At 41.8% G+C, this 144,179-nt stretch overlaps 3 protein-coding genes and 1 pseudogene across 4 annotated transcripts in view; 1 reads left to right on the top strand and 3 right to left on the bottom strand.

Moving 5' to 3' along the window:
- LOC127625247 (lissencephaly-1 homolog B) overlaps positions 1-32,330 on the bottom strand; it is a 41,434-nt gene extending 9,104 nt beyond the window's left edge. Inside the window, exons 1-8 of one of the 2 annotated variants that reach the window (XM_052100409.1) lie at positions 32,183-32,330; positions 17,974-18,241; positions 3,620-3,704; positions 3,387-3,461; positions 3,015-3,221; positions 2,040-2,208; positions 1,410-1,512; positions 61-289 (exon numbers count right to left, since the gene is read on the bottom strand). In XM_052100409.1, the coding sequence (XP_051956369.1) occupies positions 61-289; positions 1,410-1,512; positions 2,040-2,208; positions 3,015-3,221; positions 3,387-3,461; positions 3,620-3,704; positions 17,974-18,005 (900 nt within the window). In that variant the 5' untranslated portion in view covers positions 18,006-18,241; positions 32,183-32,330. Of the gene's footprint in view, positions 1-60; positions 290-1,409; positions 1,513-2,039; positions 2,209-3,014; positions 3,224-3,386; positions 3,462-3,619; positions 3,705-17,973; positions 18,242-32,182 lie in introns of those variants that run through there. The other variant, XM_052100410.1, reaches the window with a different exon arrangement.
- A 17,801-nt stretch (positions 32,331-50,131) lies between these two features.
- On the bottom strand, positions 50,132-68,846 carry LOC127624907 (clustered mitochondria protein homolog; annotated as a pseudogene).
- Positions 68,847-73,806: 4,960 nt separating this feature from the next.
- Positions 73,807-90,821, bottom strand: LOC127625446 (coiled-coil domain-containing protein 92-like). The gene is made up of 5 exons (XM_052100744.1): positions 90,665-90,821; positions 89,137-89,299; positions 75,838-75,885; positions 75,388-75,734; positions 73,807-75,128 (listed from the first exon to the last, which is right to left on the bottom strand). Exons 2-5 carry the CDS (start codon positions 89,264-89,266, stop codon positions 74,808-74,810), a joined length of 846 nt encoding a protein of 281 aa, XP_051956704.1. The 5' UTR covers positions 89,267-89,299; positions 90,665-90,821; the 3' UTR covers positions 73,807-74,807.
- A 6,242-nt stretch (positions 90,822-97,063) lies between these two features.
- aifm5 (apoptosis inducing factor mitochondria associated 5) lies at positions 97,064-118,940 on the top strand. The gene is made up of 19 exons (XM_052100735.1): positions 97,064-97,201; positions 106,209-106,284; positions 106,419-106,528; positions 106,656-106,765; positions 106,970-107,014; positions 107,539-107,620; positions 107,708-107,820; positions 110,553-110,639; positions 110,735-110,826; positions 111,007-111,137; positions 115,050-115,165; positions 115,275-115,346; positions 115,449-115,512; positions 115,722-115,798; positions 115,881-115,998; positions 117,508-117,606; positions 117,732-117,807; positions 117,904-118,008; positions 118,776-118,940. Exons 1-19 carry the CDS (start codon positions 97,183-97,185, stop codon positions 118,813-118,815), a joined length of 1,632 nt encoding a protein of 543 aa, XP_051956695.1. The 5' UTR covers positions 97,064-97,182; the 3' UTR covers positions 118,816-118,940.
- Positions 118,941-144,179: the final 25,239 nt, after the last annotated feature.

Below are 144,179 nucleotides of genomic sequence, written 5' to 3'. Positions count from 1 at the left end.
ACAGGCAGCACAACAGGAGGCAATCTCAATACAAAGAACAGCTATCATCTTCTCCCATACCTCAGAGCCTGTGGCTTCAGATATGGTGGGGTGTGCGCTCTCAGGGGCCCAAGAGATGCACTCCACCACATGCTCATGCTCCCGTAGCTCCGCCTTGCACTCCTTGGTGGCCACCACCCACACACGCACCGTCTGGTCATTAGAGCAGCTGGCCAACAGCGTGCCATCTTGATTTGGCCGCACCATACGCACCCACTCCCTGTGCCCGGTGAATGTCTTCACACAGTAACTGAGAAAAGACACAGACAATCAATTTACATTCACATACACTTAGACAATGAGTGCGTTAACATGCACAATCTTACACCACTTATGCTTAATAATTCGACAACATGTAGAGGCATGTAAACATCTTAAATGGTGTTTTTTGATTTGATAAAGGTCATAAACTGTTTAAGCAAACCCAATCAGAACACCTTGGTTTTGGCTCATTACCTCGAATATTGCTCTGCATGTAAACATCTATACTGCGTTCTTTGCTTTAAACGAAAGTTACTTTTTAACACGATTAACAATGAGCTCATTTACATGCACGGAAATATGCTGATAAAAATTAGCTTAATGTTGAAGTATGTAACTTATTCAGTGTTAAAATACTTCCTTGTAGTTGTCTCTACATATTAAGCTGGGATACATGTCATTCAGGGGTTAACTTTTTCCAAAACTAAACGCTTTGCCACAGTGGCACTTTAAAATTCCTGAGTATGTTTAGAGTGACCCACTTACATTCACCCCAACAACATTAGTCAACCAATGGCGTGAGTTGGGGGTGGGACTATATGACGGTTCGAACAACAGCAGATGATGGGCGTATTTGGGAATCCATTTTTAAAACATTGTTTATTTTTGCAATTCCATTTGGTGGCACTAGTGTCACAGATATTACATACTCCAGCATTTTTTTTAAATCAGACAAAATATGAAGTTTACAAGACATCTGAAATATTTGCGTTATTCTCTGCTTTTGACATCAAACCACGAAGAGACATGCGCTCAACACGTGTACATTGTATAAGCCAGTAAGACCCCGATTAAAGGTTTACATACAAAGCAGAATTGTATGTGCAAAATCAACCTGTGTTGACCAGTTTATTCTCATGCCATTTATGGCTTTAAACCCATAAAGGAATGCCATTTAATGCTTTTACATGACCACACACGTTTCTGGCTTATTAAACATAATAGGTGTAAGAACATGCATGTAAATGCACTCAGTGTGGCACCTAAATTAATTTGGCTAGAATTGTGATTCCAAACGGTCAAGATTCCAAAAATCCAGTTGTGTTCTACTTGAATACAATGGTCAGCACGCAATGTCAGCTCCAACAATGGGCTTCAGTATTACTCACCCAGTGGCCACCTCCCACATCTTGATGGTCTTATCCCTGGAAGCAGACACTATGTGATCACCGTTGGGCATGATGGCAACTGACGACACATTATGGTCATGTCCTAAACATGAGCGGAAGATAATCGAGATTTAATGTGTGACACAGGAAAAATACACAAGTTATTAAGATCAATAAAAATGTTTTAAGTACCATGCACCCCTTCATCAAAGATCAAATACAGCAAAAATGAATTACAAATTGGAATCTTGCTTTCAAATGACTAAAGTCAGTTACTTACCGATGAAAAGTATAGGAGCACCTATGGCATACGATTAAAGAGGGTCTCTGACTGTTATTTGAGTGAGAGATTAAAGCTACCAGCTCGATTAATCCAGCCCCGAACAAACCTGTACCCCTCCCCCAAAAGCCTGACTGAGTCACAACATACAGAGGAGGGAGGATTCTGAAATCACACTAATAAGGACCTCAATAAGCTAAGCCTTTATTAGAGGTGGCTGTGGTGCATGGTGGGTCAAAGGCAATTCAAGAAAGTTCTTCCACGAAACAGTAGATTTGAATAACAGTTACTGATGTGGTATCATTACTGACAAAGGCTCAAATGCTGCAGCTAACTGTGGTTATTATTACCATGCATGGTCCTGATGCACTCAAAGCCCTGGAAATCCCAGAGTTTGATGGTCATGTCTGCAGAGCAGGAGGCCAGCAGCTTTCCAGTCTGGTCAAAGGAGATGTCCTGCACGGAGTCAGTGTGACCCTTCAGTGTGCGTTCAAAGTCCCCAGCCTCATAGTCCCAAACCTGCACAAAGGCAAATAAAAGGTCACACATTTGATTTTAAATGAGCCATGTAAGTTTTTGTGCAGAGTGGCTTATAGGTTTGAGAACCCATAATCAGGTTGATCAATATCAACCTAATCATACCAAAGCCAATAATTTAAAAAAAGGCCTGATACCATTATGATCATATATTGTGTCCATTACACAGTAATGCTATGCCCAAGACATAAAAATTACAGTCATCAGTAAGCTTTCAAAGAGCTTTCTGCAGATGGCAGAGAACACAGTGGAGATAAAATATATGGGACCTAGATACAAAAGGGAATGCAACAAAATGTCTCTAGAAGAGATCAGTTGTGATATCTTTTTTGGAACAACATCTGGGTCTTGACACGGAAAAAGGCACAAAGAAATAAATAAGAAAAGATCTGCTAAAAATGCAGCCAGAGAGGCTGCTGTGCTGCCTGGTTGCCCTGAGAAACCAGAGCACCACGAATCTCCATGGAGACAGTAAGTGGGCGTTTTCCAAACTGCATTTTTGTGCCCTTGAAGTGCACTTCGGGAAGGGGAAGGGGGCCCTTTTACAAGACTTTTAGTGAAGGTACATTAAAACTGTAATGTAATGTGCTCTTTAGAGAGCCCATATCAAGAGCTTTGTCCTTTGTAGTGATAATCACTTTCGAAAAGAACTCAGTAGAAAAGAACGAGAAAAGACGGATTTGAAAAACGTGGCACACCGTTATGTGGTGTATTATAGTATGTCCACATACACCCAGCCTATCAAAGGGGTCTCAAATTGTATAAACATTTAAAAACAGCTAACAAACCTTTATAGTGGCATCCTCTGAGGCGGAGACCATGAGGCTGAACACAGGATGGAAAATAACTCGTGTGACAGGGTTTCTGTGGCCGCTGAGGGCGTACTTCTCAGGCGGACGTGGGATCCACTCTTTGGGGTCTCTCTTTTGGCTCACGGGGCCTCCTAAAGTGATCTCTTCCTTGGCTTCATTGAGCTTTGATTCCAATTCCATAACCTAACAAGAGCCAGGATACGCTGAGGTTTAGTGTGTTTATACTGGAAATGTAACAACCAATACGACCAAGAAAATATAATTCTAAAGGACAGACATTTACAATTGTATCAGATATATTAACTGGATTTGTTTACTGGCATTCATTGAAAAAAGAAAAATACTAACCTTTTTTTGTAATCTAATGACTGAAGTCCATTTCTTTTCCAATAGGCCAGCATACTTCTTATCCAACTCCTCATTCTGAAAACATGCATTGGGAGACAAAGGGTGGACTTCTGGTAATAGCATATACTCTAAAATCACATTACAGGCAAAAATGACAATGTCACCAACTAATATAAAGAAATGGCACATAACTTTCTGTATTTTATAAAAGCTTTGTAAGACAAACTAATTACCATATCGAACTCTGCTTCCTTCTTAAAAACAGAATAAGCCTCTTCATAGCCATTTGAGCGAAGATAATCGGCTATAGCTCGATTTCTGAAAGACAAAGAGATGTATTTTTAGACACAGAGTCATGCAGTAAAGCCCTAATAAACACTTTCAGACTTCCTCTATGGGAACAGTATCATGTTCTACTAAAAAGTATGGGTGCATTACGGTTGCTTGGATACCAACATTTTGGCTTCGATATGATACCAACCCTGGTACCTCAGCATTGATACTACAGTTGAAGACAGAAGTTTACATCCACCTTAGCCAAATACATTTAAACTCAATTCTTCACAATTCCTGACATTTAATCGCAGAAAACCTTCCCTGTTTTAGATCAGTTAGGATCACTATATTTTAAGAATGTGAAATGTCAGAATAATAGCAGAGAGAATTATTTCTTTCAGATTTTATTTCTTTCATCCCATTCCCAGTGGGTCAGAAGTCTACATACACTTTGTTAGTATTTGGCAGCATGGCCTTTAAATTGTTTATCTTGTATCATCAAACCTTTTGGGTAGCGTTCCACAAGCTTCTCACAATAAGTTGCTGGAATTTTGGCCCATTCCTCCAGACAGAACTGGTAACTGAATCAGGTTTGCAGGCCTCCTTGCTCGCAAATGCTTTTTCAGTTCTGCCCACAAATTTTCTATCGGAATGAGGTCAGGGCTTTATGATGGCTACTCCAATAACTTCACTTTGCTGTCCTTAAGCCATTTTGCCACAAATTTGGAGGTATGCTTGTGGTCATTGTCCATTTGGAAGACCCATTTGCGACCAAGCTTTAACTTCCTGGCTGATGTCTTAAGATGCTGATTCAATATATATCAACATAAATTTCCTTCCTCATGATGCCATCTAATTTGTGAAGTGCACCAGTCCCTCGTGCAGCAAAGCACTCCCTCCTGCAGCAAAGCACCCCACAACATGTTGCTGCCACACCCATGCTTCACGGTTGGGATGATGTTTTTCAGCTTGCAAGGCTCACCCTTTTTCCTCCAAACATAACAATGGTCATTATGGTCAAACAGTTCCATTTTGTTTCATCAGACCAGAGGAAATTTCTCCAAAAAGTTAGAGCTTTGTCCACTTATGCACTTTCAAACTGTAGTCTGGCTTTTCTATAGCAGTTTTTGAGCAGTGGCTTCTTCTTTGCTGAGCAGCCTTTCAGGTTATGTCGATATAGGACTCGTTTTACTGTGGACATAGATACTTGTCTACCTGTTTCCTCCAGCATCTTCACAAGGTCCTTTGCTGTTGTTCTGGGATTGATTTGCACTTTACGCACAAAAAATTATTTTCATCTCCAGGAGACAAAATGCATCTCCTTCCTTAGCGGTATGATGGCTGCGTGGTCCCATTGTGTTTATACTTGCGTACTATTGTTTGTACATATGAACATTGTACCTTCAGGTGTTTGGAAAGAGGTCAAGCAAGGAGGCACTGAGTTTGAAGGTAGGCATTAAAATACATCCACACATAAACCTCCAATTCAGTACACCTACTATCACCAAATAACAGACTAATTGTCTAAAGGCTTGTCATAATTTTCTGGAATTTTCCAAGCTTAAAGGCACAGTTAACTTAGTGCAGGTAAACTTCTGACAATTAAAAGTGAAACAATCTGTCTGTAAACAATTGTTGGTAAAAAGCACATAAGTAGATGTACAAAACGACTTGGCAAAACTATAGTTTGCTAATATTACATTTTTGGAGTGGTTAAAAAAAAAATTGGTTTTAATGACTTTAACCCAAGGGTATGTACATTTCTGACTTCAACTGTAACTCGATACTTGGGCAACAAATAAAAAATATTTGATGAAATTACACCAATTATTGACAAAAAGATCTGCATAAAGCCTTATAGATAAAAATTATGCCTTTTCTGTTTAAATTTTTCTGGATTCCATGTTAAAGGTTTTATTGAAATGTTATAATAAAATTGCGTTTAATCAAATAGATACTGTACAGCTTTGATCAAACAAAAATATTATTTATAACTGATTATTTTTGGTAAAAAACATAAAAGATTTACAGTATTAATAAAAACAAATCTAATTACCTGAGGCTGCCATGGATGAATCACAACATGCTGATATTCAGTCCTGGTATTCAGCTTTTGTGATATTACTTACAGATAATAATACTAATAATATAACAACTTAATATTATATTATTATGAGTATTATTGCTACTACTCTGAATATTGCACTTTTATACAGCAGTAATATTTTTCTGTCGTAATGTCTTTAATTTCATGCATCCAGTTAAATAAAGCTCTCGTTTCAGCAGGACTTTTATTTTGAAAGAAATTTGAAGTTCTTCCTGTTGGTGAAGAGTTTGTTATAACAAGATTCCCGCGAATTGCGAGCTGAAATCTCCAGGGAAAAAGGCCATTTGAGAGTTCACAGCTGTTTACACACTCAACACACTGCTCTGCGGCTCAGCAGATGGATACTTTTGGACACACTGTATGAAAATCAAGCAGTAGTGTGTGCGTGTGTGTATATATGTATGTGTGTGAGGAGATGGCAGCTGAGTGGAGCCTTCTCATTCATTTTGTGGTGCGCAGTGCATGTGCATATTATTTAATTCATCACTCTGCTGTTTAATGATCACACTTGGCCATATCAACAATTTTCAAATAGTCTTCGATTTCATCTAAAAAAAATCTCACATTACATTATGCAAATGGCAGTAAACTTTAATATGGTACCAAAAATAACAACAAGATGATATCGTACCATTTACATGTTTGGTATCGCAATATTTCATTAGTATCGGTATGCCACACAACCCTAGCGCGCATAACCCAAATCACTTTAGATTTAGCGCATGCATGCATGATATGTGATACATTTTGAGACTGGACTGATCACATTGGCAGTGAGATAGAGAAGTCAATATGTACTATGTCTGGTCACAAAACTAGATCCATGCATGCCTTACTAGGCACATCAAGACTCACTGTGCATAACCAACATACAGATGCAAGGCTATTCTTTTGAAATTCATACACATTTTTTGGTGATGCTTGTTTCCATCACTGAAGGGACAATTAATGTAATTTGCACTATAAGGTAATAAATAAAGACAGGCCGATAATCGGGTTGACCAATATTGTTTCTGATATTCACACCTTTCTACTACCGACTCAAGACATTGTCACTTCGTGTTCAACATGTTCACAGGTAAAGTAACCATAGTTTAATAAAATGTTTGCCTAATTAATTATGTAACAGCCATACATCAAGTTAGAAACACATTGTATTTTTAAGCTTCCTAGCTAGACAAAGTCCAAAACAAAGATTAAAATACATTTGCAAACTTTTAGATTGCAAAACAACTAAGAAAGTTCCATCCCTTAATGGTGGAAACCGAAAAATAAATAAATAAAAATGCCCAGGGAAGGAAACACAACACAGGGCACTTGTTACCATGGAAACCTGCCACTGAGGATGGAAATGGTCACAAATGACACAACAAGAATGTCAAAATGGGGGATCTCTCCCCACTGGGGTAGATGGTGCTCCATCTCTTGGCACACCTTTAAACACAAGGACTCTCTCTTTCTCTCATCCTGTACTTCATTATGTAAATGAGCCCTTCACCTCTTCAGATGCTGAATAATTCATGAGCTGGCCAATGAGCTAACTTTAGGTAGGGATGTCAGCATCCTTGAGATTAGCTTTAGTAACAGCAACTTTTTCTATTGAAACTGAGTCAAACAGAAGCAGAATTAAAGAATTGCACTTTATTTAAATATGTCAAAGCATTAATTCAAGGGTGTTGTTTTTTTAATGTTAAAATAACTATAAGCAACCCCATTCTTAGTGTGACTTTCTGAAATGTATAACATTTAAAAAGCAGGTTTACATACGCACATATGTTATACAGCACATTTTTGTGTAATCAAACTAAAGTCTTTGTCTGTCCAAGCATACATGACAAAATGCAAAATTAAATATCTAAAAGGAAGGACGTCATCCAGACAATATTTAGCCAGAGACAGAGCACTTGTATTACAACGAACGCTAGAAACAGAAATCCTGTCTAAAAGAGCCAATCAACTTTTAGATACAGACATTGTCTGTCAATTAACTCCAGAATGCGCAAGTGCATTAGCTGAACTAGCCTGAAAAACAGAATTTTTAGTGTGATCTGATTTAAAGCAGCAATATTTTTTCCTCCCCAATTTGGAATGCAGGGCTCTACGCTAACTTTTTTTCCCAAGGATGAAAAAATGTATTTGCACACAAAGAAATTTAGGAGCACAGTAAAAAGTAAATACAGAGTTTATTAACAAACAATCTATTATATACATATTTACACTGCGTTTATGAGTGTGTGTGCGTGTACTAAGGGACACACATCTGTGGAACAGCACATACCAGCTGCTTTTGTATGTTGACCTTCTGGCATACTTAGAGGTCAGCCAGCGATCTCTCATTATGTCAGCAACTTGACCGATCATCTCCGCACGTTGTCGTATGTGGGATTCATGTAAACTCCGTTTTTGTGGTGGAGTCTGATAAGCGGCCCAAATTTGACGAAAGGGGGTTACGTTTGTAAAATTCATTCGCACACTGTACTCGTAAATAATTTTTCCAGTTCGCACATATCTATTTTTAAGGGCAAAAAATAGTAGAGCCCTGGAATGCCCAATTCCCAATGCGCTCGAAGTCCTCATGGTGACATAGTGACTCGCCTCAATCCAGGTGGCAGAGAACGAATCTTAGTTGCCTCCACGTCTGAGACGGTCAATCAATGCATCTCATCACTTGACTTGTTGAGCGCATTACCACAGACACATAGCGCGTGTGGAGGCTTCAATCTATTCTCCACGGCATACAACTCACCGTGTGCCCCACCGAGAGCGAGAACCACACATTATAGCAATCATGAGGAGGTAATCCCATGTGACTCTACCCTCCCTAGCAACTGGGCCAATTTGGTTAATTTGGAAATCTGGCTTGAGTCACTCAGCATGCCCTGGATTCGAACTCGCAACTCCAGGGGTGGTAATCAGCATCTTCTCTCACTGAGCAAACAAGGCCCCCGGTAAAGAGGCACTTTATGATTTCATTGTTATAAGATTTTACTGCCGATTTGAAATATGTTATTTGATGGTAATCTTGACCAACCATTTTGGAAACTTTGGTCTTTCCCCATTCAGTAGACAGAAGTTGTACTTGTATCCTTAGAAAATAACTGCCCGGGAGAGTTTGAAAGATGACCCAAGAGTGGACCGACTTGCCTTAAAAAGGACTTTGACGTCATCGGAGGAAGTGTTAAATACATGTCTTTCAACACGCACAATGGCGAGGCTAAAGGCCGAAACATAATTCAAGCAAGTACGTATAAGCGAGTGCTTGGCCAACACGTGGTCCCATTGTACATACATGAGAGCTGATTGCCTCAGAGCCCTTTCTCCCAATGTAACAACCATTCAGTTAGAGGTGTTTAGGGCAAGTTACGCTTGTTTTGCCAACCACCATAAAAAGAAAAAAAAAAGAGCAAGAAAAAGAAACAAGAGCAAACACTGATTTGCTGGAGGCACGCAGCAATGGAGACAACGATAAACACTTTCCTGCAACATTCAGCTTTTCCTGAGGATGCCCATGCATCGGGACTTATTTGTTTCCATTCATCCATTCACATATCATTAGAGAGAATTATCATTTGTGAGAAGTTTTATAAACACATTATGAGCGAGCATCATATAAACTGCATATACACGTATGTCGTTCAAATTTTCCCATTCCGTTTCCTGCCTCCACTCTTAACCCTTGTAGGCAACAAAAAAAATTGTTACACAGAGGTCCTTCGAGGACAAAAATGTCCAAGGCAAAAAACTGCCATAACAATATTATATATTAATATTATTTTCCACTTTCAATTAGTAAATTTCTTTAACCAACATCAGTCCTAATCATAACTACCAAATATTCATTTTCAGGATTTTAACCCTTTAAATTCCAGTTTGTTTGTTTTTCAATACACACACATACAAAACACACTCTGACATCCATTCAACACACCCACACAATTTGAGCTGCAACAATCATTTAGTTGCAGTGCTCTATAATAAAACAAACAGAAAATAGGGAAAAAAAAAGCATGAATTTGCTCCATAGGCTAAACATGAGACAAATGGCGCCATCTTGTGGAAAATATTAAGAATTCAATTTTGATGAAATCAAAATTTTAATGAAAGCATTATATCATAGAATTCATGATTTTATGCTTTAAATGGCACTGGTATCAAATGTTGGAGATTTAATCAGTTTTGATGGGGACATTTTTGTCCTGAAGGTCCTGAGAGTAACTATTTTGTGTACACAGTGTATTATGTGTTTTAGGAATATTTATAGGTTTATACTACAATGGATTATAAAATAATTAAAGAACAGGTAAAATTTTAAAACATTCATCTCAAATCACTATTTCATGTCCCCGTAATTATTTGAAAAGCTGTGTATTAGTGGTATGAATGTACATCACTTAAATGTTGCACGTACTTCTTACTATATTCATGGATATTTTGTGAAATAATTTTACTCTTGCGCAAAAACTTTGTCGATACATCAGATGTCGCAAACAACTGGTTTGGAAACACTTTTTCCAAGAGAAAATTGGCATTAAGACAAAAATATAGTGTCACATGACAGAATTTGCCCCAATCGTTAGCCTGTGTTAATCACGACGACAAGGTATAAAGCCTTGAAAGCCAATTTATTGTACGTTATTATGGATTGATTTTAAAGGCATATAGATCCGGTGCTTCTAGGGCTGGGTATCGAGCTCAATACATTTTAGGCATCGACCGAATTGCCTCTAAACAATCGAGTATCAAAAAATGTCTTGTCGTTCGGTACCAAATTTAGATACCGAAGGGGTTAATCTTGTCATGTCAGTGATAAGCATGTAGCATGCTAGATGTGCCCAAATCTAAAAGTGCCAGTGATTGAAAAACACTAGTTTATGCCGGTTACGCCCAGAGACGCAGCTCACACGTGAGGCTGTAGTGTGTATGCGTCCCAACCCCCATAGATGTAAAAGATGTGGAAAAGATCAAAAGTGTGGCTACATTTCACCAGGCTCGATGCCAACAGTGCGCGATGTAATATTTGCGACAAGATAATTGCTGCCAAGACCGGAAACACGACAAATCTGATGAAGCACTTGACAGTGCACGGAATAAACTTAAGAGCAGAAAGTTTTTTCCTCTTCACATTAATGTTATAGCCTCTGCCCCTGCCGACCCTGGCATGAGGAGACCAGAAGGCTCAGAAGAGGAGTCTTTGTGTCTGTAAAAAGTCAACAAACTGAAAAAATAAAACCAAAGTTTTTTAGAGACAATGTGTAATGTTTGTAATCTTGTTAAAACGGATTTCATAAAATTGGTATTGAAAACGTATCGAAATCAAGATATCGTTATCGATATAATTTTTTTTTTTTAACAATACCCAGCCCTTTGATTCAAACATGACACTCCAGGAGTGCCAACACAAATATCTTGTATCATGCACATCGACAAGTGCAAGGAGAACAAATTATTGGCCACTGTTTGTGATTAATTAATAAATAAACAGATGACTACGGCAATTTAAATTAAATTTGCTTTTACACACAATTCAAAATAATAGACGGCAGTCATGGAATATAATATAAAAAGACATATAATTTCTGTGCACAAAGATGTTTTAAATTATGAATAAATACACAATACTAGGAGTGATTTTTTGGGACATTAACTTATAGCCCAATTCTATAAAAAATATTGTTTATACTTTTGAAAAAAATGCCAGCAAAATTCCATGTATAAAATTAAATAAATTTCCAAATGAAAAAAGAATTTAATAAAAAACAATTCCCCCCACAAACTTGAATTAGCCTTACCCTGTTCTGTAGATGAAAAAAGTCAGCTGAATGACATTTTCAGAAAGTTCTCCACTTTTTTTCCCCAAGAACTATTTGTCCAATGAGTTCAATATTTCAAAATCTAACCCCCATTATCTCGGATCGCATTTGCTGAGCTTCAGAAAATGTAAACTGCATTATGACATTAAATTAGTTTTAGATGACAATCAAGTTCAGTTGGACATTAAAAGTTGCTGGACAAATTTGTGGGACATAATGCAGTTGTGATGGCAATGCTTTAGATTATATGATTGTTCAAAATAGCCTATTGAATATCAGGAATGTATAAATGTCAAACCTGATATTACACCGCATCAATTTTTCTTTAAAAGCTGTGCACACAACATATACACATCGATGGATGGTCCTTATAGGAAGGCCGAAAGTTTCCCCCCATTACTTGATCAGGGCCATAATTATTCACTTTCGGGTCAGAACCGGTGGCAATCTGCGATAGGTGCAACATCAGGACCAATATTACAGTCCTATCAGAAGGGCAACTGTTCCCTTTTGATTGTAATTCCTCATCTTCTGATTGCTTTTATTTGAGAAATTAAAATGACAATTAGCTGGATAATTTCAATGAATTTTCTTAGTACTCTCCCCATTTTACCAAAATTAGGAGGAAAAAAATTAGGGACATCTGGACAATTAGCGATAAACACACATTTCTGTATGGAATTTGAATGGAAACAGGCAGAAGATGCCAAATTTCACTTTGTTGATAACAAAATAGCGCAAAAAGTGGATGGAAACTAGGCTATTGTCTTGTTAGTTTGTCTTGGCCCAAAGCGATGCACTTGCTAGAAACATTTCTTTGTGGAAGCTTGCGTTTATTTAACAAGTGAGATAAGAAATTATTTCAACCCAATTAAATATTGTCTCTAACCATTTACTTTTCCTCATACTTTTCCTAAACTCATGCACTAAGCTAAGTTAACTTGCCTTGCATGCACTATAAAGTGATGGTTGTCACGAAGATGACTCGCCAGATTGGACGCGTTGCCCCGTTTCGCAGCGACTTTCCTCTGGCAAGCTCTGCAGACAGAGTTACCATCTTCTACTAATTTTCCCACAGCATTCTTATAAAATAAGAACCACACTTCTGATTTGGTCTTCTTAGAAGGTTGGAAATTCTCTCGAGCACGGTCATTGCCTTCCAGCATGTTTTCATGCTAAAAAAAAACAATGAAAATGTTGCATGCTGCGCCCATGCGTCAGACTCAAGCTGGGTGTGTGTGGACAGCATTTGCCGCGAGTTTTACAAATCACAATAATCGTGCACAGTTTTAATGATAATTAAATGTGACACGGTAATATTAACTGTCTGGGAATTTTATCGTGGTTTACCGTGAAACCGGTAACCATTTCATCCCTATAACCAGGTTTAATTTTGTGAATAAATGTGTATTTATGCAACAAAAAAAGGCATGTTACATGTCAGCTGGGTTCATTTTACTTCAAGTTGTAAGATAACGGAATTTTCTGATGACAATCGAATGCTTGAGGTTGCCATTAAAGGTGGTCTATTATCTACACCATCCCCCATGTGAACACAGACAAAAGTAATGTAGTGGGGGGTTGTGACACTTCAAAAGATTTAAGTAGATTTGGACGTTTAGATTATTCACCCAGAGTTTTGGAAAAATATAAGTAAACTACCCTCACGCTATTGTTCTGTATTAATATAATTAAGATTAAATATAAACCTTTTCATGTAATCATGAAAGCTGCCGCACTATGCAACTGTACCGCCTATGGTTTTACCTTTTAAAATCACAATAATGGCAACAAATATAAAGGTTAATTGTATGTAGTATATACACTATAAAACCAAATGACCAACAATAAACTTAAAGGACACAGCGTCAGAACCAGCCACAGTGCAAAATGGAATGAAATGCAAATAAAAACCATTCAATACTGAAATAATGTCTGCATTTGTTTCGAATGTTGAAATTTCACTTCAGCAATATCTATACTGTATATGATAAATGTTACTATACTGTATAATCAAATGTGTATTTATTACAAACAAACAATAAGAAAAGAGAGATTCGATATGATGATATTTAACTAGAGTGCCAAATACACTACTGCTGACCAATCAGTCCATGTGTTTATATTCAAAGAATGTGACTACAAACTACCATGTAATTTACAGTACAACACGGCTTAAAAGCATTGTTGCGTTTTTTAATAGGGCTAACAAATAAAATTACGAATGTTCACAATGTGTTTTCATTTAGATTTTCAGGAGGATAATTAAATAACTGATACCTATGAAGAAACGGTTTTCATTAGTTGAAAAAGGCTGACATTGTAAAAACAAATGTCTGTATACCAATTCACAACACTGTATGACCGCATTGCCATGTGTGTGACCAAAATTCATTATACCAGAGATCTTCTATACAGATATAACAACCCTTTTTTAACATTGGAGAGAGGAGGTAGCTTCTGAAACCAGGAAAATGCTGCCTCTGGAGGGTGTATATGGAGGTAAAAGGGGATCAAGGCACGTCTGAATCCAATGTTCATGTCACATCCTGTCTAATGAAATAAGGGCGTGGACGATTCATCAATGTAATCGACATCATCAATTACAGAAACATGTCGATTTGCATAACATGCGTTGGTGCGTCGCATTGGAATAATTAAAATGGCAGCACCGGTTTAAACATGGATTCCCCGAAGAACAAGCTGCAGCTAAAAAAAACTTGGTGATCTAAAACATGGGAGTATTTTAGCCGGAGACCCAACAATGTGGTGCTGTGTAAGATATGCTAATCGAAAATGGCTTATCAGAGCCGTACACTTGAAGTGAAAGCATCCCGGAGCACTCGTTAAGATGGCACCTGTTTATTTTTTTGTCCCCACCCAAACATGATATAGTATTACAACACGTGTTTCTGTTAGTAGTATTCACTAAGATGTATTTTCTAAATGTTTCCTCATCGCCCCCATGTTAAAAGTACCACTGCTAATGTAACTTTACACCATGCGTCATCTAATTTTGTCATTTGGCCGTTTCATCATTTCTGTTTACTTTATCATCCATGCAACCCTCTACATTGCGAGTAAATCACTCGCATATGCGAGTAGATTTTGCACTATGTGACTAAAAACGTCTGTTATTAGCAACTGGCAAGTAAAATTTTACATTTCACTCGCCAGTGAGCGTGGAGGAAAAAGCAAAAGCAACAGCAGCTCTCTTTAGAGTGTGTGAAGATGAACCACTTCTCAAGCGCTCTGATGAGCGCTCTACAGAGCCGTGCGCAAAACTCCTGCGAAAATATAAACGGATTTGTTTTGTGAACGCAAAGCGCTCCAGTTTCACTTTACGGCCATGTAATCATTGTGGGTTAATTCAGTGTTATAACATGCAGTGAGACAGAGGAGATGCTCTGCACTATTTCTGTGGAGATGATCAAACGCAAGAAACAGAATCTCAAAGTCTTCCTTCATGAGAAATAAGGGCTTGTGAGTTAACCAGAGAGCCTTAAAATAATGTGTGAAAGTGAAGAATTTAAGGCAGACATTTTTTACTATTACATAATATAATAGCTATACAGGTTAGCTGGGTTACAAAAGAAGCAAAAGAAAACAAAACATTGAAAGTCCAATGGATCAGAAGTAAATCGGACAAATAAGAGAGATATATTTTAGTTATTTAGACATTTTGATAATTAAAATATTATTTTAATTATTTTATAATTTTATTTGACTGTCATTCATAAATTTTTGAAGCCTGAAAAGGAAATCATATACCCTCATTTTATTATATGACCTACATTGACTGATAGGGCAGCGAGGCAACAAGACAGATACCTTTGGTTTCAGACGTAGCTGTCAACTAGCATATTACGACATTAAATAACTGTTTGTGGATACCATACAAATTAATGGGGAGAGCCATAAACTGACAACTACCTGACGGAAGATTTTCGGTGTCTTCTCTTTTAAAACAGCAATTTTATCGTTGTAAACGATAAATTCCAAAAGGATTTTGTTCCAGAGTTAATTCCAAAAGGATTTAGTGCAAAACATGTTGAAGATTAGTGTACAGGCAGTAGGGCTGGGCAATAAAACTATATCGATATATATCACGATAAAGAAAAACTAAAACGATAAAACACAAGCAGTTCGGCTTTCTCAGGCTGCGTTTCCACTGGGGCAGACGAAATCTGCGCAAAGGTGCTCACAGCGCTAGGAGAGAGCTTGCTCCGCACCGCTGCCAATCCTACGCTCCACCTTGCGAGCATGACGCTCGGCTTTCATAGGAATGAATTGCGCCAGTGGTAACGTAGGGTCAGACCGGATGAACATGCTAATGCTAGCTGCCTTGCTAACAATTAGGTTACGTCAGACACTGGATTGATTCCATCTGCACCACAAAACTTCATGACAACGGTTGCACCCTCTCATCATCTCTAATGAAGAGCGCGACAGAATAAAAGTGATGTGGACAACAGCTCTGCTATTTCTGCGCTGTAATTTTGAATATTGTTCCCTGGCACCAAACATGCATCATTTCTGCCCTGTTCCGTTCCGCATGAGTTGCCTCTTTTCCCTGCATGTGTATAGACATGAAGCGCCGCATGAGTTAACGTGGTTTCAAATCACCTTTTAGACCAAAACGTTTTTCCCTGCTAAACGTATCTTTATCAGCATGTTACGAGTCTTTAATAATAAACAAATCGATTTCTGTTCCAATTTTGTGAAAATGAATTAGATGTCTGGAATGGATAAGGAAAGACTAAAATTACTAGTTGGTAGACTAGTTTTTGTCAATTTAATGAAAATATAGAAATGTTTTTTAAATTAAAAAAAAAAAAAACGTTTTCTAAATTTTATCTCGGGACACCCCATAACCCACATTCAGCATCATTCCACAGTCACAAGGGCTCTAATTGGGTATCTGAATCTAAAGAAATATAAAAAATATTTAATTATTTAAAAATATTTAATTTTAATGTAAAAATATTCCAACAAATACTGGACTGCTGTAACTATGCTTCAGAACAAACAGATGATCTTTTAACATTCATTTTCAATTGATAAACGGTAAAAAGACGGTAAAATTGGTAAAAGATCCCACAGATCCCATAGACCCCACTGCTTTGGCCGTATCTGGACCCCCTGTGCAGATTTGTAGAGACTATTTTGACTGTTTAGAATACATTTTTTCTTCTTTTCTTCTGTCAACTTCGAAATAAAAAAAAGAAAGTGCAATGTATAAATGTATATCGTGATAAATATCAATATCGAACAATATGAAAAAGATTACCGTGATAACAATTTTGGCTTTATCGCCCAGCCCTAACAGGCGGTCAACTCATTAAACTATTAACTGTTTCCTCACAAAAGCAGTTTATTTAGAGCAATGAAGCATCTCCTACGTAGCCATCCATTAAGAAAAATGGCTTCTGGTCTCCTCGCCAGTGTACCGCCCATGGAATGTCTATGGGACTGCCACGTTTGTAGTCTCCTATATGTATGAAGGGTTCTGCATCTACATTCAATGTGCTGTGATTCTAAGCAATCACTATCATTCCAAACAAAACAGCCAGGCAACAATGATTAACATCTATATGTGCATGTCAAATATTTAGCTGACTTGATGAAATTGCACTTTCACCTATATTTAGGCCTAGCCTCTACAAAACCAAACATTTCTTCTTTGATACAAAAAGTTTCTTAAACACTACCATTGTTTAAATATGAGTGTGGGGTAAGTCACAGGTTCCAGTGCACCCAAGACTACCCAGTGACTCCTTGTGCCATCTGAAGCATGAAGATTGCAGAAGGATGGTCATGCAATTATAAACGCATCCTCCAATCCTCAGTCAGGAGGCTTTATGAAATATTCAAGCTAACTAGCTGTCGTAGGAAGCACCCCGAGGCACAGGTAGCCGTTCACTTTACTAGATATTTCTGCACTGAGCTGATGCACAGCACTGCATAGACTGCAGATTGAGTCAAGAAGAATGTCTGAATCACCCAATCAATGCTAAAGAATAAATTAATTATGTGCAGTGATGGGAATTGTACACAATTAAACTATTCCGATTCCTCTTAACGATTCTGGTTTCTGAATGGTTCCAAAATCTTTTATTACTTTTAAGGAAGAAATATTTGGAAATGCAATTCTTATTTGATTTACTGCCCTCAGCAGCCTGTTACCATGTGATGAGATTATTTAATATTATAACAGAATAGATTTCTGCAAATGGTGTGTTTACACATACAGAATATTCATTTTGGAGTGAACTATCCCCTTAATGATCCTCAGAATAATTGCCTTATCTAATAGTTATAGAAGTGATAGCGGCCCATGACAGCATGTTTTGAGTGAGTGTTTGCAGTTGCACAAATGAAGACATGGACTCACAATTCATCTCGTTGCCTCTGTGACAGCACCATTTTGGCAGGGGGGTGGGGTGCTGTCTTTGCCCCAAGCAGGAAGCTGTCAAGTTGTCCCGAGCTGCTCCTCAGCAGGACGGACTGTGGAAGGAGATGACACACAATGTCTTGCTCAAAATTACGCTGTTTGAAACACCTTCAGCTTGTGGCTCAGACTCTTCTTCCACAACGACACACCAGACCAGAGCAAAACCGATGACCCACTGGAACTATCAACAGTCTGATCCACTTGCCATCTAGAAAGAGAAAGGAATTTTTTTAATTAATTAGAGAAAGAACCACAACCAAAAGTGAAGTGGCAACAAATCTGGCCTTGACCTGATTGAAGTCCAAATTGCCCTGAGTCATTTAAGCCAGACAATAAACCTTTCTAAACACAATAAAACAAAGTAATTACTCATCGGCTAGCATTTTTGCACATACTCCAACTTACACTCAGTCAACCAATTTGTTCAGCTGCTCTTCTGCCCTTGTGCACAGTAAAACAGTCATCCAGACGAGTGAAGAGTAGTGGGATGGGTTGACTGAGACGAGACTTCATAATCCTTTCAGTTGGTTTTGACGGCCCAAAAATATCTACTGTATTCTGTGTGGTGCACACTGAAATAGCTTGACGCAGGTGACAAATATCTAATCTGGCCTTCAGCGAAAGAAATCTAGACATGTGGGGATGTTTCGGACTGGGAGAATACATTTCTAAAGCTATTCTTATGGAGTTTTGTGTTAATTATTTTTATATAAATAATTCAGCTTGCTCACAGGGGATCTAAATACAATATTTATTAAATTTTTATACATAATTTACAATCATGTTTAATCAAACTACACAATGATCACGCTAAGACTTTAGAGATATTAGTTTATTTTTTTTCTTTTATTTTTTTTGTTAATGCATGATTTCCTGTAAAGCTGCTTTGAATCAATGTGTAATATGAAAAGCATTAGGCAAATCAAAATGACTTTACTATTCATAAAATAATTAGCACTTCCACAACATTTTGACTTGGATGCTTTTGCTGTCCAGTTCCTGTGCATCTTGTTACAGTCAATTTAAAACTGAAGTTGGCCTTCATAGCCTGAGCTAAGGAAAATTTCTCATGACTCTGTGAACCCTGTCAATCATGCTTTAGGTCACACAATAATGAGCATCACCAAGTAGAATGGGAAATGAGCCTCACCCTGAACCTTACCTTATATATTCAGACAAAAAATAAAGCAAGCACTCAGCAAAACATTACATCATATTTCCGCAGCCATGAGGTTTTATGGACAATCTTTAATCCCATTAGCAGATCAGGACTGTTAACTATGGTAATCAAAAGACAGGCCTACTAGGGCTGGGTGATATGATGATGTAATTGGATATTGACGATGTCTTCCAAAGATCCCGATGCTGATTGCGAACAGACGATGATCAACAATATAGGGAAATGGCAAAACCATGGATCTGGGAAGTCGCCAAATATATTAAACAGTGGCCAGGGTGTGAAACTAGTATCTGTCACCCACAAAATACGATGAGGCTCAATCCAGTTCACAAGCTCCTCGTCCAAATGTATTTCATGTGTTGGTAATTTTGCTCATCTACCTGCAACAGGTGGGCGACCGCAAGACGTCTCGGAGTGACACATGACAATAAATGCTGTTAGTCACAAAGACACGTGCTTGAAGAAATACACTATTATATTTTTAAGAACACAAAAAAAAAAAAAGCAGTCAATGCTTGTGTCTGCTTTACTGTTTGCTCAGAGGCGTGCAGCACGAATCTGTCATGTGGAACAAGCACAAGTGTGTGAAAACGGTTTGCAAGAATAATGTTGTCTAAAATAATGCTGCAAATTATCTCTGATCATATTGGGAGGTGATGTGAGCTGAATTCGCTTTATTTCCTCACGGTTGGCATGCATTGTGGATTCCTATGTAATGCAAATGGAGCCATTGGAGACTGTAAATGTTTGGATTTGGGGAGGTGGTTAAATTAGATTTTTTTGATCACTTCTTTATTTTATTGCTTTTTTGGTTTAAAGTGCAATTTGAATTTAGAAATGTCTTTTGTATTTCAATAAATGAATAACATCTTAACAGCAAAATCAATAAAGCAAAAAATTCGACCGATTTGCTGTTTGTTCAAAAGCGTGCAGCACGAGCTGGTAATGTGGAACAAGCACATGTAAAGAGTTTTCACTATTTTTCTCTCCATTTCATTCATCTGAAAGCTGTTTGCAAGAATAATGTCATCTATGAGAATGCTGCAAATTATCTCCTATCATCTCAGGAGGTGATGTGAGTTTAGTTCACTTTATTTCCACATGGGTAACATGCATTGTGAATGCAACTTTGCAGGTTCAGTAATATATTTATATAAAAAAAAGGCAAAATTAATTAAAACAAAGTAATGCAAGACAAGTTCACCTTTTTTATTATTATTTTCTTTTCTTTAGGCAGTATTAACTGTATTACCAAAACGCAATACAAACACAAATTCGATAAGAACACACATTTAGCAGCATTAATTTGGGAACACAAGGGAATTTATTAGGCTTATTTATTTTTATTATTGACTTTAGTTCTTAATCTGTAGGCTATTAGTAATTTTCCATTTGTTTTTCCACATGTGTTGACAGATGGCAAATGAAGCCATTGTGTACAGTAAATGTTTGGATTTGGGGAGATGGTTAAATTTTTGGTCACTTTAAAGATTTTTTGGTCACTTTATTATTGTATTGCTTTTTTAGTTTAGTTTAAAGTGCAATATGAAATTAATTTATGTTTTCATGTTTCAATAAATGAATATAATTTTTAAACCAAAAACAAGCAAAAAATTCACAGACCCTCGGCAGGGGGGTTGACTATGTTATCGGATATCGTGACATTTTTTAAGGCAATTATCGCCAAAATATTTGTTTATATATCGCCCAGCCCTAAGGCCTACATAACCAAGCTATACTCTTTTAACCATAAATAGCTGGAGCTATTCAGAATGATAGGCCATATAAAGGCAATGTTTTCATCAGCTCACCTGGTACATGCAGTGTTCCCCTATAAGCATTTATATATACCCTATAAGTGCATACCCCGCTGCTGAAATATGAACGGCAATGTTAAAATGTTATATTATACTTTGATAATGTGCAATAATTTCCTGAATAAGAGTAAATGCACCCTCTTCAGTCCACACTTCCACGCTGTTGCACTGGCCGGGACTGTCTTTCACTTTCATTTGATTGGCACTTTTTCCTCCGCGAGATCAAGTGAGGCAGATGCGCTGTCAATCAACTTCACGACACCACGGTTTCCATGTACACTTGCCAAACAAAAAGACAACAAATTACTTGATTAATTTGTTTGTGTTAGTTTTGAATAGATCGTTTTTTTTTAAGAATCAGAAAGAACAATATGTGGGAAAGTTCAAGGTTCGTTTTTTTTATTTGTGTCAGGTAGCACCTAATAAAAAAAAATATATAATAATTCTAGCGCAATTCGTTTTCCTAAAAATTGACATCCACAAATGTGGAAAGTAGGACTATGTTGTGAAATTTTAAATAATACCAAGCTATAGAAAGACTTTTTTTAATCAAATTGTTTATTTTGTTTCCAGGAGTGTTGGTTATTCATGTTTTTGAGATGTTACATAGATTAGAGCTGATTTTCTGTTAAATGTTTTGCCTATGTTCTACATCAGGGGTTTTCAAATTGGGTTAAAGTGAGCCTCCCCCTAGAGAACTTGAAGACAGCCATCAACTATCAACTTTGAAAACATAAACATCAGACATAAAACAACATCAGCTATGGGCAGCACTGTTTTGTCACAGAATCAAATGGGTAAAAATCACTTCCATATTGGATTACGTTAAGCAAAAAAAGAAAAAGAAAAAGAAAAATATCAGATAGCCGATTTTGCCTCTTCATTTTCATCATCCCTACATCAGTGGGAACAATGAGTAACTTTTTGATGCGCACAGGTGATCGATGCGGGGCTGCACAGTAAAAAAAAAAAAAAATAGAAAATGATTGGTGTTGTTTGACTTGAACCGTTATCAGGGTTCACACACATTTTTACCAGTCATGGAAAATGTTTGGTAAAAATGTGTATGAACCCTGATAACGGTTCACGTCTGTACACATCCGTCCTGCTAGCTTGCGTGTTAAAGTGCCTGTAATGCATATGCGTGTTGCAAAATGGATCGCTTTGCTATAAAATCCTCATCCCCCTTCACCTACCCTTTTTTATGTGAGAGTGTGTTTTTCGCTTTGACCCTGCTGGAGGAGGATTTACTTTTATTCCTTTTTTTTTTTTACTGTGCAGCCCCGCATCGATCACCTGTGCGCATCAAAAAGTTACTCATTGTTCCCACTGACGTAGGGATGATGAAAATGAAGAGGCAAAATCGGCTATCTGATATTTTTCTTTTTCTGCTTAACGTAATCCAATATGGAAGTGATTTTTACCCATTTGGTAAATGGGATTTTACCCATTTTTACCCAGTCTACATGTGTTTTGTGGATCTGGAGAAGGCGTATGACCGGGTCCGCCAGGAGATACTGTGGGAAGTGCTGCAGGAGTACGGGGTGGGTCCCTTATTAGGGCAATCCAATCCCTGTATGTCTAAAGCGAGAGCTGTGTCTTCGTGTCATCATTGGTCCGTGCCCTTCAGCTCTCACTGGTTGGCTTGGCAGTCGAGTGTGAAGCAGCTGGGATGAGGATTAGCACCTCTAAATCTGAGGCCATGGTTCTCAGCTTGGAGTAGAGCCGCTGCTCCTTTGTGTCGAAAGGAGCCAGTTGAGGTGGTTTGGGCATCTGGTAAGGATGCCCCCGGGGCACCTCCCTAGGGAGGTGTTTCAGGAACGTCCAGCTGGGAGGAGGCCTCAGGGAAGACCCAGGACTAGGTGGAGAGATTACATCTCCACACTGGCCTGGGAATGCCTCGGGGTCCCCCAGTCATAACACTGCTCAGACTCACAAGCAAACATTCCCATAAGCTTAATTAACATTGCAAGTTATTACATACAAACATTTAAAGCCTTAATGCATTCAAACAATAAATGTAAATATGAAATATACTAATTCCTTGTACACTATCCATATGAACTTGAGCAATCGTGAGCAAACTTTTCAGCCGTTAATGAGGTGCCAAATGAGACAAAGCATGGTGCTACGCATATTCACAATCTACTCAGTTGCAATGCATTTTGCATACTGCTGCTCCACGCAGGCTCTGAGTAGCGCTTATTCACGTAATTATTAGCACACTTGTACTGCTGAAAATGTTTTTTAGAAAATGACATGACTTTTCCAAAACATTCAGTGTTAACTTGTTTTCTAAATTCTAAATTCCATGACATTTCCAGGATTTTAATGACCGTACGCACCCATGCTCTCTGGCGCGGGAGGCGCGCCTCACCAATTGAAAACCTCTGTTCTACATCTAGATAATTGGATCAGGTACGTCTTGCTAAAAATGCAAGCAGTTCCGCAAAATGATACACACAACTAGCTAACTGAATCAAAGTCATGAAATCAGCCTGTTAGCAAGAATTAGCAAGCTAGCGGTTACCTCACCCTGCTGCCATAAAACAGTCAATGAGGCTCTGTACCACAAGCTAGCAATCCAGCTAATATGACATCATTATGTACTGAACAAGATAGCTCTAACAATACCGCTACTGAGTAAACACAAGAACAACAACTCCAACATCAACAACATTGCTGTTAATTTATTTACTATTTAGTAAAAAAAAAAAGATGATCCATAGCGCTGTCATGGGCAAGAAAGTGTTTATTTTACTTGTGCATTTGGCGATCCAGCTTATGGTGTATTACTGCCATCTGCTGAGCTGGACTGTGGAGTGTAACAAGAAAGTCTTTCAGTGGAGTCAAATGTCCACTGAAGATGAAGAAATTTGTGAAAATACGTAACAAAACTAATGTGGGATTAAACAGAGTCTACTTTAAAAGGTAGCTTACCACCTGGAGTTTACTTGTAAACAAACAAGTTATGTTTACATTAATTCTTGAGGTCTAACAAACATGTGGAATGCACACCCCCCAATTAATGGTATGAAATGTATATTGTGTTAAATATTTATATCTATATAATATTTTTGGCCATATCGCCCTGCCCTAGCGCTACATATAACAAAACCAAAATACAACATCCAAACGTGTTTGTGGGGTCGCACGAGCAAAACTGCTTGTCATTACCATAAGTTAGTCTCCGTTAAACTTCACTGAGCATGTGAGCGCACATGCGTCAACCAAACCTGATCAGAACTGAGAAAGGAAGCATAACAATTTGTATTAAACCGTGCTTTGCAGTTTAGTAATTGTGCAACATCATAATCGCAATTAGGGCTGCAACTAACGATTATTTTGATAATCGATTAATCTAATTATTATTAGAATGATTATTCGACTATTCTGCAAATATTGCAACGATTAATCATTTGCTCTTAACCAATTATTCAGCTTGTGCCCGACTTAAAAGGTTGGATTAAATGCGCTTACTAAAAAAATAAAAAATAAAAATAAAATAAAAAAAAGAGGACAAAAATAAAATACCTCTAAATGACATTCACTGAATTAATGGGAAAAAATACTTCAAATTTCATACAGTAAAGAAATTCACAACAACAAATTAAATTTTTATCAAGTGTTTTTGTCTTTTCTAAAAATCCTTAAAACAAGATATATTTAATTGAGAAGCAGCATATAAGATATTTAGACTTGCTTTAAGAGAATGTATCTTAAATGCAAGTGTATTTTGTATATAAGTGTATTGTATCACTTGGTTATACTTCTGCAAGTGCAGTAAAGACAAAATATACTTCTTATAGTCAAGATCTATTCTCTAAAAGCAAGTCTATATATCTTATACTGCTTCTCAGGTGAATACATCTTTTTTAAAGGATTTTTAGATATTTTAAATATTTGTATTTTTAATATTATTTTCAACATTCTCAGATAACAATAATTTTCTTCTACAGTATAGCTGCTGAAAAAAAGTTGCTTTAAAGGTGCTATAAGATTTTTACTGTACCAAATAATAAAATGACCATAATACATCATTAGAGAATTAGGAAACATGCCAAGTTGAAATACTGGCTTCTCTGATAACAATGCTACTGCAAGTATATTCTATTTTGAAGTCTCCATTCCGGGCCGGAATTTTTGTTTATGTTTTGGCCTGTGTGATCCCACCCACTGCCCACACACCAATAGTAATTTGATACCGCCGATTTGAACAAGTATGCAGGCAAACAACACTGCGTGCTTCAGCCATGGAACCCGGCACACAAACTTGATCAGAGATAACAGATTCCACCTGACCTAAAAAGCCTCGCCATCTGTCTAAAAACTACAATGACCAGAGGCGTAGTAAAACAAGGATTAATATTGGAGATGCCTTTGGAAGATGGAGACAGCTTAAAGCCCAAAAAAAATAAAAAATACAAATAATTTTGTTGCCGTATATAATGGGGCAAAGACTACCCTCTCTCACCTTTTTGTTCAATTCCATCCATCTTTAACTCACAAAAAAAAAAAAAAAACCTCTTATTAATAAAGCGGCATATTACCAATTTTCTTCACAATAAGAAATGCACAGTGACATATATTATGATTCAATAACTATCACGTTATAATCTAGCTGCAGCGTGCGCTCGAGGGATGAGCTTCCCCGCGACAGTGTGTGCATCAGTCAGGTGCAGTTTCAATCTCTCACCGTTAAATCGGTACATTCATGCAACTCATAGAAGAACACCTTTTCTTCTCCAGACTATCGATTTTCGAGATGTCCCAAACAGTTTTTAGAGTCCCAAACGGCTTCATCAGAGAAAATAACTTTGCACCAGTCTTCTGCTGTCCATTTCTTGTACTTCCCGCAGAATTTCAGTCTGTCCTTGAAGTTTATCTTGGAGAGAAGTGGCTTCTTTGCTGCCCTTCTTAACACAAGCCCACTGTCCAAAAGTCTTCACCTCACTGTGTGTGCAGATGCACTCACACCAACCTGCTGCCAATATTGAGCAAGCTCTGCACTGGTGGTGACACGATTGCGTAGCTGACTCCTCAGGAGGAGACGGTCCTGGCACTTGCTGGAAACTCTGGGACATCCTGAAGACTTCTTCACTGCAGTTGACCCTCTCTCCTAGAAGTTCCTGATGATCTGGTAAATGGTTCTTTCAGGTGCAATATTCTTTGCAGCAATTTCTTTGCATGTGAGGCCATTTTGATGCAAAGCGATGATGGTTGCACGTCTTTCTTTAGAGGTAACCATAGCGAACAAGAACACAATGATTGGAAGCACTTCTTCCCTCCTTTTATAGCAATCAGTCTACTCTTATAATCCAATCAGAATGATAGAGTTATTTTACCTGAATAGTACTAGTTCACACTTTCCCAGGTCCAAAAAACTGTGAATTTGGGGTTTTTGTGATAGTTAATTTTTTTAGCCAATGAAGCTTTTTGCAATTATTTAAAATGCATCTGATCACTCTGCACAATAATCTAGAAACGATGCGAAACACCACACCAACTGAAGCAGAAAATTTTGCGAAACACAAAATTGATGTCACTGCCAATTAGTGTTGTCAAAAGTACCGGTACTTCGGTACCAAGTCGATACTAAAACAAAAAAGATGTAATGGTACCAGTGTTTCTGCAGTATCGGTAGTACCGAGCACCGAATCCATCCTGTACCAGCGCACAGTATGACTGGCACACGACAGCTTTAAAATGCTCACAGGCTTATTTTGAATGCGTGCTCTGTTACTTCTTTTACACTGAAATGGACAATTAATCAAATTAAAATCGTGACATGCCCTATTATGATTTATTAAACCGATAAAGGCTGCAATCTACAGTGGAAGAGATGTGTACGTTAAATAAATCCAACCTCTCATCCACTAGAAACTCCACAAACATTGAGATTCATTCACGATGTATGAGATGACAGAGTACTTATCTATTGTGTATCATGTAAAATATATATTTATATAATTAAAATCACAGCATCTAATCTAATCTCAGCTCAGCTTTATTTATATCACATTTAAAACAACAGATAACCAAAGTGTGTCACAGTAATACAATTTAAAACGTAACATTTTATAACAACCCGATCCCTCAGGCTAATTAAGCCTCCGAGTGGAATAAAGGCCGACTGCAGATGGTGGTGCAACAGAGAGAGAGAATTTTTATGGGCAGCTGACAGTCATGTGTTTGTGTCTTTTGTTTAAGTTTTTCATTAAACTATTATTTATATTGTCAAGCCAGTTCTCGCCGCCTCCTTTCCCTTAATCCCTTTACAGACCACATACACAAACACCAGTAATCTAAAACACAAACACTCCAAAACTGTGACCTACATTTCATTCATCAGACTTAAGTTTAAAAAGATGAAATTTCAGACGTGCCTTAAAAGTCTTCAATGATCACACAGTGTTGCAAACCGTTTATCCAGAAAAGTGAAGCATACGGCAAAAAACTAGTCATAATAAAAGCATGATTCAAAATAAAATCTCGATGCCTGAAATTGAAAAAAATATATATATTACAACTTTATAGTAAAATTTAATATTCTCTATAATAATAATAATTAAAGTATCACAAGCAAGACATCTGTTGAATAAAAGTTTGGCAAAAAAAAAAAAAAAAAAGGAATGACATGTTAAAAATGTTTATGTTCCCTTGTTAAAAGTTTTAAGAATGTATTGTTAGACACCATTTTGATGATGAAATTAAATTAAACTTAAAAATTTTTTTTGGAAAATAATAATAATTATTAAACTATAATTATTAAAAATAACTAAACTGGTGTGTTCAATAGCACAATCATATTTTTGCTGTGGTATCTAAATTGGTATCGAGAACCGTGAAATGTAACTGGTATCGGTACCGACTACTGAAATTTTGGTACCGTGACAACACTACTGCCAATACTTTTGGCCATGGCTGTAGATGATTGATTTTACTAATAAAATACTGTATATACAGCTTAATAACGACATGGAGAATATTTAATAGTCCTGATAATATCAAACATGATGTCTGATTTCACTAGTAAACTTAAGTAGATGTATGGCCTACATTTTGTTTTACAGAACAAGTAAAGTGTCAATGTGCAACCCTATGTGTCTAATATAATTGGATTTTCAGAATTATTAATAGTTCTATTCTGGTGTCACCATTACCCTCTGCTGGGCAGATTTTCTTTCCCACTCCATAATTTTGCACTTTAATAAACAGAACTTTTTGTTAAGTTTTATAAGTTAAGGAACTGTTTTGACTATGTTTCGTTGCATTGTTTTCATACGAATCATATAAATAATTACACCCATAATCATTAGTTTTTTTTTTAATGAACACATTTTAATAAAACACAGGAAATAAAATTTCACTTTTTTATTAGACAAGTCAAATAAATAATCGATAATCAAAATAATAAAAAAAAAAATTGTACACCTCACACGATATCTAAAACACAACAAAATGTGGCACAATGGACAAACAGGTCAGTCTAGTGCAAGTTTACATAGGAAACAAGATGGTCGCAAAAAAGATTTCAGTGTAAACAGGCCCCTAGTTCTTTAGGCGATGTGTGAAATAAGCAAGATTATCTCATCAAGTCCTGCCTGCTATACACCAATATACTATTCAGTGCTTTTGTGCAAATGTGATACTTCCCTGTTAAAGGGCTACTCATTGTTAGCGTAAGAATTCAATGCCCAAAAAATTCAGTTTACACAAGGGTCAAGGTAAATACCCTTAACTGGGAAAATAATTGTCTACAAGCTGTAACTGGAACACTCCTTTGACACAAGTTAAATCTTTTATTCTAGTCATGCCAGGTTTGACATTAATGATTGTAAATGCTATTGAGTTACACTCAAATGCTACACCAAATGCAGCTCTCACATATCTCACGCAACCAAAAAAGGCATGGTGATAGCCCCTGGTCACTGAATGCTTTCTTAGTGGTAACATTTTTCTGTTATTATTAACCTTAAGTTATTCAACATTCTCTATGTTGTATTGCTTTGGGTAGATCTCGAGTTTCTTAAGGCAAGTTTATAATATATTGGTTAAAAACGAATCAGACTTATATTATTATAATATTAAATTTAGCATTATGGTAAGAATGCTTTAAAGAAAAGTAGTTGTTTTGTTTGACTATTTTCAAAGCTCCAAATAAAGAGAAAATTATACAAGAGGAAATATCTTAAAGTATTTACCTCACTGACAGAATTACCCAAATATAGACTTTACAATGTGGTTATATAATACAGCTTCTTGGTTTACCCAAAACATTTACTATATCGTGACACATATCGTGATATAAAATTACTTATATATTGATTTACAATTTTGGTCATATCAGCCAAGCTTATGACATACAAGGGAACAGTGGTGCACTGAAATGTTAGCCAGATTCAAGATTACTTGACTCAAAACACGTGGCCTTAATGAGATCCAATAACCATTCAGCTCCACTCTCATAGATTTGGTGAAGCAGTGTCTAGACCAGGGGTCGGCAATCTATGGCACATGTGCCAGCGTTGTTTTCCTTATTACATCACGCGTTGTTCTGAAAGCAAAAAGAAACAAATGAAACTCGGAATGTAGGCTGTCATCCACAACCGAAGCAATACAGGCACGTTTACTCACAATTAACCGAACGTGAAACGCTGCCGGCTCGTGATGTGTGAATGGCTTGTCCACACTAAATTGTGTGGTCTGTTGGGTATACTGCAGTCTCGACACATTTTAACTTTTTGTTTAGCCTCCCATTCTGCGTGATCATGAGGATGGATTACTTTAAGATGTAGATTAGAATGCAGGTGCAGAATTTATATAAATACATAGTCATCTACTCTCTCGCCGTAGCTGGTGTGCCACTAATTACCCCTCCCAATCCTTGCTTCCTTGTGATCACCCAGCGTGATTTCACCGAACCATGTTGATGTGTTAATTTTACTTATCAAAAAATCTATGCTTTTAAGTAAGCTAGAAAATGACTGTTTTAGGCAAAGAATGCCATTTTTTCAATCTACTGATTAAGGCGGCTATTTTCAAAGATGTGCATGTCATGTTTAGAATACATTAAGTTTATTGTAGGCTACATCACAGGCCAATTTTTCTTTTTTTTTTTTTTTTTACATTGGAACTGTTATTGGTTAACGTTCTTTACCAAACAGCTGTCATATAAGATCAATGGCTGATGCACGACTGCACGTTGTGAAATACGTGCAACTTTCCAGCAAATTTTTTCTCTCTCGTAGATTTGGCTTAGTCTACCTGTTCCTTTAGAACAGGCTATTTGGGTTGCGCTATTGGTACTGCACTATTCTTAATATTGTTTTCAATAAATAAACCTGTATTTGCTAAATGTGATTGCGTGTTATGTTCTATATTTAATGTATAATGATCAGAATGCAAAGCGAGTACGTTGCAGGTAAATGCCCCTTTTCAGCGGAATTTAGCGTCAGATATGGAATAGATTAAGTATTTGAAATGGGTTGCATAAACACAATTTTTAGGACTGTTTTATGAAGATTGGTTTCATTTTAGACTAGTTGACTCCAAAAGTTTTGTTTGAATGTCAGTGAAATTAGTCGGTCCGCACATCCCTAGTAGACATAATATATTAAATATTTAAGATACCACACAATTATGCGATCAGTAATCAAATTTGTGACAATAACTGGGTTAAAACTAATTTTGTACAAAAAGACAGGTTCTCTTTCATTAAAGCACTTTCACATGATGCTCTGTGAACATTCACATGCAGGATCATGACTATATCAAAATCATTGGGTTTTGTACAAATTTTTCCACTCAAACTGCTATGCTGATAATATCAGTTCTTCATTTGTAATGAAAAATAAATGCCACTGACCAGGAAAATAGAAAATGGCACTCCATGTCAAAAAGGTTGCAGACCCCTGGTCTAGACCTACTCTGTTAAGTTTTTATGCCTTCAGCTTCAAATACAGTGATTAAATGTGTATTGATCTAAAACATTTTGCAGAGCGCTGCAGTTATGGTACTACATGAATGCAAATGTGTTAAACAATGAGATGTGTCAGTGAGCTTGTAAAACCGTTAGAAAAGAAATGTGTCAAATGTCATTCTCAGGCCAATTAGGCTATGCCGGTACAGAATCGCATCGTTCAGAATTAAATTGCATTGATGACGTCACCAGCAATGACATCCGATGGAAGACCAGATTGGGCCAAGAAATCCAAACTAATTAGGGCGGATAAATAATCATCATTAAACATGGTAAGGACACGCCCACGACTATGAGCGAGAGTGATGACTGCTGAATGATCTTGCTGCGTATGTCTAACGTTATCTCAACCTGTCATAAATGTAAAGGTGGCGTTACCTTACTGGAACTGACAGTGTTCATTAATGTCCGTGCAATGCACTCACGAATATACGAAGTTACACTTTATTCTTATATAATTATTCCATTAACACTCCATCTTGAACACTGAATCAAAACAGTGTGGGACCACGACAACTTGTCAACGTTGACAATTTTTTTCGCAAGCCAAAATTATGAACAGCTAGACTATTAATAAAGCATGAAATACCACACACGCCCTTGTTGACAGACTTGAATAGCACACTATCATCATAACAACAGTGGAAACATGCAGTTCTCCACCGGCATCGACATTTAGCAGCTTCGGCCTCACCTCAACCATCATAGGCACACCCAATCCCAAATATTACCGACACCGGCCATTTAAATATGCCTTTAAATGCTTAATTGCAGCTATTTAATTGCGAAACAGTTTTCGGATACACGAAGAAACAAATGACATAAGCTGTTATTACTTATTCAGCGACTTTAGTGCTGAGTAGGTGCTAACGTTAGCTAACATTAGTATGGGTCAAACCACTGCAATCAGGCCGGCTGAAACAAATGTCACACAATTATGTAAATTAGTTATGAATACTGTCGTCGTGTCTACGTTTGTATGCAAGTTATGACATTAGCCCGCGTTTGTTTCCATCTCTCGCAGATATTCCCACCCTTATTTTACTCTAACGGCCTGTCCGCCATTTTGAGTCAGTCAGGCAGGCGGTGCAAATTTCACCGCCACATACTCACTTAAACCGACTCACTTTCACCAGACTGCAGCCAGCAACACATACCGAGTGTCCTTACCTTCTTACATGAAGCGTTTATCATCTGCCAGGTCACAAAAGCAGGGGAAAAAAACTTAAAACGAATGAGATATGTCTCTTCTGAAAGTCCGGCTCAGTCAGCGCTGTTTCTCCTTGATTTCTGCACCGCATAACCGTCTACTGATGACGGACGGACACGCGCACGGTGCTGCAGGGGGCGCGCCCGCCTTGAGGAGTCACAGCAACCTTCAGCCGAGACTGCGGATGAGTTACATTTGCGAGCTTTTGGAATAGGTTGGTTCTATGAACTTGTTTTTGTGTCAAAACGGCAGCAGTAGGTTTAGTTATGTTATTTAGGACTACCATAGTTTTAAAATATGGATTTTTAAATTATCAATATTTGTAAAAAATGTATATAGTTGCCCATAAAGAAAAAAGTTCCCCGACAACTGGGACAACTTCAACACCAAAATTAGCATGTTAACCAAGTTTCCACTAAAATGTAATAGTTAGCCTACTAAAATAAATGGTATTAGTACTGTAAACCGTTATTAAAAAGAATAAAAGTAAAGACAATCTAATATTTTGTTTTAGTGTATGCTAAGGCTACTAAATTATCATACAGAAATTTGAATCCAAAAACGATGGTGGCGGATAATGGTAGCCAAACACTGTTTAGCCCAAAACGGAGCACTTTTATTAAAATGAATGGGAGAAATTAAAACGCCCAATATGGCGGAATAAGAAATGGATGTCCCATTAATTTTTTTTTAAATTGTATAATAATTGCTTGATAGTCCCTTACAGTGAGTTCTTAAAATTAATGTATCACAGACGTTATTCTGTCATCACTGAGAATACTGCATAGCAAATCTATTGAAATGAACTGATCTAATTGAATAAAATCTGCTTCAAAGCAAACAAAGTCTTAATAGGCTATTGAGTAACAATATATAGCTAAACAAACATCCAACAAACATTTTAACCATTCATAAGATCAGTAGGATAGTCCCTTATTGTGAGCAAAGATGTTTCTGTTATGGACATTAATTACATTGTTAAAATGACAGTGGCCAGAGGTGAACGACCCTTTAAATAGGCCAAGAGAAGATGCCTCGTAAATTCACTGGCATCAGCCATAAACAGCGGCAGATGCCTCGTAAATTCACTGGCATTATTAATAAACAGCGGCAGATGCTGTAGAAATTCACTGGCATCATTCATATCAGCGGCAGATGCCTCGTAAATTCACTGGCATTATTAATAAACAGCGGCAGATGCTGTAGAAATTCACTGGCATGATTTATAAACAGTCGCAGATGCCTCGTAAATTCAATGGCATCATCCAAAAACGGGCAGATGCCTCATAAATTAACTTGAATTATTCATAAACAGCGGCAGATGCCATAGAAATTCACTGGCATCATTCTTAAACAGCAGCAGCTGCCGTGTAAATTCACTGGTATTATTCATAAACAATGACAGATGCCATAGAAATTCACTGGCATCATTCATAAACAGCGGCAGTTGCCTGTAGAAATTCACTGGCATCATTCATAATAAACAGCGGCAGATGCCATAGAAATTCACTGGCATTATTCATAAACAGCGGCAGATGCCATAGAAATTCACTGGCATCATTCATAAACAGCGACAGATGCCATAGAAATTCACTGGCATCATTCATAAACAGCGACAGATGCCATAGAAATTCACTGGCATCATTCATAAACAGCGGCAGATGCCATAGAAATTCACTGGCATCATTCATAAACAGCGACAGATGCCATAGAAATTCACTGGCATCATTCATAAACAGCGACAGATGCCATAGAAATTCACTGGCATCATTCATAAACAGCGGCAGTTGCCTGTAGAAATTCACTGGCATCATTCATAATAAACAGCGGCAGATGCCATAGAAATTCACTGGCATTATTCATAAACAGCGGCAGATGCCATAGAAATTCACTGGCATCATTCATAAACAGCGACAGATGCCATAGAAATTCACTGGCATCATTCATAAACAGCGACAGATGCCATAGAAATTCACTGGCATCATTCATAAACAGCGACAGATGCCATAGAAATTCACTGGCATCATTCATAAACAGCGACAGATGCCATAGAAATTCACTGGCATCATTCATAAACAGTGACAGATGCCATAGAAATTCACTGGCATCATTCATAAACAATGACAGATGCCATAGAAATTCACTGGCATCATTCTTAAACAGCGACAGATGCCATAGAAATTCACTGGCATCATTCATAAACAATGACAGATGCCATAGAAATTCACTGGCATCATTCATAAACAATGACAGATGCCATAGAAATTCACTGGCATCATTCATAAACAGCGACAGATGCCATAGAAATTCACTGGCATTATTCATAAACAATGACAGATGCCATAGAAATTCACTGGCATTATTCATAAACAATGACAGATGCCATAGAAATTCACTGGCATTATTCATAAACAGCGACAGATGCCATAGAAATTCACTGGCATTATTCATAATAAACAGTGGCAGATGCCTCGTAAATAGTAGTTTTGTGTACCTCCACTTAGTGCACAACTATGAATCTGCATCAATGTGTGCAAATTGTTTATGGTAGGTGTTGCATTGTCATTTATGGTTTTCATCTCAAAACATGGCATGATATTTCTGCTTGAGCCATTATGAATTCGATTTTGATTATGAAAGATTAATGATGAACATAAACATGAAAATAATATTTCTATCCCAGCGTTGTTGTGATACACACATCTAAGGGTTTGTTCACCCCAAAATGAAAAATGTATCATTTACCATCCCAGATGTGTATGACTTTCTTCTGCTGAACACAAATGAAGATTTTATTTCAGCTCTGTATGTTCATTCAATGCAAGTGAATGGTGGCCAGAACTTTGAAGCTCCAAAAGGTAGCATAAAAGTAACCCATATGACTCAAGTGGTTAAATCAATGTCTTCAGAAATGATTATGATAGGTGTGAGTGAGAAACAGGTCAATATTTAAGTCTTCTTTACTATAAATCTCCACTTTCACTTCCACATTCTTTGTGCATATCGCCACCTTCTGGGCAGGGAGGAGAATATCTATGTGGTGAGAGAATTTTCATTTTTGTGTGAAATATCCCTTTAAAAAGAGGCCACTGTGTGATTAAATTGTTTTATTTTTGTTAGCACATTTCACAAAGCATTTTGTCAATGCAATAATAGTAGGCTCTTTCTTGGCCTATTGAAAGCATACAAACTCAGTCAGGTCTGAAATGCATGCATTTGCCCTCCATTCTTAACACTGTTCTGTGGCCCTTCATCTTCTATGCTATACATGAACAGTGCACATGAACAAACAAAGTTAGATATACAAAGGACCATAAACAGTCCAGTTTACAAATTGCAGAACCTTTAGTTAGATACACTCAGTATCATTTAACAGCAAGTTACACTCTTTTAAAGGGTTGTATTTTTTTTTAATAGATCTTGAGTTTCATATAGTCATAAAAACTAGAGGATCATCTGGCATGTGGGCAATTGTAGTAGATCATTTGCACCTTTTCATATTTTCTTTTATATTAATATGTTTTAAACTTACCTAGAACACTTTCAAATTCACATCTGTTAATTCACTTTCAGTATTTAAAGTCTTTTTAATAGGTAAATGACTTTGGTTTCTTGAGTATAATTTATGTTCTCTTACGAGAGGTTCTCTCGTATTGCGTAAGCTAGCTTACGCTACGGGAAAGATTCATCTTTTCTGAGATATTGAAGCCAAAAAATTATCCTTAATTTTTGTATCCATTGTCAACGCAGTGCGGCAGCTGCAGACCTTGAGCGGGCTATCTAGCGAGCTCATAGGTTGCTCTGCAGCAACTGCTGCAGCCTATAGACGAGCTTGGGCGAACTCAGCATCCAATGAGAGGCGTCCGCGCTCACTGCATCAAAGCCCGCCAAAATGGGCGTGACTAGAGTGCATATAAGCGTAGTTCAGTAGGCTGGAACCCTGATTTTCATCTCTTCAGCGAAGCTCTTCGCATCTCTGAACTGGAAGCCGCGTCGCCGTTCGAGGGGCATCTAGCAAGCGTGGACAGCGCTCGAAGAAGCCGGCCGTCTTCGCCACCTTCAGCCATCCTGCGAGCTACGCCATCCGGCGACGTATCCTTTTTTAGAGCAAGCTAAGTTCCTCAGCGAACTTCACAAAAGAGTATCGAGCGTCTTTTTAAAGATGCCTCGTTCCACTTGCGCCTCATGTCGCGCCCTTCTCAGCACCGGAGACCGCCACATCATCTGCGCTCTCTGCCTGGGACTGGGGCACGCAGAGCTCGCCCTCGCTGAGGGCGGATGCGATTTCTGCGAGGAGCTACCGATGTCGACCCTGCGGGCTCGACTCGAAGCGCTCAAAGCAGAAGCCACCGCGCCGCCTTACGTTCCGCCGCACAGAAAGAAGCGCCGCTCCCAAAGGCTGCCGGAAACTGTGGTTGAAGCGACTGCCTCGCCGGAGCCTCTCCCTCGAGCATCGTTTTCACCCTCCCCGCCCCCCCGGGACACGCAGTTGCCGCCGAGCGGCCGAACTGCTGCCATCTCGGATGACGAGGCGGAGGATAAGGCCTGCTGTTCCATCATGGCTTCGGACAGCGAGGAGTGGTCAGGCTCTCAAGCCTCCTCCTCGGCCCAGGAATCCAGCAGGACCCGCGCCGGAGTCGAAGGGGAATTAACACGCCTCCTCACACAGGCCGCCGACCACCTCGGGCTCGAGTGGTCACTGCCCCCTGAGCAGGCACCCAACAGACTCGACGGCTGCTTTCTTCAAAGCCATCGCCGCTCTACACCCGCGGCCCGGGCCGCTCCATTCCTGCCGGAACTACACACGGAGCTTGCAAAGTCGTGGAACGCTCCTTTTTCGGCCAGGACCCGTTCCCACGTCTCCACCTCTCTCGCGTCGGTGGACGGCGCCACCGAGAGAGCCTACTCCTCCATCCCCCCGGTCGAGGACTCGGTATCAGTACACCTTTGCCCGCCCTCCGCGAGATGGCGGTCTAAGCCTGTGCTCCCGTCTAAGGCCTGCAGAGCGACTTCCGCCTATGTTGGCCGTGCCTATTCCGCCGCCGGCCAAGCCGCATCTGCTCTGCACTCCATGGCCGTTTTACAGATCCTACAAGCGGACCTTCTTCGGGAGTGGGATGAGAAAGGCAGGCACCCAGAGGCTGTTACTGATCTACGGCGCGACAGACCTCGCCCTTCAGGCTACCAAAGCTGCAGCTCAAGCCCTAGGGAAGTGCATGGCCTCGCTGACTGTGACCGAGAGACACCTGTGGCTAACGCTAGCTGACATGGGAGAAGCAGAGCGCTCCACGTTCCTCAACGCACCGCTCTCTCCGACCGGTCTCTTCGGCTCCGCGGTGAGTGTCATTGTTGACCGCTTCTCAGAAGTCCAGAAAGCCACTCAAGCCATGAACCTCTTCCTGCCGCGTCGCGCTAGCTCCTCTGCAGGCCGCTCACATGATCAGCCTCCTGCACGAGCCTCTTCACAGCGCCCAGCTCAACAATCTCAGACTTCTCAGCGTCGACAGGGCGGCCGCCCTCGATCAGCGCTCAGACAGCCGCCGCGAGACCGCCGCCCCGGGGCCTCGATTTAAGGTAACGTTGAAACCAGAGCAACCGAAGTCTTCCTAACTTTGTTGAACAAACGACGGCTCAGTCCCGCCGCAGCCGGACCACCGTCAAAGCTTTGCCCCTGTCAGTCCCCTTCTCTCAGGCTACTACAGTGGTGAATTTAGCAGCCAACAAGCCGGTGACACTGCCCGCTTGCCTGCACTCAAACGCCGTTTTCACGGCGACCCAAATAAATCCTGTAAAGAGCAAACATGTCTTATGTGTAGAAAAAGTGCCCACAACCCAGTGTTCAGCCCCTACACACAAGCATAACACATCCCGTGCCCCTATCAGAGCACGCTCTCATAAAGCGGTTACTGAACCGCTCGAAGCGTCAGAGTCAATGAAGGCGCCCACAAATGCGTCTGGCGCCCATTCTCTGCCCGCTCTGTCACACGACCAGCCCTATGTGTAGAAAATGTGCCCACAATCCAGTGTTCACTTCTGCACACAAGCACTGCATGTCTCGTGTCCCCACCAGAGCACGCTCACATAAAGCGGTTACTGAATCGCTCGAGCGCTAGAGTCAATAAATGCGCCCACGAATACGTGCGCGCGCCCATTCTCTGCCCGCTCTGTTACACGGCCAGCAAACATTCCTCTGTGTGTAAGTCCCGTGCCCATGACTATGCTTGCGCATCACGTAACAGATGTGACTCTTTCCCCATTCATTCCAATCGGGAAGTCACTCACAAAACAGCCTGTTCATGCTGTCTGCGAGCAATCATGCATGAACACACTAAACACGCTCACACATTTTGTTCAGCGCTCTGTGTGCGGCAATCAGAGCGAATTGGCCATTCACCATCTAGCGTTACGCTTCAAAGCGTGGGAAGCTATTCCAGGGATATCCAAGTGGGTGTTAAGCACAATACAACAGGGCTATTTGCTACAGTTCGATCGCCGCCCTCCTCGCTTCAGAGCGCGGCTCGAAACCACTGTGAACACGGAAGCACCGTCCTTCCGTTCGGCCTGTCCTTAGCACCCCGTACTTTCACGAAGTGCATGGATGCTTCGCTCGCACCCCTGCGGATTCAGGGTTTGTGAATTCTGAACTATTTGGACGACTGGCTGATTATGGCTCAGTCACATATGGAGCTTCTGTCTCACAGAGCAGTTCTCCTCAGCCATCTGAACAGTTTGGGTCTTGCAGTCAATTGGACCAAGAGCTCACTACAGCCCAGTCAGACAATTTCCTTCCTTGGAATAGAACTAGACTCCGTGGCAATGACGGCTCGCTTATCTACACAGCGCGCACGCCGTGTTCAGCGACTAGCCGCATCTTTTCAGATGAACAGCCTCACGCCTCTGAAGAAATTCCAGAGAGTGCTAGGTTACATGGCCTCAGCCGCAGCAGTACTTCAGCTGGGTTTACTGCACATGCGGCGCTTTAGCATTGGCTAAACACCCGCGCGTCTCGCCGGGCTTGGTCCACAGGCCGCCAGCCCATCAAGGTGACTCAGACCTGTATATCAGCTCTGCAGCCCTGGACAGTGGCCGAATGGTATCAGCGGGGAGTGACAATGGGAGCTGTATCTCGCCGAAAAGTCATCTCGACAGACGCGTCCAACACGGGTTGGGGCGCGGTCTGCGAGGGCTCTCCGGTTTTCGGCCTATGGTCAGTTCAGGAAAAGCTCCTTCACATAAATTGTCTGGAAATGATAGCGGTCGAGTACGCGCTCGTGCGCTTTCTCCCGGTCATTCAGGGTCACCACGTCCTGGTCCGTTCGGACAACAGATCTGTGGTATCCTACCTAAACTGTCAGGGCGGTTCTTCCATCTGACGAAACGCATACTGAGTTGGTCCCAGTGCTACCTGCGCTCGCTGAGGGCGACGCACGTGCCAGGCCACCTGAACGACGGCCCGGACAGACTGTCCAGAGACAATATTCCCCCAGGGGAATGGTCCCTGCACGCTCAAACAGTCCAGACGTTATGGCACCTATTCGGCAGAGCAGAGATAGACCTCTTTGCGTCCAAAGAGAACTCTCACTGCCCAATATTTTTCTCGAAAAGCGAGGACGCGCTGGCCCAGGACTGGCCCAGACGCCCGCTTACGCCTTCCCTCCCGTCTCGCTATTGCCACAGGTAATGCAGAGGATCAGGGAAACGCGTCACTCGGTGCTCCTCATAGCCCCGCGTTGGGAGAATCAGACATGGTTCCCGGAGCTTACGCAGCTGTCACTGACAGCGCCGTGGCCCATCCCAGTGAGAGCAGATCTCCTCTCTCAAGCTCGCGGCACAATCTGGCATCCCCACCCAGAGCGCTGGGCGCTGCATGCGTGGGTGATCAATGACTACCCGTCGCTCTGCCAGAAGGAGTAATAAACACCATCATACACGCTAGAGCCCCTTCCACGAGAAGACTCTATGCGTCAAAATGGTCTGTGTTCTCAAAATGGTGCACCGACAGAGACCTGGACCCGCGGACATGTGGGGTGTCGTACGCTGCTCGTATTTCTACAAGAGCTGCTGGATAAGGGCAGATCCCCATCCACGCTCAAAGTGTATGTGGCGGCCGTTGCGGCGTTCGCTGAACCCCTGCACGGCCAGTCATGGGGTAAAACGAGCTGGTCATCCGGCTTCCACAGGGGAGCTAGAAGGATGAACCCCAGCGCCCCCATCGGTTCCTATCTGGGATCTTTCTATAGTTCTCGAAACTATGAAAGCCCCCTTTCGAACCACTTCAATCCGTGGATTTGAAATACCTTTCACTCAAAACCGTTTTTCTGACTGCCCTATCATCAGTCAAACGTGTGGGAGACCTTCACGTGCTGTCTGTCAGCGCTGCGTGTCTTGAGTTTGGACCAAGTGACTCCAAGGTCATTTTAAAGCCTAGACACGGCTATGTTCCCAAGGTGATCGGTACTCCTTTCAGAGCACAGGTCATTTCCCTATCGGCGCTGCCAGCACCCGATAGCGAACGCGACGCCAATCTCCTTTGCCCGGTCAGAGCACTGAGATTGTATACTGCACGCTCCGCCGCTTTCAGACGCTCTGAGCAGCTTTTTGTTTCGTTCGGAGGGCGCACCAAAGGTCTCGCCGCCTCGAAACAGACACTGTCTAGATGGATAGTGGACGCTATTGCTGCTGCATACGCGTCAAAAGACCTGCCATGCCCGTTGGGCATTAGGGCTCTCCACTAGAGGCATGGCATCCTCGTGGGCATGGTCCAGCGGGATTTCCATTCACGACATATGTGTGGCAGCGGGATGGACTTCCCCCTCCACCTTTGTCAGATTTTACAATATGGAAGTGCCCGCTCTGCAGGCAAAACTACTAGCGGTTTAATACGCTACAGCTCCCCTGGTGAGCTGCACTGATGGGTCACATTCCACACAGACCGGCACCGCCGCTCTGTCGTTCCCTTCCCACTATGTGCTTATGTATTACACAATCAATGACCCGCATTCTTGCCGGCCAAATATTATTTCCCCACTCATAAGGGCTCCCCGGGTCCCCCTTAATTCCCTGGGGCTCATACAGTGGATGCTTGGCACGCACGGCGTTGACAATGGGTTCCGTAAGCGTAAGCTAGCTTACGCAATACGAGAGAACCTCTCGTAAGAGAACGTATCGGTTACCTAATGTAACCTCGGTTCTCTCTAGATGAGGGAACGAGTATTGCGTAGCCGGCCGTGCTTTCAGCGCCACGGCGACTTTTCGCTTCAGTCAATGAAAACCAGGGTTCCAGCCTACGAACTACGCTTATATGCACTCTAGTCACGCCCATTTTGGCGGGCTTTGATGCAGTGAGCGCTGGACGCCTCTCATTGGATGCGAGTTCAGCCCAAGCTCGTCTATAGGCTGCAGCAGTTGCTGCAGAGCAACCTATGAGCTCGCTAGATAGCCCGCTCAAGGTCTGCAGCTGCCGCACTGCGTTGACAATGGATACAAAAATTAAGGATAATTTTTTGGCTTCAATATCTCAGAAAAGATGAATCTTTCCCATAGCGTAAGCTAGCTTACGCAATACTCGTTCCCTCATCTAGAGAGAACCGAGGTTACATTAGGTAACCGATACGTTATTCTCAGAGAGCTCCTGCAGATCATCCATTGATTTAGACAGCGGTGTTGTTTTCTGGGCTGCAGTCCTGAGTTTCTCAAGGTATCTGTTACTTCAGGCATTAAAAATAAATACAAAATTATATATATATATATATATATATATGTGTGTGTGTGTGTGTGTGTGTGTGTGTGTGTGTATAAGAGAAAAAAATAATAATTCATATAGGAGGTGAGAACAGAGAGTAAACAGGATCTCATGGTTGTAATTATTTATTACATTATTTTTTACTTATAGTGCATAAGAGAGGCAGTTAAGTAGCTTTAAATACAATTGGTCAGTAAAGTACACAAAGTCTGTAAAAATAATTTATTACCTGAGAGGAATAAGGACAATGCCAATGACAAGGTTTAGCTGCTCCACTATCCATACATGACTTGGATCCTTCAACTATAGGAGGAAAAAGGAGCCAGGGACAGAATCATTCATGATTGTTATAAAAAAGAGTAACATCCATTGAGACACTCAAACACTATACAAAAAGTAGAGTCCGACCAATATTGGATTTTGCCAATATGATAACCAAGGTGGAAAATGCAGATAACTGATTAATCGGATGATAGTTTAAATAATTTATTTTATAAAAAAAAAAAAAAGTATTTCCTTATTGTGACTGACACAGACATTGAGGCAACACGTGTTCAAAATTAATACAATCCTAGATGCAGTTTGCTCAACTATAATAACCAGAAAATACACTATAAAGTAAATGCTGTCATATGGATAATGAGCAGTCATTTTCTGGTATTCTGGCATTATTTTAAAACTTTTCTTACTTTCTCTTATGCTTACCAGTATATTTACTTAACATCAAAAAAAAAAAAAATTTAACATTACTTTAACAAATTGGTTTCGACCTCTATTATTTAGTACTTTTCATAGTTAGTTCAGTATTAATTACATACATATAGGAATTGTAAGGCACTTTCCTTTTTTGTAAAAGTGCTTTAGAAATATTTGTGAAATACTATAAAGTTTTTTATCAACACTAGGGCTGCAAGTAATGATTATTGATTAATTTGTTTATTTTTTTCGATTAATCGATTCATAGGATAAATACTGAAATTGTATTTCATGTATTTTATTAAAATATATATATATATTTATTTTTTTACAGAAATGATAAAGGGCATAAGAATTTCGTTCGATTTACAGTACTGAATTCACAAACTTTCGGAATTATGAAAAGTAAAGTTTGAATGTTTTATTATTTTCAGGACATTTGCAAAACAGTTCTACTTAACAGTATGTGGCATGGGGGGCGTGGTCATGTGTCGGTCTGCGGGCGAGAGGGAGCGGTAAGGCTTGTCACCTGGTTTGTAATTACCTCTAACACCTGTGTCTTGTTATAGTGATACGGAGAGAGACATTTAAGGGACGCCAAATGTCGAGAGGGAGAGAGAGAATTTCCAGAAAGCACGACAGACGGGAGATTGCGTCTCGATCGTGCTCTATAAATTTAGATACACATATCTTTGTGTGAGAAAGCACGAGCAATAAAAAAGGTCTAAACTTGAACCTGCCTCGTTGTCTCCTGACTCCTCCATCGCTCCAATCAGACCAGTTCACAGTGGTGCCGAGAACCCGGGTTTGGAGGAGAGCGCCGCTATGGAGCCTTCACCGCTGGCCGAAGTCATCAACGCCCTCACCAGCATCCAGCAGACACAACACCATGCCCTCTTGGAGGTTCGCCGGGAGCAAGAACAGCGCTTCCAAGCCTTGCTCCAGGCTCAAGCCGAGGACCGGCAAGCGCTGCGGAGCCTGCTCGCCGGAGAGGGGGCTGGTGCTGTGTCCTCCTCGGTTCCCACCCCACCGCTTGCCCTCGCGAAAATGGGGCCAAGCGGATCTGGAGGCCTTCCTCGACCTGTTCGAGAAAACGGTGGAGGTATGGAGGTGGCATCCCGAGCAGTGGGCGGCCCGCCTATTGCCCCTACTTTCCGGGGAGGCACAGCTGGCGGCACAACAACTTCCCGGCGCCAGCCTCCTGGACTATAGCCACTTGAAGAAAGCCATCCAGCAACGGGTCGGTCGCACCCCGGAGCAGAGTCGACAGTTATTCCACTCATTAAGCTTCGGGAAGGACGGCCGCCCATTCGTGTTTGCGCAACAGCTCCGTGACGCCTGCCGGAAATGGCTGCTGGTGGAGGGAACCCACAACGTCGTGGAAGTGGTCGACATGGTGGTGCTGGAGCAGTTCGTCTCTCAGCTTCCCCGAGGCATGTCGGAGTGGGTCCAGTGCCACCGCCTGGCGTCATTGGATGGAGCCGTCCAGCTGGCAGAGGACTACATGGCGGCGTTCCCAGGAGACGGCGAGGCAGTATCCGCTCTCTCTCTCTCTCTCTCTCCACCCTCTGTGCCTGCTGTTCCCTCCCCTTCTCCCCGTTCCCCTCACTCCCGCCCAGTTCCGGCTCCTCGTAGGTGGGGAGGCCCGCCCAGACCCCGACCCCGGTCCAGAGGACCCTTCCACTTCTCTGCCCCTTCAAACCCCCCCTGTCTCTCTCCGTTATTCTACCCAGGTTGGCGAGCCCGCCCCCACGAGTGCGGAAGGAAGACCTGGGCCGGTCTGCTGGAGCTGCGGGGAAGCCGGACATAGCCAGGAGCGGTGTCCAGTAATGGAGGTGGGGACACTGGTTCGGATCCCTGACGCTCCACAGGCCGCCCCCGATCGGACAGGAATGTATCACATACCGGTAAGGGTGAAGGGGGATACACATCAAGCTTTGGTGGATACAGGTTGTTCTCAAACCTCGATCCACCAACACTTGGTGCAAGGCGGGGCATTGGATAAAGATAAATTGGTGAGGGTGAGGTGTGTGCATGGGGACACTCACAAATATCCAGTGGTTACCGTTGAGATACGATTCAGGGGGAAAAGGCATAGAGTCGAGGCCGTGGTCAATTCCCTCCTCACCCATCCACTAATCTTGGGAACCAATTGGCCCGGCTTTAAAAATTTACTGAGGGTAATGTGTGTGGATGGGTCCTGCAGAGTGGTGGCGCGGGGTGTGGCGTGTGATACTATGGCTGGGGAGGCGGTGCCGGGGCCATCAACATCGGCTCCGCGTCAAGATGACACAGAGGGGCTTCCCTGAGGGGGATTTCCCTCTGTAGCAGTCGCGTGACGAGTCCCTTAGGCACGCCTTCGACCAAGTGAAAATAATTGATGGTCAACAGCTCCAGCCCGGTGTTGCGCTCACATACCCGTACTTTTCTATTATCAAAGAGCGGTTGTATCGAGTGACGCAGGACACTCAAACCAAAGAGGTTACAACACAGCTGTTAGTACCGAAGAGCCGTCGGGAAACACACTTCCAGGCGGCTCACTATAATCCAATGGCCGGCCACTTAGGTCACGAAAAGTCTTTGAAACGTATAATGGCCCATTTCTTTTGGCCGGGCATTCACGGGGACGTTCGCAAGTGGTGTGCGGCGTGCCGGGAATGTCAGTTGGTGAACCCACCGGCCACCCCAAAAGCGCCATTGCGCCCGCTGCCGTTGATCGAGATCCCCTTCGACAGAATTGGAATGGATCTCGTTGGGCCATAGAAAAGACTGCACGCGGGCATCGCTTTGTGTTAGTTCTGGTGGACTATGCAACGCGATATCCGGAAGCAGTGCCTCTACGCAACATCTCAGCACGCAGTGTTGCGGAGGCACGCTTCAAAATGATCTCCCGAGTGGGGATTCCAAAGGAAATCCTCACAGATCAAGGCACAACGTTCATGTCATGTACACTTCGCGAACTATATGAATTATTAGGCATTAAGTCGATTCGTACCAGCGTCTACCACCCGCAGACCGATGGACTGGTGGAACGATTTAATAAGACCTTGAAAAACATGATTCGTAAGTCCATACACGAAGATGCTAAAAACTGGGATAAGTGGCTCGAACCCCTGCTGTTTGCAGTACGAGAGGTCCCTCAAGCCTCCACCGGCTTTTCTCCGTTTGAACTACTGTATGGGCGCCGGCCACGGGGCGTGCTTGACATCATACGGGAAGCTTGAGAGGAAGGACCTTCGGATAGCAAAAACCAAATTCAATACGTTCTTGACCTTCCAGCAAAACTCCACACTTTGGGATGGGTAACACAGGAGAATTTGCTCCAAGCGCAAGAACGCCAACGCCGACTGTACGACAGGGGCGAGGGAATTTTCACAGGGAGATAAAGTACTTGTGTTACTGCCCACCTCGAGCTCCAAATTACTTGCCAAGTGACAATGACCCTTTGAGGTCACGCGACGAGTTGGAGATCTCGATTATGAGGTTAAGCGAACGATAGGAGAGGGTCACGTCAAACGTACCACCTCAACCTCCTCAAACCATGGAGGGAGGCGGTACCTGTAGCCTTGGCGAAGGCGGTTCCGGAGAAGGCGGAGCTCGGACCGGAGATATCGCTCAAAGCAAATTCATTTACCCCCGTCCCTTGCGGAGAACACCTCTCGCTGTCACAGCTGACAGATGTTGCGAGGCTGCAAGCGGAGTTCGCAGACGTATTTTCTCTCCTGCCCGGTCGCACTAACCTCATAGAACACCATGTCGAGACCACCCCGGGCATGGTGGTTCGTAGCCGGCCCTATCGCCTCCCGGAGCACAAGAAAAAGGTCGTTAGTTAGGAATTAGAGGCAATGCTCGAAATGGGTGTAATACAAGAGTCGCACAGTGATTGGGCCAGCCCGGTAGTCCTGGTACCGAAGAGCGATGGCTCGGTCCGCTTCTGTGTTGACTATCGGAAAGTGAATGCGGTGTCCAAATTTGACGCATATCCAATGCCGCATATTGACGAGTTACTCGATCGGTTGGGCGCGGCTCAATTTTACTCGACGCTGGACTTAACGAAGGGGTATTGGCAGATCCCTTTAACTCCAATGTCCCAAGAAAAAAACGCTTTTTCAACACCGTTCGGATTACACCAATTTGTAACAATTCCGTTCGGCTTGTTTGGAGCCCCGGCCACGTTTCAGCACCTTATGGATAAGATCCTCAGACCGCACACGGCATATGCCGCCGCATATCTAGATGACATTATAATTTACAGTAATGACTGGCGGCGGCATATGCAACATCTGAGGGCTGTCCTGAGAGCGCTGAGGCAGGCGGGACTCATGGCAAACCCGAAGAAGTGTGCAATTGGACGGGTGAAAGTTCTGTATCTGGGGTTCCACTTGGGTCACGGGCAGGTGCGTCCACAGGTTGACAAAACCGCAGCGATCGCAGCCTGCCCGGCACCCAAGACCAAAAAGCGGGTAAGGCAGTTTTTGGGGCTGGCTGGCTACTACCGAAGGTTTGTGCCTAGTTATTCTGATGTCACCAGCCCGCTGACTGACCTTACTAAAAGGGGGCTCCGATCCGGTCCAGTGGACAGAGTCGTGCCAACAGGCCTTCCTTAAGGTAAAATCTGCACTGTGTGGGGGGCCGCTTTTACATGCACCTGATTTCTCTCTCCCCTTTATTTTGCAGACTGATGCATCTGACAGGGGGCTGGGCGCAGTGCTCTCGCAGGTGGTCGGAGGGGAGGAACGGCCAGTACTGTTTATTAGTCGCAAGCTCTCCTTCAGGGAGACGAAATATAGCACCATCGAAAAGGAGTGTCTTGCGATTAAGTGGGCGGTTCTGACGCTCCGCTACTACCTGCTGGGGCGGGCCTTCACCCTCTGTTCCGATCACGCCCCTCAGTGGCTCCACCGCATGAAGGATACTAACGCGCGGATCACCCGTTGGTATCTGGCCCTCCAGCCCTTTAAGTTCAAGGTGGTCCACAGACCGGGGGCGCAGATGGTTGTGGCTGACTTTCTCTCCAGAAATGGGGGGCGGGCAGGCCGGATGTTGCCCCGGCCTGAGTCAGCGGTGGGGGCATGTGGCATGGGGGGCGTGGTCATGTGTCGGTCTGCGGGAGAGAGGGAGCGGTAAGGCTTGTCACCTGGTTTGTAATTACCTCTAACACCTGTGTCTTGTTATAGTGATACGGAGAGAGACATTTAAGGGACGCCAAATGTCGAGAGGGAGAGAGAGAATTTCCAGAAAGCACGACAGACGGGAGAGTGCGTCTCGATCGTGCTCTATAAATTTAGATACACATATATATCTTTGTGTGAGAAAGCACGAGCAATAAAAAAAGGTCTAAACTTGAACCTGCCTCGTTGTCTCCTGACTCCTCCATCGCTCCAGTCAGACCAGTTCACACAGTATTGTTCATTAAAGAGTAAAATGATCAATCAGGGATAGATTGGGACAAAAAAAATAAAAAAATCAGCCCAGCAGAGAGCAATGGAGACACCAGAAATAGAAATCTTAATTCTGATCAGCTGAAAAATACAGAATTATATTAGAAACGTATGCTTGTACACTGTCACTGATTGCATCAAATATTGTTGATTTTTATTGATTACATGTTTCTAAACTATTCTTTTCAAAAATATGTGTATGTTTATCCGGTAAAATAATGTTTGCCGTAGTATAAATTCACAGGTGGTGGAATCAGACATATGGTAATATAAGGAGGACCATCAAATATCAGGACCCCTTATCATTATTCTAGATTTTATTCATTACATGCAGTTTAATACCGTTCAAAATCACTATCGCGCTGAAAACGGCATCTACGCTTATTGTAATACATGCACTGACAGGATGAAGAGAAACCGTCTGAAAAACTTTAAAAACCGGCACAATTGGACCTCCGAGACATAAGTGTGATATCCATGAAAGCTGCACAACTGATTACACTGAAAGCATGGTATGATGTTGCACGAGTTTAATCAAAACGATTTCGCTCCCTTTTGATTGACATGGATGCGCGTGCTCGCATGCTCGCTTGCTCTGTGAAATTTAAAGGTGCACTCCATGATTATTTCCCCTTTAAAAAGTTTTACTCCTAAAGGAATTAATGATAATTTTTAAAAATGTATAAAATCATGACCACTCACATGAGATGAGGACTCTAGTTATATCAGTAACCTTTTAAAAGCAGATTTATTCTTCATGGGTCAGGGGTACTCTCATGGGGCGGCCATTTTCCAATCACATGACCAGCTGAATACTACTTGCTTAATTTCAGTAATCATCTCGTTATTGGACACTTTCACTCATGGATTAAATTAATCATGGCTGATTGTGAATTTCTACAATGGCATCTGTAACTGAAAACTATTGATTTTGATTGATGCTGCATCCACACCAACAGGTGTCACTGTAAGTCCAAGATAACACAAACAAAAAAATTGTGAGTGCACTTTTTTTTTTTTTTTTTTTAAATACGTGCCTGATTTTGAATTCATAACATGTATACATTATAAAACAGAAAATAGCAGTAAAATGCTAGTTGTGCGCTGGAGAAAAATAACTCAAGCACATAAAACAGAACAACCAATCTCAATGCACCTGATGCAGCACATTAAACTGTATGCTTATGATATTCCTTGAAGTGTTTATAAAGTGCTCTTGTGCGTTGGACAACTTGGGTCATGTTTTTTCAGTAACGCCACTTTACAGCCCATTTTAAATGTCACTGACAGTGCTTCTTCTCGCTCGCACATATCCAACTAATTGATAATGATATTTGTTACTGATGATTTCCATTATAGAGTATTAATGATTAGTTGTTGCAGCCCTAATCAATATAATACTATACTGCTGTGTAGAGACAAAACACAGTAAATACAATATTGTCAATTTATTTATAACTGAAATGAGGTCATAAATCAATCTCTTAGACTATGATCTATCCTGTGGCTGATGAGTTTGGCTTATCTATGCTCAGATTCATGTAATGTATGTACTGTGTGTGTATGTATGTATGTATATAGTCATGTGAAAAAGATAGGACACCCCATGAAAACCTTTGTCTTTTTCAACATATGGACATTAGATCTTCATTTTAACAATATTGAGAGATGGAGTTAATATAAATAAACTAATAAAACTGAAGAAATTTATTTTTAAAATTATATAATTACTTAATAGAAATGCAATTTTAGGTGAGGAAAAAGATAGGATAAGATAATAAACCCCCACATTTATTTACTACTTAAAATGCATAAAATTAGAATCAGGTGCACCATATCAGGTGCAAGGGTAGGTCATCCAAAAATGTAAAATAATTTACTCAACCTATATTTGGAACATATTGTTACAAAACCATATGACTTTCTTGGAACAACATGAGGGTGAGTAAATGACAGAATTAAGTGAACCTTAAGCTCATGATTTAGTACTGGCTGTATCCATGACAAAGTGTCTTCTTTGTGTTCGGTCTTCATCTTTGTGCCAGTTTAAGATAGGAGGGACCCTGATATTTGGAGTTCAGTGCAAGGGCATTCTCCAGGAACTTCACGGCGAGATCACAGGCCATCATACTATGTAGCACAAGACCTATCTTACTGTATACCATAGATGGAAACAGTATAAGTGTCAGCAATTTTGTTTACTTATTTCTTTATTACTTCAATAGCAAACTTTAGCAAAACATACAGTATTTGTGAAGATACTTGTCATAATTATTTTGGGTAGTTGGCCGATAACACGAACATTAACATTTTTAAACCCTTTAGATTAACGTATATTAATGTATAAAGGAAAGCATAATTATATCAAGTCACTACGTATTTCACTACTACATTTCTACCATTATGCTATAACTCACATCCAATAAAGCCATCTCAGGATGGTCCGCTCCACATACCAGGAGCATCAGGTAGCGAACACGGTATAACAATCTCAAAGCAGTCGCTGGCTGCCCTCCAGCAAAACAATAAAGACAGAGATGCTTCTACACAAAGAGCAAACACATCCAAATATATCAAACTCAAACTAATTAATATGTTAATACCTTACCAGTACCGGCACCAATGCAATGTATGCTGTTGTTCTTAAACGGTGTTTAATCTATAGATAGTGAACACTCACATATTCCTACATAGTGTTGGGACGCTCAATTCCCAGAACTCCCTCACCGATCAGTACTGACCTCTGCTGGTGACTTTATTCATTATTCATTCTATATAACATTAGGGGGATACCTCAGCTTAGTCACCGAGGATATTGTATATGCGTCCCAGCAGCCGTATCAAATGCAGACATCCTGATGCAGTGCACCATACACATTAGTGAAGAGACCCAGAGCTTGGCTGATTGACTCACAGCCCTCTTTCAGACAACCTGGTGATAGAAATGTGTATAAAAAGATTTAAAAAGGCCTATTTGAGTTTTATAATTTTCATTTTTCCACACATTTCAGGCTGAGAGGAACAGACCAAAAATTACATCAATATTCACTGAAAGTCTTTTGACAATATAAATTGGAAGAATGTCTGGAAAATAACAAATAAATAATTGTTAAACAATAAAGTTAAAGAGGTATCATTTAAATTTACACAGAATTAAAGCAGTTATTTTAATGATTTAATTTGCTTATTGAAAATTCTTCTGAATTTTGTGGTGTTGTTAAAGAAACTGTTATACCAGTGTGTATATTCAAGATTGTTTGTACAGATGTCTCTAACTTTATTTCTAGGACTTTGATATGAATTGAATAGCATGAATTGAATAGCATGTCATCTTATATTTTGTACAAGATACCATTGATTGTAATTGTATTTTTTATTACTGTTATTTTACTTTGAAAATGTCATATTCATGTGAAACAAATGGGCTTAAGATAAGCAAAGGTACATTTTGAGCAATTTGGCTCTGCTTTGAACAGTATAAACAAAAAAGCAAGAAAGACTCATGAGGCACAGCTTTTAATGTTCTGTAATTTGTTCATTTTAATTTTAACCCTGGCATACATTATATAGGTTTTATTCATTTATTTTTTGTCAACATTTCTTGTTGGTTGTATACATTTTTTTATTTTTTCAGAGAAACAAAGTTATGTTTGACATTCAATAAAAAGTTTGTTATTAATGCTCACATTGCTGTACCTTAGACTGACCACAATGTAGGAGATAAATAGCATCAATTGCCCATGGGTTGATGTGCTTCACTACAGGAAAAATATTAAGAATGTCCTCTTCAGTGAAAACTGGTCTTTGTTCAGAATCAAAGCGATACTCTCTTAAAATAATCTGAGAGAGATAGTAGAGAAAGTAGTTACAAGACAACAGCAAAATAACTTTTAATAGATTTTTTCATTTTCTGAAGATATTTTCATTTTTGCCCATGCAAAACTCTGCCTCATGATGCCAGGGTGTTGTGGGAGGTTGCCTGGGCATGCTGTTTGGTAGCTAAGGTGTTCTTGCTGGTTTAAAACATTTTACTTTTAGTTGCTAGGGTTTTCTGGTTGTTGCTGGAACAGCTATGAAACCATGAAACAGCTATGTTTCAATTAAGCACCTCTAATAACAACCAAAATGTGTTTAAACTGATGTTTTTATATACCTGAATCTCAGGTTTGATGGCAATCTCTCTGAGCAGAGTGATCCTCTGGAGTCTGCTTTTCTTCTCGGCCTCCTTCACACTTTCACTGCCAAATGGAAATGAGATCCCACTCATATTGAATCACAGCACAGCATCTATTTGTGTTCAGAGAACAGAGCACTCACCATGGCAGACTGTAATGGTAGCACTCATGAGCCTCAGTTTTGATGGCCACCCAGAGGTCGCTCGGTGTCAGGCTGGACCAGGAAGTGATGGTACTGGTCACCGACGCATGATTCAGTCTTCTCCGACTCCTGCGTCTAGAAGACAACTTGTCATTTTGTTGAATGACCCCAGTATCAACATATGAACTTAGGAAGCAGTTGAGGAAATGGCTGACGGAGGCAGAGAGGGCAGATGGTTCAACTGCCTGGGATAAAGTTAGAGAACTGCTCAGCAAAGTTTGGATACAAGTAAAGGCGTAGCCAGGAAATTACTTTTGGGTGGGTCTCAATAAAAATGGATGGGCCAAGTTTTTTTTCCCAAATTTGTTTTTACAGAATTTTTCTTAACATCACATTCAAAAAGCACATTTAAAAAGTTCTCACACTGTCAGAAATCAGAATGTATGCATATTTAAACTAATTTATAAATATACATCGTAGTCAAAGAATAATCACTAATATTCTGGGTGGGCCTGGGTCTAATTTGGGTGGGCCCCAAACTTGGCTATGCCTCAGGATACAAGAAAAAGTTTTGTCAAAGTTATAATAATATAAATCATTATTATTTATACCCTGAATAGCATTAACAATACCATTAGTGAGCACAGTCTGGACACTTACCAGAATATATGTCTTAAAGAGATGCTTTGCGCATCTTGTGATCTGCTCACAGAGTGCAGTTCTCTGCAAGATTTAAAAAAAGTTTTTGTCAGATTTCAATCTAGTGGAAGAAAATTAGTTTTAAACAAGTTAAAGATTTACTCAGTAATTTTTAGTTTGCTTTACTTTTGCCGATATGGCTGTTGACTTGGACACTGACACCTAATTCCATAGATGCAGCATCACACAAAAGCAGTTACCGGTGCTATTGTAGAAATGCACTATTTGCGGTCAACCATTATTAATTTATTCCATTTGCATAAATAGTCTGATAATATGGGCATTACTGAGATATAATAAGTTTATGTAACCTCTACATGGTGGCCCATATGAGGCAGCCCAGCTCCATGTAAAATAAAACAGCTTTTGTTAATTTAATGATATGACTGGAGTCATTTTTAAAACATTTATTTCAAACTATTTATTTCTTAAGGGCTACAGTTTTTATATTCATTATATAATCTGTATATGCAGTCAATTACCACAAACATATTCTAATTGTTCATCAGTTTGTGAAGTCAAGCAAAGCAATTGTGTTTACAGTAATGCACTCACATAGACATGAACAAGTCTTTCTTTCTGGGGTATCTTAGTGTATTCAAGCACGATGCCCAGGTAGCGAATATTGCTGCCATTCTAATGTGGTGCCATCCATAGGTATTGATGTGTGGTTAAGGCAACTCTTAGTCTGCATAAAACATACATTCTGTCATGCTTGTGCAAGAAAACACAGATGGATTGAACACAAACACAACTTCTTTGGTCAGCAGGGTGATGATGAAATTGAAAACAGCAAACTAGAAGTAAACTAATGCAAGTATAGCACAAACTATAGAATCGGAAGAGTAACCACTTTGGAAATTGATAAAGAGGTCTTATACTTGTCATAGGTGAGACTAGACAATAAGGGTGAAAATCAGGTGAGTATAGAGTCTTGGTAACGAGGTGATTTGGAACAAGTGGAACTTAGATTGGAGTGAGTTGGAGCAGATGATGGTAGGAGATAGAGAGACAGTATGCAACTCAGGAAACAGAGCCACTAGGGGCTCAGGAGGTGGAGCAGACAGAGCTGAAGGAGTCTCAGGAGGCAGAGCCATAGGATGAGAAGATGGAGCAGCAGGAGACTCAGAGGGGCAGAGATCCAGAGGACTCAGTGGTCAGGATAGCTGGGGCCGATACACCAATTCAGGCGTTGGGACCGTGGAAGGCTTCAGGCGCTGGCTCTGGGACCATGGAAGGCTTCAGGCGCTGGCTCTGGGACCGTGGAAGGCATGTGGACCATTGCAAGCACGAGTGCCGGCTTGAGGACCACGGCAGGCATGGCAGACATGACGGGCAGCTCAGGCATGGTGACCATGAAAGTCCACCTCTTTAGCTAACTCGCAGAAGTCCACAACGTACTCCTCCAGGGAACAATTCCCCTGATGTATCTGAAGGCAAACTTCTGGGTTCATGTTGATAGTCTAGTCTTCTGTCACGCTCTTGCAGGAAACACAAATGATGGGCTGAACCCAAACAGCTTTATTGGTTAGCAGTTTGACAATGAAGATCAAGACAACAAACTATAAGAACACTACACACTTTGGAAAGTGATAAAGAGGTCTTACACTTGTTATAGACAAGACTAGACAATGAGGGTGCATATTAGGTGAGTACATATTGAGTCTTGGTAATGAGGTGATTGGGAACAGGTGTAACTGATCACAGTTGAGTGCGCTGGAGCAAATGATGGCAGGAAATGGAGAGATGTGTTTTCTTCCATTCTGCTTGGGGTCAGATTAAAACATGTGTCAGTAGTCTAGTTTCCATCCATTTTTCATGCTATTTTGTTATTGGCAAAGTGAAAATGTATAAAAAAAAGTTTGGGAAATTTGCCATCTTCTGCCTGTTTCCATTCAAATGGCCTTTGATCGATAAAAATGGTGTGTGATGAAGTCATGCCTAATAAAAAACCTTTGTTGCATACCTTTTGGTTTATCGCAAAAGAAATCTCAAGCCGTTTCCATACAGAAATGTGTGTTTATTGCTAATTGTAAATTCCTTCCATCTCCCAGATGTCCCTAGTTTTTTCCTCCGAAGTTTTGGTAAAATGGGGAGAGTATTGAGTATTTATTTCACAAATAAAAGCAATCAGAATACAGAATTGCAATCAATAGGGAGCAGTTGCCCTTCTGATCTGTAATATTGGTCCTGAAGTTGCACCTATCGAAGGATGCCACCTGTTCCGGCTAGAAAGCAAATCGTCATGGCCCTGTTCAAGCAATGGGGGAAACTTTCGGTCTTAGTATAAGGACCATCCATCGATGTGTACAACTATTTAAGAAAAATGTATGTGGTGTAATTTCAGGTTTTACGTATTTTACATTCCTGATATTCAACAGGCTATTTTGAACAATCGTATAATCTAAAGCATTGCCATCACAACTGCATTATGTCCCTCATATCGGTCCAGCAACCTTTAATGACCAACTGAACTTGACTGTCATCTAAAATTAATTTTAGCTTCATAATGCAATTTACATTTTCTAAAGAAATCTCAGCAAATGTGATCCGAGGTAAAGAAGGTTAGATTTAAAATATTGAAAAGTTTTAAAATGTTCAAAAGCATGTTTTCTGAAAGTGAACTCAGCATAGGAGAAAGAGTTCTGATAAGAGTTCTGATTGAAAAAAGAATGTCATTCAGTGATTTGTTTCATCTACAGAACAGGGTAAAGCTAATTATAGTTCCCCTTCTGTCGCTCTTTCCACGTTGTGTCAGAGAAGCGACACTAGGGGTCTCTCTTGAGTGCCGATATTCACCTCTGAACTATGAAAAAAGGCCAATGAGAGTTGGCAACCAGTATTTGCATGTCCCGCCCCCGGACATACGGGTATTTAAGCGGCGCAAATACGGAGTTCATTCAGAAAATTTCTTCGAGCCGATGGTCGGTGTCTGCAACTGCTGCATACTACACACCGAGTTCCTGTCATTCCTCTGCTGCATAACTGTTGGATTCCACGGCACAACAGCGGCTTTCTCCTGTTTGGACGGCTGTGCATTCCTGCCCCTAGGCATCGACAGTGCAGATTTAAAACTCTCACAAGTTTTTTCCCTAAAAGAGTGATTTTATTTAAAAGAGTAATTTCCTCTAAAAGAGCAAAACACAGCGGCGTTGAGCGTCCTTTTAAGGGCGCATCTTTATAAAGATGCCCTTCCGCCCCTGTGTTGTTTCTGGATGCGGTAGAGTGCTCTCCGCTTCCGGCGGCCACAGGCGCTGTCTCGTGTGTCTGGGTAGCGATCACACCGAGGCTGCGTTTGTGGATGGTTCATGTTCTCACTGCGAGAACATGACCATGACAACGTTGCGGTCGCGGCTTGCTTACAACCATGAGCAAGCCACTCCAGCCGCCCCCCGTATTGCTCCTTCTTCCCACGGGATTGAGGACGATGCGGCTGGCGATGGAGGCGATTTGGGGATGGCTGCGGGTGCAGCTCCGCCGGGTATGCCCCCTCGGACCACCCGCGCCCCAGCACGCTCGTTGATTCCCGTCCGTGCTTGAGGCGGCGGCGACTCGCCTCACAGCCAGTCAGCCGACCCTCTTGCGATGGAAGCCGATGAGCTCGCCGCAACATCGGAGGGCGCGGCATCTGATGCAGAGGACTCCCCTGGGCTGCCGCCTTCGGGCTTGCACGCCCAGGCTGAGGCTGACGCACAGATGTCCGACATGCTTTCCCGGGCAGCCAACAGCGTGGGCTTGGATTGGAACCCTCCATCCTCCCCAATGTCATCACGGCTGGATGACTGGTTCCTGGGGTCTGCGCGCCGCTCACAGCCTCGCCCCCCCCCGGTTCCGTTTTTCCCGGAAGTGCATGACGAGCTGACGTCTTCATGGAGAGCACCCCTCTCCACTCGTCACACTGCCACAGGCTCGTCCGCCCTCGCCACCCTCGACGGCGGAGCGCGCCACGGGTACGTGGCGATTCCCCAGGTGGATAGGGCGGTTGCGATCCATCTATGCCCCGGTACCCCTACCACCTGGCGAGGTCACCCGGTATTCCCTTTCCGGACCTGTAGAGCAACCTCCTCGCTGACAGCGAAGGCCTACAGCGCCACCGGACGTGCCGCTTCCGCCCTGCATGCCATGGCTCTCCTGCAGGTCCACCAAGCCAAGGCACTTCGTAACATGCACGGGGGGTGGCCCTGATCACGACATGCTGCAGGAACTGCGCTCAGCGACTGACCTCACCCTGAGAACGACGAAGGTCACAGCGCAAGCACTCGGGCAGGCGATGGCCACGCTAGTGGTCCAGGAACGTCAAATGTGGCTGCACATGGTCGAGATGCGTGAAGCCGACAAGACTCGCTTCCTCAACTCCCTGTCTCCCAGTTCGGCCTCTTCGGCGACACCGTAGAGGACTTTGCCCAGCAGTTCTCCATGGTAAAGAAACAGACGGAGGCCATCTCTCACATCATGCCTCGCCGCAAGCCTGCCGCCACAGCCCATGCCCCATCTGCTCGCCGAGGGCATCCTCCCGCGGCCAGAAGACAAGCTCCTGTTCCGCCTCAACCCGGGCCCAGCTCTCAGCCCCAGCGTCGATCAAACCGCGGGAAGCGCACGCCCCCTGTCTCACGGACCCCCTCGAGGACCCGGAAGGCTCCCAGGCGCTCCTGAGACAACGCACCCAGAGTCCAAGAAGTTAGCTCCGGAGGTGGTAAGACCGCTCCGTCCCCCGGTGGAGGGTCGGGAGGAGAATCCTTTGTTTTTTCATTTGGCGCACCCCTTAACGGGGGCTGTGGTACCCAAATTCTCAATAAAAGAGCTATTTCCTTTGTCTCTGGGGCATATGGCCCGCAAATGCCGTTCTCACGGCACTCTGCTTTCAGGCCTCAACAGTCCCGTCTCCATGGAAGCGGTGTCCCCGCCTTCAGCCCCACGACTGTCAGAGGAGTCCAGAGGACGCCAGCATCAGACCTCCTCCTCAGTCACGAACCCGCCCCCTGCCGGGTGTGCGGAGCAAGGTAAGTGCTTTGAGTTTATTCTCAGCACCAGAGCCTCGGGACACCACGTTGCCTCCCGACGCCACGTTACCTGTTCCGCACCGCTGCGAAGCTCCGCCGGGTACGTCCAAAAAACCTGTCCCTTTGGTGCCCCTAGCACGGAGTTTAGAGGCGTGGCTTTCACTGCCCAACCCGTCACGCTGGCTGCACCGGGCCATTCGACTCGGTTAAGCAATTCAGTTTGCCAGGTCTCCGCCCCCCTTCGTGGGCGTACATTTTTCCGCAGTACACGGCCAACATGCCCATTCCCTGCGCGAAGAAATCGCCTCCCTTCTATTAAAGGACGCGATAGAGCCTGTCCCTCCAACCGAAACGAAGAAGGGTTTCTACAGCCCTTACTTTGTTGTACCCAAGAAAGGCGGCGGCTTACGACCGATCTTGGACCTGCGAGTTTTCAATCGGACCTTGTCCAAACTCCTGTTCAAAATGCTCACCCAGAAACAAATTCTATCTGGCGTCCGGCATCTAGATTGGTTCACAGCGGTAGACCTGAAGGACGCGTACTTCCACGTCTCAATTTGCACTCGACATCGACCCTTCCTACAGTTCGTGTTCGACGGTCAGGCGTATCAGTACAAAGTCCTCCCCTTCGGCCTGTCTCTGTCCCCTCACGTCTTCACGAAAGTCGCAGAGGCAGCTCTTGCCCCGCTCTGAGTAGCCGGCATACGCATACTCAATTACCTCGACGACTGGCTCATACTGGCTCACTCTCAAGAGTTACTATGCGCACACAGAGACCAGGTGATCAGGCACCTCAGCCGTTTGAGGCTTCAGGTAAACTGGGAAAAGAGCAAGCTCTCCCCGGTCCAGAGCATCTCTTTTCTCGGTCTGGAGTTAGACTCAGTCTCAATGACAGCACGTCTCTCCAACGAGCGTGCTCAGTCAGTGCTGAAATGCCTCGCTTCCTTCAAGCCAGGTGCCGTGGTCCCGCTAAAACGTTTCCAACAGCTCCTGGGGCATATGGCATCCTCACGGCGGCCACGCGCTGGGGTTGATGCATATGAGACCACTTCAGCACTGGCTCGGGCTCGAGTCCTGAGGCGAGCATGGCGCCGTGGCACGCACAACGTAAAAGTTACCTCTGCCTGCCGCCAGACCTTCAAACCCTGGACAGACCTTTGCTTTCTAAGGGCTGGAGTACCCTTGCAGCAGGTGTCCCGACGCGTTCTGGTCTTGACCGACGCCTCCAAATTGGGTTGGGGCGCCGTGTGCAACGGGCGCGCAGCCGCAGGCCGGTGGAACCGAGGCCCGCTGCGCTGGCACATCAACTGCCTAGAGCTGCTGGCTGTTTTTCTGGCCCTGCAGAAGTTTCTTCCGTTAATTTGGCACAAACACGTCTTAGTCAGGACAGACAGCACCTCGGTCGTAGCCTACATAAACCGCCAAGGCGGAGTACGCTCCCTCCACATGTCACAGCTCGCCCATCGTCTCCTCCTATGGAGTCAGCAGTGACTGGAGTCACTGCGCACCACTCACATCCCCGGCAACCTCAATGTGATGGCGGACGCGCTGTCAAGACAAAGCTTGCCCGGCGGAGAGTGGAGACTCCACCCCCAGTCGGTCCAGCTGATTTGGGACCGGTTCGGCAAGGCCCAGGTAGACCTGTTTGCCTCCCAAGAAACCTCCCATTGCCCGCTCTGGTATGCCCGGACAGAGGCTCCCCTCGGGGCAGATGCGCTGGCACACAGCTGGCCCACGGGGCTGCGCAAGTACGCATTTCCCCCAGTGAGCCTTCTTGCACAGGTACTATGCAAGGTCAGGGAGGACGAGGAGCAAGTCACTCTGGTAGCCCCCTACTGGCCTACCCGGACTTGGTTTTCGGACCTCACACTCCTCACGACAGCCCCTCCCTGGCGAATTCCCCTGAGGAAGGACCTTCTTTCTCAGGGACGGGGGTACGCTCTGGCACCCGCACCCAGACCTCTGGAACCTCCACGTCTGGCCCCTGGACGGGATGCGGAAGATCTAGCCGGTCTACCATCTGCCGTCGTAGATATAATCAATCAAGCCAGAGCCCCTCTACCAGGCATCTTTACGCCCTAAAGTGGCTTCTGTTCATGGACTGGTGTTCTTCCCGAGCCGAAGACCCGCAGAAGTGCTGCGGTTAGGTCAGTGCTCGTGTTTCTTCAGGAGAGGCTGGAGAGGATGCTGTCCCCTCCATCCTCAAGGTGTATGTCGCCCTATCGCTGCCCCCACAACACGGTAGACGGAAAGTCTCTTGGTAAGCACGACTTAATCGTCAGGTTCCTAAAAGGTGCCCGGAGGATAGCTCCCTCCCAGCCTAACCTGTTCCCCTCATTGGATCTCTCGGTCGTCCTTACGGGACTCCAGAGACCCCCTTCGAGCCGCTTGACTCAGTTGGACTCAGGGCCCTCTCTCTCAAGACCGCCCTGCTGATCGCTCGCTTCCATCAAGAGGGTCGGGGACCTGCATGCGTTCTCTGTTAGCGACGCTTGCCTGGAGTTCGGTCCGGCAGACACGTTCGTGATCCTAAGACCGCGACAGGGCTATGTGCCCAAGGTTCCTACCACACCCTTCACGGATCAGGTAGTGAACCTGCAAGCGCTGCCCCGGGAGGAGGCAGATCCAGCCCTTTCACTGCTGTGTCCAGTACGTGCCTTACGTATCTACCTGGACCGCACACAGAGCACTAGACGCTCTGAGCAGCTCTTCGTCTGCTTTGGGGGACAGCAGAAAGGGAATGCTGTCTCCAAGCAGAGACTCGCCCACTGGGTTGTCGACGCCATTTCCCTGGCTTATCACACCCAGGCCGAGCCCCCCCTTTGTGGGTCCGAGCCCTAGCAGACATTTGTAGAGCAGCGGGCTGGGCAACACCGAACACTTTCGCGAGATTCTACAATCTCCGAGTTGAGTCAGTATCGTCCCGTGTTCTCTCAGGTACCGAGCCCGTAGAACTCGGTGGCACGCCCACGATCTGACCGGGTGAATCGCTTGCATCTAGCGCCCTTCCCCCTAACCAGGGGAAACATCCCACTGGTTAGGGGGAAGGGCGCTAGATGAAGTGCGCCTTCATTCCCAGGAGATCTCAGGTTTGGGACACTGGTTGATTCCTCCCTAGCCCTCGTGGGTCGCAGTTCAGCGGTGGAACTCGCCGACCCAAGCCACTGCGGGTACCGCAAGCTACCCTGCACTGGTATAGGTGCTCCACAGGTAAGGCCTCCTTCGGACTCCCCCTGTGTGTAACGCCACGGTTCTGTCCCCTCTGGCGAGTGGACTCCCGTACTTCCCTTAGGCAGTCACGGCTGCCTCGGTTGCCGTGCTGTATGTTCCCCCCTCTATAGGCTGGATCCCCCACCGCACCGACTTTTCCACATAGGCCCTAAGTCAGGCCTCTGATGGTTTTGCCACTTAAACTTGCCTCCCCTCTCGGGTAGGCGTGGCCTCCGCAGGGTCTTCTCCGCCCTGAATAAGGGCTAAGACCCCCTTCCCTCAATGCGTGTAAGGGCCTCGGCCTAAGTTGCTCTATGCGAGAAACATAGAGAGAAAAGAGGCCCAGCCAGGCTTGGCCCGTTCCCAGGTTGGCGGCCAGCACCTTGTTCCCCCCTCCAGGGTAACGATAAGGAATCCTGATGGCTTAAATGGGGCATTGGGGAAGGGTACGTGCAGCCTGATACAGCTGGTCATCCTGCACGTAAGAATACCTGCTCGCTCCTGTATCAGCAGTTCACGTACACGGCTCAGCGCGTGGTGCTTTTATAAGTGGACCCCTAGTGTCGCTTCTCTGACACAACGTGGAGAGAGCGACAGAAGGGGAACGTCTAGGTTACGTATGTAACCTCCGTTCCCTGATGGAGGGAACGAGACGTTGTGTCTCCCCTGCCACGTCGCTGAGCCGAGCCACTGTTGTGGCCGGACCATTTCCGGCTCCTCAGAAAAATCCTGAATGAACTCCCGTATTTGCGCCGCTTACATACCCGTATGTCCGGGCGGGACATGCAAATACTGGTTGCCAACTCTCATTGGCCTTTTTCATAGTTCAGAGGTGAATATCGGCGCTCAAGAGAGACCCCTAGTGTCGCTTCTCTGACACAACGTCTCGTTCCCTCCATCAGGGAACGGAGGTTACATACGTAACCTAGACGTTTGTGTGAAGAAAAGGCATATAGGTCTAAAAATAGTATTTTTTTTTGTTTGGTAGGCTAATTAATAATTTTATTTAATGGTTTATTAATTTGGTAATTTATTTAGCCTAATTTAATACAGGGAATTTTGCCTGCATTTTTTTTAAAAAGTATTTATAGATTATGGCTATATAGTGTTTTAAAAAAGCACACTATGCTTTTCTTCTAGTATTGTGTATTTATTTTTCATTTAAAACATCTTTGTGCACAGAAATTGTGTTTTATTTATTTTTTTGTATGTGGAATTCCGTGACTGCTGTGTATTATTTTGAATAATGTGGAAAAGCAACTTTAATAAATAAACGGATGTCGACTGCGATCAAATTAATCACAAACAGTGGCCATTAACTTCTCCATGCACGATATGAGATATTTGTGTTCGCAGGTCGGATCTATATGACATTAGATCAATCCATAATCACGAACAATAAATTGGCTTTCAAAGATGTCTACCGTCATCATGATTAACACAGGTTAATGACTGGGGTACATTTTGTCACGTGACACACATTTTTGCGTTAATGTCAATTTCCAAACCAGTTTTTCATGACATTTGAAGTATCAGCATAGAGTTTATGCGCTAGAGTTAAATGGGAAAATAGTATGCCGACACTTGTGCAACTTTAAAGATTTCTTTCAGCGTTATTTTGTGCACTAAAATGTTTTCCGCAAAGAATTATTGGACGGAGATGTAGTTAGTGATGATGGATTTTCTTTGTTATATTTTATCAATCCTTGTAAAAATATAACTCACAAAGGCAGGGATTTGATTGGAAATCAATGCGGCAGCATCTTTTAGCAGCTGTCTCTGGTCCTGGATAACTTCCGCACTTTCCTTGGGAAAACGCACATCTATTGAGAGAAGAATTCTAATAGTATTACATTCATTCATTTGGCAGACGCTTTCACCCAAAGCAACTTACATTCAAGGCAGCATATATCAGGGGTTTTCAAACGTTTTGATGCCAAGGACCCCCACATTTAATGATCCCCTTGCGAGAGACCCCATGTGTGATAAAACTAGTAAATATGATTTTATGAAGAGTTTTTGTTTGCCTAATTAAACAATTTCATTTTATATTGTCATTGTACAAAAGCAAAAATACATTTCTTATGCTGGAGTAATGTTAAATGTATAAACCCAAAGATATTTTATAATATATACACTCACCTAAAGGATTATTAGGAACACCATACTAATACTCTGTTTGACCCCCTTTCACCTTCAGAACTGCCTTAATTCTACGTGGCATTGATTCAACAAGGTGCTGAAAGCATTCTTTAGAAATGTTGGCCCATATTGATAGGATAGCATCTTGCAGTTGATGGAGATTTGTGGGATGCACATCCAGGGCACGAAGCTCCTGTTCCACCACATCCCAAAGATGCTCTATTGGGTTGAGATCTGGTGACTGTGGGGGCCATTTTAGTACAGTGAACTCATTGTCATGTTCAAGAAACCAATTTGAAATGATTCGAGCTTTGTGACATGGTGCATTATCCTGCTGGAATTAGCCATCAGAGGATGGTACATGGTGGCCATAAAGGGATGGACATGGTCAGAAACAATGCTCAGGTAGGCCGTGGCATTTAAACGATGCCCAATTGGCACTAAGGGGCCTAAAGTGTGCCAAGAAAACATCCCCCACACCATTACACCACCACCACCAGCCTGCACAGTGGTAACAAGGCATGATGGATCCATGTTCTCATTCTGTTTACGCCAAATTCTGACTCCACCATCTGAATGTCTCAACAGAAATCAAGACTCATCAGACCAGGCAACATTTTTCCAGTCTTCAACTGTCCAATTTTGGTGAGCTCTTGCAAATAGCTCTAGCCTCTTTTTCCTATTTGTAGTGGAGATGAGTGGTACCCGGTGAGGTCTTCTGCTGTTGTAGCCCATCCGCCTCAAGGTTGTGCGTGTTGTGGCTTCACAAATTCTTTGCTGCATACCTCGGTTGTAACGAGTGGTTATTTCAGGCAAAGTTGCTCTTCTATCAGCTTGAATAAGTCGGCCCATTCTCCTCTGACCTCTAGCATCAACATAGAATTTTCGCCCACAGGACTGCCGCATACTGGATGTTTTTCCTTTTTCACACCATTCTTTGTAAACCCTAGAAATGGTTGTGCGTGAAATCCCAGTAACTGAGCAGATTGTGAAATACTCAGACCGGCCCGTCTGGCACCAACAACCATGCCAAGCTCAAAATTGCTTAAATCACCTTTCTTTCCCATTCTGACATTCAGTTTGGAGTTCAGGAGATTGTCTTGACCAGGACCACACCCCTAAATGCATTGAAGCAACTGCCATGTGATTGGTTGATTAGATAATTGCATTAATGAGAAATTGAACAGGTGTTCCTAATAATCCTTTAGGTGAGTGTATATTTTATTGTAAAGTCATAATTAACCTTAAATTATTTATTTTAATTGTGAAAAGCGCTATATAAATAAATGAGAAAAAGTAATATTGTTTCAAAGCAGCTTTACAAACAATCGTGAATTACAACCCTTATTTCTTACAAATAAGATTTATTATCACAACATATGAAGTTATATACCAATTTATTTTTATTTCTTGCTCTGGCTGTCAATACAATAAAATAACTGTGATTTATAATTTTAGAATGATACAGTAAGAATATAAATAAATGTCAAAATTTGCAATATTTTTTTGTGTACCCCCTGGCACCCCCTTATGGCCCCCTGGGGGTCCCAGGGCTCCAGTTTGAAAACCCCTGGCCTATATCAGTATGTGTGTTCCCTGGGAATCAAACCCATGACTTTTGCATTGCAACGCCATGCTCTACAGTCAACATTTGAAGATTTATGCACTAAAGTAAAAAAGAAACCTTTAGCCAACATTGAAATGATTTCATATCTGCAACATTTTGGAGTGGAACCATTATAGTTATCTCATTAGTAAGCTGATACTTTGGTTTAAAATGTATTGCATAAACTCAAACTGTGTTACTGGGACAAAGTGATCAAAAATAAGCTATGGATCAAACGAACCAACACACCTGCAGAGAAGATGTTGGGGTTGAATTGTATATCAAAAGTATTCTTGAGAGAGGAAAAGATATGATTTAATGAAGAACCCAGCTGGATGTTGTTTCCAGGCACAGTTTTTAGGGAATCGTGTTATTCATTCTGGTCAAAAAGTGTTATAGGAGTTAAGGGGAGTTCAGTGGTAGTACTAGAATCACTCTTTACTAGAGATGTGCTGACAGGGTTGGTGTTCTCAGTACTTTGTGAAACCATCTCCAGAATTATCTGGTTTCTGAAGTAACCTACACATGTACACAATAATATTTAAATTGTTCAGCTCAAAACAATTTTACGTCAGGTTCACAGAATTAAATATTTACTGTGACATTTTTTACTGTTAAGCTAGACATTAAATATTTAACTAACTTAGAATCAGTATTAGAATAGAAAAAGTAGTTTTAGAATTGCTGCCTCAGTGAATCTCACCTATCAAGAACATTAAGAATATTTCTAGATCATCTTTCACCTAAAACAAACCCATATATATATATATATATATATATATATATATATATATATATATATATATATATATACACACACACACACACAATATACACAAGAAAATAAGCATATATTTTCCCCAAGATTCTTATTATGTTAATGTGTCTAGATGTCATTTTCATTTCTATAATTTACATTTCAATACACAACGCTGTGGAATACTTGATTCTGATTGGTCAATGGCACCATCTAGTGGACTGATTTCTTTGAGTAATCGCAACTCTCAGCATCTTACTGGGTTTGTTAAGCAGCTCTAGGTACCTAAAGAGAGTTGAAACCAGTTTAGGTCAGAGTAGTTTGAACACTTAGGTAACTAGGTTACATACAGTATAATACTCATATATTTAGTAGTTTGAAAATGAAAATTATGTTATTTAATGTTATTTCAAACCTGTATGACATTCATTCTTATGTGGAACACAAAAGATGATGTTAGGCTGAATGACAGCCTCAGTCCACATTAACATTCATAGCATCTTCCAACCCCCCCACACACAATGCAAGAGATTGCTAACATTCTGCCTAACATCTTCTTTTGTGTTCCACAGAAGAAATATTGGTTTGGAACACCATGAGGGTGAGTAAATGATGACATAATTTTCATTTTGGGGTGAACTATCCATTTAAGAGCCTAAAAATAATGTTTTACCTGTCATCAGAGACAACGGTTTTACCAAAGTCGATGGAGCCATAGATAACACTCTGTTCTTGGTCACACTCAAGAACACCTGGCACGATAGTTTGTGCACTCACGCGGTAGCCACGGTAATCTATCACTACAGTGCCAAGCAAATACAGGCCTTCGGGATCCACTGTCCAGAAAGCACTCACACCATTTAGGTCTAGAATGGGGGTGGCATGGGCCGCAACCTCCCCACCCAAATCTCTGTATTGTTCCCAAACATCAAAGCCCAAACTTAAGAGCATGTTGTTCCAGATGAATATCTGTTGTTTCGATTCTTCACTAGGGTTGATGGGCATCACGTTACCATCTATCACTGCAGTTAACCTGATAAAGTCAGTAAAAGGTGATAATTACTGTATATGTTCAGCTTTTGGACAAAGAAAACATAAGATGGTATCCTGAATACAGTTGCCTTCTTCACCCATAAAAATATCCTAAAGATTCCAATTAGAACCAATAGGGGTTGTACAACATTAGGGACTTTTCAGACCGAAAACATGTTTTTGCTTCCATCCATGCTGCTTTTGAATTACTTTCCTCTATAGATGTACGCTAGACAGATGTCTTTGACCATTGTGCCATGTCTCGCTGTTTTTGCAGTGTCTTGTGCAGGAGTGCCACTTTTTTTTTTGATGGCATGTCAAGTTAAAAACAACAAAAACATTTTTTTATCTTCATATATTTTCTTGCGTTCAGACTGAATGGCCCCTTATGCCACATGAGTACTTATTAAATAAGTTTTAAATAAGTTTTTATTCTACTGGTGCTTTAAAGAACATATTTAATCTCAAAAGTACCACTACACAGAAAAACGAATTCCTTATTAGAAGAAGTTTTTTTATTATTATTATTAACATGATGGGCTGCAAAGAAACAGCTTGTTTCATTACAGAAATCACATATATGGCCATATATGAAAATACTGATATGTAAAATTATATATGTAAGCATATGTATGTATATATAAATAGCCTACACAGTATGTTCTAATTCCACTAGTATTTAAGAAATATTTATATTTTGTATGAAATTGTATAATTATATTTTTGTATGAAATATTATATAAAATGGCAATTTTTATAATATTTAAAAATTATGTGTTGCATATACAGTATGTACAAGTATGTGGCTTTTTATATGAGTGAAAACCATACATAAACATACATACCGTATAATGCTATGTATCAGATTTCTGTATACATAGCATAAGAATGAGATAGCACAAATGATTAACCTTACAAATGGCTCTGTCCCGCATCAGACGATCAGTCAAGTTCTTCTTAGGAAGCTCTCTTGTGGTTTGAAACTCTTTGTTCCAGTCACGGGCCTGTTTTCAACACAGAAAATTAATCAAAATGTTTACATAAGTTGCTTGTTGCTGACTCTCAACATGTTTACCTGACTGGACACATGCGCTTCCAGACGGGAGGATCTGGCATCTTCCGCTCTAACACAGTCCATTGTATGGTCAAGCAGACCAGCTGAACACCTGGAAAGGTGTGACAATCCTTTCAAATGGGTGTGTAGATCCCCTAAATATAAGAATTTACATTTACATTTATGCATTTGGCAGACGCTTTTATCCAAAGCGACTTACAGTGCACTTATTACAGGGACAATCCCCCTGGAGCAATCTGGAGTTAAGTGCCTTGCTCAAGGACACAATGGTGGTGGCTGTGGGGCTTGAACCAACGTCCTTCTGATTACCAGATTACCAGACACATCTGGGATGGCATGAGGGTGAGTAAATGATGAGATTATTTCATTTTTGGGTGAACTATCCCTTTAAAAACTATATATTTGGGAGCTCCACAGTAGACATTTTACCTGGGAACTGCTGTAATATGTTTAAGGAACCATATACTGTAATGTCATTTTGCAAAAATGTCGCCACAGTCACGTAATTTTCATTAGATTAGAATGTTTTGAAAAAAGTTTGAAAACCCCTGGTTTAGGATGAATATATTTCAAATGTTACAGTACAAGATCTGTATTAGCATTTACAATAATATCTACAATAAGTAGCCTGATTTGAAGTGAAAGAACAAACAGGACTCTCAACACTACAATGGCACAAACACCTGACAGAATACACACCTGTAAAGTTTGAAGCAGCAAGATACAGCGTATCAACCACAAAAAGGGTAAAGCTTTCAGTCTGGTCTGGTTTCTGATCTACTTGGTTCCCAGTGACAGCCCTATGTCCAGAATCCTGTAGTGATGGTCTTTTGCTCTGGTTTAGAGCCTCCAGGTCCCAATGCATCGCTTCCACTTCCATCTTTGTCCATAGCAGATCCTGGTCCATCAGTCCCACAACTCATGCCTGTCAGGTCTTCTTCTATTTCTATTGGCTGTTGCTTTACATGAGATATATTCTTCTCAAAGCAACCCAAATGAGTGGGATTGTTCTCTTCTGCACTTGTCACAGCTTTCTCATTAACATACTCTCTCTATATAATATTCATCTCTAATGCTAAAACAATCTGTGCATCTTGTTGTTGCTCAGCCTGGCCATCAGAGTCGCCTGGTTGTGCTAATAATTCCCAGTTTTGTGCTTATCTTTGCTTTTTGGGAAGAAAAGAATGTTCAGTTGAAATGCCACATGCAGGTTCTCAAATCAAATCACTTTATTGTCACACTACCATGTACACAAGTGCAACAGTAGGTGAAACTCTTGTGTGCAGTTCCGAGCAACATAGCAGTCATGACAGTGACGAGACATATACCAATTACAGTAAACAACATACTTACACAAAACAATTTACAAATCAAATGTACACATACTTACACAACACAATAATTATATACAATGTACAGTAAACAATACACACAATATACAATACACAATATACAATAAGTAGGAGTATATGAATATATATATATATATATATATATATATATATATATATATATATATATATATATATATATATGAAGTAGTATATTGAGGAGAATATGTTGACAGTCCAGTGTGAAATTATAGATGAATAAAGTGCAGTGCTAATTATTGATCCTGATAGATCAAGTGTTCAACAGTCTGACTGCTTGGGGAAAGAAGCTGTCATGTAGTTGGCTGGTGCGGGTCCTGATGCTGCGATACCGCCTGCCTGATGGTAGCAGTGAGAACAGACCATGACTCGGGTGGCTGGAGTCTCTGATGATCCTTCGAGCTTTTTTCACACACCGCCTAGTGTATATGTCCTGGAGGGAGGGAAGCTCACCTCCGATGATGTTCCTGGCAGTTCGCACCACCCTTTGCAGGCCTTTGCCGTTGTGGGCGGTGCTATTGCCGTACCAGGCGGTGATGCAGCCAGTCAGGATGATGCAGCCAGTCAGGATACAGTACTGGTGTAGAACCGTGTGAGGATGTGTTGGTTCATTCCAAACTTCCTCAGCCGTCTCAGGAAGAAGAGGCGCTGGTGAGCCTTCTTCACAACGGCCTCAGTGTGGACGGACCATGTGAGTTCCTCAGTAATGTGGACACCGAGGAACTTGAAGCTGCTGACTCTCTCTACCGGTGCTCCATTAATGGTGATGGGGCTGTGTTCTCCCTCTTTCTTCCTGAAGTCCACTACAAGCTCCTTGGTTTTACTGACGTTGAGGGAGAGGTTGTGCTCCTGACACCAGCATGTCAGAGTGTGCGCCTCCTCTCTGTAGGCTCTTTCATCATTGTCAGTGATCAGACCTACCACCGTCGTATCGTCAGCAAACTTAATGATGGCATTGGAGCTATGTGTTGCCACACAGTCATGTGTGTACAGTGAATACAGTAGGGGGCTGAGAACACAGCCCTGTGGGGCTCCAGTGTTGAGGGTCAGTGATGAGGAGATGTTGCTGCCCATTCTAACCACCTGACGTCTGCCTGACAGGAAATCCAGGATCCAGCTGCACAGCGAGCTGTTTAAGCCCAGAGCCCGGAGTTTCTCATCAAGCTTGGAGGGCACAATGGTGTTGAATGCTGAGCTGTAGTCTACAAACAGCATTCTCACATATGTGTTCCTTTTTTCCAGATGGGAGAGAGCAGTGTGTAGTGTAGATGCAATGGCATCATCAGTGGAGCGGTTGTTGCGGTAGGCACACTGCAATGGGTCCAAAGAGGGGGGCAGAACAGAGCAGATGTAATCTCTGATTAACCTCTCAAAGCATTTGCTGATGATGGGGGTCAGAGCAACAGGACGCCAGTCATTTAAGCAAGTGATTGTGGCTTGCTTCGGTACAGGCACAATGGTTGATGTTTTGAAGCATGTGGGGACTACAATTGTTCTAGCTTTACAATTTTGAGTTTTGTTTGTGCTTCACTGTTTGGATCATGTTCATTTAGTTTTTTGCCCTTGTTCATTTCCACTTCTGTTTGTGGATGCTTTTGCTCCCTTTGTAAAAGATTTAATCCTAATTGTTCTGTTGCTTTAGCTGATTGTGTTTCATCTTGTTCTTCATGTTCAATGTCAAAGTCAGTCTGTGAGGCATCCAGTGTAGATGCAGCACACACCGATATTGGACCAGGAATTGATAGCCCATGGCTTACCTTATGGTCTGCTTGTAACTCTGTTCCTTGCCCAAGGAACGTTTTACAACCATCTGTTCCGTTAACAAGTGCATATTCGGTTTTGATTCAGAACATCTTTAACAGCAGTTGGCTGATCTAAAGGTATTGGGCACAGGGAAGACAGCAAGGGCCACTCATGCTCGGTGGAGTATAATTGATTTGTGCCTGTATGTGAGAGCCCCTTATGAGTGATATTTGTGCTTGGCTGCCCCACCACCCCTCCGTCTTGCTCTTCTCCATTCCGTAGATTGCCTTCGCCCACTCTATGTTCTCTCCCATCATCTTGTGCTTGTTCCCTTGTTGCCAACAGAAGCTCGAAGGGCCACACTGAGTCCTCGCTAACCAGAGATGCACCAAGGTTGCTGCTTAACACAATATCTGGGAAAATTAAGTGGTCTTGGTCCAAAACAGGCGAAGCAGAGGTCCTTGAAGGAGGTAGTCTTTCTATTTCACTATCCTCCCTGGATAGAAGTGGACAGCGATCCTCTGTCTGCTCACCAACTGTTTTACTTTAAATAAAATCGGACACCTTACGGCAGCAGTGAAATATGTTACCCATGTTGCAAGTGACACCATTTCATTCCAGTTCAACCACAGAGAAGAAGGGTGATTTTGGAGTCCAAAAAAAAAAAAGACTTCTGGGAGCCTGTTAATAAAAGCTGATTTGGTTTTAAAATGAGCAGACCTCCACTATGTGACCTTGACAGCAAAGCAAACCTTGCTTTATTGGGTGAAGCTGTGAGAAGAACAGATAGCTGACATAACCAAATTACCAAGTCTTGCACCAAGCCGTTAGCTGCAACACATCATTACCTAAACAAAGACATGAAATTCTTGCAACCCGTTTTTTTTAATATAGATTTTTAGTTGTATAGATGAACTGCCAGAACGGATGATGATATCTCCTATATATTTCTACAAAAAGAGTCAAAGAAAAACGTTAAAAAAGAAAACCAGCACCATTGCATATATTATGATTGAATATTAATAATAATAATAATAAAACTTTCCTTCCACTGTTCCTATAGAGTTGAAACTAATGCAGAAAGGTTTAAGTCATATTTAAAACATGCAAGTTTCTCTTCACATTATATTGCCTTCATAAATGTGCCTCTTGTCCATAAAGGTCTCATAAATATATGCAGAAAAGAGCTCGTCCCAAGCAGATATCTCCCTCTCTAGAGCCAAACGCTATACCTCTGCCCTTCATTCTGAGTCTCACAAGAACCCCTTCATCTCCCCCACACATACACTCCCGGGGGAAGAGTCTCAGTGGAGCTTCGTTATTCTCTGCATCCCATTCCGAGAAATTCTACCTCATTTTTTCAGCTGACTATCGACGTCACTTTATCCGCTACTGTAAATCAGCTTACATTCAGATGTCTTCTACATTCACGGCGTTTTTTATGAGCTTTTCAAGTGCATTTTTTTTTCGAGTATGAGAAAAGCAGTGTGTCGTGTCACGTCAGGTAAATCAGCTGCTGGCTCTTACTGGGACCACAGCAGTTGCTAGGGCAGATGCTGCAGTACCGGCGGAACGCGAACACGCTGCTCTGAAAAGCTCCAGCTGGAAAGTAGTGGAAAAACAACAGCACCTTAAGAATAATAAAGGAAGCTCTTGAACAAGCCAAAGCGTCCTCGTTGTTTAAAGTTTATCGCTCACCGTATTTACTTGCCTTACCCCGTGCAGGCTGAAAGGGGCCGTTCACACAGAATTGTTTTTGCGTCGTTCTATGTAACACAAGTTTTACGGGCGTGTTTGACGGTTACGCGGGTGCTTCATGTTGTTTAGAAGCTTCAATTAAAAAATAACTTCCTTCGACTGTTAAAAATACGTCACCTGCATTCTGCTCCATTCGCGGAACTAGCTTTGTAGCGAAAACACGAGTTCGGCGTGAACGGCCCCTTATGCTGTTAGAATTTCGCTTTTGCTCCATGCACATGCGCAGAAATGACCATTCTGTTCGAATGCCAATACGCGTCGTCGCGTATTTGGTTATTATTATTCATTTAATATGAATTATTTATGTAATAAGAGTAACAGTTTACAATAAGTTTCCATTTGTTATCAATGAACTAACAATTTAAAATATTTTTACAGTTAATGTTCATTTGAGCATATACTAGCCTAATAGTTTTTTTTTAATCAAACGTTGTATCTTTTAACATAAGTTAATGCACTATAAACTAACGTGAGTTAACAATGAGCAGTTATTTTTTTTAGGTTAACTAAAATGAGTAAAGATTAATAATAAATGCTGTAAAAAATCTAGATAATTGTTATTTCATAAAGTCTAATGCATAATCTCATATTATTGCACAACTCTCTGGAATAATAAATTTGGATTAATCAATGGTGCCATCTAGAGGTCTGATATTTCTCAGTAACAACTGCACATCCATGTATTGGACCATTCTTCTGGGTATTTGCCAGCCATATTTTATTCTCCTTGGATGACTGGGCAATCTCTTCAAGTAAGCTAATAAAATAATTTCAACTCAAATCAATGTTTCATATGCATTTATTTATTTGGCACGTAGTTTTGTAATAAGATGTATAAGGAGCAGTCAGAATAAATAAATACCAACAGAACTTCGACGCAAACCAGAGGTGGATTTCAGTGGTTCAGCAATTTATTTTTCTCTTACATAATATCAACGCAAATCAATATTTTATGTCTATGTATTTATTTATTAGGTTAATAGCTAGTGTAATAAGCAGGATTATGTAAAGTCTGCCGGTTGTTATAGTAAAATAAACCCCTTCAGGGTGACAAGACCCTGTCTTGTCAGGGTTTTGCAATAGCAACCGAATGACTGTACAGAATGGAACCTTATTGTAAAGTGTTACCAGAATAAGTAATATTATAATTCTGAAGAAACAATCTTTACTTATACGAATCAAAATAAAGACATCAAAGAACTTTGTTTGCACACTTTGGATGCTTTGCTCGATAACATAGGCAAACTTAATCATACAATATTAACGCTGTATGACATGCTAATATTATAGATATTTTCATGAAGATTTTAAGAAAGTTTCAAGTGTATTTCCCTATGTGAGGAATAATTTAAACTTTCAAAAGCATATTTTAATTAATACTATAGGTCTAACTAACAATTTTTTCTAGAACACTTAAAAGAGATTGACATTAACAGAACAACATTATGGAAAAATAACCAAAATTTTAAAAATTACACTTCATATCTCCATCTTCAGTTCAGCATATAGCTCTTTGCTGTCAGCTACAGAGAAAACAAAAAGTAATATGATAAACCTGTTTACCTCACCTGTCCTCGCTTGTCAATCAGAGTGTATCCAATGAGATCACAATAATTTACTTTATTTACACAAATAATTACTCAATGGCAAGTGAATGCTCTTCATTATAGAGCATAATGGATTCAACAACATAGATGAGTTTTGAAAAGGGGCGTGATACATAAAATATCAGGAACTCTTTTATTAAATGCTTAAGAATGCCTATACTCCCTTACTTCACGAAGTATCTGCCTTTGATTTTAACAATATTTACTTGTTTAGACTTAATGAAGGAGAGATTCAGTGCAATAGCATGAATCCCACTTCACAGAACTGGGTTATCACAAAGCCCCTATTCAACATTTCAATATGGACTCATGACAGACTACAAAATGAATATGTGGCTGATCAGTCTTTTGTAGGCAAGATTTTCCAAAACAACCAGCCTTGATATTAGCTCATAATTCTGTACTCTCTGGTCCAATATCCTCCCTCAGTGGTCGGTCCCTGAATCTACCTATCCGAGTCTCTGAAAGGCCACCTTCTCGCCAGCGGCCTCCAATTGACTTGTGCAAAGGGAGGAGCCTATGTCTGAAAGGGTAAAGGAAGAGGGAGGGGTCAGGCATGGGGCGAGGCTCCTCGGGTCCAAGCACCCTTTCACGGGGCATGCATTCTCTCACTCTCTCCGATCTCCACTTTCTTTCTAAAGCACAGCTTTGTTGTGTGCTTTCCGCTGCTACTGGAGATGCCCATGGGTAGTTTGCAGTCCAATCTGATTCCTGTGAATAGGTAAAAGGAGGAGACTAATTCATGAGTCAAATTATAAAGGTATATGGTGTGAAAAGTGTTGTTCTTGAGTAGATCCAGCAAGCTATGCCATTTCCCCTGTCGGATCTTAAAATGAAGTTCATTTTAATTTAGAATTAACTATAGGTGAATCAGCACTTTTTAATGTTCATCAGATCTGTACAGTCTGTTTAGAACTTGAATTCCAGATAGGACACTCTTGGAGATGTATGTGTCCTTAATGTATCTTACCTGCATGGCTCCTTCTTCCTCCTCCTCTTTTTCCTCCTTTTCTTCATAGTCCTCTGTCTGGTGGTAGAGACGAACGTGTGCAGAATGCAGTTGGAAGGAGGTTTGAGCGGCCACATCAGTCTGCTTGCGGAGGTCACGACTCAGTATCGTAATCTTATGACTGCGACGCTTCAGCTCCTCCAGGAATCGCCGCTCCTCGTCTCTAAGACGAACCTGAAGTGCACTCGCTAGTGCCCCCTTTTTCCTTAACTCTGTCCGTAGCTCCACCAGTGCACTGTCTTGCTCTGCCAGACGCTGCTCTGTCTCCAATAATTTTGCCTGCAGCAATTCTTCCTCTAGCTCGACATCTGTAATAACATGTAGATGAGAAATTTACACTGTATGTGTGTCTTTTGCTTGTCTTTGAGTACAGGGAATGAATAAACTTCATGTTCTGGAAACTGAAATCACCTTCTCTTCTTCTAACTGGTGGCTTTCCACTCAGATCACAACTCAGCTCTGCAGAGACATACAAACACAGTGTAACGTTATTGGGTATCGTTATCGTATGAGCTTTCTGTTTGCTGTCTTTTATGGCTTTGATTTTGAAGTTTTTTTTACTTTAATTTGAAATAATAAAAAAAAAGTGTTAAATTCCCATAAAAATACATTAATTCACACCAGATTTACATTTTCAACAAATATTGCTCATTAAAAAAAATTATTTACTTATAAAGTTATGTTGTGAACTTTATTTGACACTACATTTGTGACATGCTGTACTCATAATAATGAAGAAACTCAAAAAATAATTTTGAGTGTCAAAATTGATCTGGAGTTTAGTAAACTTTTTTGCTGCTTGTTCAGTTTACTTCATTAAAATGAAAGCAAACTAAATTAAGTTTACTTAATCCATGGGATAACGTCTAGGTTACGGATGTAACCTCCGTTCCCTGATGGAGGGAACTAGACGTTGTGTCGGAGAAGCGACACTAGGGGTCTCTCTTGAGCGCCGAATATGCCTCTGATCCATTGAAAAAAGGCCAATGAGAAGTTGGCAGTCAGTATTTGCATACCCCGCCCCCGGACATACGGGTATAAAGGCGAGGCAAATACTAGAGTTCATTCAGGATTTTTCTGAGGAACCAATTTGGTTCTGGCCACTACAGCGGTTCGGCTCAGCGACGTGGCCGGAAAGACACAATGTCTCGTTCCCTCCATCAGGGAACGGAGGTTACATCCGTAACCTAGACGTTCCCTGTCTGTCGCTCTCTCCACGTTGTGTCGGAGAAGCGACACTAGGGGTCCAATTTAAATCCGCCATGCGCTGAGCCGTGTACGTGTTCTGCTGACAAAGGAGCGGGCAGGTATTTGTTACGTGCTAAACGACCAGCTGTGCCAGGGCACGTACCCTTCCCCAATGCCCCAGAAAAGTCGTCGGGATCCTTTTGGTTACCCTAGGCAGGGGAACAAGGCGACGCTTGCCAACCTGGGAACCGGCCAAGCCTGGCTGGGCCTCTTTTCTCTCTATGTTTCTTGCATAGAGCAATAGACAGCCGGGGCCATTACACGCACTGAGGGAAGGGGGTCTTACCCAATTTCCCATATTTTCAGGGGGGGGGGGAAGACCCACGGAGACCACCCCTGCCCAACTGGGGCGGTATGGTGGTGAATACGTCACATGTGTTCTTAGGCGACACGTGGAAGTGGCGCGGTGGCAGATCCAGCCTCAGCGAGGGTGTAAAGCTGCCTGGTAGAAGGGGCTCTGGCTTGGTTGATCGTGTCTACGACGGTAGGTGGTAGACTGGCTAGATCTTCCGCGTCCCATCCAGGGACCAGACGTGGAGTTTCCAGAGGTCTGGATGCGGATGCCAGAGCGTGCCCTGCCCCTGAGAAAGAAGGTCCTTCCTCAGGGGAATTCGCCAGGGAGGGGCTGTCACGAGGAGCACGAGGTCCGAGAACCAGGCCCGGTTGGGCCAGTAGGGAGCCACTAGTGTGACTTGTTCCTCGTCCTCCCTGACCTTGCACAGCACCTGTGCAAGAAGGCTCACTGGGGAAAAAGCATACTTGCGTAGCCCTGCGGGCCAGCTGTGCACCAGCGCGTCTGTCCCAAGGGGAGCCTCTGTTCGGCCGTACCAGAGCGGGCAGTGGGAGGTCTCTCGGGAGGCAAGCAGGTCTACCTGGGCTCTGCCGAACTGTTCCCAAATCAGCTGGACCGACTGGGGGTGAAGCCTCCACTCTCCACTGGGTAAGCTCTGTCGTGACAGTGCGTCCGCTACCACATTGAGCTTGCCGGGGATGTGAGTGGCACGCAGCGACCGGAGTCGTGACATGTGGCGGGAGCGTACGCCGCCTTGGTGATTTATGTGCGCTACCGCAGTGGTGCTGTCTGACCTGATTAGGACGTGTTTGTCTCGAATTAACGGGAGAAACTGCCGCAGGGCAAAGAAGACAGTCAACAACTCTAGGCAATTGATATGCCAGCGCAGCGGGGCCCCTCTCCAACGGCCTGCGGCTGTGTGCCCTTTGCACATGGCGCCCCAACCCAATCCAGAGGTGTCGGTAGTGACCAGGACGTGTCGGGACACCTGCTGCAGGGGCACTCCTGCCCGTAGAAAGCAGAGGTCTGTCCAGGGTTGTAGTGTTTTTCGGCAGGCATGGGTGATCGTCACACGGTGCGTGCCGTGGCGCCATGCTCGTCTCGGGACTCGAGTCTGAAGCCAGTGCTGAATCGGTCTCATACGCATCAACCCCAGCAGCGAGGTCGCGGCAGAAGATGCTATATGCCCCAGGAGCCAGGGAGTTTTAAAGGGACTGTTGTGCCTGGCCTGAATTTGGCGAGGCATTTCAGCACCGACTGCGCACGCTCATTGGTGAGACGTGCGGACATTGAGACTGAGTCTAACTCCATGCCGAGAAAGGAGATGCTCTGGACCGGGGTGAGCTTGCTCTTTTCTCGGTTGACCTGAAGCCCCAAGCGGCTGAGGTGCCTGAGCACCTGGTCTCTGTGAGCGCATAGTAACTCTCGGGAGTTGGCCAATATGAGCCAGTCGTCGAGGTAGTTGAGTATGCGGTTGCCGGCTTCTCGGAGCGGGGCAAGAGCTGCCTCTTCGACTTTCGTGAAGACGCGAGGGGACAGAGACATGCCGAAGGGGAGGACTTTGTACTGGAACGCCTGGCCGTCGAACGCGAACCGTAGAAAAGGTCAGTGTCGCGGCAAGATTGAGACGTGGAAGTACGCATCCTTCAGGTCTACCGCTGCGAACCAATCTAGGTGTTGGACGCTTGTCAAGATGCATTTGTGCGTGAGCATTTTGAACAGGAGTTTGAGCAGCGCTCGATTGAAAACTCGCAGGTCCAATATTGGTCGTAAGCCACCGCCTTTCTTGGGTACAATGAAGTAAGGGCTGTAGAAACCCTTCTTCATTTCAGTTGGAGGGACAGGCTCTATCGCGTCTTTGAGTAGAAGAGTAGCGATCTCCATGCGCAGGAATTTGGCATGTTGGCCATGCACTGCGGTAAAGCGGATGCCCGTGAAGGGGGGCAGGGGCCTGGCAAACTGAATTGCGTAACCGAGTCAGATGGTCCGGGCCAGGCAGCGAGACGGGTTGGGAAGTGAAAGCCACGCATCCAATCTCCGTGCTAGGGGCACCAAGGGGATGGTTATTTTTGACAAACCCGGTAGGGCTTCGCAGCGGTGTGGAGCAGGTAATACGCCGTCAGGAGGCGCGGCTGCATCCCGAGGCTCTGGTGCTGAGAAAAAAACTCAAAGCACTTACCTTGCTCCGCACATCCGGCAGGGGGCGGGTTGGTGACTGAGGAGGAGGTCCTGTAGTGGCGTCCTCTGGACTCGTCAGAACCGGCCGGCCGGGGGACAGTCGTGGGGCTGCAGGCAGGCCTGAGGCCGCGTCCAGCGTGCCGGGACTGTTGAGATCTGGGGGCAGAGTGCCGTGAGAATGGCATTTGCGGGCCAGATGACCCAGAGACAAAGGAAATAGCTCTTTTATTGAGAATTTGGGTACCGCTGCCCCGGTTAAGGGGAGCAGCAAAAGAAAAGTTTTTAAAGGAAAATTGTCCTCCTGGCCCTCCACCGGGGGACGGAGTGGTCTTACCATCTCCGGAGCTAACATCTTGGGCTCTGGGTCGTCCATCTCAGGAGCGCCTGTGAGCCTTCCGGGTCCTCGAGGGGGTCCGTGAGATGGGGGGCGTCTACTTCCTGCGGGGTGCTCGACGCGTGGGCTGAGAGCTGGGCCCGGGTTGAGGTGGAGCAGCTTGTCGTTTCCTCGCAGGGGGATGCCCTCGGCGAGCAGACGGGGCAGGGCCCGGGGCGGCAGGTTTGCGGCGGGGCAGGATATGTGATATCGCCTCCGTCTGTTTCTTCACCGCGGAGAACTGCTGGGTGAAGTCCTCGACGGTGTCGCTGAAGAGACCGAACTGGGAGACTGGGGCGTCGAGAAAGCGAAGCTTGTCGGTCTCACGCATCTCGACCAGGTTCAGCCATTGGTGTCGTTCCTGGACCACGAGGGTGGCCATCGCCTGCCCGAGTGACTGCGCCGTGACCTTCGTGGCTCTGAGGGCGAGGTCGGTCGCTGAGCGCAGTTTCTGCAGCACGTCGGGATCAGAGCTACCCACGTGCAGTTCTTTGAGCGCCTTGGCCTGGTGGACTTGCAGGAGGGCCATGGCGTGCAGGGCGGAAGCGGCAGTTCCGGCAGCGCTGTAGGCCTTCGCTGTCAGCGAGGATGTTGTCCTACAGGCCTTGGAAGGGAGTACAGGGCGACCGCGCCAGGTGGTAGGGTTTCCGGGGCATAGATGGAGCGCAACAGCCCTATCCACCGGGGGATCGCCGTGTACCCGTGGGCCGCTCCACCGTCGAGGGTAGCGAGAGCGGATGAGCGTGTGGCTTTGTGATGTCGTGTGGTGAACGGTGCCCTCCACAGCAACGTCAGCTCATCGTGCACTTCCGGGAAAAACGGAACCGGGGCGTGACTGTGAGCGGCGCCCGGACCCTAGGAACCAGTCATCCAACCGTGATGGCTGTGGGGAGGACGGGGGGTGCCAGTCCAAACCCACGCTGGCGGCGGCCCGGGAAAGCATGTCGGACATCTGAGCGTCAGCCTCGGCTTGGGCATGCTGGCCCGAAGGCGGCAGCCCAAGGGAGTCATCCGCATCAGACGCCGCGCTCTCCGATGCAGCGGCGAGCTCATCCACTTCTAGCTCTAGAGGATAGGCAAGCTGACTGTGAGGCGAGCTGCTGTTGCCTCGAGCACGGACGGGAGTCAACGAGCATGCTGGGGGACGGGTAGTCCGAGGGGGGCGCCCGCTGCCATCCCCAAATCGCTTCCAGCGCCACTCGCACCGTCCTCAATCCCGTGGGAAGAAGGAGCAATGCGAGGTGCGGCTGGAGTGGCTTGCTTCCGGTTGAAAGCGAGCCGCGACCGCAACGTTGTCATGGTCATGTTCTCGCAGTGAGAACATGAACCATCCACAAACGCAGCCTCGGTGTGATCACTACCCAGACACACGAGACAGCGCCTGTGGCCGTCTGAAGCGGAGAGCACTCTACCGCATCCAGGAACTACACAGGGGCGGAAAGTCATCTTTACAAAGACGCGTCCTGAAAAGGATGTTCAACGCCGCTGTGTATTTTGCTCTTTTAGAGAAAATTGCTCTTTTAAAGAAAATCACTCATTTAAAGAAAATTACTCTTTTAAAACTCGTCTGAGTTTTTTATACTGCGCTGTCGAAGCGCCCAGGGGCAATATGCACTGCCGTGCAAGGAGAAGAATCGCCGCTGTAATGCACCCTCAATCCAACAGCATGCAGTAGCGTCAGAGGAATACAGGAACGGGTGTGTTTCACTGCGAACAGCATGTACAACCATCGGCTCCGATGAAAATTTCTGAATAGACTCTAGTATTTGCCTCGCCTTTATACCCGTATGTCCGGGGGCGGGGTATGCAAATACTGACTGCCAACTTCTCATTGGCCTTATTCAATGGATCAGAGGCATATTCGGCGCTCAAGAGAGACCTCTAGTGTCGCTTCTCCGACACAACGTGGAGAGAGCGACAGAAGGGAAACTGTAAATAATGTCCATAATTTAACAGAAAAAGAATGCAAAAATGCTAAGTAAAAAAAAAACACGAATTGGTTAACAGGTTACATGAATATATAGAGTAAAAAAAATCATAATATATTTAATAATACAATACATGTAAGTTAACAGTAAAATATTGTATAAACTTTTTTTTAGATGTAAAAGTACCATATAATTAATAGTAAAAATGTATGTCTAACAAGAGATTACATGTACTTTTAAGATCGTTTTAAAATTATTGCGAAAAACAATAATTGGGCATTCCCAGAAGTCCCTGAGTGAGCCTTCACATTTCATTATATTTTATGGAAATAGACATATTTCTTCTTATTTTTTTATGTCAGTTATGTACATTGGGGTGGTCTATGCTATATTATATATAGTGTAGTCTCTACACTTTGTATTAATTTAATTATTACTCCTGGCAAGGTCACTCTTGATGAACTTTAAGTCATCATGTGGCCTTATGTAGTTACAGTGTTTAACAATACAGATAAAAAAATATCGAAAAATAAAATGCAGATAAAGTGAAAAACAGATATTTGTAGTTACAGAAGGCTCATATATAATTTTTTTTTACATTTAACAATATAAACGGTAGTGAAATTAACCCTATTTTACCGTGGATTTCCTCCCCAGCATGCTTTGCATGACACTTGATGGGTAGAGTAAATGTTACAAATTAAGAGCAATTTTATGTGTTTTGGTGCAAGATGAATAAAGGGGGAGAATTGTAAGTATCTAATGTTCTGTTATGTTAGAGTTTCTGTAATGTTGGAGTTCCCCGTCTGTCGCTCATTTCGACGTAGTGTTAAAGAAGCAACACTAGGGGTCTCTCTTGAGCGCCGAATATACCTCTGATCTATGAAAAAAGGCCAATGAGAAGTTGGCGTACAGAATTTGCATGTCCCGCCCCCAGACATATGGGTATAAAGGCAGGGAAATGTGTCTGTTTCATTCAGAAATTTTCTTCGGAGCCAATGGTCTTGCATGCAGCGAGCTGCGAGTCACACACACTCTTACCTCTGGCCCAGAGCCATATAGAGAGAGAGTTGCGACAACGGAAGTTCTAAATGCTTGATCGTCACGTGATTCACGTAGACTTCAGATAGTTCCAGGAAGTGCTTTGGCAGGCATTTCAAACTGTTAGATAGAGTGACAGAACTGCGATTTCTGGTAATTAGTAGTCAATAAATGCATTTATTTTATATATTTATGTAACACACCGACATATATATGCAGCATGAATATGTTGTTACAGCGATGTTGTTTTTTTAAATATCAAATCAGCTAATATTTGAGGATTAGTGTTCGCTTAACGTTATTTGCCTCAACTTGTTTCAGGCTAGGGTTTCTGTTGCCTTTTTATGTTACCTCATGTTCATTGTTTTCACTAATCTCATGGTAACTAATGTCATATTTATGACTTTTCAGATAGTACAGAGACAGGCTGGTGACAGGTGATTTCCAGCTCGCACCGCACAATGGGTCAATGAACTATTAACTATTAGCAGCAGTTACGTAAATGTAAACTTGTGAAATGAAGCTTATTGTTTACAATTCTTACAATTCTATATATAGTAATATAATTATTTATGTATTATAAATATTATATATCTAATGTATAATTCTTACAATACTTATTCATATACACAATATATTCAGCTTTAAAACAACTTAAGCATACTCGTATATAAACTGCCGTTCAAAAGTAATGAGGCTGAAAATTCAGCTTGGCATCACAGGAGTAAATTACATTTTAAAATACATTAAAATAGAAAACAGTTATTTTAAATTGTAATAATATATTACTGATATTACTTTTTTTTAAAACGATGGATGAAACTGAATCAAGAGAACAGATTTTACAATTAATAGGGTGTTCGTTACTAACTTTATCCAGCTCCAATCCTTGCCTTATCTGTTAGTTATCCGAAAACATCCCTTATCTCCTAATTTAATGAGTAATACTCAACTATAAGGTTTTAATTTACAAGTTATTTTTATTTAGATGTACTGATAATATACAGAATAAGATAATATTATTCTTTAAGGTCTCACCTTTTAAAAGTGCGTCGCAAACAGTTTGTTCTGCTGCATCTCTACAGCATGTGTTTGCTGCTACTTCCGGGAACTATTGAGAGGCTCCACGAGCCGCCATTGCTGTAAAAAAAACGTTCCATTCGAGTCAATGGAGTTGTCGCAACTCTCTCTCTATATGGCTCTGCTCTGGCCGATCTGCTGTTGGATCTACGGCGCTCATCATGGGCGCTTCGATAGCGCAAACTTAAAAGAGTTAAAAGAGTGATATTCTCTAAAAGAGTATTTTCCTCTAAAAGAGCAATACACAGCGGCGTTGAACGTCCTTTTAAGGACGCGTCTTTATAAAGATGCCCTTCCGCCCCTGTGTAGTTCCTGGATGTGGTAGAGTGCTCTGTGCTTCAGACAGCCACAGGCGCTGTCTCGTGTGTCTGTGCTGCAATCACACCGAGGCAGTGTTTGTGGATGGTTCATGTTCTCACTGCGAGAACATGACTATGGCAACTTTGCGTCGTTCCTTCCTCCCACGGGATTGAGGACGGCGCGGCTGGCGATGGAGGCGATCCGGGGATGGCAGCGGGCACAGTTCCCGTCCCCGGCACGCTCATTGACTTCCATCCGGGCTCGAGGCAACAGTGGCTCGCCTCACAGCTAGCCTACATATCCTCTTGAGCCCCCCGAGCTGGATGAGCTTGCCGCTGCATCTGACACGGATGACTCGTCTGGGCTGCCGCCAACCCTCCGTCCTCCCCACAGCCGTCGCGGCTGGATGATTGGTTCCTAGGTCTTGCGCACCGCTCACAGCCACGCCCCCCCCCGTGGCTTTTTCCCGGAGGTGCATGATGAGCTGACGACTGCATGGAGAGCACCCCTCTCTGCTCGTCTCAAAGCCCCTCGCTCATCCGCTCTCACTACCCTCGATGGCGGAGCGGCCCACGGGTCGATTCCACCACCTGGCGGGGTCGCCCTGTGCTCCCCTCCAAGGCCTGTAGGACGACGTCATCATTGACCGCCAAAGCCTACAGCGCCACCGGACAGGCCCCTTCCGCCCTGAATGCCATGGCCCTCCTGCAAGTCCACCAGGCCAAGGCACTTAAAGATCTGCATGAGGGTAGTCCTGATCCCGACGCGCTGCAGGAACTGCGCTCAGCGACCGACCTCACCCTCAGGGCCACGAAGGCCACAGCGCAGTCACTCGGGCAGGCGATGGCCACACTTGTGGTTCAGGAACGTCATCTGTGGCTGAACTTGGTCGAGATGCACGAGACGGACACCGACACCCCTCGTCACCCCTGTCTCCCAGTACGGCATCTTCGGCAACACTGTCGAGGACTTCGACCAGCAGTTCTCCGCTTTTAAAAAGCAGACGGAGGCCATTTCACACATCCTGCCCCGCCGCAACCCTGCCGCCATGGGCCAAGCCCTGTCTGCTCGCAGAGGGCGTCCTCCTGCGGCTAGAAAACGTGCTCCGCCTCAACCCGGGCCCAGCTCTCAGCCCCAGCGTCGAACACCCCGCAGGAAGCACACGCCCTCCGTCTAACGGACCCCCTCGAGGACCCGGAAGGCGAGATGTTCGCTCCGGAGCTGGTAAGCAGACCACTCAGTCCCCTGGTGGAGGGCCAGGAGGAGAATCCTTATTTGAATTTATTTCCATTGCCGCACCCCTCCTGGGCTGCGGTACCCACATTCTCAATAAAAGAGCAATTTCCTTTGTCTCTGTGTCACCTGGCCCGCAAATGACTCTGCCGCCAGACCAAGACAGTCCCCTGGACGCACTTTTGCCTCCCGACGCCGTACTACCTGTTCTGCCCCACTGCAAAGCCCCGCCGGGTACGTCAAAAATAATCGTCCCTTTAGTGCCCCTAGCATGGAGCTTGGATGCGTGGCTTTCACTTCCCAACCCATCTCGCTGGCTGGCCAGGACCATCTGACTCAGTTACACAATTCAGTTTGCCAGGCCCCCCACCTTGCGGGCGTCTGCTTTTCCGCAGTACATGGAGAACATGCCAAGTCTCTGCGCGCGGAAATTGCGACCCTTTTGCGCAAAGATGCGATAGAGCCTGTCCCTCCAACCGAGATGAAGAAGGGTCTCTACAGCCCTTACTTCATCGTACCCATGAAAGGCGGTGGCTTACGACCGATCTTGGACTTGCAAGTTTTCAACCGGGACTTACACAAACTCCCTTTCAAAATGCTCACGCAGAAACATATTTTAACTTGCGTCCGGCATCTAGATTGGTTTGCAGCGGTAGACCTGAAGGACGTGTACTTCCACGTCTCAATACTGCCTCGACATCGACCCTTTCTACATTTCGCGTTTGACGGCCAGGCGAATCAGTACAAGGTCCTACCCTTCGGCATGTCCCTGTCCCCAGCGTCTTTATTAAGGTTGCAGATGCAGCCCTTGCCCCGCTCCGAGAAGCCAGCATTCGCATACTCAACTACCTCGATGACTGGCTCATCCTGGCCCACTCCCGAGAGTTACTATGCGCCCACAGGGACCAGGTGCTCAGGCACCTCAGCCGTTTAGGGCTTCAGGTCAACTGGGCAAAGAGCAAGCTCGCTCCGGTTTAGAGCATCTCTTTTCTCGGCATGGAGTTAAACTCAGTCTCAATGTCAGCGCCCACCTCACAAACGAGAGCTTGCAGTCAGTTCTGAAATGCCTCACCACCTTCAGGCCAGGCACAACGGTCCCTATAAAACTTTTCCAGAAGCTCCTGGGGCATATGGCATCCTCCGCGGCGGTCGCGCCACTGGGGTTGATGCATATGAGACCGCTTCAGCACTGGCTACAGACTCAAGTCCCAAAAGTAGCATGGCGCCACGGCACGCACCAAGTGGAGAGTGGAGGCTTCACCCCCAGTCGGTCCAGCTGATTTGGGAACAATTCGGCAAGGCTCAGGTGGACCTGTTCATCTCCAGAGAGACCTCACACTATTATTTATATTGTCAAGCTGGTTCTCGCCTCCTCCTTTCCACTGAGCTGCGTTACACTTGTGCCGAAATCTGGGAAGGAGGAGGGATAAGCCGTAGTAGAGTTCTCGCCACTACCGTCCACCCCAACGGAGCAGCCGTGGCCATCTGCCGGGGGACGAGGAGCCCGGCCGCCAGGAAGCGGAGGAATGGCCACTGACCACGAGGGGAGAAGGGGCTCCTAACCGACCGCCTGGAGCAGTCAGGGCTGCTGCCATGGGCGGAGGAGTCCCCTACCAGCCGCTGAAACGCGGCGGGGTCTGAGACCGCCGACCGCGAGCGGGGAGGGACTCACTGCCGACCGCCTGGAATGGGAGAACCTCTGCCAGGGGTGGGGGAGACCCCTTCTGTTCCTCGAGAATGTGGCGGGGCGTTCTGCCCGCCAGGGGCTGGAGGACGGTCTCCAATCCGCCCGGAGAGGCGCGGCTGTCATTGGTCATTGGCCTTTAGGAGCCCCTTCTCTCCTCTCTCTCTCTCTCACTGCCGCTCCACGTTGGCCTTTTCCCTCTCGTTTAAATTTGACAGTGTTTTTTGGGGGGGTAATACACTGTTACAAGAAAGAATATTAAGTTATATTGTCAAGCCGGTTCTCGCCTCCTCCTTTCCACTGAGCTGCGTTACACATCTATTTTATTTTGCAGTCTAAACATGTTAATTCACTTCATGGTTTAAAACTATTATTTCAGTTCATGGTCAACATTTGGCACCCTGTTCTGTCATGGATTTACTGTTATTTAAATTATTATTTTTTCTTTTTTTTTTACAGTGTATTGTTTTTGCTCATTGTGCCTTACTTGATTGTTCCCAAGTGTTCCTGGGTTAGTACAAGGTAGGTTCATTCAACATTTGTGGCATAATGTTGATTACCAGAAAACATTATTTGAACAAGACCTTGTTAAAAAAAAGTAAAACAAGAAATAAACAAAAGCAAAAATTGCTGCTACATTAAGGTTTTTGAAATGGATGTGAATGGGGCCAGTCCATATGCACTAAAACACACAATGTTTAAAAAGTATAGTCACAAGACTTAAACATTATACATGATGATACACAATCGCCCGCATGCAGTGGTGACACCAATCTGCTTACATTTAATATATAATTTACCGTCTATAAATGTAATTAATGTTAACAAAATATCCATCTTTTAAAAGGTCTAAAGGTTCAACATTTATATCTGATCTGTTTCACGATAGCAATGCTCCAGAAACAGCAATTTAGTTATTTGTGCCAGGAGTACAAATGAAAACATGCAATATCTAAACGGGACTTCATACCTTTGTTTTGAAAACGCGATCGCAAGATGAATCCAATTCGCCACACTTGGGTCAATTGGCCATGACAAGTGTTCATTGAAAAACATCCAATAGCACTTTTTGTACATAAAAGTGATAAATCTGAGTAATATTGATATATTCTACATTGTTTACGTGAGATCTCGCCTGAAAGATTTACCCTTCGTCATCGTTCTTCAACAAACTATGCAATCTGAGCAGCATTCATGTTGTAAAACTGTATATATATTAGAGTCCCGTAAACAAAATGAGCCTGTCTCCAAAGTCTATTTTTAAAAATGACATGTAGTATTCAGAATAGCCAAGCAGTGCAGTCAGATTTTGTGTCGTCTTGAAAGGCGGAAACTTAGATTTACTCTGTACACCCGCCAGCGATTTTACAGAGAAAAAAGCTTGCAGGAATTTTTGGTTAGATCATCAGCAAATTTGAAATATAAATTCTTTAGACTTGTGGCTTTGAGAACATTGTATTTCTGGGTTGTCTTGGTACTTTTATTATTGTTTTTTTAGATTATAAAAACATGTTCAGCACAAAATATGTCCATTACTATAAACTTCAGCTTCTCTAACTTTAAACAATGACAACATATATATTCTGACTTGGGAAATAAAGGCCCAAAGTGTCTTCTTTCAAAAGATACTACAACATCATTTAAGTCCAGGTATGCCATTTTCATGGTTTGTGCTCAAAAAGGGGGTAAGTATCAACAGGTTAACATGCTTTTATGTGATAAAATTGGATACTAATTTTATTAACCCGATCTCATGAAAATTCATTCATATTTTATGAATTGGTTAATTCGTATGATTTCGTTTGTATGAATTCGTATGAATTCGGTTGTACTTCCACGTTCGAAGTGTCAAGGGCATGCTTATTAATATTAAGCCCTTACCCAAACCACTTATCTAAACCTAACCAATCAGTAGAGTGTGTAAACATGACAGGAAGCTGTTATGTGTGACAGAAGGAAGTAATTGTCACATATTAGATGAAAATTATGTCCAGTGACGTCCCTGGCTATAGTGAAGGTTGTACGAATTCATATGAGTGCGGGCGTAAGATATCATACGAATTTGCCCAATTTAGAAAGGTTGAACAAATCCTTACAATTTCACAGTGAGAGAGAATTGTCTGTGTAAAGTTATATTCAATTCCAGGATTACAGGAATTAAAATTTATCCATATTTATTATCTAATGAATTCTTAACAACAATCAAGGAGACTTTAAAACTGAAAGTATTAAGTTAATAAAGAGTGGTTGGCAAAGATGGTTTTTCAGTGAATTTATTGATCCTAATATCTTAATTTTGAGTTCAAATACTCAAAATGAGAAACACATTTGTAATATCCAAGCATCAACAGACCATTGCATCGTTTCTTCAAGTTGTGTATCTCCAGGCGTAGACCAGTCAGGAGGATCCTGTGTTCCTGCTGCAAGAATGATACATTACGCTCCACACTCTCCACCTTTTGGGCAACTGTGGATCTATCCATGGAAAGATCTCAGATGTTTGCAGGCTCCAGAACCTGGTTTCAATTAGAGTGATATTGGAATGTCAATACAAGATAAACACACTTTCATTACTTAGGCTGATGTATTCATTTAAAGTCAAAGGCATATTATTTTCCATTAAAGCAGGCTTAAAAATTAGTCCAGACAGCACACATACATCTTCAAGATGTCTGTTTAAGAGTGTTTCATCTGGAAAGCATTGCATTTGAATTAACATCTGATAAACATTTTAAAATGATCAGATTTACAAACATTATAAATCATAAACATCGCAGAGACATCTGATCAATGCAGATCTAAAAAATACATCTACCAGATGTAAACAAACACATTGAATAGATGTATGGGTGATTTACCAGATGAAAAGGTCTGCAACAGACATCTCAGAGACAAATGTGTTTCATCTGGGTACCCTTATAGCACACATACTGTACATCTCCCAGATGTCTATTAGATGTGTGTGTTTAGATCTGGAAGACATCTATTATAGGCTACTGTTTGCTCATCTACAAAACACCTATTAGACGTATTGTATCCGTTTCCTCTCAGATGTCTAATAGACATTCAGCAGATATCTTTGAGATGTTTATGATTTAGAATGTTCATAAATCTGATCTTTTTAAGATGCTTAGATATTTATTGGATTGTGATGCTTTCCAGATCTAAAGATCTAAAACATACATCTCAGGGGAATATGTGTACTATCTGGGTAGATGTAGCAATACAAATATTGCATAGTACCCTATAGTAACCACCACGTTACAACAAAGGTATCTTAAAAATGGGAGTCTGTAGGGAAAATGTTTGCCTGTAAAAAGTAAAAGTGAGCATTATGTCACCGGTACAGCCGGGAGATTCTGAAACAGGAATTGCGTAAGGACGGCAGCCTTTTGTAATGCATCGCAATCTATCGTCTTTGAGGAGAACAAATATTGGCAATCTTTACAACGTTTGTCTATATTTGTAATCACACAAGTCTCATGACAATGTCAACAACTCGGCATTTTAATGAATAGCGGAGCCGTTTAACATCACCCCGATTTCAACATAAGCAGAGCTAATTCACCTTGAGACATTAAATATATAAATATATAAACTGTCGACGATTACATGAATGTGACGCTCTTCATTGCATGCATTGTCAACTGAACATGCTTAGAATTAAAATTTTAACGATTACTTATTCTTCAATATGTTGTAATTTTGGTGACACTGGAGAAGAAACAAGCATACACACTCCCGTCATTCCGATGCTTTGAAATCAATGCGCCGTTAAGATTTTATGGAGCCTTTTCTAAAGTCAATAATCTCAATGACATGCAACGTGCCGATGTCACTACATGATTCATACCATACACGGTCAATGTTAGCCTACTTACGATTAGACTGAACAGATGAAAGATGCAGGACACTTCCAGTGCAGATCATCACCACCAAAACAGCCCGTCAATATAGGAAACGAGGTTACCATCTGCCATGTCGCCCAAATCTGAATCACTTAGCCAATGAAGTGAACTAAAGTGATAATGATGACATTCTGTTTTAATCTACACCTCGAGGACACAGCAGGATGTGCTCAATGTCGTCTAACAACTGGAACAAATTTGATTTTATATGTGTAGAGACTGCGATCGTGCAAATTGTAGCCAATAACATTTTCAGTTGTGAATTCATATTTGCGTGTTGAGATTTCAGGAACAGATATCGACACCGTGCTCCCTTGTGGATGTCTTATCATAACTTTTCTATTTTTGGAAGAACCTCTACCTTCTACATCTCTAAATATAAACATAAGTCTATGCATATACCGTGAATGTTATTTCACTCAATTTTGGTACACTCAGATATATATATATATATATTATAGACGTGTAGATTTGGGGACATGACGAAATGACGAAGTGCAATAGTTGAAAATTATTTAAATTATATATAATTAAATTATTTTACTTTTAAGCCAACAGAATTGTATAACATTATGAACAGTCTATATTCTTTTTAAAAAGCCTATTAAAATTGTAATCGGGTGAAATTAAACAATACACACTTGTACTGGGGATTTAAATGTCACCTAATTAGGAATGACCCTGTTGTTGTTGTTGTTGTTGTTTTTACATATTATTTATGATTTTGAAATTCCTGTACATATTTAAGCAATTGAGGCACTTGCAAGGATAACTATATATATATATATATGGTCAAGCATAACATGCCCACCATGTTCAGAAGAAATAGAAATCAACCTTGTGCAAATTGTCAGCTCTACACTAAGCTAAAATGCTATTTCTAGCCATTTTACATGCACATGATACCGGCACAATCATATTTTGTTATCAAGAAAATTGACGTTGGATTATCATTTCATTTTTCTAGTAAGACCTTTGATATTAGGGCAAAAGTCATATTCTTGATAATAATTTTTGTATCGTTTTCCTGTAAAAATATCTAAAAATACTTAAAACAAGATCAGTTAGATTTATCTTGTTTTAGAAACAACACTACATAAGATATTTCGTTTTTCAGAGAATTAATTTTTTAAATATGTATTTTGTCACTGTACTTGCAGTTTTTATTGTCAAAACAAGTGAAAAAGTCAGTGCTGAAGAAGTAATCCAAATTATTTAGAATACGTTACTGACCTTGAGTAATCTAATGGAATACGTTACAAATGACATTTTACAGCATGTATTCTGTAATTTGTAGTGGAATACATTTCAAAAGTAACCCTCCCAACCCTGGTTATGGGAAGATAAATGGGAAATTAATATAATTTCAAAATTTCAATATATTTATGTTAACAGAAATAAAAACATCAATATGTTTACAAATATGTTTGCTAGATATCAATTACCATCCATGTAATGGCTAATTTATTGACTGAATATCCACCCTGTTATTGTACACCCTGTTATTTTCCACCCTGACACTGCCCATTTACTGTAACTGGATGGAAATCAGATTTTTTTTTGTCATTTAGCTTGACCAGTATGACTAATACAATCTTTAACATGTCTCTGTGAGGATGAATCGTGAAGATACTTGTTAAAGTATAAATTATTTTTCAAAGTTTTCAAAGCAGAAATGCCAATCAATTGTATGAATGACCCAACAACAACAATTATGAAATGTGCATTTTTAATTGACCCAAAACATTGCGGTATTGAACCCTGGTTGTATGCTACATCTTGATGGGAAAGGAGAAATGTTTTGATGGGACAGCAAGAAAGAGAGGCAATAGAGAGGATCCGGTGTCCAACTGTGAGGGGTGGCAGAGAGAGAGAGAGAGGAGAGAGAGGAAATCTTATTCGCCAGTTCCCAGACACACTGTCGCCAGGTCCCCATTCACTCCTCCACCCTCTGGCGTAAAACAGTCACTCCTCCCCGGGCGGACCGGAGCCAGTCCTCCGACCCCTGGCGGACGGTACGCCCCTCTGCATTTCGACGGCTGTTATGGAACTCCTCCACCCCTGGCAGTGGCTCTACCACTCCAGGCAGTCATTGCCGTTCTTCTGACCATGCCGTGTTTTAGTGGCCAGTAGGGAACCAGTGGGTGCAGTGCCCTTGGCACTGGTCCTACCACTCCAAGCGGCTTTCTCTTCTCGCTAACGGCGATCGTTCTTCTGCATCCAGTAGCAACTCCTCTGTCCCCTGGCGGATGGCCGCGGCTGCCCGTTTGGGGTGGATGGTAGTGGCAAGGACTCTACGATGCCACATCCCTCCTCTTTCATGGGCTTCGGCACCAATGTAACAGTTTGTGGAAAGGGGGATGCTGGAGTCAGCTTGAAAAAACATGTAGACATATATGGTTGGACTTTTCAGTTGTACACAATAAGGCTGCTTTTCAGCAGTACACAAAATGTTTGCTTTTCAGCTTAACACTACACATAAACTCTATTGGCTTTTCAGCTCAAATCACAGTTTCACGCATCTCTGATGTAATTTGCCACTTATCTTCCCGGCCTTGCTCTGCCAAGAAGCCACTCGGCTCCACCCTGCTCACCACACCTATAATCAAATGAAAGACAAGAAGTGAACAACAAACAAATATAGCGACGGCAGGGTAAACCTTACAGAGACCCCCAACTAAGGAGCGTCTCCTGAAGCTCTTTAACACATAAAAACAAAAATAGTTCCTGGGAAGATCAGGAGGAGGAAGCTCAGACAGCAGAGCTAAAGGAGTCTTAGGGAACTGAGTCTCAGGGAATGGAGTTCCAGGAGGCGGAGCCGAAGGAGGTGGAGCCACAGGAGGCCCAGGAAGAGGAGCCGCAAGGGGCAGAGCCACAGAACACTAGAGAAAGCGCTAAACTTCAACAAAAAGCTACATTGCAGACTGGAGAAACAGAACAATGAACAGAGGAAAACACAGGGATTAAATACACCAAGACTAATGAGCAAACAAGGAACACCTGGGACAAATTAACATAAGAACCAATGTACAAAAACAAGGAAAAGAACTACAAAACCCATAATCAAATGAAAGACATGAAGTGAAACATAAACATACATAGTGACCCCTGGTTGTTGCCAGGGCAATCCTTACACTAAGCAAGGTCAGTTCTGGCCAACAAAGTGTTTGACCTCTGAAGACAAAGAGCCCTGCTTGTAAGAAAAGTTGTTGATGCAGCATGTGGATAAAGCCCAAACAGAGTGAAAACGGTCTACAAAACAGTTGGATTATCACGAATCGTAAATAGAACTGACTCCAGCAGATGCAAACTGGAATTTTTTTATTTATTATTAACTGATCACACAAACTGAGTATTTGTAGCTTCCAAAATGACCTAAATAGAGCTGATTGGGATTGGAAACATTTGTTTGTGATTACTTTTATGTGTCAGGTTAAGTTTTGAACAAAATGAAAGGACAAAAATGAAAGATATTTTGTTTAGGATAGAACAGTGTATTTGAATGTTTTGACATACAACACATTTCTTCATGTAAATTAATAAAATTTAATATGGATTTTTGTAAGCCATGATGCTTACCAGATTGTATTGAAGATTACGTTCTGCTCAGTATTGGCATAGCGACTGTAGGATATTTTACTATGCTGAATTTAGAAGGGGACCGTTAAAGTGCCCTCATTCTCACACCATCATATCTAAGAGAATATAGGGTCTCAAAATATGTGAGCTATGAACTAAATTAAACTGTCCTTATTCTACATTATTATGTAATGACATATATAATGGAATTAGTCGCAATCAACAACCATTATAAATTAGATAAATGACAAATAACTAGATTAATTGTCTAAATAAAATGATCCACCATTAAAATTGTAATACAACGTCTCGTTGTATCTGCTCACAATTTCTACTGTAAGGAATTAGCTTTAATAAGGAAAGTATGATTAATTCACTTATTGGCGTAATATTATTCTCATGGCTTATTGAAAATGATGTCACATGTGTTTAGGTACAGATTTGAAGCAAAATCTTTTAGAAACAGGGTTGAGATTATTTATCAAAATATACCGCAGTCAAATCATCTTTGAATACAGACTAACTTTATTGCTATTCTAAACATAAATCGAATCTAACACATATATATATATACATGAGACAGATTGGTGAGAAGAATGACAGAATGTGAAATAAATGATCAATACAGTGAAAATTTACTTTATGGTGTCTGTTGACAATGCCTTAATAACCATTTATCCTTATTTGAGTCTACATCGATTTGGTATCAGATTACCCAAAGTATTTAACTAATACACCAGCACTTTGAGCACAATACAGGAGATGTACTTGTGTGTCTTTGTGTTTCCTTGCATTCTTGGAATTGCTTGGTTCTTGGTTCTTGGTTGAAAGTTGGACCTCTGTAAGATCGGATAATTATTGTCTGTATGAATGATGTGGTTGGCTTTGAAGTGAGGCTTTCTCATGGAGGATACGCGACTCCCATTGGAAGTTATTTGTCAGTTATACAAGTTAGCACAGTTCAAAGCAATTTTCAGAATTACCTAGCAAGACTAGGTATTGTATAAATCATGGATTTAAATGCACACTGTACATTTTAGAAGGTTAAATTGGTAGAGTCCTGTGATTTTGTGTAAAATGTTCCTGGATTAAGATGAAATGTCTTAGTATTCGAGTCATGCAAATCTGATGGTCTTTTGGAAACCTTTTAAAGAAAAGTCTGCTTTAACTCTTTGTGGAAGTTCAGAAGGTCATGCTGAGGGGCCTTTTCTGACCAAGGTTGATGCCTGGGCCGTTTAATTTATGACATTGAAGAATTCCAGGATTGCCAAAGGTTGAGTTTTCGTAGATTCAAATCATGTTGCTGCAATTCTTCTGCATGTATAATACTACAATGTAATGTGTATAATGTAAAATGCAATATCTCAAAGTTAATTGGATGCAAATTAAGACCATTCACTATAATAATCACTATAATAATATAATATATCTTATATATCAATCTGTCTATCCATCCATCCATCCATATGTCCATCCGTCTGTCTGTTTATACACACACACACACACACACACACACACACACACACACACACACACACACACACACACACACACACACACACACACGTAGTGTTTCCATGTTTTATGGGGAATTTCCATAGACATAATGGTTTTTATACTGTACAAACTTTATATTCTATCCCCTAAACCTAACCCTACCCCTAAACCTAACCCTCACAGAAAACTTTCTGCATTTTTACATTTTCAAAAAACATAATTTAGTATGATTTATAAGCTGTTTTCCTCATGGGGACCGACAAAATGTCCCCACAAGGTCAAAATTTCGGGTTTTACAATCCTTATGGGGACATTTGGTCCCCACAAAGTGATAAATACACGCTCACACACACACGCACACACACACACACACACACACACACACACACACACACACACACACACACACACACACACACACACAAACAGTAGTTTATAGTATAGTACAGTTTATATGAATAATTTTGTCTGTAAGTAATGCAACCTTTCTAATAAGGTCACTATAATGTAAGCTTGTTATAAGGGTTATATTACTTATAGAAAAATGTCTGTCTTTATTCACTCACACTTACGTTGTCCAAAAAGAGGTGTTTAATTTAATGTAATCGGGGAAAAAAAGTTGCAGAGAACGTGAATAGTGACTGAGGCTGTCAGTCTCCTACATACTACATGACTGATATATTTTATGCTCCACAAAAGAAGTTATAAGTGTTTGTAACAAAATTAGAGTGAGTAAATAATGACAGAATTGTAATTTTGGGTGAACTATACCTTTGAAGTAGGATCCATAGAAGCACTTTATTTAAAGGCTACACTCTGAAAATTATTGTTTATATGATTGAATTACTGTTACTACATTATGTTACATTCAGAAACAAAATATATGTTAAGGATCAGATCATGAAGAACTAGCTGTTTAAGATGACAACCGCACAATTTTTTACACACTGTTTTTTAAATCAATAGTATCTTGAAGGGAGCGTGTGAACATGGGTGTCAGTGTTTTAGAGAGAGGTATTGCCCTGTGCGCACGTCTATTGTTGTGTGTTGCTTGCTCAGCCGTTCTCTGTTCTCTTGTCATGCCACAACAAATGCTATTGCTCTTCTACAACTAAATACCCTCTATACAATTTGTGCAATCTCACTGGATAACGGCTTTTGGAAACTCAATATCCTTTTTTTTTTTTTTTTTGCCCCCAAACACTACATTTTTGGAGTAACCAATTTCACGAGTGGGTCTAAGCATCCGGAAAATGAAATGTGTAAAGGACAGGTTGGTGTTTGGGATTAGAGACTTCTGAAGCCATCAGTACGGTAATGACAACTGTCCCGAGAGTTTGATTGTAGGCCTCACTGAAAGGATAGTTTTTTCATAGATTTTTTTTTTTCTTGCTGGAGAGTCCTCCCTATTTGCAATGTCGGAGAAACAATCAGGTAAGCACATAATAATTTATTACGCTTTCAGTTGAAAGAAAAAGTATACAAAACATATTGTAAATATATATATATATATATATATATATATATATATATATATATATATATATATATATATATATATATTATATTTCCCAAAGGCCCATATGTATTCTTTGCAGAGTTTATGTATCCATTCTTTCTAAAATAACATGATACAATTGTTCATCAGTCGGTCGTGCCTTAGTGGTGTCGTCACTGCCCGCACGTTTGTGTCTACATTCTTGAAGACTTGTACTTTATAAATGGAATACATTTGCTTTTTGTAGTACTTACTCAACATGACGCCACACATAAGAACATGCATCTCATAGTTTTCACGGGTAACTTCATGATATAGTTCATGTTAAATCGACTAACTTGAACTTAAAATGCTTAAAGAAGAAATGTATCTTAACGTTGGTTGCATAGCTAATAATTGGTTAATTCTTGATTGCCGAGTGTTTTCCACACTGTTCCGTCATGCACTTCTGCTGACTTCAGATTAACTTTATAAAGTTCATGATGTTTTTATCGATGTAACGCTTGAGCAGAGAGGCAGACGAGGAGATGCGGATCAAAATGCAGTTAAGAATTTATTAAATAAACAAACAAGTAAACACAAAGGAACAACCCTCAATGGGGAAATAAAACATAAAACTGAAAACTAAACACGATGAACACAAACAGAGAACTCAGGCAGGGAACAGAGAACTCAGGCAGGGAACACATACCAGGCTAACAACATACCTCCATTAACAAACAACGACTGACAGAGACTGAACAAACAGACAGGGTTTAAATACATAAATGTGGGACAAAGGGGCCAATGAACAAACAGGACTCAAACAAGATAACAAGGAGATTAACAGAAACCAAAGGCAAATTAACAAGGGCAGGTGAAAACAATGAACATTGAACACGAGGGAAAACAAGACTGTGGAGCTACAAAAGGGACAAAAGTGAAAACTAAGGAGTACAAAAGTGACAAAAATGGTAAACAAAAGGGCAACAGTGGAACAAGACAGGGTATACATAACAGAGCCCCCCCTCAAAGGATCGGCTTCCAGACGATCCTAAAAACCCAAGACAAAAGACAGAAAACCCACAGAGAACAAAATGATGGCACCGGGGGCAGACAGACAGACCGGGGGGGCACAAGAACAAGGAGGCAGTCCAAGGGGCACAGAGGGCAGGCAGGAAGTCCAAGGGGGCACAAAGGGAGATGAGACGGTCCATGGGGGCACAAGGGGCAATTAGGCAGTCCACGGGGGCACAAAGGGACAGGTTTAGGAGGCCGGGGTGGTGTTGACCGGGCAGGGACAGGTTTAGGTGGCCCGGGGGCTGGCCATAAGGCAAGGGCCGGTTCAGGGGGCCTGGGAGGGGGCCGTGGGCCAAGGGCCGGTTCAGGGGACCTGGGAGGGGGCCACAGGACAGAGGCCGGTTTTGGTGGCCTAGGAGATGGCCGTGGGGCAAGGGCCGGTTCAGGGGGCCTGGGAGGAGGAGTGGCCACTGGGGAGGCCGGCGGAGCCAAGGAGGACCTCTGAGGCGGTGGCGAGGGAGGTGATGGCTTAGAAGGCGGAGCTGAGGGAGGCTCAGGAGGCGGATCCGAGGTAGGCGGCGCCGTAGGAGGCTTTAGGAGCAGAGACCTGGAAGGTTCTGGGGTCTCTGGAGGCGGAGCCGTAGGAGGCTAGGGAGACAGAGCCGTAGGAGGCTCGGGAGGCAGAGCTGTAGGAGGCTCGGGAGGCTCTAAGGGCGGAGCCGTAGGAGGCTCAGGAGGCTCTGGAGGCGGAGCCGTCGGAGGCTCGGGTGGCTCGAGAGGCAGAGCCATAGAAGGCTCAGGAGGCAGAGCCGTGGGAGGTTCTGGAGGCGGAGCCGTAGGAGGCTTAAGAGGCTCTGGAGGTGGAGCCGTAGGAGGCTCTGGAGTCTCTGGGGGCAGAGCCGTAGGGGGCTCTGGAGGTGGAGCCGTAGGAGGCTCGGGAGGCAGAGCCGTAGGGGGCTCAGAAGGCGGGGCCGTAGGAGGCTCGGGAGTCTCTGGGAGAGGAGTCATAGCAGGCTCGAGAGGCGGAGCCGTAGGATGCTCGAGAGGCAGAGCCGTAGGAGGCTCGAGAGGCGGAGCCGTAGGAGGCTCGAGAGGCGGAGCCGTAGGAGGCTCGAGCGGCGGAGCCGAAGGAGACCTTGAAGGCTCGGGAGGCAGAGCCGTAGGAGGCTCGGGAAACGGAGCCGTGGAAGGCTCGAGAGGCGGAGCCCTGGGTGGCTCGAGAGGCCTGGAAGGCGGAGCCCTGGAAGGCTCGAGAGGCGAAGCCCTGGAAGGCTCGAGAGGCGGAGCCCTGGAAGGCTCGAGAGGCTTGAGAGGCAGAGCCCCAGGAGGCTCGGGAGGAGGAGCTCTGGAAAGCTCGGGAGGCTTGAGAGACGGAGCCCTGGCAGGCTCGAGAGGCTTGAGGGGCGGAGCCCTGGCAGGCTCGAGAGGCTTGAGGGGCGGAGCCCTGGCAGGCTCGAAAGGCTTGAGGGGCGGAGCCCTGGCAGGCTCGAGAGGCTTGAGGGGCGGAGCCCTGGCAGGCTCGAGAGGCTTGAGGGGCGGAGCCCTGACAGGCTCGAGAGGCTTGAGGGGCGGAGCCCTGGCAGGCTCGAGAGGCTTGAGGGGCGGAGCTCTGGGACGCTCGGAGGGCGGAGCTCTGGAAAGCTCCGGAGGCTTGAGAGACGGAGCCCTGGAAGACTCGAGAGACTTGAGAGGTGGGGCCCTGGGAGGCTCGAGAGGCTTGAGGGGCGGAGCCCTGGGAGGCTCGGGGGGCGGAGCTCTGGAAAGCTCAGGAAGCTCAGAAGGCGGGGCTCTGGAAAGCCCGGAAGGCGGAGCTCTGGAAAGCTCGGGTAACTCGGAAAGCGGAGCTCTGGAAAGCTCGGGTAACTCGGAAGGCGGAGCTCTGGAAAGCCCGGAAGGCGGGGCTCTGGAAAGCTCGGAAGGCGGGACTCTGGAAAGCTCGGAAGGCGGGACTCTGGAAAGCTCGGAAGGCGGGACTCTGGAAAGCTCGGAAGGCGGGACTCTGGAAAGCTCGGAAGGCGGGCTCTGGAAAGCTCGGGTAACTCGGAAGGCGGAGCTCTGGAAAGCTCAGGTAACTCGGAAGGCGGAGCTCTGGAAAGCTCGGGAGGAGGAGCCCTGGAAGGCTCGAGAGGCGCTGGCTCTAGGACGGTCCTGGCCACTGGCGCTGGCTCTTGGACGGTCACGGCCACTGGCGCTGGCTCAGGGACGGTCGAGGCTACAGGCGCTGGCTCAGGGACGGTCGAGGCTACAGGCGCTGGCTCAGGGACGGTCGAGGCTACAGGCGCTGGCTCAGGGACGGTCGAGGCTACAGGCGCTGGCTCAGGGACCTCTGAGGCAACAGGCGCTGGCTCAGGGACGGTCGAGGCGACAGGCGCTGGCTCAGGGACGGTCGAGGCTACAGGCGCTGGCTCAGGGACGGTCGAGGCTACAGGCGCTGGCTCAGGGACGGTCGAGGCTACAGGCGCTGGCTCAGGGACCTCTGAGGCGACAGGCGCTGGCTCAGGGACCTCTGAGGCGACAGGCGCTGGCTCAGGGACCTCTGAGGTGACAGGCGCTGGCTCAGGGACCTCTGAGGCGACAGGCGCTGGCTCACTGACCTCTGAGGCGACAGGCGCTGGCTGGGTTACCGTGGTATGCACCAGTTTGGGTTCGCTGGGCGCTGAGAGCAGAGCCTAGAGGGGTTTAGGGCACGGGGCTGCGGCAGGCGGAGGCTGGAGAGCAGAGACCTTTCCCCTTCTCCTCTTCCTCCGGGCTGATGCGACTGGCGAAGCTGGGACACTGTTCCTGGTCAGTGTGGCCTCAGGCTCACTGGCCGTGGCTGGCGTGGGCGCAGGCTCGCTCACCGTGACAGGCGTAGGCTCTGGCTCGCTCACGGTGACAGGCGTAGGCTCTGGCTCGCTCACGGTGACAGGCGTAGGCTCTGGCTCGCTCACGGTGACAGGCGTAGGCTCTGGCTCGCTCACGGTGACAGGCGTAGGCTCTGGCTCGCAGACCGGGCAGGCGTAGGCTCTGGCTCGCAGACCGGGCAGGCGTGGGCCGGGAGGCGGAAACCCGTCTTCTTTTCCTCCTCTGGGCGGACGAAGTTGACCGTGCTGGCTCATGGACGACGACAGGCGTAGGGGCGAGCTCGCTGACCGGTGGGGCAGGTGGAAGAGGACGAGCCAAGGATGACTGGAGGGTCACCGCCGTGGGAGTAGAGGCAGGATCCTCAACCACACCCACAGTAAGCAGCGAGCCGCATACCAGAAGTGTCTCCTCCATGAACTCGCCGAGCGTCCAGCCACGCGTCGTCGTGGGCAACCGCTCTTGGAGCGAACCGGTCAGGCTAGCCTGGAAAAACACCACCAGGGAGGAGTCAGGAAAGTCGGTGGCGCCCGCCAGGTACAGGAAGTCCCTAATGTGATCCTCCACCGGGCGGCTTCCTTGCTTCAGGTCCAGGAGGCGGCAGCTTGCCCGGAGAACCGCTGGATCCATTGTTGGGTCAGTCGTTCTGTAACGCTTGAGCAGAGAGGCAGACGAGGAGATGCAGATCCAAATGCAGTTAAGAATTTATTAAATAAACAAACAAGTAAACACAAAGGAACAACCCTCAATGGGGAAATAAAACATAAAACTGAAAACTAAACACGATGAACACAAACAGAGAACTCCGGCAGGGAACTCAGGCAGGGAACGCAGGCAGGGAACGCAGGCAGGGAACGCAGGCAGGGAACGCAGGCAGGGAACGCAGGCAGGGAACGCAGGCAGGGAACGCAGGCAGGGAACGCAGGCAGGGAACGCAGGCAGGGAACACATACCAGGCTAACAACATACCTCCAACAAACAACGACTGACAGAGACTGAACAAACAGACAGGGTTTAAATACATAAATGTGGGACAAAGGGGCCAATGAACAAACAGGACTCAAACAAGATAACAAGGAGATTAACAGAAACCAAAGGCAAATTAACAAGGGCAGGTGAAAACAATGAACATTGAACACGAGGGAAAACAAGACTGTGGAGCTACAAAAGGGACAAAAGTGAAAACTAAGGAGTACAAAAGTGACAAAAATGGTAAACAAAAGGGCAACAGTGGAACAAGACAGGGTATACATAACAATCGACTTTTAAATCATTGTTTAAATATGTTTTTCTCGGTGACACTGTTTACATTGTAAACCCATCTGTGGTAATCTGCAAAAGTGATCTTAAGGTGGTATTTCTGACAGACCTAAGCCTTAAAAATACTTTTGGTGTGACCTAATATATTCAGGTATTATCATTTTTTTGACTTGAATGAAACGATTTAATTTCTATGTTACCACATGAAGCATTTTTATATTTATTTATTTTTAGTGTAAAAGGGTTGGTAACACTTTCCAATAAGGTTCCATTTGTTAACAAAGTTTCATGCATATACAATATCTTTGCAGAATGTATCAATCTTTGTTAATGTTAGTTAATATAAATACAGCTGTTCATAGTTCATGTTAGTTCATATTGCGTTACTAACTAATATTAACAAATACAACTTTTGATTTAAAATTTAATAAGAATATAAGAATAATAAAACTGTAAAAATTATTGTACATTGTTAGTTCAGGTTAACTAATGTTGTTAACAAATGGAACCTTATTGTAAAGTGTTATCAAAAGGTTTTGTCAGTATGACGAGGAGGAGCGCATGGCTGGGCCGAGAGGATGCACGACCGGCACTGAGTTGCCCAAACAGCGGGAGTTATGGTAGGAAGAACGCTCCAATGGATGCCTCATCTCTGAAGGGCATTTTCAAGACACTCTTCAGTATCCACCAGACACAACATCACGGCCTCCTCGAGCTGCACACAGAACAGAAGCAGCAGTTTATTGTGCTCCTTCAGGCCCAAGCGGAGGACCGGCAGGTGCACTGGAGCCCCAGGAGGGTGCTGCCGCTGCAGACCCCGCCCCGCACAATGTTCCACTAGTCAAGATGGGCCCCCAAGACAATCCGGAGGCCTTCCTGGTGCACTTTGAGCAGACGGCAGGGGCCTGCAGATGGCCCAGTGGGCAGTCCGGGTAATACCACTGCTGTCATGGGAAGCCCAAATTGTGGCGCAGCAAATAACCTCCTGATATATGCTGACTTAAGGAAAGCCATTCTGCAACTTCTGCTCGCTGACCATTGGCGAGCACGGCCGCCCGTTTGCCTTTGGCCAGCAACTCCAGGATGCCTTGCGGAGGTTGTTGCTGGTTGAGAAACGCGACTGTAATCAATCTGGTGGTACTGGAGCAGTTTATCACTCGACTTCCGAAAGGGTCGGCGGAGTTGGTCCAGAGCCACTGCCAGGCGTCGCACCAAACTTATCTCTCTATCTCGCTCTCTCTCTCCTGTCTCGCCTCCTTCCCCTTCTTCCCATCCTGTTCCTCCTCCCTGGAAACAGGGGGTTCCCCCTCCCAAACTGGCTCCTCAGCTTCGGGGTCTGCACTACACACTGGTTTCCCCTGTTCCTCTCCACTCTCACTCCCAGGTTGGTGGACCTGCTGCCATGGGCACAGGCGTGGAGTCTTGAATGGTCTGCTGGGCTGTGGGGAGCCCTGGCATTTCCGGAACCAATGCCTGGTTATGGAGGTGGCGACATTGGTTTGGGTCCCCTACACACAGCAGGTTGCCCCCAATCGAGCTGGGATGCACTGTATACACATGAATATTGAGGGGATACATACCAGGCCTTGGTGTATTCAGGTTTCCATCCATAAATGCCTGGTTCAAGACAAGGCTTTGTGTGTTAGTCACAAGGTGAAAGTAAGGTGCGTGATTATCCGGTAGTGACTTTGAAGATTCAATTTCGGGGACAAAAGCATAGTGTTGAGGCTGCAGTTAGTCTCTGCCTCACCCATCCGCTAATTTTGGGCACCAATTGGCCAGCGTTGACCACTTTATAAAGGGAATTTTGTGCGGATGGTTCCTGTAGCAAAGCGTCTCGGTGTGGGATTTGTGATGCGCTGGCTAGGGAGGCAGAGCCGAAGCTGTCTACGTCAGCTCCGTGTCAGGATGACGAAAAGGATGGTGAAATCTTGGCTTCCCCAACCCTTAGAGGATTTCCTGCTGGTGATTTCAGCAGGTAGTGTCACAACACTCCACATAGGCACTCTTAAGAATCATCTCCCTAGTGGGGATTCAAAAATAAATCTTCACTTATATAGGAACTACTTTCATATCATGTACACTACGTGAGCTGTAAAAATTATTGAGCAGTAAATCGATTCGGACAAGCCTGTACCAATGGACGGCTTGGTCGAACAGTGACTGGCAGCCCAGTGGTGCTGGTGCTGCATGGATTATAAAAAGGTCAATGCGGTGTCTGAATATAACAGGTATCCATTACCTCATACTGGTTATTGGTAGATCCCCTTAACGCTAATGTCCCGTTCGAAAACGGCCTTCTCCACACAGTTTGGCTTACATCAATTCATGACCCTTGATGGCCTCGGCTACATTTCAGTGCCTTACTGACCGAGTCCATAGACCGTACTCCACGTACGCAGCGGCATAAGCAGCATCTGAGGGCGGTTCTGAGGTTGTTGAGATGGGTGGGACTCATGGCAAACCCCAAGAAGGTGGCGGTACAGTATCTGGGGTTCCACTTGGGTCACAGGCAGTTGCAACCCTTAAATTGATTAGACCACAGCGGTTGCTGCCTGCCCGAGACCCAAGACCAAAAAGGAGGTGAGACGTTTCCTGGGGCTGGCTGGCTATTATAGGACATCACTAGCCAGGGCCAGAGAGAGAGAGAGCTATGCACACAACCCGAGACGGTGCTTCATATGTGCTTCTGAGAATTGTGCTGAAAAGCAAGTTTGTTTTGTTTATAAGATGAAATACCATTTGTGTTGAATTCCCGATTTCTCCCTGCACCCCATCACGAACCCGTTACACTGGTGCCGAAACCTGTAAAGTTGGGAAGAGCATGCTGTCCAGAAGAACTCGGTGCTGCATCCACCAGTTAGGCAGACGAGCCCACTGCTGTCCACCAGGAGACGAGCCCGCTGCCGTCTTTCAGGAGATGGTGGAACTGCCGCTGTCCACCAGGAGGCGGAGGACCCGTTACTGTCTGCCAGGGGATGGAAGAACCCCTGCTGTCCATCAGAAAGTGGAGGAGCCGTTGCCGTCCGCCAGGGGATGGAGGACCTGCTGCTGTCTGCTAGGGGAAGGAGGACCCACTGCCATCTGCCGGGGGACGGAGGACCTGCTGCCATCTGCCGGGAGGCGGAGGAACCACTGCCACCTGCCATGGGGAGGAGGAGCCTGCTGTCATCCGCCAGGGGCAGAGGAGCGGCTGAGGACCGGGTGGGTGGTGTGCCCGCGGGGGCCGAAGAAGAATGTTTTCTTTTCTCTCTCACTCCCTCTCTCTCTCTCTCTCTCTCTCTCTCTCTCTCTGTCTCTCTGTCACTCCCACTCTCTTTCCCTCTCTAATCTCCATGTGCTTCATGTGGTAACATTTAAATTAACTAAATTAAATTAAATATTTTTTAACATGTCTGATTTATCCTGGGGGCTGCACATTGGCTTTCTGTGTGGTGTTTTTGTGAATTTCCTCTGGGTGCTTTGGTTTTCCCCACAGTCCAAAAACATGCTGGTGGTTGAATTTGAAATTTGAAATTTAATGCATGTGTTTTAATGTGTCTATATTAGCCCTGTAATGAACAGCTGTACAGGCTGTTTCCCTGCCTTTGGCCCTAGCTGGGATAGACACCACCAACCTCCTCTCCCTACAGTATAAGCAGATGTAAATAAATGGATGAATCAACCTGAATACATTAGGCCACATCAAAGAAAGTAATTTTTTAATCAAGTACAAATAGATCAAGGAAACAATTGCATCTTAACAATTTTTTCATTGAAAGTGAAACACTTTTTTCTTAACACAGTTGCTATGATGACTTTCAATATGCATGGTTGACAGATCCTTGGTTGTTATCATCATAGATTTAGTAGCTGGTTCAGATCAAGACGAAGAGGTGACAGATGTCGTATGTGTGGAATCACACCTCAAAGATGGAGAGTAGGTTACTCTTTTGTATCGGTTTTTGGCAGATACAGTACAATTTATTCTGTACAGTTGATGCTGTTAAAAGACATTGATGCTATGTATGTAAAAACCAAAATGCCTGAGAGTGTGTTATTCTTGTGATCTAGAATGATGGAAGTGGAAGTGGGTCACCACAATATTTTGCTGATACGCAGTGATGGGGTGTACAGTGCCATTAGCAACCAATGCACACACTATGGTGCTCCACTGAGCAAAGGTAGCACTTAGAAACATTATTAAATGATTGTATCAACATAGCTTATTGTCTCTAAACTAGCCATCCAATAATCTATATCACTCTAAAAGTATTTATATTACAGTGAAAGTTTACGGTTCCTCTACAGGGGTGCTGTCAGGTCACAGGGTGCGCTGTCCCTGGCATGGTTCCTGTTTCAATGTGAAGACCGGCGACTTGGAGGAGTATCCTGGAATTGACTGTCTGCCCTGCCACAAGGCATTGTGCCATAGATTCACATATACATTGACAAAAACATTTACAAAACATACCAAACAGTTTTGCACTTGAGTTAACATTTTCTGAGGATTAAAAAAAGTGCATTAAAATGCATCAAAATAAGCATTGTAATAAAAATCTTTTTAAATTAGCAGTTTGTTTTCATACATCCTAATATATCTGACAGATCTGACTCTTTGACAGGTGAAAGTTGAGAACAGCAAAGTCTATGTGTCTGTGAAAAAAAAGGTAAGGTGAGGTGTTTCTAACCAGTTTATACTAGAGATTGACCGATATATTGGGTTTAACAAGTAATCAGTGCTGATAGTTGCTTTTTGGAACTATCGGTTATAGGCACAGAATTTTGCTGGTAACCGGTAGTTCCAAAAAGCAACTATCGGCACCGATTAATCTGTAAAACCAATATATCAGTCGACCTCTGGTATAATTTGTTTTAAAACATTCAACATACTGGGGATAAATAAGTTATCAGCCTTTTACACAACCTTATATCGGGATCGGCAAAATCCAATATCTGTCGACCTCTAGTTTATGCCCTGTCATTCTAGGCTTCTGTATAATTAGTAATACATTATACATAATTTTATACATGATAAAATTAATAAGCAGATAAATTAATGGTTGTTTTTAAATTCTAATGTGGTTTAAAAAAGCAAGACCAAAAATCTGATTGGACAATCCTAACAATAGTTCTCTTTAAACTGGGCCTGTCAGTAAGTACTGTATATAACCTCCTGCTGAACTCTGTGCAGATTCAGGGTCAACCTAAGCGAATAAAGTGGATGGGAGTCAGAGATCAAGAAGTATTTCACACTGTGTTGCTCTTAGGAGGAGGTGAGAGAGAAATGTGTTACTTTAGTTAATGTAGACAGTGTTAATGTTGTGTGTGTTATTAATGCTGGTGTGTTTTGTCATATACAGGGGTAGCCTCTTTGATCTGTGCTGAGACACTTCGACAAGAAAATTATGGGGGCAGAATTATTATGGTATCTAGAGATGACCTTCTTCCATATGACAAAACCAGACTTAGCAAAGTAAGGCACAACACCTGTGAATGTGTGAAAGGGATGTTATATTAACAATATACTTTTGATTTATTTTGAAATTATGTGGATTTAAAACTAATTAAATGTTTGTTTTGCTACAAATGAAAAAATATTGACTTTGACACTGGCTAAGTGTCTGTTGACTTTTCAAATATTGAGGTTAGAATTAATAATATCTTTGTATTAACATGAAAATCCTAATAAGTTTACTCATTCCAGTTTAATTGAGTAATGGTGTCTGCAAAAATGTTGTAAATAAGTTACTTAACTTGGTGTTCATACACAGGGGCGGACTGGCCATAGGGAGAACTGGGACTTTTCCTGAATTATGCCGAACTGGCCACGATAAGCTGAAACGGGCTGCTGCGTTATGGCGAACAGGCCGCGACAGGCTGAAAAGGGCTGCAAATTAGTGCCGTGATATGCCAAACAGGGCTGCGATAAGCCTCCCCCTCCACTCAATCAACAACTTGCGACACCCCCCACCCAACAACTTTTGGGCCAGTTTCCAAGTAAAATCTATGGCCGATTTCTCTTCCCAGTCCGCCCCTGTTCATTCAGATTGAACTTAACTATTTAAGTTAAAGTAACTAGATGCAAGCAGATGTAACTCAGATTTTGACTCAAATTTAAGTTATACAAAAACACAGCTTAAACAATTAAATAATTGTGGGTATTCCCCATAAATTCAATTTTGTACTCAATAGATTGAGTTATTAACAATTAAAATCTTGAAGAAATATTCTGGGTTCAATATAAGTTAAGCTCAATCGACAGCATTTGTGGCATAATGTTGATGACCACAAAAAGATATTTTGAATCATACCTCCTTTTCTTTAAAAAAGCAAAAATCCAGGTGACAGTGAGGCACTTACATTGGAAGTGAATGGGGGCCAATTTAAAGGCTGTCAAGGCAGAAATGTGAAGCTTGTAATTTTAAAAAAGCACTTATTTTTATCACAATTTTTACAATAATTTTAGGGGTTTGTGTTTTGTTAACATTACACCGTCATGGCAACTAAACTGTAAAATTGTCTTTCCCCGTCTGCCGCTCACTTCGACGCTGTGTCAGAGTAGCGTCACTAGGGTTCTCTCTTGAGAGCCTCACGCATCTCTGAACTTGAGAAAAGGCCAATGAGAAATTGGCTGACAGAATTTGCATATCTCTCCCCCGGACATATGGGGGGAGAGAGTAAACAGACTGGCCACTCTCACCTCGAGCTCGGACGGAAATCAACAAGCGTGCTGGGGGCAGGTGGTTCTCTGAGATCTACCTGGTGATACCTAGCCCGCTGCATCCCCAAATCTCCTCCATCACCAGCCGGGCCGTCCTCAATCTCGTGGAAAGAAGGAGCAGCTGGAGTGGTGTTCCTCTTTTAGAAGGAAAGCCGCAACCGCAAGGTTGCCATGGTGAGGTTCTCGAAGTGAGAAAACGAACCATCCACAAATGCTGCCTCGGTGTGATCGCTACCCAGACACACGAGGCAGCATCTGTGACCATCAGGAGTGGAGAGAAATAAATAAGTATTCACAGCCTTTGCCATGACACTCAAAATGGAGCTCAGGTGCATCCTGTTCCCACTGATCATCCTTGAGATGTTTCTACAACTTGAATGGCGTCCACCTGTGGTAAATTCAGTTGATTGGACATGATTTGGAAAGTCACACACCTGTCTACATAAGGTCCCACAGTTAATAGTGCATGTCAGAGCACAAACCAAGTCATGAAGTCCAAGGAATTGTCTGTAGACCTCCGAGACAGGATTGTATCAAGGCACAGATGTTGGGAAGGGTACAGAAAAATGTCTGCAGCATTGAAGGTCCCAATGAGCACAGTGGCCTCCATCAGTAAATGAAAGAAGTTTGGAACCACCAGGACTCTTCCTAGAGCTGGTCAGGATCAAGGGAAAGATGAATGCATCAATGTACAAAGCCATCCTTGATGAAAACCTGCTCCAGAGTGCTCTGGACCTCAGACTGGGGCGAAGGTTCAAAGATAACACAGGAATGGCTGCGGGACAACTCTGTGAATGTCCTTGAGTGGCCCAGCCAGACTTGAACCGATTGAACATCTCTGGAGAGATCTGAAAATAGCTGTGCACCAACGATCCCATTCAACCTGATGGAGCTTGAGAGGTCCTACAAAGAATAATGGGAGAAACTGCCCAAAAATAGGTGTGCCAAGCTTGTAGCATCATACACAAAAAGACTTGAGGCTGTAATTAGTGCCAAAGGTGCTTCAACAAAGTATTGAGCAAAGGCTGTGAATACTTATGTACATGTGATTTTGTAATTTTTAAAAAATTTGCACAAACAAACTTCTTTCACGTTGTCATTATAGGGTATTGTTTGTAGAATTTTAAAGAAAATAATGAATTTAATCAATTTTTGAATAAGTTTGTAACATAACGAAAATACTTTCTGGATGCATTGTAACTTGAAAATTAATTTCAGTCTATGGTGAGTGTACTGGCGCACTATGGCTGTCGTCGCGTCATTCAGCTGGATGCTGCACACATGGTGGTGGTGGTTGTGGAAAATCCCCTGTTCGCTATGTAAAGCACTTTAAGTGTAGTGTCAGAAGGCAGAATATAAGTGTAACATTCATTCATTGACATTTTAAGTAATGTTTAATCAAGACAACTTGATTTTTCCATTATTGACAAACATTAGGGTTTACAGTGTACAAACTTAGAAAGTTTAACCTAATCCTTTTATAGGTAATGGATGCTGAGAGTGACAGTCTGCTAATGAGAAGCATGGATTTTTTCCATAAGTATGATATTGAGGTCTGGCTGAAAAAAGAGGTGAGATTGAATCTTTTTCCTGTATATTCCTCTATTTATTAAACTTTATTCCATTAGAATAATATACGGCAAACCATGTGCTGTCTTTCATGTAGGCTTTATCAGTAGATACAAACAAGAAAACAGCGACATTTGATGACGGCTTAATACAGTGCTTTGATCAAATCCTTATTGCAACAGGATGCAGGTAAACAGAAAGTGACTGATAGACCCCACTTGTTATTTTTATGATAATTATTGTTGTGAAGTATTATTAATCACATCTAAAAAACTGTATTTATGGCATACTTTTAAATATATTATTATAATTAATCATTTATGCCACTTTCTTCCATGCTGAACTTACACACTGTTGATCTTACTTCAGAGCAAAATGCCTGGACTGCCCTGGTGCAGACCTGGAAAACGTGCTGATGCTGGAAACACCAGAGGATGCCAGGAGAATCCACTATGCCTGTATGGGCTGCAGGACAGTCTTTGTGGGCACTTCCTTTGTTGGTAAACACACACCACTGCTCTCTCTATTTTTGCTTAAATAATCGTATTAATGTTGTGTTTTCAATAAGTTGATGTTTTGAAGTGACCTCTGAATGTACTATAAAAGACATTCATTTGACATAATTTTATACATAGTCTACCGTGTCTTTAAATGCCAGCATTTTCTTTAAAGACCGAGTGTACTCCTTAAAAGCAAGCAAAACATAACTTTCAACAAATTTACAGTCTTTCTCGTCTGGGAAAAACAACCAAAAATATTTTGCAAGCAGGGGTTTTGTCCTTTTCATTTTGTCTCTAGAATGAGAAGTCTCCTCCCTCTAATACCACTGCAATTAGAAATAGCAATTTGCAAATCATGGTTCATGACTGTGACTTAAGCTGAAGGCTATTGGCTCTTTAACAAAATGGTTGAACCATGCAATAGGTTCCAATTCAACTTCCTAAACAACACAGGAAATATAATATATTTTGTGTGTGCGCGCGCGTGCGCGCGCACGCACGCACACACACACACACACACACACATATATATAAACTCAGCAAAAAAAGAAACGGCCCATTTTCAGGACACTGTATTTTAAAGATCATTTTGTAAAAATCCAAATAACTTCACAGAACTTTATTGTAAAGGGTTTAAACAATGTTTCCCATTCTTGTTCAATGAACCATAAATGATTAATGAACATGCACCTGTGGAACGGTCGTTAGGACACTAACAACATACAGATGGTAGGCAATGAATTACTCTGAAAAACACCAAAAGAAAGATGCTGTGGCAGGGTGGAGCCGAGTCGTGATTCCACACACCCAGCCCCTAATCAGGCTAATCAAGCCTCAGATAGGGATAAGGGCTGACTGGAGACCGCAGTGGGACAGAGAGAGAGAGAGATTTACTGACAGCTGTCTGACACCTTTACACTGGAAGGAGGGATGCGCCGGAGTAGAGTCCTCGCCGCTACCATCCACCCCAATGGAGCAGCCGCAGCCATCTGCCGGGGGACGGAGGAGCCCAGCCGCTGAAAAAATTTAAATGCCATGGATCAGTATGTACTGCACCCATTTATCTCGGATTTTTAGTAATACATTAAGGCTCACCATTTGTCCTTTCGCAACTTTGCATCCGAAAACAAAACATGTCTTGCAAAATACCAATACATAGCTGTACTTCGATTCTCCTGATACCTCTTGCTTCGCTGTAGCGTATGCTAATGATATGGAAAACCCCATCCCGATTGGTTCCTTAGGTTTGTGACGTATGAAACCTTGGCTGTTGGAATCCATGTTTTTGAGACTGTCTTTGGTATACTAGTTCCAAGGCGAAAATGCTCAGCCATGGCGTTGACTGCTGATTTCACTCATGGTATGGCTTCTAGCATATAAAAAAACAACATATGGACATGTAAACAAGGTTAAAAACTAGATTTTCACTGGAGGGGGTCTTTAATATCATTTTAGATTTTGGTGCAGAGTAAACTTTGCTTTTGGTATATTAATACTTAAGCCCCCATATCCCAGAGAGTTTTACACATTTTCAATGGCCAAAAACCATATGTGGGTCACATGGAATGAAGCTAGTTTTTCATTTCCAATAAAAGTAAAAATAAGGTTAAAACCAGAAATGTATCTTTATTTGTTCACATAAAAACTGTCAGAATCAAAATTTTCGAAAGTCCAGAAATACACACAGCCGCTCAAGGTCTTGCTCTGCTCCCATTCCTGCATGAGGAGCTCACACGATCATGGCAGGCACCTTTTACTGCCCGTAACTGGTTCACGGGCTCTTCCACTCTCACTACCCTAGATGCCGGGGCGGCTAGGGGGTACTTGGCGATTCCTCAGGTGGATCAGGCAGTCACGGTGCACTTGTGTCCGCAGAGCATCACCACCTGGCGGAGTCCTCTGAGGCTCCCGTCCAGGGCCTGTAGGCTTATGTCACCGCTGGCAGCTAAGGCCTATGGTGCACCTCCGCCCTGCATGCCATGGCTCTCCTGCAGGTGCACCAAGCCAAGGCACTTAAAGAACTGCACGAGGGTAGTCCTGACCCGGCATTAATGCAGGAGCTGCGCTCGGTGACCAATCTTGCCCTCTGGGTGTGGTCTCTCGGGCAAGCGATGTCCAAGGTCTCACACCCAGTCTGCTCATGGCCAAGGGCGACCCCCTGCAGAGACAAGGAGACTAGCATGGAGCTGCCCGCAGGAAGCAGATGCCACCCATCTCACGGCCGGCCGCCAAAAACCCAAGAAAGGCATCAAAGTGCCCTTGATACAGGCAGCCCAGGAAGTCGGAGACCTGCGACACAGGAGCTGGTAAACAGGTCACTCCTTCCCCCGGTGGAAGGCTGGGTGGAGAATCCTTGTTTTCATTTTCTTATGATTTCGCCGCACCCACAACGAGCTGCAGTACCAACATTTTCAAGAAAAGAGCAGTTCTCTCACTTCCTGGGCCATAAAGTCGGTGTACACGGCCTTCATTATCATGACCGCCGGGCACCGTTTCCTTTCAGAAGGTACGGCACCTCGGAGGAGGGCCTCCCTGTGGCACAATCCCGCCCCCGATTTGACAGTCTCGACAGGTTGCGAGGATGATTTTCCTCCTACCCCGTCCCAGACCGTTCCGGGGGTGGGCATAAGGAGACAGGTAAGTGCTTTGATGTCCCTGGACTCTGTACAGCCATGAGTGGCACATCATGCGCCGCCCCATCATGAGGCCCCACCTGCTGGTACATCTGATGTGATTGTTCCTTTGGTCCCCCTTGCTCGGAGCTACGCAATTCAGTTAGCCAGGTGCCCGCCCAGGTGCAACGCCGTCCGCTTCACTTCGTGATGGTCGAGAACACCGATTCCTTGCGAGCAGAGATCGCCTCCAATCTACGGAAGGACATGATAGAGCCTGTTCCTCCAGCCTAGATGAAGAAGGGGTTTTACAGCAACTTCATCGTACAGGGAGACCAGCTGTTGGATCGGAAGAACTAAGTGGCCTACCACCTAAAGTGGTAGACACAATTACTCAGGCCAGGGCTCCCTTGACGAGGGACTCCTTAGCACAAAACCTGAATGAGTGGTTGCAGTCCAGCACCTTTTATACACGTAAGTCTGGGGGAGTGGCATGCAAATTCCACTGGCCAATTCCCATTGGCCTTTTCTCAAAGATCAGAAGTGTCTGGGTCTCCCAAGGGTGACCCCTATTGTCACTCCATCGACACAAAATCTCGTTCCCTCCATCACGGAATGGAGGTTACAACTGTAATGTAGTGTCACTACATCGACTCACATCGACCAAGTTTTGTTAAGTTTGAATATTGTAATCACAACATTCAAGCCAGTAAGTCAATATGGGCCACGCCTAAAAAAGTATTTGCTCATATCTTGTTATATACATACCTCAGTACAAAAATGAAATAATGATGCTGCCATCATTCTAAGGTTATTTTAGTAACACTTTACAATTAGGATGTATTTGTTAACATTAGTAAATTAGGTAATTTATGAAAATACAATTGTTCGTTGTTTGTTCATTGTTCGTTGTTTGTTCATTTTGGTTCATAATGCATACATTTTTAACTTTCTGTTCGTATATGTTAAAATTAGCATTAACCAAGATTAATGAATGCTGTAAAATCATTGTTCATTCTTATTTCATGATAACTCAAGTTGTTATCTGTTAAAGAATGCAACCTTATTGTAAAGTGTTACCATTATTATTTCATAGTAAATCTTAGTAAATATTGATCCATGACATTTAATATTTTGGATTTCATCATTATTTATGTTAATTGTTCTTCGGAAAAAAATTCAGGCGGGGATTTTTCTGAAATTTGTTTGATTTGACATGCCAAACTGCGCTTGTGAATTCATTTCATGTGGTCTTATTTTCCTTACCAAAATAACTCATCCATTGTGTGTGGAATTTAAGGCATGGAAGTGGCATCCTACATGATAGATAAGGCCAGCAGTATCACAATCATTGGAAGCACTGAGCTTCCCTATCAGAAGACTCTAGGCCCGGAGATAGGAAAGGTCACCATGATGGTATGAGATAAGAGCCTGAGGTCAATACAAATACATTTTAGCCACATACATTTCTGCATTGTTGTCCAAAAAATATTATATTATGACTCTAGTTTGCTTCTACTTTGAGATGCTTGAAGAGAACGGAGTGAAGTTCCACATGAATGATGCTATTGCTGAGGTTCAAGGCGAGAATAGGAGGGTAAACAAATTTTTCCTCCAAAAAAAAAAAAAATGGGTGACAGCCACATTTTTATCCTTTTCATTATGATATGTTAGCAGAATATATATTTTTTTTCCGCAGGTTAAGGCAGTGAAACTTAAGAGTGGTACCACTATTGAAACTGATGTGCTAATTGTTGGAATTGGTATGTTCAGAGAACATTGTATTCAATGTCTGACATCTCATTTGTCCTATACTGTCAAAATACATTTATTAGCTTGCAAAATGCAAGTTACACCTTTTTCTTTATCACATTGTAGTTTCTCTGAAAGCTCCTTCAAAGTGCTTTTTATATAATTGGAACAACAATTTTGCTTCAAACTTATGCTGTCTTCTTTTTCCAATTTTGTAAAGGTGTTGTTCCCAATTCAGAGTTTTTGAAAGGTAGTCCCATAAGGATGGACTCTAAGAACTATGTAATTGTGGATAACGTAAGTGCTTGTGATCACCTTCTTTGTGCTTATTCAATCACTTTACTCTTCCAAACTCTTTAATTGAGCACCTGTCTTACAGTACATGAGGACCAATATTACAGACGTCTACTGTGCAGGAGATCTAACCGCGTTTCCTCTTAAAATGGCAGGAGGCCAGAGAGTGAGCATTGGCCACTGGCAGATAGCGCAGACACATGGTAATCAGACCTTTCACATTTGGACAGATTCCTACTCCATAACTATAATTCTAGCTTTGGTAAGGAGTAGCATTGCCACCAGTCCAGGAATTTCCAGGATTGTCCTGGTTTTTGGCCATCTGTTCTGTACCTTAGTTTGTACAATGGTCGTATTTTCACAACACTTTCAGACTGAACCCTTGTTTTTAAGCACACTATGCAAGTAGGATAATCAAATGCATTCATAAGAAAGTCTGATTAATTTTAATGAACCAGTTTGTTCGGATGACTGAGATTATATTTTTCACTTTTGCGTGAATGGTACCTTTAACTTTAGCCTACATAATATAATGCTTTAATGTTCTGGAAAACATGTCCAAAAAAGGTTCATGATGGCCAAAAAAAAAAAAAAAAAACACAAGACACATTTCCATTTCATAACTAATTTCAAATTGAATTGTGTGATCATTAACTAAATAAAATTTAGTTCAACTTTTTTCTTTTTTTTAACTTAATTGTGTCGAGTACGTAATTGAAACGTTTATATGGTTTCCTTTGGTTTAAATGTACAAATGTTTTTTTTTTTTTACTTTATACATAACTTAATTCTTTCGACATACACATTCAATGTGAACTATAAACTCAAGAAAACTGCGTAGACTTGCCAGAATAAGTAAATAATATCTAAAACCTGAACACACACACACACACACACACACACACACACACACACACACACACACACACACATTCAAATTACACTCAAATTTTGTTTTTACACATTTAAATTTCATAAAAATTCCATTACATTAAATAACACATTTTGATGAAGTTGTTATGAAATTTAAATGCATATGTAAAATATTTTGTTTGGAGTGTTTTGATGTTTTGTTTGATTGAATTATTTACTATGAATGCAATAATTTCCATATCAAACAATCATTAATAAAAAAAAAAAATTCTTGTATAATGATCAGTGATGTGTTTTTCAGTCATTGATCAGGTGTCCAGGAATATTCCAGGGCCAATGTGGCAACCTTAGTAAGGAGAGAAAATAGTTACATAATCATTCTGTAAAAGCTTATCAGCAACAGTTCCCTACCAAGAGTTTAATGGCAAGGATGCTTGTGAACTTGGATCTATAGTTCTCAATATCACATTCTCACAGGAAAATGTCACTAATGAAATTTATGCTGCACCTCCAAAATGTCACTCTGGTGCTGTTATTTTAACGTCACGCCATGTTTTTAACCATCACTCTGGTGTTGTATTGTAAACGTTTCTTTGGAGCCATATTTTAAATGTAACTCTGGTGCCACATTCAACTTGTTTAGGAAGATTCCATTACATTCCCAAGGCTCAAAATTAAAAAAATAATAATGAATGAAAATTCTATCAACATTTACTCATTCCTTTATCATTTAATTTTTCATTTAAACATCCAAAACGTGCCACCTCAAAAAGCATTCCGACGGGAATGACAAAAAGTTTTTTACCATGGTTGATTCCATTACAATATTTGCCTTATAGGAAGGACTGCTGCCTTCAACATGCTGCAAAGGGAGGTGGAACTCAACACAGTGCCATTTTATTGGACCGTCCTGCTTGGGAGAACCATTCGATATACTGGTGCGGCCAACTGAAAGTCTTTCTTGCAAATCTGCTCAAGATGTCACCAGACAGTAAAATTCTAGCATTTAACTGTAATTGTATATGCAAAATGTAACTGTGTCCTCCATCTCCATAATGTGCAGGGTATGGGGAGGGATACACTGAGATGGTGCTGAAAGGAAAATTTGAGAACATGAAGTTTTTGGCAATTTACCTCAAGTAAGAAGCTGTAACATCTCAGGGAGCGGTTTGTTTTCGTACCCATTTTCTCTATGAAGAATGAAATACTGATAATGTACTGCTCTTCAACCACAGGCATGATGAGGTAGTGGCTGCAGCAGGGTTGAACGTGGAGCCTGCTGTCTCGGTGGTGGCAGAAAGGTTGGCAGAAGGAAGAGTGATTACAAAGGCAGAAGCAATGTGAGTGAGTCAAAGAAACCTGTATAACACAGTACGGTATACATACATTTATGTATCATTGACTAAGGCAACATGTGCACTAAGCAATTTTTGATTATGTATTATTGGCTCTTATTTATCTTTCTAAACAACTGATACAACAGTAGTCTTGGACTTTATACTGCCACCTATCTGGATGCAGCATCATGTAAAAGCTGAAGATTTCAAACAGCTATGCCATTGTAAAAATAGATAGCTGAATCGCATTGTAGAAATACCTACTGCTATAACTGCATAACAATATTACATACTGCCTACACATGAATCGATAATGAACATTTTATTCTGTAGTAAGTGACATTGTTGTCACATGACCACATCAAGTTGCCGTTTTATTCAGCTAAATAAATGCAATCTTTTTTTGTTGTGAACTGTTGGCAGCCTAATCAAATAATTAGTCAAGAAAGAGATCATGGTTCATTCATCTCACAGGAAATGGAAAGTCCAGTCAGTGTGACCTGTTGTATACTACAAATGTTGTCAAATGTAGTAGGTCATCAAAGTATTCTAAATGTACAGATGCACATTATACACATTATTTACTGCTGAGTTTGTGGGAGTTTGCATCAAAACTAGTTGTAAATGTAAAACTGTTTTTGATGTTGAAAAATTACTTGGTGCACCATTAAAGTGGTAGAGCATTAGATGCTAAAAAGGTCTGCATACTATTTATGTCAAAGCCCCAATGTATTGTTCATGTTTTTACTGAGGACTTCCTTCTTCTGTAGGTCAGATGACCTCAGCTGGCTGAAGCTGCAGCCCCTGTGACCACTAACAATAGTATGAATTCAGAATCATCTTCATTCAGCAATTCTGTCCACAGTCCATCCCATCCAGTTGTGCCTTTACTCAAAAGGCCTCATACTCAGATATATATTTTTTTCAAACATTGATAGAGGCCAGTACATTACAGTATGTCTTATCAAAGCTTTGTACACACTGCACAGTTTGCCATTTTTATACTCCTATTCAGAAAGACCCACTACCCACATGCAACTAGAAAAGCTTTTATTCTGTTTTTGTATACTTGTCCAACTCTGCCGAATGTTTTCTGAGCTCCTAATGAAATATGAGACTTTGTTACTTGTGTCAATCTGCTTAAACTTGGAGTCTTGATTTCCATTCTTCTCAAAATGATCATGACATTTTTGATTATTATAATCAACATAATTTATTAAGCATAATAATGCTAATAGTACTAAGGCAAAGGTTGTGACTGACATACAATTCCATCCCAGTAGGAGGCATTTTCTCTGAAATCACATTTAAAGACCTCATGAAATCTAAATGGAAGTTTTGTGGATTTTTAGTCCATGTGTGTTAGCTTTAGGCCATCTATGCTAATGTACTCCTGAAAGTTGACAAAATAAACCTTTAAATTTGCAGTCTTTTCATTTCTCTTTGATGTGCACCAAAAATGCTCGACTGAATGCATGGTTAATTCTGCAACAGGAGATTGATAGTTCTGCTGGTGAAATTGGTCTGCTCTTACCAAAATTCAAACCACTGTCCTCAGAGGCTGAGGCTGGAAGCATTGTTGAGGTGAAATGTCCACAGAATGGTGCCAAAAGCGAGTTGTATTTTCAGTTGTAAATTATGTAATGCAGTTAAAAGAAATGCATTTTTTATTTTCCCTTCTCCCTGACCCAAACCCCAACCCTAATCCTAACCGACAGTGGAGTAAACATTTTAATTTAGAGCGAAAAAGCAACCACCAAATTATGTTCACCATTGTTAATGAAATGCTCTTGCTTCCTCGTTTCCGTTAGAACAGAACACGTGTCTCAGCACACACAACAAGCTAGCAGTAGCATTACAGGGAAAGGTGAACATGTTTAATTGATGTGAAAATGTCTGATAGGGGATGGCACTTGTCAGTAATTTGGCAGAATGGGGTTGATGATTTGTGGCTGTGAGGTCAAATAAAGGCTTTTGGAATTTTAAAAAAGGGACTCTTTTTCAACAGGAAATACGTCAACACAGGAAAGAAAACAGGGCTTGTCAAGCAATTTTATGGAGTCTTCAAAAATTAGCTTGTTAGAGATGATTAATTCGTAGAGAATGTAAAGTTTGTATTTACTCAATGTTTAGACAGAAAAGTATTATAGAGTTAATGAGAATGTACAGTCACTCTGAAATACAATGTGCTTGATGTATCTAGGGGGCTTGGATGGCCATCAGGCTGTGAAATGGAGCATGTGTAGTGGAAAAGTCAACAATTACTGACTGAACATCCAATCACAGCGCTTAAGAGGATTAGATGAACACTGACCGATGAATGGAAGGGGATGCTGAATGTGACTGGTCACAAAAGGGGGAGCACATATAATAGAGCTGGAAAAACATGTTACAAAAGTGCAAAATACAAAAGAAATGCTGTGCTTCTCTCTTATATCGCCTCTTGTTATCGCTCTTTTGCCACACAACCCAGTTTTCTCTACCATTTCCTCATATTTCACTTCTCCTGTCCTCATCAGCAAGAATTTTTGCAGATAAATATGGGTCATATACAACAGTCCAAATCGAGAGGTCATACAGTATGTGGGCCAAGAACTAGAGCTTAAATTTTGAAGCAGTAACTGCAGAAATTGAAGTGTGAAGAATCCCTTTATTAAGTTGGTATGGAAAGAAATGGTAATGATTTTTCATTTTTCTTTTCAAGTTTTTATTAAATTACTTCAGCTGGACATTGTGGATCAATGCCCACTAACATTTAACTAATTGAATGACCATACAGTCACTCAATTAGTTCAGTGTTAGTGGATTTTGTGCACAATTTCTACACATTGTATTGCCATTATTCAGGAGAAACAGTGAACCACATAATGTAAAATGATTATGTACTGCAAAGCAAGTACATCTGCTGGTTAAATCATCTGGACTGGTTAGGCAGTTTTAGTCACTGTTTAGTCATGGTTCATTGTCTTATTTTGAGTTTAAAATAAAGCACATGTTTATCATGCTCACAAGCATCTGTAACTTGGAAAGATCATTACATTTGTTACATGTTACTGGTTAAGACATTGATGCTGCTAAAAATGCAAAAAATGAAAGCAAATGGAACTTTTAACACAAGCTGTGTCCCAAATGACACACTATACACTTACAGAATACACAATGAACTCCATGTAGAGTATGAATTTTAAAAGGTGCAGTATCATCCCAAATGTAACATTTAAAGGTTTTATACTACACAGAATCATTTGCTGTTTAACTGGGAGAGTGGCATAAAAGGACCATGCCAGCACCAGATCGAAAGAGCGAGACTGGGTCGAGAGCCTTACTGTGTAGCTGATGAGTTATTGTAAAGCTGAGGAGTTATAGTGAAGCTATAAACCAGTGAAGTGGCTATTTAAAAGTCCTCTACCTGTGTTTGAAGAATCCAACACCTGGTGTGGTTTTGTGTTATGCTGGTGCTGAAACCCAGGATCTGATTTGAAGACTGCACACCCCATGTCCGACATCATCAAGTCCCTCGCAGACCTACATCACTCTCACCAACAGGCTCTGCTTGAGCTCCATCAGGACCAGGATCGGCGCTTCTATGAGATCCTTGAGGCGGTGAACGATCCTCAGCCTCCTCAGCCAAGAGAAAGCCCTGGCTGTGGCCTGGACAACACTAGTCCCTTGCACCTGCCCTCACTCATGAAGATGGGCATGGAAGATAACCCCGAAGACTTCCTCGACCTGTACGAGCGGACTGCCGAAATCTGGTGCTGGCGTGGTCCTTTTATACCAATCTCCCCAACCTCACTACAATTAAAGACAGGTGTTAGTCATAATTTGGCTCAGGTGTATGCACCCTTACCACTCTCTCTCTCTCCCGATGGGCACTTGACCAAACCCCACTGCCACAAGATTATGTCATCACAGACATTTTTTAATACTGTGACTAAATCAGACCAGAAAACAACACAAAAACATTTGTAACTTCTGAATGAGAGATGATTACGTTAATGTACCGGTAGGCGTGTGTTCTTGCTGGTCACACATCAGACTCGCCGGCGTCCGTGGATGAATCGTGGATAAAATATATTTATATATCCGTGAAAGTTTAATTTGGATATATTTGTACTGTCTTCAGACCTGTATGAACCTTTCCTAGGTCTTGGCATGGATCAAAAGCTATTTTTTATGTTTTTCTTGATATAGTTTTTCGGGTGTTTTTCCATTCACCACATTTGTTTCCTCCCACTGATGGTCGCAAATATGGCGGCTGCGGGGAAAACGTGACATCACTGAAATAGGTCAATATGGTGAGTGCCTAGCATAGTGTGTAATTTGGGACACAGCTATTGAGCTTTCAAAATATTGAATGTTTGTAAAAATCTAAAAAATATAATAGGTTAGGATTAGGGTTTCGATAATGATTATAAACCGTTCCATCTAAAAACGTAATGTTCCCATTGAGAAATAAGATCAATACAAATTAATGTATGAGTCCTTCATAAGATGTTAAACATGCTTCTTGTACTAAGAGATGACAGCAATGCTCAAATTCAGTGGAGTACTGACTGCATCAGTGGAAAAGTTTGATATGGTTGACTAGCTTTTTGCTAAAAGAATACAGAAATGTGAACTGAAATGGCAATGATGGATCAGCAAACGGATCGACAAATAGGTTCAGTAGCACTCCATGTGATGGTACCATTTCTGGAGAACTGAATGCTCATTGTTCAAACAAATGCAATCAACTATCTCTTATAGTGCGGTAAGTCATCCTGTTATACAAACTAACACAGGTATCTGCCTTAAAACCCTTCAAAACTTTATCAGTACAGGAATAGATTTACTTACACTAGAAAAACACTGTTAAAATGAAAGTTCTGCACTTGATAATAGATTCAGTATGCTGTGTGAAAACATTCTTCATTCAAAAACAACAGTTTGTTTCATGCATTTAATTTACAGGAACTAATGTTTTGTAGAAAAAAAACCTGACTTGCCATATAACGTTTATGGTGGTTGGCTCTCTAGACCTTTAGACAACCATTGGGCCTCTGCAACAGGATCCTCAAGAACTCTTTCCCACCTCAAGCTATCCTGTCCTTGGTCGGTCTCATCTAATCTGTCTTCCACTGTTGGAGATAGGGCTTCTTCTGAGATACCTTGGGATTTTTTAATTTACAGTTCTTTTGGTTTTTTGCTTTGGCATGGTCTTTGGTCTGAACATCACTCATCTCTTCATTGGTCCACTGTTCCATCCAGTGTTTCTCTAGAGTGAGGTCAAACTGGTGGATGGATTTAAAGTTAATCTCCTGCGCAAAGAAGCTATAGATGTTTTAACATCATAATGGCACACTGTGTCAAACACCATTATTTTTTTAAATGATCCGAGACTGTCAGAATTAACAGGTGATGGACTACAGATTAAGTTCATGTTTTCCAGGCCTTGATTTATCTAATGTGATATGCAAACTGTCAGTGTTTATGAAGCTTTGTGTGAACCCGAATTCCTGTTAAGATGATTCAAGCCATTTTAAATGGAACATTACACTGCCAAATACAATAACTTGTTGGCAGTGTTGAGGTTGAATCAGGTAAATTGGACCTCTTACTAAGACAACTACAAAAAAATTTGAATTTCACCTAGTGAATTTTTATTCACCTTGCGGTTCAGGGCTTCCGTAGATAAACAAAATAAGGAAGTTATTTTCAGAACAATCCATGGTCCACATAGATACACTACTGAAGTATGTTCATTCTCAACAGTTTTGTAAGCATCCATTAAAAAACAATCAAATATCTATTCATAATAATGTTAACAATTTTAAAGATAAATGACATTTAAGGGCTTGGCTTTCTAGATTTGGGATTTCATCCTTTATATATATGGAATTGTCAACAAGCATGTAATCACGGTCATGTAAACTAAACAATTATTTTAGTAGTTTCAAAAAGCATGCCCTTTTTTAAAAGTGCATAAGGGAAGCAATATACACAAATGCTTATAAAACAGACAACAACGATTTATTTAGATTTTTCTTTTTTTTCTTGCTCTCTTTCGCTGTGGCACCAGTCAAAGTTGGTACATGAAACCACTTTTTCACTTAAATCTCGCTTGGAAAGCACTTTTAATCCAACTGTCTCTAAAATTTGCCATTATACATGGCTTTAAATTGAATCTGCCACATGATTCTGCAGACTGGAGTACCCAAGTGAGTAGTTAACTTACATCCACCCAACAACAACCAAGACTGTCACATTTTGCGTTAACATTCAATCCCACTCTTATTTTTTCCTGAAATAAATGTTAAAATAGCAATTATTAAGTTATTTTAATTAGAATGTCATTTTAATGCTAAACAACTATCATTTAGCTATAACGATTAGTGCGAGAAACACTGAATTGTTTGAAGACGCTTCTCCATGAAAACAAACAGGAGTGACTTTTAGAGCAAAATAAATGAGGGTGGGGCAATTTTTACATGTGTTTTACATTTTTACAAACTGTGTAATTTCCAAGGGGTTCTTTATATGTATGGATTATATACTATATATAGTATAAAAAAATATTGTGTCTGTCTGTGTGTGTGTGTGTGTGTGTGTGTGTGTGTGTGTGTGTGTGTGTGTGAGCGTGTATTTATCACTTTGTGGGGACCAAATGTCCCCATAAGGATAGTAAAACCCGAAATTTTTGACCTTGTGGGGACATTTTGTCGGTCCCCATGAGGAAAACAGCTTATAAATCATACTAAATTATGTTTTTTGAAAATGTAAAAATGCAGAATGTTTTCTGTGAGGGTTAGGTTTAGGGGTAGGGTTAGGTTTAGGGGATAGAATATAAAGTTTGTACAGTATAAAAACCATTATGTCTATGGAAAGTCCCCATAAAACATGGAAACACAACTGTGTGTGTGTGTGTGTGTGAGTGTGTGTGAGTGTGTGTGTGTGTGTGTGTGTGTGTGTGTGTGTGTGTGTGTGTGTGTGTGTGTGTGTGTGTGTGCGTGTGTAAGCCATAGGTAATCACAGCAGCAATTCAATTAACAAGTACATTTAAAAACAAAATAAGGATAAACTGAGTCATAAAAAACACATTTGTGCATGGAACTACTTTCTTATGTGACAGATCAGAATCTGCCGTTGCTGGTTCAAACCAAATGATGCATCCAAGCCTCTCAAAAACATCACTTTAGAACTAGTATAATGGCTTGAAGTAAAGCCAAAATCACAGGGCCTTTAACATTAATTTGGTTATGTGCAGACAATGTCAAATAATCTTTTGCTGTTTTGATAAATAGTAATTCTTCATGACCAGTTTTAAGCACTCAAGCTGGGATTTTGTTAGTCAGTCGATAAATACATGGATCAGTAAGACCTTAGCCTGAATGACTGATTGGTCTCATGGTGAAATTTGCACCTCAAGTACAGAGTTTTCGGGTTCTTATCTGCCCTAATTTAACTTTTTAATAAAAAATAAAAAAAAAACTAAGATCTGTAGGCCTACGTCAGTTGTATGAATATCACGAGCGTGGACTCGTTTGTTTGCATTTTGCTCTTGTAATTAAACTGGTAAGGATTGCAGCTGCGCAACAGCTGATCAAGTAGGGTACATGTCTGGACGCACAAAAGAACATCGTCGTCGTATAAAAACTCCTGCGCTGGATCACTCCTTTTAACACACACGTACAAAATGGAAACTCCTGCTTAAGAACTAAAAATGTTTCTTCTGCATTAGGCACTTACCTGATGAAAGCAATTTGAAAAAATCTATTTTGGGGACAAAATTGACGTAGGCAATAATTGGTAGGGATATGTCTCACCCGTCCCTCACATAAATGTTTGATTGTAATCTTGACCAACCATTTTGGAGATTTCGGTCTTTTCCCATTCAAGTAGATGGGAGTTGTGCTTTTATTATGCTGCTTGTAACCATAGAAAATAGGTGCGCTTCAAAGATGGCCGCCGAGTGGACTGACTTGCCTAAGAGATTATTTAGCAGAGATGGGCAACTTCTATTAAAATGAATGGGGAAATTGGAACGCTCAACCAAGCAGCTCTGAGCACCCAACGGTCAACAGATGTAGAAGGGAAGTCCCGCCTTACAGTTAAAAGAGCCAATCACCTTTTAGACACATACATCACCTGTCAATCAACTCTAGAACGCACATGTGCATTAGCTAGACAAGGTGGGAAATTTTTGGTTTTTAGCGTAATATGTGGTTAAGAATCACAGTTTATTATTCAAGTATTATCAGATTGTATTGCTGATTTGAAATATGTTCTTTGATCGTAATGTAAGACCAACCGTTTTTGAGATGTTGGTCTTTCCCCATTCAAGTAGATAGGAGCTGTACTGTCATGACTGGAAATAGCCTCCCGTGAGTGCTCCAAAGATGGCCGACAGTGGGCTTACTTGCTAGAAAAACTTTGCTTACCTTGAAAAGGACTTTGATGATGTGCAGCTCTGGGGACATGAGGAAATGACTCTAGTGCAATAATTAAAAATGATTTCAGTTATTTAGAATTTGACTTTTAGGCCTACAACAGTGTGAAATGAAACAATTTGGTGATGCCATTGATTTAGTTAAGCAAAATCTGCAAATTTGCTTATGATGATCTTTAAAAAAAAAAAAACACCCCCTCTCAACACTTCTACAAAATAGGAGTTTTTTCCATCCTGGTTAGCTATTGTGTCAATTTACCTCTCAGATTTCACTGAATAGAGATGACATGATCTCATATAACTCCACGTGTTTTTGGCTCAGACACTGACCCTATACTTAGAACAAGGCCATCAGAGCCAAACTTAGCAAAAGCAATAAAGGTTACAGAGGGGAACCATGAGGATGAATTCCAGCCAAACATTTTTGTAGACAAATTTAAAGATGCTGTGAAGACATTTTTAGAATGTGTTTGCTTTTCTGTGTATGTAGCCTGCAAATACATTTGTTAAGGAAACATGTAGGCAATGTTATTTTGGGAGTAGCCTATTAGCATTCCTGTAAGAAACTGTTCAACATTTACAGCTTTTGAATGGGAATATCCTCAATTCACCAGGGTAGGGTTGCACCAGCTGTGCTTAAGTGCTCATGTAAATTGGGACGTTAAGTTCAAACTAAGGGCTTAGTGATGACTAGTTAGTTTGTAACTAATCAGCACTTGCTTAATCTGGTTGCACCGCCTGTTCTTAAGGCAAGACTTAACTAGTAGGTCGTAAGCTATCCAAGTGATGCGTAACTGCATAATATGACGTTTACCTGTCTTTATCCAATAAGCAGCCTTCATATTTGTACACAGAAGTGTTAAAAATGTCAGTTTGATTTGTTACTGTTGATGTTCAAACCTTGTTTACTAGATTTAATAAATAGTGCATTTGCCTTGTGTAGGCTAAATAACAATATATAGGCTCGGAACTGTATCTAAAATAAATTAGGGGTGATAAATATATAACAGGCTAGGAAAATAGACATTTATTCAATTTAATATCCTATATATAATTTGAATGTGTTGAAACTTGACACCGGGCGACGCATCCTGAAAACTGCACGTTAGATCAGCTTTATGCTGAAGAGACACTTAAAAGTAGGCTACGTTTTCTCTCTCGTAAATGTAAACGAGTGTAAATGTCAACATCATAATGTATGTCGAAAGTACTGAAGCCTGTCACGCAAACATGAGCTCATTGATGTCATAAAATATCAGTATGCTTTTTTATTCCAACCATTACTCCTGGTCGGAGGCTTCCGTAAATATTTCGTTTATAAGTAGGGTTACGTCCTACCTAATTTTCATGGTGCAACGCTCAAATATTAGTAGTGCGTAAATTGTGACTTAGTGCCCATTTAGGCCACAACTAGGCTAAGTTGTAACATATAGCTGGTGCAACCGGCCCCAGTTCATTACATTGGCAATGCAAAACATTATGTAAAAATAAAGTTAAAAGGTAAATAAGGATGAATTGATGATGTATGCGTCAAACAATTTTATCTTTTACAAATAAGAACTGATATGTAGGCTATCCAATTGTCAGCTGTAAAAAACTCTAAAACTAAATTTAGTTTAGAAAGATATCGGATTTTTCAGATTCACAGCCGCACCGTTGCAGGAAAAAGCTTCATAAAATTACACAAACACATTTGGAGCTTTAACAGCCCACAGACGAACTTTAGGGGGTGTTCGGAAAACTTTACATATACAAACGATTGGCTGAAAATAATTTGTCCCTTGGAAGGAGATGTTTTAATTGGTTGGAAGCATTTTATCCCGCCCCCTTTCTTGTGAGTCGAGGCTTAAGATTGGCTGAAGTTGAAGTCATTTACGCGCTACGGAAGAAATTCGTCATAGCGAACCCTTGACGTCGGTGACCCAGTGGCCAGCTGTTACAAATCGCGTCACTCCCTTTGCCAGCTGATCGCAGACGCCGGTAAACGAGAGGGGCGAAAACGAAGGAAAGACTGTAGCTACTCGTGAGGTGAGCGTTTCTGGTTTATAAACTTTGCAGACACGAATTAGCTTCGTAGTTTAACTAATGCGTCGCCTGTCTCTATCAGGTTTGCGTATTACAGCCTTTTTAGCTCCAGGGAAAGGCGAGACAGTTAACCTAGAATGAGGCTATTAAACGGAATTAAGGGGCCGTTCACCCCGAACGCATTTTTGCGTCCGTCCGCGCGGTTTTTCCAATATACATTTTAGTAGCCTACATATGTGTTTAACGGACGTCTTTCACAGTCACGCCGCGTCTCGTGCAGAAGCACTGCGTTTTCAGACACCGTGTCAAGTTAAAAAAAAAGAACTTCAAGTGTAAAAAAAAAAACGCGTTTCGAAACATCTTCGTCCTGCTCTATTCGTGGCTACGCTACGCGTTTTCGTTTATTTTAACAAATGAACGCCACCTGAGAGTAGGCTATTTATGTTCGCGATGAATTGTAGAATATTGTAACAGGCCCTCATCGGACGTGTTGGAAAACGGGCGTAGGTCATTACATAAGTTCCATTCCATTATACCAGCCAAACTTCCAGGCTGCAATAGCTTTTACTCAAGCGCGAGCCGGCTTGTGAGTAATATGTATATTTAAAGTGTTATGTCTGGGTATTTTTTAAGTAGTTGCTTTTTCTTCCTTTCAAGAAACCTCCAATTCAACCTACCTGTTCAGTAAATGTAAGTTTATTCAGAACAATCACGTCAGTCGTCTTCATTGCTACATAGATGTCAACGTGCCTGCTAAACGGTGTTTCCTGATTAGGTTGGGTAAGCACATCCTTATGTAATTCATTCAGCCCTGATGAGGAAATCTCAGTAGCTTTTGCTCGGTATGTGACGTCAGAATCGGTTTTGCTGCCCAGCGAACGTTCCAATCCATGTAACGGAACAGGGTGTGACACTTGCCATTTTAAACTTCAACAACCATAACGTAAATGGCACTGAATCGACATGATTCACATTGCTGGGGGGGGAAGTCATGACTGAAATGTGAACTTGAATATGATGTCAAGTATGTGTTTTTATTCTACTCGATTAGAAAAATGTGTATTTGAATGTTGTGTTAAAAATATATTGTTTATGTCAAAGGGTCAGCGAGTTACCAGAGTCACTTGGGTATGCTAAAAACAGGCAGAATTGGTGTTTAAATCTCAGTATCATAATGGAGTTACAGGCCTTTAAGAGACAGAAATGGCAAACATGGCCTTGTTTTTGCTCACTCAGGGTACCATTTTCTGAGAAATCAGTTTATAGTCACCCTGTTGTGAATCTGGATCGATCACAGCTGGGTTGTTATTTAAAAAGGAATAGTTCACACAACAATAAAAATTCTCTCAATTTAATCACTCTCATGCCATCCATCTTATGATGTGTTTGACTTCTGCAGAATACAAATGAAGATTTTTAGAAGAATATTTCAGCTCTATTGTTCCATACAAAGCAAGTGAATGGTGACCAAACTTTTGAAGCTCCAAAAATCATATAAACGCAGCATAAAAGGTAATCAATAAGACTCGATGTCTTAAGTGGCATGATAGGAGTGGGTGAGAAACAGATGAATATTTAAGTCCTTTGTTAATATAAATTCTTCTCCGTGCCCACTAGGTGGTGATATGCATTAATAATTCAAATCAATGAAAACAAAAGAAAAATGTGAAAGTGGATATTTATAGTATTAAAAAGTACTTAAATATTGCAATTTAACTTATGAATTGCATAAATATTGACGTTTCTCACGCACACCTATCGTATTGCTTCTGAAGACATTGATTTAACCACTGGAGTTGTATGGATTACTTCTATGTTGCCTTTGTGTACTTTTTGGAGCTTCAAAGTTTGGTCACCGTTCACTTGCATTGTTTGGACTAACTGCTGAAATATTATTCTAATAATCTTTGTTTGTGCACAGCAGAAGAAAGTCACATCTGGGATGGCATAAGGGGTGTAAATTCTGAATTTTTTTTTTTTTTGTTTTTTCTTTTTCTTCATTTTTGTGTGAAAGAACCCTAAGATCAACCACATGTGGTTGGAATTTTTTGAGAAGCGGTAAAGTAAATGTGTTTTAAATTGACAAACTTGTCTCTATATAGATGATGCAAATGGTGAAATATGTGTAATCTATACTTCCCTTGATGTAATTATTATTATGGTGACGTTAAGCAGCAGTAAATTGCTATATTATAGATGTACAACGTTTGTTTTGTAGGGGTTATAAATTAACTATCCATTATTTTGATTTGAATATTCAACGTGTTTGTTCTCTTCCATGAAAAGGAATAAACCTGTTTTAACAGAATGTGAAATGTCTCAATTGATGACTTGGTCATATCTGATGCAGCCCCAGGCTTACAGATCCTGTGACAATTTCCCCCACTTTCAGAGTGCAAAGACCAATGGAGACATCTTCCCACCCTTTTATTGTGTGCCGACTAATTCAATCCCTTGTTTGCTTCTCGTAGCTGTCACTTTGTCAGCCCTGTGAAAAGACAGCACCATAAGTACCATTCAGAAGTATGGAACTGCAGGAAGTATAGTTGTTACTGAAAATAAGCTATTTTCTTTTGTTCAAAACCAAGGGCCAAACGTGTCTTTGTATCATTAGACCATCTTTAGTGCTGCTAACAATGTGGCGAGTGTTAGTAGTTGGCACTAGCGAGCTGACCGTAATGTTTCCTTTTTCCATTCATGCATTGCAGCTTGTGTACACCCAGATCAATAGATCGACTGGTGAAAAGGGAAATGGGACAAGCGCAGTTCGAATTTGCAATCATTTGTCAATTCTCTAAGACTAATTTGCTTGCAATGACACCACTGGAATTTTATTAGGAGCTTTAAGATTGCTCTGAATCAATACGCATTTGTTTCCTTTAGATGATTTGGGTGGCAGGTGATTTATTGAGTCTAACGTTTTACAAGGGAATTATTATATTACATATTTTATTTTTATTAAAGAGCACAGGCCAAGATTTGTGCCCTGTATGAGGCGGGGTTTTTGAACAGATGCTTCTGAGTGTTAATTTATATTTTGAAATTATGAGCTGAAAACATGAATTTGGACACATTATAATTTTGTCAATAATAAACCTTTTTGTTAATCTATGAGGTAGTTGACATGAAATATAATTACATGTTGACATCGTGCAGTGTAAAATATATTCCATCTAAAACCGTTTTAAACACCATTTTGCCAATAATTTTATAATTACTGTGCATGTAGTGTTATGGCTATAGTACTGAGAGATTGCATGAAATATTTGGACTTTCAAAAATGCATTGCAGGACCATTAAAAATGAACTAGTGAAGGCACAAAAAAGTGATTTAGAAGTGTTGAAGAACTTTGGAAGAGAGACCAGTTATTGGACTTAAAATAGACCCTTTCCCTCATACTTTCATATACATTTTACCCTAAAATCATTGTATAGATTTTTCTTCATAGACATTAACTACTGCTACATATAATGTCTATATATGATACAATCTTTTCATCTTAAGCAGTTTAGGCAACTATGTAATGTTTTTGAAATGGCTGACTGTGTGAGTGCAACACTTGAGTCATGTATGATGTTAAAACAATTTGTTTTTGCCTAATTGTTTTGTACCTCATACTCAACGCAGTGTCTAAAATCTGCTATGACGTTAAGCTCTCAAGGCCTTACCTTGTCCTCTGGCCTCCACTCCACAAGCCTGCTGATTCTTGTCTGTGCCGGCTTGCTGTATGGGGAGGGTGGAATGAATGAGGGACATGGAGTGCAGAGAAAGAATTGCTGCATGTGGAGGGAAGACGCGAAGTGCAAGTGACCTGACTCTGTGTCATACATTTAGCAGATCCAGCATGTATGATTTATTTGTCTCAAGGAAAAATAGACTCCTAATGCACCACATTCTACTTATGCATATGATTTGTCTCTGTGTCAAGGATGCATCTGCTCCAACAATCTCTCCCTGGTAATGGAAATATTTTTGATATTCAAAATGGAGAATGAGTTAGAAGATATTTGAGACTGAGGTGGTAATTCTAATAGACAACTGGGTAAAAATGAATGCTTGTTTTCTTAACCATTTGCCCCCCATTATTAAAACAGGGTGGTCTCGCAGTTTAAAGTGGTATTTCACCCAAAAATGAAAATTCTGTCTGCATTTACTCACTGTTGTTATACACTTATAACATACTTATAAAGAGAATTATAGTTTGCCAAACAGTGGATCTAATTATGGTCTAAATATACTTTTCTGAATTTCTCGTTTCAGAAAAGTATATTTAGTATAAAGTATAAAAGTATATCCAACCCGCTTGATCCGTTTGATCACTCATGCTTAGTCCAGAGGAAGCCAGTTTTTCTGTGCTTATCAATGCCACTTGTGGTGTTATGGCAGCAAGTCTTGGCCTGATACTTTAATGTGTTTATTTAATATGGAATATACAGTATTTATGTAAATACTGAAAAGTATACCCAAGACTGGGGTCTTATGAGGACTTGTAAATTAATAATGTTTAGAATTATACATTTTTTTTATGTTCTAGCTGTTTAGTGTGGTGTTTTTGTTCTAAAAATTTATTAGGAGAGTGATTTAGTGTCCCCTGTCTTAGTATATTAAAATTGTTCATGTTTACAGTGGCAACCATTTACACTGCATTTAACCGTTTGGTACTCAAGTGGGACTGACACAATTACTTTAGGGGAAATTAAGGTCTTTCAAACAAAGAATATCTTACTCAAAACATTTTAGGTCAGCTGAACTTTAAAAATGTAATCTACATAAAAAAATTACAAAAACGGGACATGCTGCAATAGCAATTTACCATATTAAGCTTAAAGGTCAGTTTGGACAAACTTGGTGGAACATATAATGCATTGTTACAAGTAATCATTTTATCTTGTCTTCCTCTCTCCTAGGTCCGGAGAGGATGCAGATGATGTGTGACTGAGTGAATATTGGCTGACCTACAGTAGTTCTTCTCTGGCAAACTTTATGAAACTGTCCTGACGCTAAAGCTGCCAGCTGAAGAACTGTTGTGGTCCGCTCTGCCCAGCATGCACAAGTTTGGACCCTGTTTGCTCTGGATGATCTCAACTGTGGATCTTTCAATAATGAATGGCCATTTTATATTTTAGTTTTTCTTTTTATTATTATTGAAGCAGTAAATATTTATTTAATTTCCATTTGAACTTTCTACACCTAAAGTAAATGACAGTAAAATAAAAACGCAAAACTCATTTTGGTTTGGAAAAAAAGCTAATATCAAGTGTTTTGTAGAATTTATTTGAAGTATGAAAACATAAGCAGTGAGTTATTTTGCATTAAATATAGGTAATTCCAAATAAGTTTATAGAATTACCTGGCTCTTTAAATTAAATGCTCCTTATTAAACAAGCATATGAAATAATCTATTTTGACTAACAATTACAGATTCAAGCTTTTGGATTTCAACCGATTTGATACAAGGAGGCTGAAAGCCACTCTTTGTTGGGATTATGGGAGAATATGGAAAGGGGGTTTTATTGAGTGCCTGCTCTGTGTTAATCCATGTGAGGCAGCCAGACAGGTACAATCCGGTCTCGTCTTGCACAGAGTTCATAGTTCTGGATCTGCCCCATTTAATGAAATTTGACATTGTGATTGTAGGCTTATCCCTTAAAATTGGCTTGATCATGACATTTGAGTGTGAAATCTATTTATATGGAGAATTAAAGTCTAGATAACACAAATTTGATTAAAGTTGCCACCCTTTGCCAGTTTTGTACACTTTGCATTCTCCAAACCAGCATCGTGAGGTGCCACCTCTTGGAGGCAAGTCTCAACAGTCTTGGAGTTCCCATGTACCTGTTGGCTTAGTTGCCTTCACTCAAGTCCATTTAGTTTTTTTAATCTAATCTAAAATAAAAAATATTTTAGTTGTGTAAGAAGGACGGGGACTAGCTAAATGTAGTGTATGCCTGTGTTCAACCAGTTCAAAGATTCTTTGCATTTTAAAACGGTTTACATTTCAGGTGGGAGAGTGAAATAAAAATATATATACATGACCTACAAAGGGCGACAATGCTTGTTGATGGGCTTCAATTCAAGGCATGTTATCGACAACGAATAAGCCAATTTGGATCAATTTTTAATAAACAGATAAGGGTGTAGTAAACCGATAAAGGGTATATTTATTTTAATTAAAACTAAGAGATTTCAACCAGTTTCTATTGGTTTTATTAAACGCCACATTAAACCTGTTTGGAAATGATTTACCATGCCTTAATCATTTATTTGTTACTTTTCAAATGTCTTTTATTTATAGGCTATATTGTAGGCCTGCTGTTTTACCCTTGTCCCAGACTTTCAATCTTAAACTAAATGAAAATTGTTTATAAAATAATTGTTGCATGTTTAAAACTGTGATGATCTAAACCAGCAGTTCTGGGCCGGAGCCACAAGTGTGCATCAAGATTACTTAAAATGATTTAAAGTCAATTACATTCAAATATATTAAATTAAGTGTGTAAAATAAGAGACATAACTTACTAAAATATTTTTTAATTTGTAAGAATGCACTACTGGGCTGTCTTCAGTGTGAGGTATAAAGGGAAAGGGGGTCTGTGAATATTGTCTTACATGGGGACCTTGGAGTAAAAAAGGTTACAAAATAAATATAACCATTTAAATATTGTGCACAACAGTGTCAGTTAAGAGAATGCTTGATATCAATAATATCAAACATGTTTGAAGATTACAAAGAAAAGAACGAAATATTTTCATGGTGTCCCATTTCCAATCAAACTGTAGAAAGTTTTGTAAAATTATGCGAAAAGTATAAATAAATATTAATTTAGCCTTTGACATTTGTCATTTTCACTATATGGACATTTTCACAACAGAAAGACATTAAACACAATTAGCGTAGGCCTAATCAAGGGCGTAGCAGCCGCGGGAGTAGGCTACGTGGGGAACATGTCTTCCACACTGTTTAAAAATGTGATTTGAGCATGAAGCGATCATCTGTGTTCCCCAACTGCTTTCGGGTCCTTGAATAATGTGTAACGTGCATGTAAGGGCAGTCGGTGGACTTTCTGGTGCCCTCCTAGGGTAGTCCCTAGTTGGGGCCCTACACAGACTGCATCGTCTGCTTATAGGGAGCGGCAGTGAGTACTGTGTGCGTAGATGCTGTGGAAATCGCGTGAAACCTCCACACGCGCTAGATCACCGCGCTCAACAAGCATGCGATAAGATGCGCGGATTGATGTCTCAGACGCGGAGGCACTGCAGCGATTCCTCCTCCACCACCTGGATTAAGGAGCGTCACTACGCCACCACGAGGACCTAGAGCGCATTGGAAAATGGGCATTCCAAATTGGGGAGAAAATTAAAAACAAAGGACAATCCTTCTTTTAGCACACATTGTAAGTGGTTTATATCAGTCTTCATTAAGTTAAGGTTTTTTTTTATTATGTTTGTCAGGTATCAGATGTTTTTGCCAATTTAAGCAGATGACTAGATGTGTTAAAAATGTAAAGCTATTTTTAATATCAGCTCCTATTTTTTACCTCTATGTTGGTGTGCAGTCGACAAACTGTAGATATGCTGTGTTCATTTTACTGAAGCGAATATGTAGCCACATTTTTTTATGCAAGAAAACAGACGTTACTGAAACTCGTAATAATATAAGACTCATTTTTGTCTTCATGCTCAACAGCTCACAAACTGTAAGGAAATTATAGATATACTTTGTTTTTAGTTCATAAAACCTCTACTAAATTTTCTTTGTAGGTCTATAGATAGAAACATTTTAAAGGATTAAATTCTCTTTTGATAGTCGATTCAGTGACTCATTTCACACAAGACACATTTGTCACCTGCATCATTATCCCATTAAATGGATCTGAATGAAGTTTGGTGAATGTAGTTAAAACACTCGAGTCTCTTGCATGCATTTAAATCCCACAATACTCAAGCACAGAGTCAAAATTAAATTGAGCACATGCACAATTGTCATTATTGCAATTGATTAAATGATATATTCAGGACCAGCTTTTGCTCAGTCTTTTATTGTTGTGTAAGAAAGGTATGATTTTTGGCCTGTGCCCAAAAATTCTAAAAACTCAACTCTTTTTACACTAGTCACTAGTTAGGCTATTAAGTTCAACATACTGCATTATGGAACTTGTAAAGAAAATAATAATAATTGTATTACAAAGACAATTTTTTGCAGCTAATTTAGATACATTTAACAATTAATTAGCAATACTTGAATATTAAAATACTACAAATACTAGTATATAATAGGCTACTTATATATCAATGTAATACTTCTTTTATTCTTATATATTAACATGTATTGTAAAATATTAATACTGCACTGTAAGTGATGGGTCTGTGCCAGCTACTGACATCTGTGTCCCCCTTTTAAAATGACTGCTAGGCCCCTGGGCGTCATTTGAGACGTGGTGGAAATAACACTGTGGTAAAAATGTTCATGACTTTCAGAAAGAATTATAAGAATAACAGGATAATTCCGTAATGCAGTATGTTGATTTGTATAGCCTAACTAGTGACTAGTCATGCCAAAAAGTGTCTATTTAGTAGGCCTAAACACTTCTTGCTATTAAAATGTTATTGGGAGGATAGATAAATATATGAGGGAAAGTTAATTCGTAAAATCTTGAAAATTCTGAAGAGAGAGAATGCTTTCTCTTTGACAAAAGTATGTTAGTAAAAAAAAAACTAAAAAAAAAAACGGAATGGGCATAAACGAACAGTGTGTGAGGAGTCACTGTTTTCATCAGCTAGTTTAGAATCTGCTCTGCAGGAAATAGGCGCTGTCAGTTAACGCATCTGGCAGTCCACCAATCAGTCGCGCCGGACACGAAGTGGATGGACGTCCAACTGTTCCATTCTTCGCTCTAACTCCACTGCGATTCATTGGAAATCACTGGAAGATCTTATGCTGACACAAAGAACATCATAACTAAGAATGGTTACATAAAGGGATCGATTCTGTAAGATATGGCTATTAATAGGCCTATTGGACGTGTCGTCCAGAGAGCTAAAGGGAGAGTTAAACCACAACGCGTCTGATACAAGCAGCGTTAAGAAACTTGAAACGGAACAGAACGATCCGAATGTGGATTAGGCCAATGTAGTCGAAATCCACTGATCTCCATCTTTGGTCAGCCGCGCCTCTTTGCCGACACCCGGAGAACGGGAGCCCTGTAGTTTCATGTGGGTGGCGGTGCTGTCGTGCTTCTGCCCGGCGGTTCCAAACAACTTGTTTGCCCTTTATTTTGCGCATATGGTGAGTTCTGTCACCGCATAAGCTTTAGTTAGAGTTCACATTCAAAACAACACATCAAAGAGCAGAACAAGTTAAAAACAACAACAACAACAAATTAATCATTCAACTTTTCGGTTGTGTGCAGCTGTGGCTCATGGGGCCAATAATTCAGAAATAAAACTATTCACATAGTCCTAGCCATATATATATATTCTTGATTTTCATTATCATATGTCCATGCTATCTATTAAATGCATTGTGGTCTGTGTGCATTTGCTCCATTTTAGTCCCGCTCCATGATACAAACCAAAGATTATGATGGGGGCAGAAGACTTGTCTAGCTCTGTTGCTCAGTGTTGTGGTCTGGCAATATTCTTTTATCTGGTGATGTCAAGTAAACTCTCTCTCTCTCTCTCTCTACACACACACACACACACACACACACACACACACAAAAAGGTTTTGCCTAACCTTATCATACAATGCCTTAGTATCAGACAGATTTTGCACACATTTTTAAATGAGATAATTGGATTATCTTTTACTTTATCTTTTAATATTGTAAACTATATGAAATATTAAGATTAACTTTGTAAAATATTAGCATTCCATATACATTTTAACTTTTAATTAAAAGTAAGTTTTATGCAAATCTAAATATAAGGAATATTTATTCCTTTTTTTAATCTATAGCACATTTTATTATGCTAATGTCTTGCACGTTACAATAAATCAGTTGCAATAATGTTATATATGAGACTTTGTTGATAATTTATATTATAAATGTGACCTATTAAACTGATATTTAGATTTATATAATGTACATCATTATACATAAAATACATACTTTAAAAGAAGATGGATTCCAGTGTACATAGTTTGTATGACTGTAAAATACATAGACATTTGTGTAACCTGTTTTTACTGTCACAAAGCAAAAAATGTGTTATTGCTTAAAGTGACAGTTCACCCAAAAATGAACATTCTGTCATCATTTACTAACGCTAATGTTCCTAACCCATATGACTTTATTCTTCCATGGAACACAAAAGTAAATTTTAAGCAGAATGTTACTCTCAGCCACCATTACATTTCATTGCATCTTTTCTCTAGACTGGAGCTTCCAACATGATCACACAGGAAATCAACATATTGCTTCCAAATGTTCATGTACCACGAAATCCACCCCAATCTGCCAAATTTCTGGCAAGCATCATCTCCCATCAGACATTTTTGCATCAATTTAAATATGTTCACCATTCCCTGTGGTGCTACTAATCAGACTGATCTCACAATGAAATAACAAACAAACTTTTCTTTAGCTGAATTCGGTCTGTGCTTACCGAAAACTGAAACACTGCCCCAAGTGGCCAAAGCGGTAAGTGTCGTTGGATGTATTGGTATGTGTTAGCTCCATTTTTTGGGTGACATGTCCACGGAGGGGCGCCAAAAGAGAGTTGTTTCCAGCTATACAGGCAGCGATACAGTGAGGAGGAATGTATTTTTTATAAACTGTGCCCCAAACCACAAAATTAAACATAACCGGCAGTGAAGTTAAAATGTAATGTTAAAGGGAAAAATGCAACCTTCAGTTCATGTTCGTTACTGATTCTGAAGACACAATTATGTCCCTCAGTGGGACCTGCAGCTGTACGGCCACCAGCCATACTGCTCGTTCTGTGCCTAATTTCCTGCAAGACAGTGTTCTGCCATGGCCAGCGAAGAGCCCGGATCTCAATCCCATTGAGCATGTCTGGGACCTGTTGGATCGGAGGGTAAGGACTAGGGTCTTTTCCCCCAGAAATGTCTGGGAACTTGCAAGTGCCTTGGTGGAAGAATGGGGTAACATCTCACAGCAAGAACTGGCAAATCTGGTGCAGTCCATGAGGAGGAGATGCACTGCAGTTCTTAATGCAGCTGGTGGTCACACCAGACACTGACTGCTAATTTTGATTTTGATCAGGGACACATTATTCCATTTCTGTTAGTCACATGTCTGTGAAACTTGTGCAGTTTATGTCTTAGTTGTTAAATATTTTTATGTTCATACAAATACATATATATATATATATATATATAAATAATACACATACAGCTGAAGTCAGAAGTTTACATACACCTAGCCAAATACATTTACACTCAATATTTCACTATTCCTGACATTTAATCGTAGAAAACATCATAGGTCAGTTAGGATCAATACTTTATTTTAAGAATGTGAAATGTCAGAATAACAGTAGAGAGAATTATTTATTTCAGCTTTTATTTCATTCATCACATTCCCAGTGGGTCAGAAGTTTATACACACTTTGTTAGTATTTGGCAGCATGGCCTTTAAATTGTTTAACTTGTGTCAAACGTTTTGGATAACCTTCCACAAGCATCTCGCAATAAGTTTCTGGAATTTTGTCCCATTCCTCCTGACAGAACTGTTTGCAGGCCTCCTTGCTCGCACACGCTTTTTCAGTTCTGCCCATAAATTTTCTATCGGATTGAGGTCAGGGCTTTTTGATGGCTACTGCAATACCTTGACTTTGTTGTCCTCAAGCCATTTTACCACAACTTTGGAGGTATGCTCATTGTCTATATGGAAGATCCATTTGTGACCAAGCTTTAACTTCCTGTTTGATGTCTTGAGATGTTGCTTCAATATATCCACATAATTTTCCTTCCTCATGATGCCATCTATTTTGTGAAGTGCAACAGTCCCTCCTGCAGGAAAGCACCCCAACAATATGACGCTGCCACCCCCATGCTTCACAGTTTCACTTGCAAACCTTACCATTTTCCCTCAAAACATAATTATGGTCATAATGGCCAAACAGTTAAATTTTTGTTTTATCAGACCAGAGGACATATCCCCAAAGAGTTAGCTCTTTGTCCCCATGTGCACTTGCAAACTGCAAGTTTTATGGCAGTTTTGGAGCAGTGGCTTCTTCCTTGCTGAGCAGCCTTTGAGGTTATGTCGATTTAGGACATGTTTTACTGTGGATATAGATACTTGTCTACCTGTTTCCTCAAGCATCTTCACAAGGTCCTTTGCTGTTGTTCTGGGATTAATTTGCACTTTTCGCACAAAACTGCGTTCATCTTTAGGAGACAGAATGCATCTCCTTCCTGAGCGGTACGATGGCTGCGTGGTCCCATGGTGTTTACACTTGTGTACTATTGTTTGTACAGATGAATGTGGTACGTTCAAGTGTTTGGAAATTGCTCCCAATGATGAACCAGACTTGTGGTGGTCCACAATTTTTTTCTGAGGTCTTGGGTAATTTCTTTTGATTTTCCCATGTCAAGCAAAGAGGCATGTTTTTGAAGGTAGGCCTTAAAATACATCCACAGGTACACCTCCAATTCAGTACACCTACTATTAAAAGCTAATTGGCTAATTGTCTAAAGGCTTGACATAATTTTCTAGAATTTTCCGAGTTAAGTGTATGTAAACTTCTGACCCACTGGAATTTTTAATTGAAAGTGAAACAATCGGTCTGTAAACAATTGTTGGAGCAAGTAATCGTGCATTTACGTGTTACATTTTTTTAATGACTTCAACTGTGTATGATAATTACTACACAATTGTTTTGATTATAAATTGCAGATATAAAAATACAGCAATAACAATTATTGATCGATGATCGTTTAAACAGTATAATTTATATTACTACTTACAAAAAGCATCATAATACTTAATGCTAATACACAATGTTTCCCCACTACATTATCTTACTGACTTGAGGTTAAGAAATTAATTTTCTCTTTAAGCACACTAAATCTCACACAAGTAATAACAAAATAAAGTTATTTTGCAGAGCATGGTTCAATCAAACCCCCATTCATCACCATTCTTTCCTCTTTACATCTTTATTCCATTTTAATCTTTAACCCAACACCTACATTATTGTGCTCTGGATCTTTGCAGAAAGTGTTTAAGCAGTCTACAGATCCTGCCATGCTCAAAGTTTAGAAAATCAATAGCACTTATCAGCCACATACAGTTGGCCTAACGGGAGGAGTAATGCACCCTCGTCCATTGTGCTACATATGAACATAAATGGAAAGTGGATGCCTCAGCTCACATATCCAGTGATCACAGCATGCTTTCAGCATTTATTAAGAACAGAAATGTGATTTCAGAGCCAACAGAACATGAAGACCCAATATAAGAGTCATGCAATGTTTTAATGAGCTGAAACAAATTCTAATATCTAGTGTTGGGCCCTAGTCAAGTCTGAGTCTTTATAAAATCAAGTCATAGTCCAAAATGGGCCAAGTCGGACTCAAGACAGAGTCCGAATGAATCAGTTCAAGAATCTGACTTAAAATTGTAAACGTAAACTCAACATCAATATTTTCACCTTCACAACTTAGAAAAACAATGTCAATATAAATGCAAAAATCAAATGATTAGTATCCTGCTGAACAAATTTAAAGTGGTTTCAGAATGAAAGCAAATGCTAAAGGTGTACAAAGACAAAACCGTCCTTCAACACTTCTTATTGTGTTAAATTATTTGTTGCTTTTCCCCTCCACTCATACATACACCAAAGAAAGCAAAAGCTGCGTTAATCATTACAACCAAAGTTATTAATATTTAAAATATTAATTTAGTATTTATTTCTACTTCATTTTCAATTTGACCACTCAAATTAGTTTAGTTTTATCTAAAATTGTGTGAAATACATTTAATGTAATTAATTAAATATATTTAATGGGTTTAATGCATTTAATAAACGTTAATATTAAAACAGAAATGATCAGATACCATTAAAAAAAAAACATTTATATACTACAGTACTACACTTCACACTTTTCAGTCCTCCTGCTGTGTCCAGGTGAAGTCAGGATAAAACACACCTTGGGCTGACATTTATATTTAGTATGGATAATAGGTGAATAGAGACTTCTCTCTTCAATTGTGTTCCATTTTTGGACTTTTTTGCCATTGAAATGCAAGTGCCAGCTTTACAGGTTGCACTAAAAATGTGTGACGGGCTGAGATATACAATTTACATCATGGTCAATTTGATCCATCATATTAGTTTAAATGTCCCTGATACGTAGTAAATTAGATTTTGTCTCGATATAGTCAGCATTTTCAGTAACAAATTACTTTGCGTAGTAAGCGCAAGTCTGATAAAACATGTGTTCTATTTAATAATTCTCAGAGTTGGGGAACATACTTTCAAAAGTGTAATTACGGTATTGATGTTTCTGGATGAGAGCGGCAGAGCACACACATACAGGACATGCGTAAAAGTAACAAAAGTAGTTTGAGTGCACACTGCCACTCAGAGCCAGAATAAATCACACAAGGTCATATATGTATTTGATACTTCACATCAGTTTTCACACACAGAATGTATGATAGTACTAAGAGAGCACACCAATATAAAAGACAAAGCCAAATTCCGGACATTTAGAGGCAATTTTGAAATCCCGGCCAGATGCTTTTTTTTCAGTTCTGAAAGAGGGAACATGTCTGGGGGAAAAAAAAAAAAGGACCTATGTTCACCCTATGTTACGTTATTTTTTGTTTGTTTGTTCTTCCATTGCATCACAAATGCCATTGACTCGGATGGAAAAAAAAATCCCAAATCCGAAATGCTAGAGTCTGAGTCAAGTCAGAGTAAAAATGCATCAGAGTCAAGACCAAGTCCATTAAAAATTGGACTCGTGACTCGGACTTGAGTCCGAACGAGTACCCCATCTCTACTAATTTCCTTCCACATTCATACTCGCACAGCAACGGTGCTGTAAACTCCCAGAGAACCATTAGCTCTGACGGTTTTGCAGAAGGTGGACAGAGAGAGGGGTTGGTAGAAGATGAAGGAAACCACAGCTATAAGGCCAATTCCAGGAAATGTCTAATGGACTTCTCCCACTCAGAGCTCTCTGAGGGTGGGAGCTCACATCCAGTATTCCAGAATGTAGTGAACATGACATAACTAGATCTGAAGGCCAGAGGAGGAAACTGCATCAACGAATATGACATTATCTTAAATGTACTGTAGTTTATTGGTAAAGATGTGGGCACTTAAGTGTTAGAGCTATCAGAGTTATCCGTATAAAAAATATTATTAAATAAGTACTGAAGGTTCTTGCATGAATTAACATTTTATACTTTTATAAATTAACATTAACCAAGTTTAATAAATGCTGTAAAACATAGTGCTCACTGTTAATTCATGTTCATGCATTAACTAATGTTAAATAAAACCTTGAAATCATAAATCACAATTAATATTGTAATATTAATACAAATTAAATTTAGTCTCTTTTGCAAACTCATACATATATATGATATATATAATTATATTTGTCTCACAAAAGTGTTAAGCATTTAAAAAGGAAAATTGTTGGTTCCATACAAGTTAAGGTAAAATGACAGTGTTTGTGACATAACGTTGATTACCACAAAAATGGATTTAAAAATGTAAAATCTTGGTACTTACAGC

The sequence above is a fragment of the Xyrauchen texanus genome, chromosome 31, assembly GCF_025860055.1.
Source record: "Xyrauchen texanus isolate HMW12.3.18 chromosome 31, RBS_HiC_50CHRs, whole genome shotgun sequence".
Classification (NCBI taxonomy): domain Eukaryota; kingdom Metazoa; phylum Chordata; class Actinopteri; order Cypriniformes; family Catostomidae; genus Xyrauchen; species Xyrauchen texanus.
Note: the sequence above shows the minus strand (reverse complement) of the source record. Positions and strands in the feature narration are given on the sequence as shown.

Coding starts and splice junctions, on each gene's coding strand:
- LOC127625446 (XM_052100744.1), bottom strand. CDS start 89,266: ATGGATAGATCCACAGTTGCCCAAAAGGTGGAGAGTGTGGAGCGTAAT. Junction 75,886..89,136: donor CTTGAAGAAACGATGCAATG/GTCTGTTGATGC, acceptor ATGTCTCTGCAG/AGCTGAGTTGTGATCTGAGT. Junction 75,735..75,837: donor ACCAGTTAGAAGAAGAGAAG/GTGATTTCAGTT, acceptor ATGTTATTACAG/ATGTCGAGCTAGAGGAAGAA.
- aifm5 (XM_052100735.1), top strand. Junction 107,621..107,707: donor TGTGTTGCTCTTAGGAGGAG/GTGAGAGAGAAA, acceptor TGTCATATACAG/GGGTAGCCTCTTTGATCTGT. Junction 115,513..115,721: donor TGTGCTAATTGTTGGAATTG/GTATGTTCAGAG, acceptor AATTTTGTAAAG/GTGTTGTTCCCAATTCAGAG.